Source organism: Tachypleus tridentatus, chromosome 7 (genome assembly GCF_004210375.1).
Source record: "Tachypleus tridentatus isolate NWPU-2018 chromosome 7, ASM421037v1, whole genome shotgun sequence".
In the NCBI taxonomy this organism is placed as follows: Eukaryota; Metazoa; Arthropoda; class Merostomata; order Xiphosura; family Limulidae; genus Tachypleus; species Tachypleus tridentatus.
Genome location: NC_134831.1, coordinates 44165900 through 44306594, shown reverse-complemented (window position 1 = coordinate 44306594; position 140695 = coordinate 44165900). Strand labels below are relative to the sequence as shown.

Sequence of the window (140695 nt, the reverse complement as noted above, 5' to 3'; positions counted from 1 at the left end):
AAAGTTGTGATATGTCTACTTTGAACCTACTTTACAGAAAGAAAGAGTTAATTTTAGGAATACTGATTGTACTATATGAAGTCAAATAGCAAGGACAAAAGAATTCTTAAAATTATTCAGGGTAATTTTCTATACCAAATAATTACAGGTTCAACTAGATCTGAGTAATAAATGTCACTTTATATTCCAACTATCCAGAAATCAAAACTGACATGTTCAATTATTGCCATTCTTGATTATTCCAAATATACAAGTAATTGAGCTATTGCTGCCAATATGTTTCTTTGTTATTAAGCAAACAGCTAGCTTCACAATGGGGTATCTGTGGTCTACTCACTGCCAGTATTGAAACAAAATTTATAGTGTCATTTTTTTCATAATCAATCTCTGAAGGAAAGATGTCATTCTAAATTTATGGTTAACCATGAAAGAAAATGTGGTTAAAAGAAATGAAGTACAAGAAAAGTAATCATTGCATAATTAAACATTATGTTTTAGTATATGCAGAGATAAATTAAATTTCAGAACCTAATTTTCTGAAAGCCAATCCTGAGATTGAAAAAGATTTGGAAATTTTTAAAATAAAAAGTGCTTTTAAATTTAGATAAACATGTTCCTTAAAAGGAGGAAAGTCAACAGAGATGATAAGACTGACTTACTAAAAACAAGAAGGAAATCAAGAATAAATACCACACTTTAAATTGGCAAAGACGTTCAAAGAACAGCATGAAAGCTACAGTTTAAAAATGCAGGATTTGTAAAAAAAAAGTACTATTATGAAAAATGGCTGGATAATAATATTAAAAATTAATAACAAGATTTTTTTAAAGAATATTAAAAGTAAACAAAATGTCAGAATGGAGATTGTGCTCTTAAGGGACACTGATGGCACATTTTTGTTGAAGTCTATGAAATGGCTGGGTATTTGAACAGTTTTTTCTCTTCTGCATTTACTAAAAAACAATGAATTCTGAGCATTCTGTAGAAAATATTGGATTTGCCTTGATTCATATTGATATTAATTCTTAGGTGATAAGTACAGTGTCTGAAAGATTAAAAATGGAACACTAAAGAAAGCAAAGTTTTTCTCTGGAGTTTTAAAAGAGACCATTTTTATTTGGGCAATATAGTGTGCACCTGCCTGAAAATTGGAAAGTTGCTTATGTAAGTTACTCCTATTTTAAGTTGAGGGTTCATTGTTTGAGAATGTTACTTGTTATTTTGAGAAATGAGTAAAAGCAACAATAACATACATGTCAACTAAACTACATGGTCATATCCAGCACTGAAGAAGCCTCTTGCCAAATACCAGGGCTTCAGGCTGGATGTAATATGCCACACACACACACTAGCTAAATTACCATTCCCTACACAGGTGTCCAAATAACTTGAAACAGATATCTAAAAACACAAGATTTCTATTACAAACATTTATTTTAAAAAATCCAATTCTCATAACATTTTTATATGGAGCTTTGATTTTTTAAGAAAAAAATTATACAATCTGAATTAGAGCTTCTTGATATACCACACTAGCTGTTCATTCTTTTGATAGCATAAAAGAAGTTTTGATGAGATCCAATCTTTGAAAACTTTCAAAAAACCAACAATGTGAAAAGCAAGAATACTTTAGGAACAATCCTGCAACCCTCGAAACTTTAGCCTGATACCTTGTCAATTAACAATGCAAAATAAGTTGTAACTAGGAATTGGAGGTTTCTAAATTTAAAAAACAAAATCACTTGATAGCAAAGTAATATGTAAAATGAAACATCTGCACATCTGGCATGGCCAATTATAATTGTTGCTTCAATAATATGTGGTAATAAAGTCTTAACAACTAAACTTGTGACCTTATATAACCTTGGAGGACCAATATTTCTTCTCAACATCATTACTAGTGAACCAACAGTTTAATTTCAGAATGTGTCCTAACATCTCTGGTAGTTCAAGAAAACTCAGGAATTCATTTGGATAATATACAGCATCATCTACATCTAGAACACTGTCAATTAACTTGGAATTGAATTCCTGTCCAGGTACTTTTGCAATAATTGATCATTTATGTCATAAACAGTATAATTTTGAGGTGCAAGAACTGCTGTTTTACACAATTGCTGATAACTCTGGTAATTTTGACAAATATCAAGTAATACTATTTACTTTAGCTCTTTTGTATCTTTAACTAAGTTACCACATGTATGAAATAATTAAATGTATGATTGATTAATTGGAATCTTTCTATCACCAGTATTAAGAAGAAATCTTCAAAATTCACCAGCTTTACTGTTACCACTTAAATGCACTTGCTTGCATGTATATTAGGTCAATTTTTCAACACATCTCCATGTATAAGATGACTTTATATATGCCTGCACTTTGTCAGCTCTGGTACCTGTTACAATGATAAGGAGAGTGTATAAAAGTCACTGTACAGTAATAACTAACACCACCAAATAACCCATCCTTTTTCCTGATATCACTCAACATTCTATCTAAGTTACAAATGGATTTTTAAGTCATTGTGCATTTAATATTCTTCACACACCCTTGCTTTTGGTGTTTCTTTCTTTATACCACATACTTCCTGTTAAACATGAGATAATTTAAGAGGTAGCTTGAAATCTGAAATGAGCTGTCCTTCTTCCTTCAATCAGTGTTGCTCCAATTCCTGATGATGCAGCAGCCAAAGCAGTTTCTTTTTGCAATTCAAGTTTTGCAAAAAGGAAGTTACTGAGAAGTATTTATTCCCCGTTCCAACTGAAGCATCAAGGAATATTGTTAATGATATAAGCAAAAACCTTGATCTACTGGCAGTTTGTCATCATTTCTGTAACAAATTTCAAAAGATCATCCACATTGTGTGATATTTTTTTGATACAATCTACAACAATGTTGTTTATTTTAGTTTTAACTGGTAAAGGTATGACAAAATTGTGGGGTAATCTTCAAACAAATTGTTCTACAGGTCAAGAAACATCAAATGAAGAGAATGAACTGGCAACCAACAAAAGGGAATGAGAACTTTCAAGGAAGCCCATATCCCTAAAATAGATAGAACCTTATGTGCAGAGAGGAAAAGAAGAAGATGCATTATATCCTAAAGCTAAAGTGGAAAATACTAGGCTTGAGTGACATGGACAGTGAAGAGAACTCCCAAATGAATGAGATACTTTGAATGGGTTGTAAAATACATCTCCAACTTGATAAAAAACTCTACCCAAGCAGCAGCTTCTCAAAGAAGGATGCAGGTGTGAGTGACTGGATGGATACAGAAAGAGACAAGCAGAAATCAGTCATTCATGAAATGGTGAGACTAAAAGCCCAATGAGTGAATATTATGTACAAAACACATACAGAGCTGACAAAAGAAAGGTAGTCCATAGAACTAGTAGACAAAGCCCTCATATAAAACTGAAGGAAAAATGAATGACATTGAGGCTATAAAACTACTAAAGTGACAAGTAGGACTCCATAGTGAAGGGAGGCACCTCCAGATAAGTATACAGTCAGGACATATCAATGATGGGACTTGAAACTCCCATACATCTGGAGGCAAAACAAAGATAGGAGTAAAAATCCCAGTTGAGCAGGTACCATCCATTTGATATCTCTTTTTTGTAGTAGGATTCAAGCAGGCCTGGCAAGACAACTGGACAAGGTATAATCCCAAAGAAGACAGAAAGAGATCTGGGAGGTGGATTAAGGGGGAGTAAAACAAAAGCTAGAACCTCCAGAGAAATCCATAGAAACAACAGAATTTGTTGTTGGAAGTGTAATCAAAAAGAGTTAAACTAACAAATTACATAAAGTACTCATTACTAGCAAACTTACAAAACTTAGATACATTTAGAGTTTATAAAGTACATAAAAATAACAAATCTGCAAAACTATGAAATTCAACCTAAAACATAAGACAGTAACACTTAAATGTTTGAATTTTTACTTTTCAAATGTTCATTAAGCAACACCCTTGAAGGACCAAGTGATCCCATGTCCTGAGGTTTTATTAGTTTTTTTTTACATTAGTAGAAAATATCACAAAACATAAATAAGATATGAATCATCTGTTGAAAATTTAGTGGTTTTCAAAATTTTTGCAAGACCTTTAACTCACTTGAATACAAAAGGATCAATAACTATTCCAGTTGTTAAAGCTAGATCAAACATTTCCTGCTCATCAGGTGTAAGAACGTTGTTCAACACTAGGTTGAAATGTAGATATTTTGTTTTCTGCTCCACGTCTTCTTCTCCAGTCATTATTTAATCTTCTCTAAAATTCACTAAAGTAACAGATGTGAAAAAAGAAAATATCTCAATTTGTCTTTCAGTTTCCATGTTTAAATACCAAAACTAAAAAACAGTCTAAAGCAAGCATAAGGCTAAGCAGTGCAAGTGTAAAAATACCCTTATATTGGTTATAAAAAAACAAAACACTGCTGACTAAATTCTTTCTAAAGCAAATAATAATTCTTAGCTTACACCTAACTTTTACTAGGTGGCAAGAGTTCATAATCACAGTTAAAAGTTACGTTATAGCTACATTTTTAACAACAAATTTTATCAGTTTCATGCTTTAAACACTAATAAAATGAATAATGTATTATTCTTTAGTTTTTGCAATGCACTCACTAAATTATTAAACGATTTATTTACATTATTAATATGAAGCTGGCATCTCTTAAAACAGTTAATAATAGTTTCAAAAAAGGTATACATAGATGTTAATAAATTAAGAGATCAAAACAGACTAACTGGTAGCCAAACTAATGCTTCCTAATCTATTTCATTTCTTTACTTACTTGATCTAAAAATAAGTGAAATATATATTTAAAAAAACAAAATGGGGAAACTGCTGAACCAAATTTTGGGCTAGGTGTTTGCAAAATTAACTAACAAACCCTATCCGAACACAAAGTTTCATATGCAGTAAAACATAACTTAATCTGTTTAGGTACTTGAAGAAGTACATAATAGTAATAAAAGAGGACTCACTAAAAGCTTTTAATAAGTATTAAATCAAACATTACATTTGCCCACTTACAGAGAATGATACTCCTAAATAAGTCCATCTCCATATTTCATTCATAAGTATATCTACAGAGCCAAAGTAATTTAATACTCAGTAAATAATGATAAAATGAGAGTACTACTACTACTACTACTACTACTACTAGAGATATCACAATATAACTTTGATACATTATAATGTAAAAATATTTCAGCACCACAACCTGTTTTGCAAAAGATTTTTGACTAATTGGCGAGGGGAACATTATTAGCAGATGGCATTTAATTATCTATAATATTAAAATAGCTTGTGTTTGTGACTACCATTGCTCCAGGAGGAAAGAACTGACATTTGAAGTATCAGACACAATTCAGATGGGGGTTGTTATTTGAGAACAGGTTAAAAATCTCTTAAACCGATTTCTCTTGAATTGTTGAAAGGAGTAATTAGAGGCAACATGTTTGAGGTGTTTATAATAAATAAAGAATTGAAAGTGCTTATGTATCATCTTTTTCATATTTATAAGTCAGTCATATCACAAATATTAAATTTTGGAAGGATAGGAGTCATCTTTAGCTAAGACATATTTTTCTGACACTAACACAAAGTTACAAAGATGACCTTCCTAACGAGTTATATTCAGATGTAGCAAATGCAGCGAATCTAAGGGGATGAAAGGAATGCTTGACACATATTTGAATGATAAGGATTGAACATGAAGAAGATAAGCGACGATTTTAAATTAATAATTAAAAGTGAAACATAAAACATTAATTTCGATTCATATTGCCATATTATGGTGTTCACAGTCAATAAAATGGTTGGTTTAACAGTATAACAATAATAACATATATAAAACAAATCTTACACCACAAGTTTCGTTAAATTTACGCAAAACACGACCAAATTTATCTAACATAATTTCTATGGATTGATCACAAATATTTTACACTAACCAGTATTTAACTAACCACACAATATGATATTGCATCTCACATATCTCGGTATCTTTAGATTATTTCTGCTAACTTTATACTGACTATAGATGAGGGCGCTACTAAATTTAAGTTATTTAACCCAATATTTCAAATAATGAAGAATTTCTGAGATGAAGTATCAACAAAGAAATAACTATTAATAAGTACATTAGTACATGCACTGGTAAATGTACTTATAAATCAACAAACAAACGTATAATAAAATATGACTTCTAAAAATTGCTAATTTTAACATTCTCATTAAACTTAAACTGAAGCAGCTTTATACGCTTAATACCAGTCTCGTATTTTTTACTTTAAAAAAAACAGGGTCACATGACCATTGTATTGCATTATGGTGTACTGCTACTGAAGCATTGTTTCTTTATATTAGAACTGTGGAAGTATTTGTTGTTTATAAAAACCTGTATCTTGTCCCTTTCCAAGTGAGCTGTCACAACTCGTTGGGAAATCTAAGCTTAAGATACGAGAATTTCTTGTTGTTAGTGGCCCTAACATTCCTGCTTAGGGGAAATAAAGAATTATACCTAGATACTGGTAACTTCCTTTCATTATATATAAAAAACAAGGCAAATGGAAATGTAGTTTTTATTATTTGGTTACGTTAGTACATCATATTCACTAATAATTTTTTTTTTTTTTTTTGCGAACGCTTCAACACTGTACTGTTGTAATTACCAATGCCTTTTTTCTTTGAGGAAAAGATCATTCTACACAAATGAATAGATTCTGAATCACTATTCGTAGACATTCAAATCAGAAAAATATTTTGCATATTTTCTTTATTGATGTCCAGCTAAAGTATAGAAATATTTAAAAGTGGTTCATCATCTTGCAATTTTACTCTCTTTATATAAAACTAAAAATTTATAACAGACTAGATTTAAACCATAGATGCTTTTTTCAACTGTCTTATTAGACCTATTGAATGCTAATAGTTCTAGTTTTCAATTCTTTGGCTTGAAAGTTAAGAAATGCAGCAGAACATTTCAATTACGCCAATCAAGATCTGTTCTGTTTCTTGAGCTCTCATTGGGAGTTTCTAACTGTAGAATATTTTAATATCGGTTAAAGTGCCTGTTTAGTAGGCACAATTGTTGGTTCTAGTCTTGCCTCTTTCTAGTTTGTTTTAAATTGTATAAAATATATGGTGTAAATGTCAACATGCTACTTTCAAACATTTCTACACATTCGAAAGTTAAATTCATAAATCCAAAACCAAATAGACTGCCTGATTGAAGCTTTACAGGTCGATTAGTATAGTTTAAGAATTATATCAAAGTCTCATTTTTTCAAATTTATTAATTAAAAGAAAACAACGAATAAGCTGCGTTAAACATATACTTCTGAAGAGTCGTTGCTGAATTGATATGAGTAACATATAGGAATAAATTTCAGTCACTTTCGGCCTCGTGTTTAGCATACTAAGTTCCAGATTGAAAAGTTCAAAAGATATGCATTCAACAGACTCTGTACTTTCAAATATAGGCATATTATTATAAATTTAGTCATCAATCTTTATTCTGTTAAGAGGAGTCAAGTGAATGGTGGATGATGGTACCTAATTGCCCTCTTTCTCATCTGTACTTGTAAATTAATGATGGCTACGCCTGAAACTTAAAGTCTCTTGTATGATTATTTAGCACATATGTATCACATAAGGTGATGTTTATATTAAAGAACACCAAATACCAAACCTGAGATGGTGTATTGATCGCGTAATGACCATTGGTGCCCATTACACAATAAATATATATAAATTTCGTATAATTCACCTCTGATTCGTTCACATTACTTCATTTTTATCACACAAATGAAACAGTTACATTAATTTTTTTCTGTTGATACCAGTGATACAGCGATGTCTGTGGGCGTATACTGCTAAAAACTGGTTTTCGATACCCGTGGTGAACAGAGCACAGATAACCCTTTGTCTAACTTTGTGTTTATATGCAAAACAAACAAAACCACTTCTTGTAATTTTATTCCAGAATTATATTATATATTTGTAAGTGTAGAACTTTACAACATCATAACTTCTGCCATGACCACCAGAGAATGAACTCGCATGATATGGTCACATACACAAATAAGTTATAGGATTAAAATTTGTTTTTTTTTAGAGAAGAACCATAGCATAAATGATACTACAAAAAAGAAGTAGGTCTGTTCTGAAGACGAAATACATATCATCTAGAAGTATGACTTGCTCTTCTTAGCGTTAGCCCAATAAAGCTAAATGGACACTAGTGAGAGGACATAAATCAATCTCTTTCTCAAAAACCTACAAAAATTTGTTTAGATATTATATAACTTTGACACAGTTCTCGAATAAAGGTTGTTTATACCCTATGTATTTTCTTTTGGAGTAGGACTCATTATATGTAGAGAAAAATACCGTATTATTTTATAATGCAGTATCTGATGAACCTTCCTGTTTTTACAGTCTCTGTTGATTATATTGAAAGAAATCGAGGAAATGAGAATACCATAAAGTATGTAGGAAAGAGAAGTTTTGATGCTCTGACTTTAGATACTGATATAGAAAAGGTCTATTTCCTCTAGTCAAATGCCTTACCCCCTGTGCACTTTATACTTTTTACCATTGAGTTGAAGCTTTGCAAAAAAAATGAAAATTTCCATAAATTTCTGATCAATATTAAAAAGACAGTCACTGAATTTGTATGGTTGTCAGGGTTAGAACCATCTGGTCAAAGAGAAATTTTCTCCTTGACTTTTGCTGATATTTTAAAAGTCTCTGATAAACACCTACTTGTACCAATGGTCAAGTAAAGGAAGCTTTTGATATGTGGAGAACCCTGAGTGACCACGAACAAGCTTTAGCAACTAAATCTTCTGTCATTACAAACCAATGGAGCTTAGTCAAGATTTGCTATCAAGTCAATGAAGTCAAAACAGGCATCTTGTGTTATATGGTGTGGTGGCCAGTATTAATCCCCTCAGTAAACCATGTATAGACATAATCCGTATATGGCTTCCCGTATTAAAAAATTGAGACTAAAATACTAGAGATAAAAAAGAGTTACCTTTAAACCAGGTGTCTTTCTGATAGCCAAGCGGGTAGAGTGACTGTAATTCTTAAAAAGCTTTCTGGTTGTGATGCATACAAAATGTCTAATATAACATTGGTCAAAACGTAGTGAAATTAATAAGACACATCATAAACACGAAAGTAATAGTCGGAATAATTATACTATCTTAATACTTTATCTCAATCATTTCACGCAGCTACACTGATATCTGCCAAACAGTTTAAAGAGAAATTGGATTGGCACCCTGGGAAGATCTGAAATATACGTGGGAAGCGGTTTGCAAAAGCTAGAGAGTTTATTAGCCAGACCATTATAGAGCATTGGTTATCTTCGTCTGCTTTAGAGTATTTGTTGTCAGTGCTCCTCTAGGTAAGAAACTATTAACTTCTTATCTTGATTGCTATATAGCAGTGGACTAATTATATACATCTGTATTTATTTACTTAATGTCACAATTTTTATTTATTCTAGTTAAGTATATATATCTCTAGAAGTGGCTCAGCATAGTCAGGTGGTTAGGGCGCTCAACTCACAATTTGAGAGTCGTGGATTCGAATCCTCGTCAATCACCAAACATGCTAGCCCTTTAAGCAGTGGGAGCGATATAATGTTACGGTCAATCCTACTATCCGTTAGTAAAAAAGTAGCCCAAAGGTTGGCAGTGAGTGGTGATGAATAGTTGTCTTCCTTCTTGTCTTACACTGCTAAATTCTCGATGGCTAGTGCAGATATCATTCTTGTAGCTTTGCACGAGTTAAAAACAAATAAACGTCTAGAATTATAGTTTTTATCTATTCAGGGTAAAGTAAAGGAAACCTTTCAAAAATGGAAGTAAATGTAGAGATGGCTAAAATCAATTCTTCCAAAACAATGAAAATATAACATCTCTATTATGCATCATCCTTGCATAATAACACAGGCACACAGCGTAGTAAAATGTTAACAGATAGAAATAGGCCAGGTGGGTTAAGGCATTCGACTCGTAATCCGAGGGTTTCGGGTTCGAATCCCGGTCGCACAAACATGCTCGCCTTTTCAGCCGTGAGGGCTTTATAATGTGACGGTCAATCCCACTATTCGTTAGTAAAAGAGTAGCCCAAGAGTTGGCGGTGGGTAGTGATGACTAGCTGCCTTCCCTCTAGCCTTACACTGCTAAATTAGGGACGGCTAGCGCAGATTGCCCTCGAGTAGCTTTGCGAGAAATTCAAAAACAAACAAACATTCAAAGAGCAGTGATAACAGCAATTACACTAAAATAATGATCAAAGAAATTAGTTATATTCAATAATATTTATAAGAGTGAATACTTCGTTTGAAACTAGGTAAATGTTGTTGACACCATTGTTTCGGTTCTTGAGTTACCATGTGATAAAAAAGAACAAGAAGTTCAAACTTTTTGTTATTATATTTACAGATATTCCCAGAACTTGTGAATAGGACATTAGATAGATATTGTTATGAAATGAAACACTGTTTAGTATTGTGAAGGTTTAATGGCCTATTAAGGAGATATTTAAAATATTATTTCGATGAAGAATCGGAGCCATCCCTAAATAGCTGGTACTATTGTCTATATGATATATGTGTTTACAGTTTTTTAAGCTAAGATATAAGTTCCACGATTTATGTGCATTTCTACAGTGTGTATTTATATATATATGTTAAGGTTTAAGATATTTTTTTTACTTTTTTTATTAACATGTATTTATGGTTTTTAAGTACCGTTCAGAGCACTCTCTATGAATATGTAATTTTCTCTGGTGGTGTTCTGCTGTTGTGAATGTATTTTGAAGCATGATAAAGTGAGTTTTAATTTTGATTGATTTAAAATATAACTTTAAAGGTTTTATTTAATATTTTGTATTTTTCGTTATTTTAACAATACTATGATTCGTAGTATGTTCTGTCATCGTGCGAGAGTTCTTTCTATTTTACGTAAAGCGCTTATGCAATTTCAAATAAAATATTACGGTGTGAGCTTTATACTATCTCCATCTCCTGACATGTAAACAAATTTACTCAACACTCATCTGTTCATAACTTTCAAGACATTTAAAACCACGATATCTGATCTGACGTACTTATTTATAATCATTTGAAAAAGTTACTTTAAATTAAATGCTTTTTACAGTCCTTTTAAAATCGACGCTAGTATATGATAACAAGATAGCTCGACGCTATAACTTTTCAGTAAGGGAACATGACGTTCATAGCATTTAACAACATCTGTAACTCAGTTTAATACTACTTAGCTAAATTATAGTTGTTTTATAGACATTCTATTTCAGTGATTTATATATTATTTATGCATTAAAATACATGTTAGAAATGTAGATTGATTTTTCTGTCAAGAAAGATGCAGAGAAACAAGAGAGAATCTTCAATAGCCGCGGTTGAGGTTAGATCTAAAATAGGTTAAGAAATGGAACTAACTCTAAGCTGAAGGTTGGTACTTGAAGTCGCATAAAACTCAAAGCCGTTCTACATGTCGCTATGCCGCAGCTAAAAAATAGGTTGGGAAAACTACGAGTGCATGAGTTTAGAGCTGCATGAAGCACTTATGTAACATTAGCAATCTGATGGTCGTCCATAAGGCACAATAAAAACAAACACTGGACAAAACAGACAAAAAAATGTAAAATCCAAAACAAACTATATATGAAAAAGTAGCAGGAGAAATTGTGAAGAACAAAATTTATTTTAAAATCATAAGTTATTGAAAGAAGAAGAAAAAGAGGTAGATTCGTTGTATTTCATAATCTTAAAAATTAAATTTCACTCTCATAGTACACACAGACCTGTGAATTTAAACTTCATAAAAGTTGTTTTGATTTTAGTAATGGATTTTCCATAATATAGCTACGCAAATTTCAAAAATATCATCTTTTTTTTTTTCTATCACGGAAAACAATCTCTATCATTACTTCTATTGACACCAGATGAAACTGTAACAATCGTCTCTGCTGAAGTAGGTACAGGTACATCAGGTCCGTAAGCAACAGGTCTTATAGCAGAAGAAGGTTGGGGTAAGAAATATTCTTTTATATTTCGAGTGTTGTAGCCTTGAACGTTACAAAAATAGCAGTAATTTCTGTGGTTTCTAAACTCATGTAAGGCTATTGGAATTTTAATAGGCGGATACTTAATTTTTTTTTACATTTAGTCCATTTTTCACTCTTCGACCCAAATGGTGCAAAATACGTTCTGAGCCCATCATTTGCCATAGTTCCTAAGTTTTATTAATACGCTTTTTGACGAATTCTGTAATGTTTTGCCTTTGATACAGCAAATTTACCACAAATATAGCATAATATGTTTGGGTAATTTACATAACCTCGTGTTGCCATTGCAACAAATAAAGAATACTGAAAATAAAAAAAATAATGTAAAAGTGAACGCGCAAAAAATACTATTCAGAATTGGCATGTCATGCGTTCAATTAATTATTTGTTTACTGCTGTGTGCTCCACCTGGTTTGTAGGACGATCGACAAGACTCTCATAGAGCAATTGGTCTAGAGAAATATGTAGTCAGTAGTGAACATTTTAAGCACAGCAAAATGTGACCTGGTTTCAATGAAAATGAAAATAAAAGTACATGTGATGTTTTGTGAAAAATTTGTACGTGATGGAGAAAAATTGATATCATTTTCGGATTCAACGAGAAAAGATAAAAAATTAAGATAATAAAACCATTACAGCATTGTGATATTGAAGATTCAGCGAAAGTTATTGATAAGTAGATATACTGTCAAATAAGATATAAACATATATATTTACATTCAGTTTGAAGGATCTAGAGATTACACAAAGTAAACGCTCAGATCAATCACAGTCTGAGTTAAAATGACTTTGTAAATTCATAAAAAAATTGTAAGTAAAATTACTTTACAGTAAATATGATTTTTGTGTATGTACAATAGATTTGTAATATTTTCTACAAGAAAAACTTTGCCTAATTTCTTTAACGCCCACTTAGCAAGTTCGTAATTATGGTAAATAATGATATGTACTGCTTTTCAGAAACAACAGTTTGTGTTTAACACATTAACATCTCAGTAGAGTAAAACCTTTGTTCTTTGTTTTCATTACTTTCAGGTAACTTAAAGGGGATAAGTGAACAGCAAACAACGTTTTTGTTTTTATATTTGTAAAATTGTTTTTGCCTTTGTTAGCATTGTGGCAATTTTTTTTTCTGGAATAAGGTGAGTTATATTATTCCTTGAGTAACACTTCAATGAAATTTGGTTTTTATCTTTTCTTACAGTTTTAAATTTAGGAAAGTTGAACCATCTGGAGGAGATGTAGAGCTATTGTATTAGTTATGCAGATATTTTCAAAAATATTGTGTTTTTCAGGATTTGCCATCTGAACACAGAGATTCTCTTAATCACGACTTTAACTTCCACTATTTTGAAAGTATATAAGATGATGGTGGCTAATTGTAAATTTGCGGAGTGGATAACATATGATGTCCGAAAATAGAAAGCTATATTTCCTGTCAGTAAATTGAGTAAAAATCAGGAGCAGTCACGTCCTCAAGTGGTAAGACACTTAGTGCATCTAGAACTTGAATGTGAGGAATATATAAATCTGCAAACTTAGTGTTTTATGTATTTTGTTTTCGTATAAAGTCATGATTGTCCCTACAACAGAAGGATAGATAAAGCTTATTGAGTATTCTTTATTTTATTTTCAACAACAATTGTGGATTGACAATAGCCTGAAGTCCATACTTAAAAAGTCCAATTGTGATGTGAATCCAAAATTTTAAAAGGCGCACATTCTATTATATTTTCATTGACAAAATGCATATTTGATAAAATATCGCAGAATATTGATACTGAAGAAGTAGCCCCAATACATTAATTATTTAGACTAGTCTCACTTGCAAAACAACGAGGCTTTTGAAAAGATAGAAGCAACGAAAGAACCAATTATCAGTCAAATGTCATTACCTTTTCCACTTGTGAAGAAGGAAGATGAATTCAAAAGGTTCTGCAAGAACTACTGGAAGGTGAACGAAATCACAAAGAATGATGCCTACTTATTGTTAAAGAGTGATTCTACTTTAAATGATCTATTTGAATCAGAATAGTTTTCAAGTTTGTTCTCAACAGTGAATATTAGCAAGTGAAAGTTGACAAAAGGTCGTGTTATAAAAGACTGTTTAGTGCAGATATTATGGATTAATTTATTTTGTGAGTGAGTATTTTATAATTGTTTAGTTTTATTCATAACAAGAGAGTTGGAAGCAATTAATTTAAAGTAAATGTTATGGCATGTTTAGTTACATAACTTAGCAGACGATTTAGAAACAAATTGTATGAAAGAGTGGGAAACAACAAATAGACAAAGACAAAATATATGAGAAACGAAATAGTCACGTGAAAGAGCAGCTCCAACAGCGTGGGTGGGTTGATTTTGGGTTTTATATCGCAAAGCAACTAGGCTAACTGCGCCAGCTCGGACTGAGAAGGAAGGTATAACAGTTGCTATATGTTACAATGAGACTAAAGGCGTTGAAAGAGTTAAGAAGGATCGTTTATTTCGTTAGAGTTTTAAAGTAACTTGAACGGTCGTGTATGGACTTTGACAAAAAGTAGACATTTATTGGAAATAGGCCTAAATACGAAAAAAAGGAGCAAACGATTGTAGAAATATAGGATAAAAATGTGGCAGCTTTACGAAATATAAGTAAACTATGTTCAGATAGTTTGGCAATAATAATAGAGAAAAACAGCTCGGCTTGTTAACGGAAATCCTACAGCAATTAAACAGGCCTAACTAAACTTTTGACAACAAGAAGAGAACTATATAGTGATTATGATATACCTATGATCATCTATGGTGTAAAGAATTTGTTGTACATACGATTATCTAGTTCTGAACACATATATATTGCATTTTTGGCTTTATCACCAACAAATCGCAGACACCTACTGTAGAAAAATCCTTAGCCCAAAACACAGTACATATTTTAACTTACTATATATAATAAAAAAGGAACTTTCCTGACAACTGGCGAGCCAAGCAGAATTATACAGTGGTAAATAGTGATAGAAGAAAACGTGAACGACAGCAGAAATAAATAGGCCTATATACGCAAGGCCTGGCATGGACTAGCGCGTTAAGGTGTGCGCTTCGTAATCTGAGGGTCACGGGTTCGCGCCCGAGTCGCGCCAAAACATGCTCACCCTTCCAGCCGTGGGGGCGTTATAATGTGACGGTCAATCCCACTATTCATTGGTAAAAGAGTAGCCCAAGAGTTGGCGGTGGGTGGTGATGACTAGCTGCCTTCCCTCTAGTCTTACACTGCTAAATTAGAGACGGCTAGCATAGATAGCTCTCGAGTTGCTTTGTGCGAAATTCCAAAACAAACAAAAAATATATACGCAATGCTGTAGTGGTATCGCAAAAATGTGGAGATTACAATCATGCGATATAACAATATCAAATTTTGATAAATGGATAGAAATTGGAGAGCACTTGATTAAAAGATTGTGGACTCACTTCCCACATGAAAAGACCCTCAAATACATCCAGGCATGATGTCAGAAGATGCTAGGGATTTTGAAACATTAAAGGTGGCTTTACTGAAATAATACGAACTTACTGAAGAGGGAAGTTCAGAGGATCAACTTCGACACTGGAGAAACTATATTTTAGTTTGTAGTACGTCTGCGGTGATGTTTCACAACATGGACTGCCATGGTCATGTATGAAAAAAGTTTTGAGGGATTGGTAGACATATTAGTGTAAGAACAGTTCATGATCTCGTATTCAATCAAAATGCCTTTATTTTTAAAAAAGAGAGGACCAAAATACGTGGACCAGGTGATCAAGCAGACAAAACAGTATATGGAAGCCCATTGAGGTAATATAACAAGCAAGTGCAAGAACATTCAGTTAAATTCGAAACCAGTAATGTCTGACCAGAAGCAAGAGTCTACCAAAGGTAACACGAGGTTAAGAAAGATGAAGAGAGGCTTTTTTTTTGTTTATAAAATAGGACATATTGTAAAGGAGTACAAGTCCTTTATCAGCAAACAACAGCTCAAATCTCAACATAAAGTAGCTGGAACTATTTACAAAGATAGTGCTGATAAGAAATAAGAGTGATTAGCACTGTAAATGCTGCTGTCAGAAGAGAGAGAATCAACATGACTCGTCAGATTCAGTATAAGAAACTATGGTTGATAAGTGAATGAGTAATGGTTGGCTCAAATTAGCAAACTGATCAACAGTGCCACAATCTGTTGAAGAAGTATTTTTGCAGAGAAGAACACCTAATAGATACAGCTGTTGAAACAAAAATTGATGTTACAGCTGTAGTAGTCACAGATGCAGAATCAGGAGACAGTAATTTTATCTTAGAAAATGAGTACCTACTAGACCTACAACCCATAAGTGAAGATGAGACATACAAAGATGTATGTGATTGACAAGCAAAAAAAAAAAAAAAAAAAGAATTATAAGACCTACTATGCCAGTACACAGACATCTTTATTGTTCATGGATAAACCAGAAGAGACAGACTTTATGCAACACAAGACTACAACCAGGAATTCTGTCAAAGTGGAGCCTTGTCAGATGCCTTAAGCAATAAGATACCTGATAGAGCAGGAAGTTGAGGCAATGCTGTAGAATAAGCCAACTGTTCACCAGTTGTTATATTGGAGAAGAGGGATGGATCAAACTGTTTCTGCACAGACGTCTGGAAACTGAACCTCGTGAAGAAGCTTTCTTTATTTAAAATATATAAAAAGTGATCATAAAATAACTAATGTTTGTGAATGTTAATGATTGAAAAACGTTTAAAAATATCTTGAAACAATTATACATTATACATATATGTGGATCGGAAAAGCATTGAGTTAGTTTTCAATTGAAAACCCAGATAAATTTCCAGATCAGTGTTAGTTATCGAGTATATTCAGCTACTCAATCAGCTAGCCATAAAATTGCACAAGAAGCATATTTGTACTTTAGTCATAGTATTATAGCATAAAATAACATAATGTTTTGGGACTGTTCCTTCCTCGAAACTAAACTAAAACATTTAATAATAAAACAGTTTAAATCCAGCCCTTAACTTCATATAGTTATCGAGCTATCTTTTAAACTAGCATAAGTTTTCTGCCTCTATAACACCCAAAGACAAACTATTTAAAAGTCCGACCACCTAGTTAAAAATAAATAAAATTATATTAACTGAAGATGACTCCCACCCTAGTAAAATTTATATTTTGTGTTCGCTATTCCTAGTTAATTATGAAAAAAGATGATGCATCAACACTATCAATTCCCTTTACAATCTTAAATACGTCAATTAGATCCCTCTATCTTTTCTTTTTTTCAAAATAAAAAAAATTGAGAAATTTCAGTCCCTCCTTGTATATGATAACCTCTCTGTTCCAGGCATCATACTAGTAATTCTTCTCTGATCTCTTTGCAATAATTCAATGTCCTTTCTTAAGGTAAAGAGCCCAAGACTGAACAGAATACTCCACGTATGGCATTAACAGTGACATAAACAATGAAATTATAACATCTTTAGATTAGTATCCAGTATTTTTATAAATAAACCTAAAAGCCTATTTATCCTACCACTAGCAACAACACATTCACAAAATTTAAAGGTCTCCATCTGAGATTACCTCTCCAGCCAGTGAATACTGACCTCATTTTAGCAAATGATAAAAAACTAATGTTAAAGGAGAGATGGATCTCTGACTCTGCCTAAGAAATATTGCTCATAGAATTATGGTAGTTTTCTCTGGCTTTAGATCTGGTAATGACAACTATAAGACTGGGTGCACTTTTGAAATTTTCTATCATTTTTGCCTGTGCAACAGGTGAGGTGATACTTAATAGAGAATGATCTGATGTTATCTCAGTTGATTCTAGGAACAGTGGCTTGCATCAGTGTTCGTGAAGGGGAAAATAATAGTACCTCTATATTCACAAATATTGTTTTGAGGCTCACTCTGGACAAAGTATAGCAAGTCAGTATATTAACATAGTTATAGAAGACATACATTACCATAGCTGTTTTCTTTCTTGAAACAAGCAGCATTATCTCACATAGTGATAGTCTGTCAAGAAATGAAGTCCTGTTGTTATTTTGTAATTACAGGCAATGGTAAACTATGTGCAAGTAACAGAAATTAGTGGAAATGCTAAGGCTGTGTCCATTGCACCAAGGTCGAAAGCAAATTCATAGCTATCAATACATCTGAGGTTATGGTTTGATAATTGTATAAATAATGTAGATTCAATGCAGAAAAACACTAAGCAACTTCTTGGTTGAATATGTCAAAGTATTTGTGGAATCAGATGACCAATAAGATTGATAAAACAATGTTTCTGCACCGGTGAGACTTGGCATAGTGCTCAACTTGAAATATGCGGGTTCGAATTCTTGTCACACCGAACTTGTTTGTTCTTTCAGCCATATGGGTGCTATAATGTTACATACATTCCTACTATTCATTGGTAAAAGAATATCCCAAAAGATATCTCTGTGTGTTGTTGACCACATACCTTCCTTATAGTCTATCACTGCTAAATTAGAAATAGCTAGTGCAGATGACCCTCATGTAGTTTTACACAAAATTCTAAAGAAACCAGATCTGCATATGCGATGTGCTTCTGATAAAGTAACCATTATGCTGGTTTCCGAAAGCAATAGGGATGTGATCAAGACTGAAATACAGTAGATGGAGAAGAATAATTTCTTACAAACTTTACAGAGTGGTTATTTATCTCCCGTGGTAATTGTCAGAACAAAGAAGGATACAGCAAAGTTTTATGTTGATCTTGTACGAATAAATACAGTAATTCTTATTGATTTTTTCATTTACTATGAACAGTTAAATGTTTGGATTTGTTAGAAAGTTCCTGTTGACTCAACACTTTGGATCTGGCATCTGGATTCTGGCAAGAAGACCTAGATGATGAGAACAGACCTAAGACTACTTTTGGTACAAGAAATGGCATGTATGAATTCTGCTTTATGCTGTTCGGTTTGTGTGATGTGCATGTTAATTTTAAGAGGCTAATAGAGCTTACACTGGTGGTGCTGGTGTTGCAATTGGCGAGATATCTGGTCAACATTGGTCATATATTAGTGTATGGTCATATTTTCAATTCTGAATGAAAATCTAAAGGTGGCATTTCAGCGAATAGATAAAGTAAGTGTGAAACTGAAAACAGAAAGGTGTTTGCTCATGTGCATAGTAGCATAGCTTTTTAATAACATCCTACAAAAGATATGAAGTCTATAGAGATCAGCTAAAACTGCTGTGGTAAGAAAAATTAGCTTTAATCTCTAACACAGTGAAAAGTTTGCAGTTTTTGGTTTGCATTGTATTAACACTGATTTGTGGCCATATTCTGTAAAATAGTATCATCATTGTTTGCTCTTACAAAGGTTTTGAAATGCATTTTCGATGGAACAATGAATGTGATCAAGCATTGTTATCCCTAATGCCTGCTTTTATGGATGCTTAACTACTGGCCTTACAATGGCCAGACAGTGAGTTCCTGTTAAATATCAATACTTGTAGTGACAAAATCTGTATGTCAGATGAATAATTTGCTCCTGAAATAGCTAAATGAGTTTAAAAAGCTGGTAGAGATGATAGCATCTTAGGAGATAATGCTCATCTGAATTTTAGTGTTCCAGGTGTGGGCAATGTGTTACGACAAAATGATGTTTTTGCAACATTATTATCTAATTTGCAACATTGTTTCCATTGGAAATGAAGTAAAGATAAGCCACGAAGTAGGAAATTCTGTTGGTATATAGAAGTCATGATTCACACTTCATTAGCTCCAGGAAGAACAATTGAAGGTAACAAACTATGCAACAACGTGAAGTCCGACCTGCACTAACATAGAAATCAATCCAGATGCACGTAATATGAATCACATGTTTTGACAGTTACAAATACAGTAAGGTTGCTGCACATCAAGCATACACCCTCTGTAGAGGATAACATTGGATATCACTGGTTTACTACTATAGACTTGAGAGGTCATTGGTTAATTCTCATTGCTATCAACTGTTTTATGAAGTATACCAAGGACCTATCCCTTGGTCGATGCATTAATATAGACCATAGCTGATGAGATGATGAACTGGATATCGCAGTTAAGAACACATGGATAAAGGACCTAATTTCAATATCTAATTGTTTACTGAATTGGGTAAAGAATTAGATGCTGTGAAAATGCACATTTCACCTATCACCGCAAATCTGATCGTTGGATTAGTCTACCAAGAAGATGCTTATGAAAATTTTAATTGCAAATGAAGAGACCACTGTAATTTTGAGGTTAAGAAATGATATTTGATTGTTTTCTTCCTGTTCACATGTGAAGTTGATGTTGGGATGTATAGAGTTAATGTGATTGAAAAAATTAAGTATGTGTTCTGTAGATTTGAATCCCGCAACCGTGTCATCTACATATCTATACCAGTATAGTGGTGGATGTAATGCTGTGTTAATTGCTTGTGTTTCAACTTGTGTCATAAAAAATATTGGCTAGAACTGGTGATACTGGGTTGCCCATGCTTAGGCCGTTTGTTTGTATATAGTTTTGGTTGTTGAACATGAAGTTTGTCTTTATCGTGGTGAATTCTATGAGGGTTGCTAACTGGTTACTGGGAATTTCTGTAGTTGGGTTAGGGTCTCGATATAGAGTTCTAAGGCTATCTTGCAGGCTTCAGTGGTTGGAACTTGTAAAGAGGGATATAACATCGAAACTGGCCATTAAGGCTTTATGATTAAGTTGATTTAGATTAGACTTGAAATTAAAAGAGTTGCCGTATATGATGATACTATATAGAGAAATGGAACAGGAATCTATAGGTTGTTTGCTGACCGTGTTTGGGCAAGATGTACTACTTCTTGTTGATGTGATGTATAGTCTCCCCAAATAAAACGACGTCCATCCATTTTCACAGTCCATGGTGGTAAATGCACGTGAATTTGTCCAACAATAACAAGATAAGACTGCTCGAAGAGAGAAGAAATACTCTCTAAAGATAGTAAAATAACATGTTTCACTGGACATGTCCGGACTTGCCCATTCCTAATACTCCAACAAGTTAATGTAGGATACTGCCCTGAAGCATGAAAAAATATGTACAGCTCATTGATCAACTATGTTTATATATTACAAAAAATCTTTGAAACACAGGAGGATGAGTGGGACAAGGCGGATGAAGAGTCACCGAAGATAGAGACGATGGAGAGTTCTGTGTTTCAGCTGGGCCATGAATGTCATCTTCTCAATAAATATGGGTGGGGCTGATTGATTATCACTGTTAGGATAGTCCAATAATTATAAGGTTGTTGAATGAAGTGACATCATGAGGCTTGCTTTTTGAGCCATTAACTAGTACTATGTCACACAAATATATGCATTACATTGTAGGGTTGTCACGTGATCAAGAGCTAAGACAGTTATTTGGTCAAACAACCAAGGACTGAAACGCAATAGCATTTCATACTTTCTAAGTTATTGAATAAAGTTGTCTGGTAGAATGTATGTACTACATTTTGTGACTCTTTGATTATAGCCAGTTAGGGTAGTTTGTTGATCATAAAATTAACATGTATGAAAGGTTTTAGTTATTCTTGCTTCTTGAATTATTGAACAGAGTTTTGGTAAATGAAATATTCGCTGTATTTAAGATCAGAACTGCTTAAACATCACGAGCTAGGAAAATCAAGTACATAGGTTAAAGAAAATTATAACGCATGTTTATGACCACAAACTATGACATTAGGTACAAGAAAGAGGACACGTCTACAAGCTTAACATGCATTCAAGCTCAACCTCATCCGTAAAATATATGTCCTGAGAACTTTTTTATTGTCAGACTTTCCTGGATTTCCACTTAACAAACTGCCTTTGGGACAAAGGGGACAAACAGTTCACACTCTTTAAAATGAGCCTCATTACAATACTGGTTGTCACATTGGCAGTCTAGTTCTAGTAGGAAGGAATGAAGGCCGAGGCTACAAAAGGTTTCTATATATAATCGAGTTGACTCGGGATAGGTAAATGTAACTTCAATTCATTTACTTTCCTTAGGAATCGTGTCTAAGTTACAAATTGTATATTAGATATAGTATGAATTGTAATGTGGTATCCTCCCCGTTACACTTATAGTCTATATTTGAATATTTCAAAATTGCATTTTCTAATTAAACAGAATTAAAGCTTGCCTCATTTAGTTTGATTGCTGTTAAGTACAAAGTTATATAATGAGTTATTCGTGGTCTACCTACTATGGGTATCAGAAGCCTTACTTTTAGCATTTTAGGCCACTGTAAGCCACTAAGTGTATCGATATTATGAAAACAATTTTGTAAAGCTGTTTGTTCATTCAAATTATTTTGATTTGCATGACTGAAAATGTTGCTATCACATCAAGGTAAACATTGGAAACATCATTTATATTTATCTGTTATGATATGTAATATATGTGAATTTCATGTACTACTGTTAATTTCATCTACTTATGAATATTTCGAGTTGACCAAGTTGAAAACGTTTCTCCACTGTGCTTATGAGGAACATGAGGCAACAATTTACTAGAACCACCAAGCAAAGCCGTATTCTTTAAAGTCCAGATGAAATTGTTTTTCTCTCTCTCTTTGATCATTGTATGTCTCTTGTTACTTTTTCTCCTTTGTGAAAAATTCAATACATTTTGAATATTTCAATGTTAAATTTGAAACATTATTTTACTAGTAGTAATGAAAATAACAGGTGTAATGCACTTTCTTGGTCAGTTATTATATGTGTATTATTTACACACATATATATTGCTGCATACATATGCCATCATTACTCTACGTCAGGTACTGTAGCAGTTTATACAGCTTGCCTTTGGCTACCTCATGAATCATTTCAGTTAATATTAGAATTGCCTGTTAAAACTATGCTCGGTAATGACAGAAATGTCACCTAGGGGCTTATAAACTCAGTTAATATTTCAGACTTCAGAAATATGAAATTACTGCTAAATTTCTGACAAATTAAGACTTTTAACTAAAAGTCTGTTTACCAGGATTAAAATTCGGGTTTGATTGCTGAACTCCAATACACATCCAAGAAAAGCTGTATTAGTAGCAGATTGTAGATCTGACATATTTCCCATAAAACATATGAAAAATAAAACTATAACTAAATGATATGCTCCACAGTATTCTCACCACTCAATCAAATTCTTGAAGTGATTTTATCAAAACATAAGATGATGTTTTGCATCAGAAATTCCATTAAGGGCTCAGAAAACAAGGGAATGTAATGTCTTTCATTTACAATATTTCTAGCTGTTTAAAAGTGAGTGATATTTCTATAATATATCACATACATCACAGTAATGTCATTTCATTTCAGTCTATGATTGTGCAGATCAGTGACTGTTATAAATATCAATGATGGAGAAACAGTTTCAAAATGTAGTTCGTACATTCTACTGATTTTACTATCCGATGGCTCAAAAAGTAATAAATGCTACTTACTTTCGATATGTTCCCTGATGAGATAGCTGTGAGTTTATTGATTTGCAGTACTAAAATATGGGGATCAATTTGCTGTGGTGAACACAGTAGTCTTGGCTCTAAAAACACATACACACATACTATTTCAATAACTGGTTACTTAAACTGGTCACTGTATTAGCTATCACACTAGTAGATAAAGTAGTACACGTTTGGTATCTCATATCATTACTCAGATACTTCGGAATGTTAGAGCTCATGACACCCTTTCAGTCAGCAATTGTTTTGACTTCTGACCATCCTGGCTTTTAATTTAGTGGCAATCATGTAATATAGTGCATGAATTAAAATATACATCATTTGACAGCTTGTAAAGCAAAAATTCCACTTCCTTTCCATTGATGCATCACCTAATAATCATCCCAGATGTTAATAAGGAGTCCAACCTATACCGATCTTGAGGCCAAAATTAACGCTTTTCTGCTGATCAGAGGAGATAGCTGCCTCCATTTCCAGTGACTTATCATCTGGTTCATCACAGATTGCCAGATGAATCTACGTAGATTCTTTTTCTTTGTCAGATAGAATGAAATTACATGAAACAGAGATAGAGGTTTTATTTTTCCATGACTCATTAGTTTCCTGTTCAGATGACAAGTCAAGCTACAGCACAAATATTTCATTGTAACATAAGGTCTCAGCTTATTAACATTTTCCAGATACAAGTTGGAGCATTTGTTCTTTCAACATCTAATCAAAACTTTTCTTATGTTGATGTACTGGCTTTCTTATTGTTATTGAACCAAGCAAGGAACACACACACACCATATCAAAATCTTAAACTTCTTATCCCTGAAGCTCCTGAAACATCAAATGTGGCATCCACAGCCCAGTGGGGCTTCTACGTCATTCCTTAAATTCATTGTAGTTGAAATGATCATGGTTTTATTTCGTATATAACCTCCTAGGACATGACATACCATAAAAGATAGTTTCACTGTGCACTGAGATACTCTATTCATATTTTCATGTTGTGAGCCCAGGAATAATAATTATCATCCCTTTTGGTTTCTTAATGTTTACTAACAACTTTAACAAAACCTGGTTTATCCTAATACTGAACTTCCTAGTGTACAAGTAGTAGTGATACAGTTTTAGAAAGACTGTCACCATAAGCAGATTTTTCTTTGTTGTACAATAGCTGAGCATGTGAGTAGTGTATGCAATTATACATCCTACTTTACATTGTAACTGTGATGTCTCTACTACGACTTTGTTATCATTTGCATCACTGTACAATGGGGAATGACAATCTCAACGTGGATAGACCAGCATTAGAATTTTCATCAAAACAAACTGTAGGAATCAGAAAGCCTGATCACATTCCTTACTCCATAAAACTGTGCTTCGTCTTTTGTAATAGCTGACAGTGGTACTGTTACTTTTAAGAGACTGGGCACAAAATGATGTAAAATAAAAGAAACTGTGAACATTTCGTTTTGCCATGCTTTACGGCTAATATCTTAAGAAAGCTGTATCAGCTGGGTTCTTTGAAACAGAATACCAGTTCTAGTTCTAAGATTAAAATTTTTATGGGCGATTTATCCTAGACTGGGACAGAAATTTTTCTCTCTTTTAATATCTACTCTTTTTCTATTTGCTAGAACAATATTAATATTCACTGACCATATCAGTGATCACACAGATGGAAGGCTTGAAAGCTCACAAACTCCCTCCAGAGGTCTTATCACTCCTGAATCTACCAAGAAATCACCTTTTTGGCACATATCAAGCTTCACTCAACCCTTACAAAGTTGAAATGGCCATTAAGCCCTTTTGTGCAGTCAGTTTGTTGTGGTTCCAAAGCCTTTGGCGAAGCCCAACTTGGGCTCTGTTAGTTTTATAGAGCATTTCCCACAGCATCTACTGCTTGTTGTTAGTCATCTCAAAACCACTGATCTGTAAACTTATGCCAGTAATTTTTCCTAAATTTGTTATCAGCAAAATGCAAATATTGTGGGTTTGTTGATAGGTCTGGCATATTTGCTACTTCAACAACGTTTGAGCAGTTCCTTCACCAGTGCCCCTCTAGTACAAAATCACTGCCTTTCTTATATCATGCAAAGCCATGCTCACTCACTAGAAGTAAAGCTGTATTGAAGTGCCCAAATATTTAAGTGGCAAACAGTTAATTTTTGCTTGAGTCTAGCTTAACATAGTAGAAACATCTATATATTTCCATTTGCTGGTAGAATTCCCACTGAAGCTATAACTTGTTCAAAATGACCAATTTTAAGTGTGAAATAATGCACACTTCCTCTGTGAGTGTGAAGTTATCCCCAAATATGAAGTGCTGTCAAATAAACTCTTCAGGGTTTTCTCAATAAACTTATTGACCTAAAGTCTTCACTTACTTCAGAGGTTATTGCTATGTAAACCATTATGTGTAACCATTATAGGTGTTCCACATATGTGGCCAATATCTCGGCATTTATCTTCTTCAGTGTCTTAAACTTGCCTTGCTAGACGTCCTGATTCTTTAACAGATTGAATCAGTGACAGTTTTCAATGTTTTAATCTAGACGTTAGCTAGAGAACACAAACCATTACGATCATTGTGAGAGTTAGTGATCGATTAACTCTACAAATTATATAGAAACAAGACTACATTATAGACACAAGAATCAACGAAACAATGAGTCAGTTTTTAGTTGGTGGAGTGCCAAGCATTCAGTGAAGCATTGAATTTCAGTTATGCATTTGGATCAGTCTGAGTTATCGAGTATATTCGGTTACTCTGTCAATTTGCCGTGAAATTGTACACGTAAATTTATTTGCATGTTAGCCTTAGTACATAGAGTAAATCTCTACTATTTGTGAACTTAGTTCTATAAAGGCAGCTGTGTACAAATAGCAGGACTATGCAAGTAATTTTTGCGAAATAACTTAAAACGATACAATATAAATGATAGAACATATTACAACAACGCGTTCAATTGATTTAAACTTCGTAAAATATAGTCAATTTATTTTTAGCGTGCATTATTATTAAATAGTGTTAAACTGGATCAAAATCATAGCATATTTTCAATAGAAAGGAAGTGTTTATCCACGAATAATCATATTATGTAATTCTAAAATTATTTCAAAATATATATAGTGTGAGCTTATCAAATTAATTTTATAAATTTTTAGTTTACCTGCAGGCAAATGTTTATAGGATTAGAGAAACATTTTAAAATTTAATGAACATTCTTTTTGCAATATGTGCAAACAAATTTCATAAAACCACAAAGTTCTGGCTGACTGGTTGACTAACTGATTGTTGGAAAGACATAGATGTCTTCTGCCCTTACTTAATGCAAATCTTAATGTATAGTACTGTGTAAAAGTGTTAGAACAAAACTAAAAAGTAAATTTCATGTTACTTTCAAAGAACAATGTTAAGTAAATCATAGGTAAAACGTAAAGATGTTATTAATTTTCATATTTACTACAACAGAAACTTAGTAAAAGTGCTTGAGTTCAGTAAACACTTAATATTTTGTTTTAACAACTGCATACAGTCTTTCACACATTGTTGCAACATAGTTAATAAAAGCGTTCATTTGAATTTTACTCCAAATCTCTCTAATACACTTCCATAAAATTTATTTTGAAGGAACTTTTGATTTGTCAATATTTTTATCTATAAAATCCCAGACATATTGAATTTGGTTGAGTTAGGGGCTCTGCGGGAACCATTGCATCATTTGAATGACTTCAGCAGCTTCTTTCTTAGCAAAGTAATTTTTTCGTAGGCCAGATGAGTGTTTGTGGCATTATATTTTTTGTAGTAGAATCCCTTAGCAATAATGCACAAATTACTAACTACACAATGAGGGTCGGTATTTGATAGTGCTTGCGCTGGTCCATTATATTCCATCTATTTTGCAAATATCTCCTGTCTTCTCATAGTGAAAAACGCTCCCAAATCTTCACACTGCTTCCCTCATGCTTCATTGTAGTTGTTATGTATTGAAATAAGTATATTCATTTTTCTTCCTCTGGGTGTAAAACATACACTTTGAACCAAATATTTCAAATTTGAACTCATTTGTTTATAACACCTTTTTCCAATCACCTTCAGCCTAGTTTTTGTACTTTTTAGCAAGTTTCAGTTATCTGACAATATTTAGGATTGAAGCAATAGTTTTAACTGCAACACGACCAGATATTTCATTCTCGTTGAGTCTTATTGATACTGTATATCTGGACACTTTTCTGTTATTTGGAATAAGATCTTTTATCTCATGCTTGAGATCAGTGGCAGTCTTCTTTCTGTCTTAAAGTTTGCACAAACGAAGGTTCTTAACATAAGTATCATTGAGTTTAGGTGTTCTGTCTCTTCCTTTTCTATTGTCGCATTTACTTCCCTTGGTCTCAGGATCTGAGGTGTACTTGACAGTTTGGGGAGCATTTTAAGTCAGTGACAATTTCTTGCAGAGTCCAACCAGGTTTTTACGAACTCTCTGCTCTACTGACAATTCTTTACGTTTTTTGAGCCGTGGCATGACAACAAAACTTTATATATGGTCTTAAACACTGCTTTTATCAAGGTTTATTTGTTGAGTGCTAATAAACTGATTTATTCCATCATAAACGGTTATTTCAGACCCAAATTTTGATCAGTATATTCATTCGAATATAACCCCATGACATGCTCTTGGTACAAGTATAGGAGAATTTTAAAGAGTAATCATTATTCTCTCCCCGGCTCATCTAATTGTCAACAGGGATCAGTGAAGCATTACTGTAGTGTTAAAATTTACACTCTCTAATAGTATGGAAGAAATGGCCTCATAAAATGGAAAGAGTGACAAAATATTCTCTTGTCCTTACACTTTTGTACAGTACTATATATATGCGTATAATGTGCTTTCTAGCATTCTAAAAGAAAATAGTGGATTAATTGAAATTATATTTTTCAGGTGTGGTAGTTTTGCTATAATGTCTACTCACAAGTTGAAAAAGTAATTTACAAGCTTCATGTTCTCAAATAAATGGTGAAAAGTCTATTTTTAAAGTTATTTTTATTTAGGATTCACATTATACTTCACATAGACTTTAAAATTTTCACAGATACTTGAACAAAACTTTATCTTTCTAACAGGATGGTTGGCTTTTGGAACATGTTAATCTAAATCAACTGAAGGAAGTTAAAGGAGAGCTTAATAAGTATTTAAACAATAAGACTTTTTTGTGATTTAGCTTAATTTAGTGAATAGGACAACCTAGATAGACCGAAACGTCGCTTATTGTCCTTTAATGTTATGTTATAGATATCTGATATATGTAAATATAAAATATAACTCTTACTTTTTTTCGTCTGTTTCGAATTTCGAGCAAACCTATACGAAAGCTACTTATGTTAGCTGTCCCTAATTCAGCAGTATAAGACTAGAGGGAAGGCCACTAATCATCATCATTCACCGCCAAATCTTGGGCTACTCTTTTACCAATGAATAATGGGATTGACCGTAACATTACAACGCCACCACGGTTAAAAGGACGAGCATGTTTAGTGTGACAAGGAAACGGACCCCTGATTCTCATACTACGAATCAAGCACCTCTAACCACCTGGCCATGCTGGGCCAGTTTCAGTCTGTTTAACTTCAGTGTTTCTTAGTTCGCAAGAAACGTCATATTTACCCAGAAAAGCTAAGTCTGTACTGTTTTCAGTTAAAATTAATTCCCTATAAATATGAGCGAATAGGTGAAATTTTAGGATTTCTTCTGCTGAAGATAATTTAATCAAGTATTACTTTCAGTCCCTGAAGTAATCGGGTAAATAGGTTTTAAGTAAACAGAATCCTTAGTTAGAAAAAAAAACAACTAAGTCCATGTACCAATAGACTACAATGAACAGTCCTGTCTTCCTGGTTTGTGTTTAACATTGTAATATTCTTATTCTAAAGCCGAAACATTGCAGTTTTAAGGGCAAAGACAGATCCTCAATGAAACCAAGCTGGGGAAAACTGGATAAGGAAGTGCACTTGGATTATGAACATTGTTTTCTTTGTCTAAAGGATGATACCATCTAGTCCCCTTGGTGGACTCAGCAGATAGCCCAACGTGGCTTTGGTATATGAAACAAAACTTACAGAAAACCAAAAAACAGAATCATCTGGTGACCTCTTTTCTCTTTTAACGTTTGTTACTTATCAAAAGTAGTTGATGGATAGTTCAGTTCGAATTAGTATAACCCGGATCCTAAATTTAAATTGGAATATCTTTGAGAGCAGAAAACATCATTTAGCAAAAGAACAAAGGGTTATAATCACTAAAATAAGATAATCTTAGGAAACTTTTCTTAATGATTTTTTACTGCACAATTACATTTTCACTCCATGATTTTTTTAAAAACACGACACGTTATTGCACTTCATATGTACAAGATTAACAGCAAATGATCTGAAACACGAAGAATATGCAGTAAATAAATTTATTCATTAACTCTGGGACGGAATTTTATAATGGAAAATTTGTTATTTTTTTAAAATATTTATCCACTTGAACTAACTTATATAGAGGAATTTTCAATGTACAAATATTTTATAAGTGCACAATTTGTGGTACACACCACACTAAGAAAACCCTTGAATGTTAGACACCTTGGATCAGGTGCTACCGTCATAACAATGTAAAGCTATTCAACAAATTATAAAAATAATCACATCACTAAATAGTAGGAGCACATGGTAAGCTTGTACACCATAACATTGTCCATATATCTGGTCGTTCATATTCCAACATAAATGAAGCATCACAGATATAATAGAAACGACGTTTCTGTCGATATTCATATAGTTTGCAGAATTGACGTAATATAAATCTTCTGGACGTAAATCTGCGAGAGAACAACAAAGAAACAAAGACAGCTATAAATGTATTTCTGAATGGCTGGTATGGCAGCTATAACGTATTAATTCAACCTTTTTCTTGAACACGTATGTTACGTGAAAGCTGTAACTATTCAGAATTACCATTATAGCATTACAAGAAAATAGAAAAATATAGTACATTTACACGACACGGTCATAAGACAGTAGTATCAGACTTATTGTATTTTTAACATTACCTTCTTTATATGATTTCACATGGTCTTTCAAGGATAGAAGTGTACAATAGTATTTCAACCACTGATGTCGTACAAAAACTGTGTGATTTCAACTATTACATATCTCACATATCTACTGACGACGACGCATTTTGCACAATACCAGGACTCATCCAGGCGAGTAGGATATAATTAATATGGTAGAGATAGGAAAGTATTTGTTAGAACAGTAATTTTTATGGTGTGAATATGTATATCATATATATATATATATATATATCTTCCCCTAGCGACGAACAATTACAATACAACTAGTTTACTGCTATCTTCACTGAACAGTGTTCTCGTAGTTCTACTTCTATTTAAGATTTTAACACAATAAACAACTAATATTGATCCTTGATTTGAAACAAAAAAGGTGAGAAAAGCATTGTATTTCAATCAAGTAATGAAAATGTATTACAAATTGCAATACCTAATATGATCGAGAAAACTTACTCGTTTTAGTTTTTACACGTATTGTAAGTAATGGTGTGTTATGTTTTATTTCATGATCAGTATGTGGTGTGTCATCAGTGTATGTATTCTATAGTGTTTACTGCATAGTACTAGTAGTAGCAGTAGTGGTATGGGTTGAAGAATTATTTATATTTTGAAAAATCAGCGACTAACATTTCAATATTTGGTGTTTATAACTGATTTTTACACTTTGATGCCTATTCTAAAAGACTGGAAGGGTGTGTCTAACGTATATATTTTATATTGGGTTGAGGAATAATTCGTGAGCGTTTTTTCAAGTTAAAAATATATATTCATAAATGAAACGCTTTCGCAAAATATTTCATGTCATTTGGTAGATAATTTTTTGCTCTAATAGATGGTGTGTTTGATTTTCATATGTCTTTAATTTTTGCTTTCATTTTCAGCTCATTAAATGGAATGTCAAGTGGACAAAATCGAGCATTTTCTACACCATCTGCTTTTTGCATTTAATTTCTTGCAATTTCGTTTAAAACAATGCATACTATATACCTAGGTATTACATGAAATAAAGTATCATAATAAATGTTTTGGGTGTAATGTGTTCATGCATTGAAGTATTGTATAGTCTTGCATGTAATGCTTGAATGAAATTATTTAAAAACGCTCACAAATTATTCCTCAACCTAATATATAATTTATAAAACTAGACATAGGCTATGTCTGTATACTTCATGTTCCAATTAATCATTTATTTTTATTCAACCGTTTTGTAGACTATCAAAATGGCATGACCTTTAATCATGTAAGGTATTTATGTATGTAATAATAAAATTAATATTTTTATAAGTGTGCCACACCCTTGAACTCTTTCATTTTTTACTAAAATTTTACACATGCATAAACAAATTTCTTTTACTATAGTTAATACAAGTTTCACACAATATCAAATTTTGAAACAGTGTTAATTATACACACACACACACACACACACACATATGCATAATATGGTCAGACTGGAGGAGAGTAACTTCTACATTCTCATGCTGAGTTCAAGTGCAGAACAAGTTTTTAGCACTTAGACTGAAGTAAGTACTTGTAGTTGATTGTAAGACTATATGTAAAGTTTAACTAGATTGAAGTGCCCAACTCAGACTGATTGTTAGACTGTATATTTACTTGCATTTTAATATTTGTTATGTGTAATCCTTGATGGAAATGTTTGATATGAATGGATTAATTCTGTTATTAAATCTTTTGAACAAAATACAGCAGTTTGATGTATGAACATTGGAACTTCTATACAGTTTTCTATTTTCTTCAAAGAAAACAACTGAATGATCTTGTAGCTTCTTAATCTTCAATTTTTTGACCTCATTTTAACTTTTCTTATCCCCTTCACTATGGGAAGGACTAAATATTGCACCATATTGTGTTGTTTTTGCTACAATTCTGATTGTAAAGAACTTGAAAAGAAGAGGGTGAAGGCATTTGTTTTTTTAACTAAAATATGTAGTGTACCCATTAGTAGTTCTCAGTATCAGTTGTAATATTGATGTTATTTATGTTTAAATATTTTGTGTAACTTCTGTGTTGTGAGGGAACATGTGACTAATGATGTTGATTAAATAAAAATTGAGTGCATAAATTGTTTTTAAAAAAACGTGTTAAAAAGTTGGTCTAGTTATATAGACTACAACAATAATTGTAATGTGAAATAGATTTTAGAATTTTTGCATGCAAGTTTTTCATGGCAAGGAAAATAATTTAAATGGTTATCTAATTGGTATGGGAGGCTATTGTTGAAGAGATTTGGTTTTGTAATACTGGTAGGGAAATACAAAATCTGTGTAGTTTGTTAATAATACTAGAAGTCTTTGTAATAATGCAGCAGTTATATGTTTATGTACACCTACGTGTGCATGTGTGTAGTTTAATGTTTATGATGTTTTTACATTTGGAATGAGATGTTCTTATTGTGTGTATACATGCATTTGTCACCTTTATTATTTATGAACTTTCTTAAGATGGTAATATTTAAACTATTATTATAGCTTTTGTAAGCTTATGAAAAACCTTAATGTAAATGTAATGTATAGTAAGAGTTATTTTGTTTACAATTAATTTTGTGGTGTGTTTTTAAGTCTTTTGATAGGCTAAATAACATTTTTAATTTTTATGGCCTATTTAGACAAATGTGTATTGTGCTGAGGAAAATACTTTTAATGATTATCTGATTGGTTTTGAAACTACTGTTGAGGAGATTTGATTTAGGAATGTGAATGTAATATTCCATGAATTGCATGATTAGGTAGTTGGCATTGACCAGAAGACATGCAGTTAGATCAGTTATGCTGCTAAATGTAAAAGAATTGTTATTATGGGAAACTTACTCTGCCACTGAGATACAGTGGTTAAATAACTTTATTATTGTAGTCTTTTGTGTCACTTGGTCCTGTATATCTAAGTGGCAGGGTGAAAATATTGGAAATACTGACTTGAAAGTTAAGAGTTTTTAAGCTTTGAAAGTTTAAATGTGGATATTTTCATCATCAGGTTTATTTTTTTTTCTGGTAGCTATAAACTATGGAATGAATTAATCAATGATATGGTTTATTGTGTTAGTTTGAACTGTTAACATTTCATTGGCCAAATGTACAGAATATGAAGGGCTAGGTTTAAATGGAATAAAGAAAAGTAAGATATTATTGTATCTTAGACCTTCTTCTAGCAAATATGTTATATGTGTATCTACAAACTGTGCAAAATTAGGTTGTCTCTTCAAAGTAACAGATTATTCCCTTTGTCCAAAAAACCAACTCAATCTTCAAATTTATTAAACTCTTAGAAATCACACTATTAATCCATTTGTTGCTCCTAACCCAAGAGTGAACATTAAGCAACTAAGCATGTTATGAGACAGTTTTCATTCAGAATATTAGAACTGGATACAGTGTCTGAAAATTTTTTGATCTGGTCACTTTACCCTAACTGTTATCAAGAGCTTTCAATTAGAATGTACATAAGAATTAATAAGAATTTTATAAAGAAAAAATACTTAGGTCACGAAATAAGCATATGATATTTAACTCTATTGTTTCTAAAAGTAAATAAATCAATAAGTAAAATAACTAAATTATGCTTAAACCTAAAAAAAAAAAAAAAAAAAAGAGCTAAGTCAATAATTAAAATTTAAGAGCAGGCCTAACTTCAAAAATAAAAATTCAGACAAGAAAAAACTAGAAAAAAATGCTGAACTAAAGTTAAAACAAAGAATACGAAAATACTGAAGTGAATGAAAAATGAAAGAATAAAACATCTCATTGTAAACAACTGCTTAAACAGTTTAAAACTCTAAATTTATCTTGAACCTAAGGAAGTCTCAAAAGGAAAAAGAAAATGGATGTTTCCAACATACTCAAAAAAGATGTAACGTAATATAACTTCAGGAAGTCATAAAGTAGGAAGATCTTCTGTATGTAATGGTATAATTATCTTACTCATGATTCATGTGGTAATTTTGGTAAGAACAAATTTGTTGGAAATACTTATCAAATAGTGTGTGATACTCCAGATTATACAAAGAGGTGTATGTAGTTTAATTCAGTTATTTAATATGTAAAATATGTTAAAACCAGGACAATGAGAGCCAACAGGGATCCTGGGTCAAACAATCTATTAAAGAAAACAAATTAAGGAGTATTTGAAGAAAAGAAAAGCTTGGGGGTAGCCCCTGGGGCAAGTGATCCTCTCTCCTCTCATTGGGTCAAGTTGAGACATAAACCTGTCTAATACTGAAATCACAGATCCAAGTATACTAAAGTGACAACAGTGTAAGAACATTTTTAACTTGCCAATACTAGTTCATTGATGCATAGATGATCATTGTAGCCTCTCAAAACATTACCTGTGTACTCATCAGATGTTTCAGTTTTTCAATGAATGTTACTGTGTCCAGCTTTTTTATCTCCATTGCTATGGCAACTGCTGTCAAGATATGCATTGGTTCTGATTTTACAAGTAGTCCTAAAAACATTTTACTAGGCCATTTTTTAGCTACTCAGCCTGTCCAGCAGATAATCAAATGAATGGGAATTGCCTTGTAAGCCTTCCATTATTTGAATTTTAATTATAATCATTCATTAAACAACTTTCCTAGAAGGCAGTAAATGATGGCTTTTCTTATGGGTGAGGTCAGGGCAGTGATTACTGTGCTGGACTTAGAAGCTGAAATTTCATGGTTCATGTCCCACTACTGATAGAGTATAAACTGTGTTCTACATCTTGGTGCCATGGGCTCATTATAAGAGCAGTTGTTAAATTCCAGTTTTCAACCTCACATAAACATCTGGGTTTTGTCTGATAGGTGGAAAATCCCTGGTGCATTTGGGTGCTATGAACATATCAGTTATGACTTAATATTAACAACTAGGACTGATAATTGAAAATAATTATTTAATTAAGGTCTTCGTTAATATTTATCTTATATGCGTATGTGTATTTACATGTAGGTATCAAAAGGGGAGAATTGTCAAAATGTATGTTTTAATATATCAGATTTCAAGAAGTAGGCTTTAAGTACAGAAAAGGACTGTAAACTTGGTAATAGTGTACTTTTGTTTTACTTGGTAAAAAGTATTTGCACTTTGTTCTGTTTTTTATACAGTTCATAGAGTAAAATAATGCATTTAATAGGCTTTCTTTTTAAATCAGTGTATATTGATCAGCATCAATATGACAATTTTTTATGCTCAATAGGACATGTAAATATAATGTAAATAGCTTTTGAGATACAAAAAAGTGAGAATCTTAAGGTGGTTTACTATATTACTATCCGTATAGTTACTTTAAAGTGGTAAAACTACAGTATCTGTACTTCCATATGACAACATTTTAAGACATTCACTGTGTTTAGGTTATTATATCCAACCTGGCTTAATGTTATATATATAACTGTAATTAATATGCACGTAAAAGATAAATACCTAATTTTGTTTGTCAGAAACCTTACTTCATTTTGTAAGTTTATCAGATAAAATAGTTGTAAACTTCTGAATTCCTAAAACTAATATAAAAGCATGTTCACTAGAGCATTTAATTAAAAAAATAAAGAAGCTTACAGATTTTTTTAAATAGATGAGCTTGAAAGAATTTATATCATGATAAATCATGAAAAGTAAAAATTCACTATTTGTGCATCATCCTAATGTGGTTAGAGAGGAAAAGATCAGATTTTGTGGTTTTTCATGCCAAAATGTGTAACCTTTACAAAGTGCTATCTTAGGTTATTCATTCTTAACAGATTTTAATTTTATTACTCATGTACACGTGTTTATTCATTTGTTTTATTGAAATACAAATACAGGTTGACTAAATAAAGTTCTCATACTGTAGGCATTCCAGTTTCCTTATTGACACTTCTAATTTTGAGAACTATGTAAGTATAATAAGGTGATTAGATTGAGTGAAGATATTTCATAAATGTTGCAATCTCATCCATAACTAGTCCTTTGAAACATATTCTTTTCCATATCAGCATTTTATTTTTACCTGTTATCTCAGAAGTGAGAAGTGAAGCTTATTTAGGTGTTATTAATCCTAGTTAAAATATATGTATCTCTGTACTTTAGTTTGTCTTAACTTGCTTTCTCATTTTCAGTAATTTATTTTACTGATGTGCAGTATATTATCAAACAGTTCATTTCAATCAGGTCAGGTGTTGATCTTTCTAAATTGTTTCTTGTGATTACAGTCACTGGTATACTAACAGACTAAAAATGATTCTCTGTGCAAAAGTTACTATTACATCCTATTCCTTGAAAGGTCAGAATACCATGTATATGTTATGTGCATACAATTATGGTGCTGTTAACGTGTGTGAGTGCTATTCTGTTCTTCAGTTTGTAAGTCTTCTGTAGATTCTGTGTATGTGGTATCATACATGATGAGTATTTGTATGTGTACGACTTGATAGCCACTCCAGTTACTTGTAGTTATGGTACTGAATAACCAACAAATTTGTTTAAGGCAAAATCATTTTTAATGTCAGTATAACATTACTAGTTCATTTGATTAAGAAATCATCAAATTGAGTTTCATGGTTTTATTTCAATGTTTCATGAATGTGTGCATTTATAACATTTACAAATAATGGTAAATTATACTAATTACTTTTTGGGCTTATGTTAGCCTTTGACTGGAATGGCATAATTAGAATATATTTCACCAACTCTTGGAATTTGCATTTCACAAATTTAAGCTTGTTAATACATCTTACTTAGAGACTAAAGATGTGTATAGAATAATGACATGTTATATAGGTATATCAAAATCAAAAGGTCTGCATAAGAGCTTAAACTTCTTAGCACTACTAGAATAGTTCTGTAAATTACACTTATGAAGCTTGAATTCTTGTAATTAGTGTAAAAAGAGATGGTTTGTCTGGATTGCTACTTAAATATTAAAGATCTTAAAAGTCATAATGCTTTACTAAAATGTAAAAAGATATGAAGTAATGAAATCTTTTACATATTAAATAAGGCCATTCAGGATGAGTTTTTGCAAGTGAACACTTACAAGTTATAACTTAAAATCATAAGTCATTTATTAGTTCATAGAACCTTTTATTTTTAAACTAAACATGCATGTATTTAATGCTTTGATCAAAAATATTTAATTAGGTTTCAAGTGTGGATGGTGGTTTCTTTGATAAGTGTGCTCCATTCTATGTGAAAAGCAGTGTTGCAAATTTTATGTTGAAATGATGGGTTGTACTGTGATCATTAACTGGGAAGCTTTTGTACATATACATATGACATGACAGCTGTTTCCAGCTGCCTACTTCGTGGAAGTGTGTACCTGTGTGTCTTTCATGAGCTTTTGTTTTATTTTGAAGAAAAGTTTATTTATATGTTCAACTACATTTGTTATTTATGATTTTTTTTTCCTCAATACTTACCTTTAGTAAAAAGTCTAAATAATTTTCACTGTTTTTTACAGTCAACTCTATATTTAGTGCTCTGAATTGGGAAACATCAGAATGGGTGACTTGAAGCCTCAGCAACAAGAAGCTGAGATGAAAGGTTGGCTATACAAATGGACAAATTATTTGAAAGGATATCAGAAACGTTGGTTTGTACTTTCAAATGGGCTATTGTCATACTATAGGTAAGTTTCTTTATCTTTTGAAAAATTACAAATATCTTACATTACTTCAGAGCTGGGTGATTCAAATGATTAATAGACATACTTTATTACATATGAGAAAAGATTATATCAGTTAGTACCAGAAAAAATAACTGTTTGATAAAAATATTTTTAACTTGATTTATGTCACAAAAATAATCAACTAATCAAATTCTTCATTGACTTGATTAATGGTACAAAAATATGCAATCAATTAATATTGGTGTATCTGATTATAACTGTTTTCAGTTATTTCAATTATGCAAGTAATGAAAATATTTTCATTATAATTTTTCAACATCATTTCCCACGAATTCAAGGTTCTACAGCTTAACTGATTAATGTTATGACTCGCAAATTATCGACAACTTAAAATAAGGGTTTGTGAGTATTTCAAATATCCAAGCAAGCTATATGGATTGGGTGTTGGTTGGAGCCAGACTAGCCACACAAGTTTTCATATGCATTTAGATGGTAGCTTCTTTCTATTCCCAGTGCCACCAGGTTTTGGATTGGAGATGCAGTGGTTCTCTTCATACATTTTACTGGATGTCAGTTTCTGATGGATCTGGTGTTAGTTGTTGTTAGACAAGACATATGAATACCTGGACATGCAAGGCTGGGTAATCTTTTCTTATCATGGATTGTATGAAAAATTTCCATTGTTGCCAGGGTTTGGACCAGAGACGACCACCCAATTGGACTATCCTCTTTCCTGCTATTTGCAGGATGCCTATTGAGTATGAAATTGGTGTTAATGGTATTGGAGATGTGTATATGGGGGAGATAGGTTCTTGGTATGGAAGCTTTTCTTCCCTACTGGAACCCGTTCTTTTTGGGATGAAAGGTAGTGGACTCTCTTCTTATTGCAGATCTGATGTGCAATTCCAGGTGCCATCACATGTTGGTTGAGACTGAACTCCCATTTATGGGCTGTCATTCCCTTGCCACTCTGTACCAAGAGTTCCCATTATTTCTTTAGTTTTTTTTAGGTCTCTCCATGTTTCTACTCTTTATGATGGCACATCACTAAAGGGTGAAGAGTATACCTGGATCACAAGTGATGCTGTCCCCCAAAGGTGTCTTGTTTTTAATTCCTTCTCACACATCATTGTTTTCTTTTGGGCATTTCCTATATGAGAATTGTTTTCTCATTGGTCTTCAATTACTTCTATGTGGGATTCTTGCTTTTTATAGTAGAAGCAAGATATTGTATTGGAAGTTGACACCTTAAAGTAAAAATTGTTTCTGATAGATACTTATCTTCTCTCACATTTCTTAACCATCCTTCACACTTCCAATTTGGTTTGGTTTGATCAGTTTCTTTCTCACTTGATGTGGATTCCTGTAAGAGGTGAGGAGACCTCCTAGGGAAGGTTCTGTATTTTCAGTTTATTTCCGCTTGGATCTGATCATCCATTCACATATGTGCTGGCTGTGTGTGGTGACCCATGAAGGGAAGGAAGGTCTTATGCTGGTTGAGTGGTGTGTGGGGCACACCACTTTGGCCTTGACTTCTTGTAAATAGTTGGCCTTTGGGTGCTCCCTCCCCTCAGGGTCAATTGGATGCCCTTTTCAGGCTAGGGTCAACTGAACACAAGTATTTGGCACTTTCAGTGAGTATTGTAGATATTTGGTCTGATGCTGGTGTTTGGGTATAATGCTCATGAGGCCCTGGTGTTGCTATAGTGTCTCTGTTAAGCATTGTAGGATTCCATGATGAGTGGGGTCTGTGGGCACTGAATAATTTACATTTTATTTTGGATTCTTAAATCCCTGAAAAAATAAAATAAAAACAGTTAGCTGGGAAGCTACAATGTTTTGAACACACTTTTCTCCAATCACTATTTCTGTACCTTGTTTTCTCATTATTCATTCTTTGACTGAGAAATAATTGGGACGTATGTCTTCCTTTTTTAATTAGAAGGGTTTAGAGAGACTTGCTGCTCTCTACTGAATAAGCAATGTTCTGGGGACATCTTGGTGGAAACAAAACACAGCAAATTCCTGAATTTGAAGGCCATTGGGGATATACCCATTGTAGATACTCTCCATGTTACTTTGAATTCCTTCCAAGGAGTGATTGTTGAGCGGGATGTACAATACATCCCTGAGTCAGAAATCCTCCCTGATTTCTCCAGTCTAGTATGACTTATCTTTACTCCTAAAGAAGTAATTATGCTGCCTAGCAATGTTCTTATTTTGATATTCACATTTCCATGTCCACCTGCCACTGTTAAGGCAGGTTATCTCAACTGTAAGGTATGGTTATATATTCCTAACCCTCTCAAATGTTTTCAGTGGAGGTAGTATTTGATTGTATCTTTCAAACAGCTGTTTATTCTATACTCAAAACCTTGACACATTTCCTATAGTATCTTCATTTGTGTTGGTTTCTTGCCTACCAACAGGTATAGAAGGCTCATAAATGGGCCTGGGATACCTTTCTTAGGTGTACCACTCTTTTGTAACTGCATTGTTTTCCAGCAGATTCATGCTTGGTAGGTCTGATATGAAAGCCAGAATGAATCCTGGTTTATAACCAGTTTCTCTTCTACTGCCAGGTCCAAAGTCATATGGAACAATATTCAGATGGTCAGTGGTAGGTATATTTACCATTTCCTTTCTTTCTTGCCCTCTGATGGCCAGGAAGTTAGTGACTTACAGAAATTTGGTGATACTTTTGGGGAGTGCTTTGCATATATTTCCAGTGTTTTTATTTCTTTTCTTGCTTTCTTGACTGTCAAGTTGCAAGCAGAGAAATCACCTTTTTCCTTTTCTGTGAGATGCTGTGCCATATTTACTTTGCTTCTCTTGCTCTTCTTCCAGTTGTATTTAACTGGCTATGGTAGGAGAACATTTTCCTGATGCTTGGTGCAAGGTTATTGTTTTACCTTTTTCTAAGCCTGGGAAGGATTCTAAGATTCTTTCTAATTATCATCCAATTGCTTTGATTAACTATCTTTGTAAGTTCTTGGAGAGGATGATTAATGCTTGTATTGTTTGGTTTCTTGAATCAGAGAACTTTCTCTAGCCCACCATGTGTGGGTTCCATTGACAGTGTTCCACCGTGGATCACCTAATTTGACTTGTAGCCTTCCTGAAAAGAGAACATTTTGTTTGTCTTCTTTGCTCTTGAGAAGGCATATAACATTGCTTTAAGGTATGGCTTTTGCAGGACCTTCTTTCATATGGATTGTGTTGTCATTTGCCCATTTTTATTCATAATTTTTTTAAATGACAGACAATTCAAAGTCAATATGGGTTTGCCCTTTGTGTTCTTTTGCATGGATAGTTGAAGTCCCTTAGAGCAGTGACTTAAGTGTTACACTTTTCAGTGTGAAAATCAGTGCTATTACTCCATAACTTCCTCCTACAATTGCTACTTTGTGTCCGTAGGGATCAGAAATAGGAAGTTGTTTTAGCTGAGCTACATATTGATCACAGTTTTTTAACTAATTATTTTCTTTCTTTTGGTACTGACCTACCAATGTGTGACCTTTATGTTATTTATGTCACAATTGTGTACATTTTATTGTTGTGTCTTTTCAACTCTGAGTGGAGGCACTGTTTTAGACATGTTTTCTAAGAGTTTATCAGTGACATTGGACAGTATCATAAGTGATGGTGACATTCCCCAACTTGATTGTGTTTTTAGCTTTTTATGGGCCATAGATTTTTTAAGTTTATTTTACTGGATTTTTTCGTCTTTGTTTGGTTTTTAACTTGAGATTATTTTATTTTTGACATTTTTGCCAGTTGTTTGTTGTAGATAGCCTATTTACTTTGTGCCAACCAACCAACTGATGAATCTTGAAGTGGATAACATGTACAAGATTAGATAGGGTGCTAGTTGTGATAGGGTTAGCAGCACATTTCTCTAGGTGGAGGGTTTCTACATGCTTTATAATTATTTGCATGTTAGTATGCAGAAATAAATGGGAGTATCAAGGTTAGTTGTGAGCAAATGTTTGTGCCACTAGAGGGAAGTACAAATTAAGAAAGCTTATAAATATCTATTGGAAATACATTTTCAGTTTAGGACAATGTTAACTTTTCATGGTCTTTTAAGTTTTAAATAGTGGATGATTGATATATTTTAAGCCTGTAATTGAGCACCTTAAAAATAAAAATAAATTCATTACATTATGCTAAGTTCTGTTGGAATAATTCACAGTTATAGCACCTTTCAGTGATTAAAAAATTATTCTGAGTATATTTTGAAAACTGATTCCTGTTGCACTAACTTTGAAATTTCAACTGTAATGAAAAGAAATCATCTTCATGTGAAATGATAGCTTAATTTGTGCATTCTTTGTGCAAGGAGTTAATGTAGATACATCAGATGTTTGAAGGAACAAGAGGGAATCCTCAATAGCCATGATGCTTCAAATTATTTTAGGTGGAATTAGAGTAAATCAGTCTATCAGATGTTTTTTCCTTTTTATTTTAATTCTGTTTTTGTGCCAGTAATACCAGTTGTGGAGTGCATGTTTACTTGATTTGATTTTATTATTCATCAGGATCTCTACTAGCCTGTCCTCAAGTTGAAATATTTTTATGCAAGATTAGAGTAAACTGATCTGTGATACCTTGGGCATGGTCATGTACATCATTTAGAAAGGTTTGACCTCCTAGTCCAACACTATAATTAGATATCAACTTGGTCAAGAGATGATGAAGCTATTAGCTAAAAGTTTGTACTTGAAAAAAACCCAACAAATATTGAAGGCATTCTATTAGCTGCTGTGCAGTGGCTGAAAAGCATTAAGTATGTGATATTCTTCATATCTATGCTGATGTGAGATCAGCTATCAGTGAGAGGATAAAGAAAATTTAAGTTATTTTTCTTCATGGAGATATGTTATGAAAACTATATTTCATAATACATGCTTGTTTTCTGTCTGTCTGGTGTCTTGTCATTGCAAGATGTGAGGAAATGGCTGAACCAATTTTAATGAAATTTGGAAGATGGAACCCCTAACTTCAAGATTTTTGATATGTTGAAACCAATGCCAAACATGAGTGATTTTTAATGGAATGGATATATTTATTGTTTGTGTGTATTCAATAAACCTTCATTATGAATGTTCTGCACCTTCCCAAAGAGGCATGGATATAGTTGCTAGTTTTTATAAACTTCAAAAATATAATTTTGTATATAAATTTTCTTTTCATAAAAATTAGTTGAAACTCAGCATTTCAGTGGAAAAGATTTCCCTCTTTTAGCAATTGGTGTCACATGTGAATTATAGTACATTATATAATATTACATGTTTTAAAACTGTAGGTGTAAATTCACTTTGTAGTAATGTTGGATTGAAGGAGGTGGGAATGAAATAGTTTTAGTTAATAGAGTAGCAAGCTTTATTTAAGACTATTTCATTGTTAAGCAGGCAGACCAAAGGGTTTTGTATTTTATGCTTTCAGTTACAGTAAACAACATTTTACTGCTTAAGTGAAAAACAAACTGAGGAGAGAGTTTACTTTTCATGGAATATGGTGGTATTACCACATTAAGAGTAAAAATACATGTATATCCAACAAGTGACAACAAAACAAGAAGAACGGGTGAAAATCTCAATAGATTGAATTTGTATCTTAGGACAGCTGGTATGGGTATTAACAATTTTATGAATAAAGCAGAGAACAATGTTTTGACCTTTTTAGGCCATCTTCAAGTTAAAAAAAATGCTGTTCTCTGCTTTATTAGTAAAAGTATTAATACCCATACCAGCCATCCTAACATACATTTTTAATTCCAGTGGGTTTTTCGTCATTACGAATTGGTTGAATTTGAATTGTTCAGTATGCTGCTGGTTAAGATGATATATGGTAAAAATACTTTTTGATAAAACTACACATTGTGAGTTCATTAAAAAACTAGTAATAAAGCAGTACCTCATATTGTAAGGAAAACATAACTACTCTTCAGAAATATTAATAGGTAAATTAAGACTTAATAGTCAGAATATCACTGAAGTATGTGAAAATAGAAAAAGGTAATTGTTTTTGCATAAGTTTTACATCAATTTTCAATTAGTTTAAGTTTTCAAACCACAAAGTAAAATATAAAAAGATTGAATATTATAAGTACAGTTAGAAATTGATTTGTCATAATTGAGACCTTATCCTTGATCGTGAACTTCACACTTCAATTTGATCTATGTTATTATACAGCATGTTTTGTAGTTTAGACATCAAAACCTAGTAGCAGATTAATCTAGAAGGGGTCTTAATGCTATCCACTAATGTTGATACAAATCAATTAAAATTACTTGTAGGTACTTGGGACATTAAAAAATAACTTTAAGGTGTGTGTACCACAACAAGTAACTCACATGTATACACATAGTTACAATCAGATGATATGTTGGAATTAAAAGTCAACTTCCCCATTCTTTTACTTTAATAGCAAAAGCTCTGAACAACTCCATGCCATTACACTACAATGCAGGTAGCTTGTGTGTTTCATGGGATGTGATTTTCTGGATAATCTAAACTTCTAAGTGAATTAAGACTGTACATGTTTTGAACTAGTTTTACTGGAGTTCCTATATAACATGCACTGTTCTTGACATTCATGTTTGAAGCATCATCTTGTCTTAGTATTTATCTTTTCCAGTACCTACATTTAGTTAGCTGTTGCACTTATTTTTATCAGTGGGAAATCAGTTAAACAGGTTTTTGTTTCCTTTAGTCATCAATAGTTTATTTGTTTGATAAGATGTATTTTGAATCAAATTATTCTATACTAATTGTAACTAATTCTCTTTATATGCTATCAGTAACATTAACTTTGTCCTAAATGTGTGCAAAATGCATTTACATGATTGCCCGGGCTTCAGTAAGTGTGAAGGCGTATAATGCTCAATTATTTGAGTTTACATACCTTTAGTGGTTGCAACATAGAGGTAGCACATAGTGTAGTTTTACACTTGACAACAATCATACCTACAAACAAAACCTTTCATCCCGTACCTCTGTTCTTGTGATTTTGGACAACTGATTTAACTCAAGAGTCATTTCTCCAGAAGATCAATTTCTATCAATGATCTTATGATCTTGGCTACTGATTGAGCCTACCATCATATTCTAACAAATAGACACTCACTTTCAGAACCTCTGTTTACTTTGCTTTAGACTTTCTCATTTAAGCCCATGTCCATCATATTCAGTTGTCAGTTTGTTATGCCTGTTCAAGCTGATTTTGTACATAGCTTTTAATTCCTCTTTTGGATTCTCATATTTTCTTTCTTTGGTTATTATGATGTCTTCCAAGCCTATTTCATTTGTTATCTTCTTAACTGCTTAGTTCTTAGGGCTGTCACAAGTACTCCATTTAAAGCGTTGGCCACCTGTTCACTCTACCATCTTTCTCTTATCAAATCTTTTCTTTCTCTCTTGTGGGAACTTTTTCAGTGATATTTTTGCATTGCACAGCTCTTACACTCTTTACTGTAGTGACAGGTTAATACTATTGCTTGACCACTTTTTCTCCACAGAACTAAGGTTTCTTGGGAGAGTAATTACATTTTATCAAATAAATAACCTCCCTTCTTTTTTCCTTCCCATGCAGTCTTTCCAATCCAGACCATCTCCTTTATCTTGTACTGGTTGTTCATTGTTATATTATTCATATTGCCCTCTTTCAAGGCAATTGACAGCTCTTTTTCTTGTTGTAGGATTCCTTTTTCTTTAGTTAATTATCTCTTACATCTTTGAAACATTTGGATAATGCACTTCATCCAACTAATTCTTTTATGGGTGATGACACTTTTAATTTTCTTTTTTGTCTTCTTTCATCATATTTATCTTACAGCTTTTCTTACCTCTAGTAGGGGGTGATGTGGATGACTCCTGATGCTCTTATGTCACTTTACTATACCACATTATAGTTTCATCTCTTTAGCATTCTCCCCATGCTAATTTGACCATTTCATTTTCTTCTAGTGGAGCAAAGAAAGGATTCCTGTTTCCCCCAGTACCAAGCTACTAGGGAAGTCAGTACAGAGAGTTCCCCTTTTGGAATAATGAAATCCTACTGGTGTGAGATAGTAAATTTACCCCTCAGTCATAAGTAGAGTTGGGGTGTCACCTGGAAATGTAGTACAGGTCACCTTACTAAATTATGAATTATGTCATTTCTGGTGGCTGGTTATGCCAACCAGATGGGTCTTGCATTTTTGTTGGGAAGCTGGTGTGTGATAATTTTCCCTGAACCTATTTATTCTGATAAGTATTTTATGTAATATCTCTTCAGTACTGTATGAACTGACTTACTGTCTTAACCACACTACACACATGGTCAACCTCATGGATAGTGGTATGTAACACATTAGCAACTTTTGCTCTAAATCTTTTATCAGGCTAAGGCTATTACCTGTATTCTTCCACTGAGTGATTCCTGAAGTGTAACATGCTCCATGGGTTTTCCTATTATGATGCTATAAAGTTAGAAAGAAGCTCAAATTTTTAATTTCTGGCTTCCTTCACTATCTAATCAGTATGGGGTTCTATCTTTAAATTATGTGGAGACAAGAGGCTCATTTATGAAGTTAACATTTTCTTTGCCTGAAAATATATTCCAGAAAGAAACTCATCTCTCCCTGAAACCTTTCATTCTTCCTCCCAACTTTCAGAGCATTTATTTTGCCTCATCAAAAATGTGGTGTTTTTTTGAAATGCATGTGCTCACTGGATTTTCTGTGTTTGGAGTATTTGTTGACATATAGTCTGAAGGTGATTTATGGTAAAAAAAATACAAAAACACCTCATTGTAACCTCATCTGTAGTGAAAAATCTTCCCTCTTTTTATCCATTCCTTGACATGATTTCATAGTTGTTCATTTCTCTTTTTCATTTATTCTTTGGTTTCTCCTGTGCTTTACTATATGAAACTCGTACTCAAGACAAGTTTGACTTCACCTGATATTGAGGTTTCTGTAGAACAGTTTCTCAAATGATTGCACACCTATTCTAACATGCCTCATCCTCTACTTTTAGTTTACACTTTTTTCCTGGTTTAGCTTAACTTTTATGGTGCCCAATTTTTGCACCTTTATCTTTTTCTTAACACTCTCCTGCATTACGTTTCATGACATCGCCTTAGGTCTGAGACACTTCATTGTACTCAGGAGGGGTGTTCCAGAAAGTTTTGCTCATTACTTTTCACCACATTAGCCTATACTACAATTTCTGTGCCACCTTACTTGGTTTCTCTACTGTTGGGACTTGTTGGGGTGGGATGTTTTTCTAGCTCAAAATGCCTTATTTGTGATTATTTTGCAATCTTTATTTGGTTCCATCCCTTTGCCATGAGGACTTCAAGAGTGTTCTTGACTTACTGAGGACACAGGTCAAGGTTGCCTATCATCATAATGTATTCAAAACAAGCCAAACATATATAGAAAAATTTGTTACACTATTGTTTATCACAGTCGTATTCAGAACAATAAATAATTGTCTCTTTTTTCTTGTCAAAGTCCATACAGACTTATTCAAATTATTTTAAAACACCCATTGACAAAATGAATTATTATCCTTATACTCTGTTTTTATAATACAAGGCTGTGATACTCAATTTAAAGTCACCACTATAACTCAAGATGTCATGCTATATGGGTGTTTCCTTTGGGCACTTTCTGAAGGGAGCTTATCTAGGTTTAAGGTTTACAGTAGCTTTCCCACCATTATATTGTGAAATTCTAGTTATTTTGTGCACAGAAGTAAGGCATTGTTTCATAAGTTAATGTTTTCTTTGCTTGAGAATGTATTTGTGATAAGTATACACCTTCACACACTTTTTTACCAATCCTCCACCTTCTAGTGTGCTTACTTTTTGCCTCTTCTAAGAATGAACTTATTTCAAGCACAAGCCCTTATGGATGTCAATGTACAAGGAGGTTGTGTTGCCCCTTCTGTTGATGGTGGACTATAATCACATTGTGATGTCTTCACAAACCAGCAAATTTTATGTTTAACACATAATTTTTAGGTGGAAGTTAGGTCAAGCCTTGTGCCATGCAAGTCTTATAGACAGCTTCATGAGGGATTAAGCTATTTTGTGTATTTTGTGTAAGTACATTTTCAGGTAAAGAAAATATTAACTTTTGAACTGTTTTCTTAGCTGAGAGGAAAAGGATTTAAAATCTTTTGTTATAAAATATTATCATTCAACAATAATTAAGACCCAAATCTTTTTTTTTTAAACAAACCATTTGTTAGGTTTTACATTTATAATACATTTTCATTCAATAACAGTTTTGAGGTTGTATTTTTTCTTTTGTTGAAAGTCATGTATTACAGAAATATTTTAATTGAAATACATTATTAGATGACTGATTTCTAAAACTTTAGATTTAGGTGAAAATTTGTGTTCTTAACATGTTAACATGTTTATGAAGAAAACTGTAACAAACTTTTAATTCAATAGGTCCTAAATTAGAGCTAGGCAATTAGTGGAATTTGCTAATCAATTATTTATCAGGTTCATTAATCAGTTACATTTAACAAATAATTACTTTCTTTAGATGTCTAAGAAACAATAAAAATTAATATATTATTCTAAAAAAAATAAAATTTAAAAAACTGTAGAGCTAAAATCAATTTTGATATCTAGAGTGGGCAAAGCATGTATTGCCCATTGTCTAGTTTTGGTGCTTAATAACAAACATAATTGTCATATTTTATTTTTTAAATAGTTGTTAATCAAAATAGTAATAATTTTAAAACCCTAATTTCAATCACTTGATTATCTTCTATGTGGACTAGGGTTCCTTATTTTCAGACCATAGGCCTTTTTTTTGTGTGACTAATCTCATTTTGTTATCCTTTTAACTTGCAGTGTTCCACAGGTGATGCCTCTGATATCAGGTTTGTTGTCACTATCCAAACAGATTCTCTCAACAAAACAGATTTTGCATTGCAAGGTTTAGTTGGATTGCCTCTCATTTTATAGCTCTAACTGATGAGTTGGCCTCTCATTGAATTACTAAACTATTGGCAATTTGATGCCCAGTATTTTGGGCAGTAGTTGCTTTCCATCTGGACAGGATTGGATTACCACTCTCAACCTTCTCTCCATTTCATGTTGCTCAGGGTACAAAATATGATTTATTCCAACCCATTGTCAGATCTTGTTGATTACACCAGATTTTAGGCTACATCTGGGTTTCTGCTTCTGGTGTCCCTTTCAGTGTGTCTATCTCTACCTTTTTTTTTAGGCTTTCTCTGTGGAGGCAGCTGTGATCAGATATGCTGCACCAGGCTATCCAGAAGTTCAAGTTTCTGGCACAGAGGTTATGCTTGCTTTCACACAGCATTGGGATTTAATTTTTAAGGCTAACATATATCTAAGTTTGCATTTAGACCAAAAGCCATTTTTTTCACAGGTAATAATATTTATATTGGTAATGTTATATTGAGAGGAGGTTGAACCATTTTCAGTCAGTGATGTCAACCATAACTCATTTTTTGGTTTATTGACAGAGGTGTCTGTATCTTTCATAATTGCCATTGCTTGTGGTGGCCTTATCCACTACCATCAATTATTGCAACTACATACTTTTGAGTCCCCAATATTTTTCACATTCCTCATCATTTTGGGTAATTGATCACTGGGGTGGTAGACAGAGGCTTTTTCTTTAGACTGTTAGAGTGAACTTCTCCATTCATGGAGAAGAGAGGAAAATTGGGGGCCCTGCATTTTGGGTCCCTGGATGTTTTTTTTTTCCAAGATGCCAGAAGGAACAGCACCAGCCTATGTGGGAGCCTACTTGTAATATCATTTAAAATTTGATGCTTGGCTATCCAGTTGAGGTGTATGGCTCTTCTTTTTGAGTGATATCAATTCATTATATTATTCAAGAAAGGAGATTCCTTATCTCTTTATAATTCTGAACACAGGACGGTTCTATCCTGGGTTCTTGGTTGATTACAGTTGTTACATGTCCTCCCCATAATTCTGGGACAAGTGGAGGGTCCTTATCCATTTTCATAATTCCACACTAGATGAGTTCTTTTTCAATGGTTGAGTACAGTATACACAACCCCATCATTTCATGTTAGAGTTGTTGCCTTTTGGGCATCTTCAGGTGGAAGAGAAGGTTTGTCTGCTTATCTGCTACTTAACTTCTTGTCATGATTCCTGTGATTTGGACACATCACTCTATGGCTATAGTTTGGGGTTCAATCAAAAGTATTTTTATATTTAACAATGTGATCTAGTGATCTTAGCCACTAATGTAGGGTATAGGGACTGAGACCTCTTAATTTCAATGGTGCATATCTGGTTGGGGGCTGTACAGTTCATGTACAGTTTTATTCTTGATATGGGAATTAAGTTCAGGGTGAAGAGCATGTCTGTTCTGGATGTTTTGTGTTTCTCTCATTCTGGTACCATTTTTATCTTGGTACAACACTGTTCTATACATATACTTTCTGTATGGATAATGCTCTTATTTGGCCCCTCAACCTTTTCAGTGAGGGATTTTGGCTGTAAGTGTAGTGGAAGTATGTCTTGAAAGTTAACATTTTCCTAAAATGAATAAGTATTTTCAATACTACTTACCTCTGCTGACATTGTCCCATTGTTTCTTACTATCAAGAGTCAGTGTTAGAGACAGGAACGGTTTCAGTCTTGAAAAAAATAAAATCAAATCATTTGAATAAGGTGCCTGTATAGAGGGGACACTGATGTAGGTAGATAGTATCACGAGACAAGAATTGCAATTGAGGGGGGGGGTAATAAAAACTGAAGCAGCCAAGAAAAATTCAAACTAAAGCTTAGATGAACAAAGAAGAAACCCTGGTCTTTGAGTAATAGGTAAAGAATTTTTCAAATTAAAACCAAAACAATTATTGTTTAACATTAAAAAATACAATTTGCAACTACTGTCTTAGTGTTTTACAGGAGGGATATCAATTTTATAAAATGTGTGTAGGGTAGAATTACTATATGAGGCATATGGCCACTTGCATTGTTCCAACAAATCATTTAGCTTGAGGTAGTATATAATAATGTGCAAACAACATTCAGTGTATACCTCAACTGTACTTACTATGCTCACCTCACAGTATTTAATCTCTGTCCTGATGGACAAGTTTCTTCTAAAAACAGTAAAACTAAATATTCTGTCTTGCTAATATTGTTTTGAATTTAAAAAACACAAGTGTTTTTAGTCATTCATCTTGGCCCAGATACTCACTGATTCTCAATCCATTTTAATTTCTTTGGGAATAAATTAAAATTTACATTTGCCAGCATCTTTCTTTGCCAAAAATATGTGAAACAGATGTGTATCATATTTTTCAACAGATTGGTTACAATTGAATAAGACTTCTTCCACCATGTAAGATGTTTATGTCAACCAATGTAGTCAGTGTACATAGTTCAGTAAAGAAGACATGTAAATAACAGAGTATGTATAAATATGAATAAAGTCATGGAGCTACAGATAAAAACAGCATTATGGTTTTACATCTGTAAAGTGCAAAAAATTTGTCTCATCTGAATGAAGTAAAAACACTGACTAGTAAAATAATAATTAACACATGCACATCTAATTTTGGTCTGAAAAAATGGTTCATTGTTGGTTTTTTTCATTTACTTTTATTTTGAAGTTGCTGAAAATTGCTTTAACCACTGCAAAAAAAACAATTTGAATTCTAGTTCAAAATTGGAGTTTTGTCTTGCAGAATATAAAAGGCCTAGATGCTTATAATGCTTAACAGGCTTTTATTGTGATTGTGGACATGATGGAATTTCAGTTTCTGATAAATTGAGTTGGAAACATGGGGGAAATGTATTGACAAGTACTGATAATGCAATCAATGATAAAAGAAAATGACTGGCCAATTTACAATGAGAATATTGTGAATATCAATGATAAAGTTGTACATTATGAAAGGACAATATAGATTTTATTGATAATGATGCATTGGACTTAATTAATTGAGGTGAATTTGACAGAAAGTAAACATATCATGAAAAGTGCAAAAACTTGTGATTAAAGATGTTTTCAGAATAGATGTTTCTTTGATGAGAAAGTTTTAAATTTGAAAATCAAATGAAAGTGAATCCTTATATCTGTTGATTAAGCAACTCACATGACTACTTTCAGCATTCCAGTACCAAAGAAAATATGCTTTGTTATTTTACCCAATAATACACACCAGTTATTGCTTAATGTAGGAAAACATGTTCTAAAAGTTAGCAGAGAAACCAAAGAAATCACATCTAGTAACAAGTTACACAAATATAACTGAAACACAATCAAAACCAAAGCTGCTACTGTATTCTATCCAGAGAAGTGCTTCACTACAACACTATAAAGTTTTCATTTTACATAAAATGAATATCAAAACCCACCTTATGTTTTAACTGTATACACATCATTTATAAGCACATTCCATATGAGACTTTATAGTTTCAGTGCTTTTATTCCACATTCCTAATATATGTAGCTAATACTTGTTGATACATTAATTTTTTTGTAGCAATATCTCCACATGTGCTAGGATGTGGGGATTAATATTTTATCTGCTATCTCTTTTGCATATTCATAATACTAGCTAATTGTAATATGGTAATGTGGCTGTTAGATATATATACTGACTAGCAGAAATTATGGTTGAAATACTACCTTCCCTGACCCATCTTCCGTAGTATCCATAACCTCACATTTCATAGTTAAATAAACACATTTTGCAAAATCAAGCTTGACCCACAAAATGACAGAAAAGTACAATTGAGGCAGTCAAACATTGTTAAATTGCTTTTGTGAGCTAATCAAACTTAAGATCATTAATGAAATAAATTGTGGTGTGTTATAGAATAATTATTGGTAAAAATCAGTTAAATTAACAACTTCTTGTATAAATAAAAGTCCGTGCATTTTGGTAATGTTACATTTTAGTAATGGCTTTTGTCATTTTGCTTAGCAACAAAAGTATGACCTAATGTTGTTAGTCTACGTACTAAAAGTATAAAATGAAATTTATAGACATCAAAACTGAAAAATATTTGTTGATTTCTTTCTTAATTTAGAATCTCCATTAATTAAAGAGGCTTGTTTTTAATTAAAAACATTGATGATACAAGAGAAAATAGTTTAATTCGGAAATGATTTAGGTTTAAAATTGAATGAATATTTTTACTTTCATGACCCTACACAATATATTTACACATATGGTTTCACAGCATCCAACCTCCTTCCCCATGCACCCTTTATACCCTATCAGTAAAAACTAAAATTGTAAAGGGCAGATAGTATTCAAACTATTCTGTCTGGATAAATTTTTGTAGGTTTTATAACTCCTCATATTTGGTGAAATCAAATGTGACATGATATGATCACATGGACTTTTATAGAGAGATTATACAGTTATATAAATCACAATCACTCTAGAAACACTTGCATTAAGACTTGTTTCTCAAATATACATATAGTGCTGTAATGTTTTTCATGTACATTTTTAAATATTGATAGGAATCAAGCTGAGATGGCTCATTCCTGTAGGGGAACCATAAGTTTAGTGAATGCTGTCATCTATACTGTTGATTCATCAAACTTTATCATATCAAATGGTGGTGCCCAAACTTTCCATTTAAAGGCTTCTAGTGAAGTTGAACGTCAGAGGTGGGTGACTGCTTTGGAACTAGCTAAAGCCAGAGCTATTCGTATAACTGAATCAGGTTGGTAATAACCATGTGTCAATTATAATTTGGTATGTTTCAGTAGAAACTAAACAAGTGCTAAAAGATACATGGAAAGCTGCATAAAATTTAATTTCAATTTAGTTTTTTTTTTTTTCAGTCTTATATATCAGATTTTAATTTTAAAAAACGTGTATGTTTTTAATCAGCCATACATAAAGATGCAGTAGAACTGAAGTAACGAGGCTAGTAATAACTGTTACAGGTAGTCTAATATCATGTTCAACTCTTAGTAAATTGTATTTAAAAACACCACAATTTTTTAAATTGGAAAGATAATTAAATTTATATATTTTTACATGTGTATGTAATGTATATGTCTTTACAGAGAGAGAGAATATACACATGTATATTTGATTTAAAAAACTGTAAAGGATTGAATGTGATGTACAAGAGATGATAAATCAGTAGTAAACATAATATACCAGTCCATGTCATCTGTGCACAGAAATATACAAACATGTAATAGTATATATTAATTCTGCCAATCTTGTAGATAATTTTTTAGGACAGGCAGCTCTTTCATTTCTTTTCTGTTTTCTCAAAATGAATGAACTGAGAATAAGTTATGGGACCTTTTAAATGTTTGTGACATGCATTTTGTTTTGTTAATTTCAAATTTTCTCAATGGAAAGATTAAACTTTCTCTAATTGAAAAAAAATAAAAATCATTTTCAGTAATCAGAATTCTTTTAAGTTCTGTATTATTTCTTGATAAGATTTGTGCAAGAATGTAGAATAAATAATCTGTAACTTGTAATTAAACCTATTATGTGTGTGAAAAGTTGCATCAGTTGGCTTATGTGGTTTACTATTCTTTTAAACTTCTCTTATCCTTTATGAGAAAATTCAGTTATAAACTATTTTCTCATGTTTTTACACTCTTTATATTATTATACTGCTATGTCTATTTGACAGAATTATAGTTAATATATGTATTTTGGCTGAATATTTTGTTAAATGTAATACTTTAGTTAAAAAATACCAAAATATGATGCTTTGTTTTCATTAAGTTGATGTGGAACTTATTTCACTATAAATCTTAAATATTATTCATGTTAGCTGGTTGAAATCTGTATGACATAGTAATATTGTGACATCATTAATAAATATTTAGAAGATGAAGAAGACTATGACATGGTTCCTACCCAGTCAGAGAAGAATGAACTACAGACAATGCTGAAGTTACTGAGTGCAAAATTGGAGGACCTAACCACTTGTAATAATCTTATCATTAAACACGGTACTGCCTTGCAACGTTCTCTCACAGAACTGGAGCAACTGGAGACTGGGTCAGATTCAATGGTTAAAGTCAAATCTGTCAATGAAAGAGCTACTCTGTTTCGTATAACATCAAATGCCATGATTAATGTGAGTATTTATATGTTCTTTTGGCTAAGTGAAAAAGTGAATAAGAGAGAAAATAGCATACTCTCCTAAAATTTCAAGAAAAGACAAGTTCAGTCAACATTAGCTCGGGTATATTAATCTGAATATTTTTGCTGTCAGAATTCTCTGTTTTGTGTAACTCCTATTGATGTTAATATTTCCATAAGATAAAATGATCTAGGTTTGTTGCAAATAATAAAAAAACTTTGTATTTACCAATTGTTGAGCAAGTGTTGCATATGGACCTGAAATAACTTGTGTGTGTGTGTGTGTGTGTGTGTGTGTGTGTATATATAAGATACAACAATTTTATAAGCATAATAAAGTAATTTAATACATGCTATTATATATTCACAGAGCACTGGTTTCACATATAATGCACATTCAAACAAAGAGGTTTAAATACAGAGAAAAGTCTAGGGGCTACGAGTAAGTGAATAAATTTGGCCATATTATATTGATGTTACTTGGGCCATTGTCTCAGTGTAAGGATAAAGCACCTGTTTTTATAATTTCAGTGCTTTCAAGAGAATTTTGTTCTGTTTTATGCTTTTGTCGGTGTGAATGGGATATTTTTGTTACGAGTAATCCTATGACCAATTTCAAATTGGTGGTATGATAGTATGGATGTTTTCAAATTCCCTTCCACACACTTGGCTTTGGTATTCTTATTGTCTAATTTCAAGAGATTGGGCAGTTTGTCCAATATGTTTCTTACCACATTTACATTGTGTGTTATATATGCCTTGTTTTTGTTTATTCTTTAGAGCTTGTTTTAAAGTAGGTAATAAAGCATATATCTCATGTGAGGGGTTATATAAAATTTTACTTCAATTTTTAACTTATTAAATAAATGAGTTATTTCAGTAGCTATTTCAGAAATGAAAGGAAACAAGACAAACTTGTTTATGTTGTTGAAAAATCTGGAATTAGTGTACAATTTATTATTAAATTTAATGAATGTTCTGCCTGTTATATCAGGGTTGAAATTCCTAGATACAGAAACATTGTTTAAGTAATTAATTTTGATGTATAAGTTCATTTTGTGAGTAAAGAATTCTAAAGCACAGTTCATGAGAGTATAGTGTGTAGAAACATTTGTTACACATGGAGATCAGATCTTTGGTGTTGACATAGCAAAGTTTTCCCATATATGTTGATCATATTCTTGTGTCTCTTACAATTTTAACATCTTAAAAAGAGAAGGCAGATATCAGATTTTATTTCGTGTATAAAGGTTTATAATATTTGGTCTTACACTATTTAGAAATTTAACAAAGATGGGCATACTTTTCTTGCACAAAATATCTGAAATGAATTCTACATAGGTGTAGAGCATTAGATTAAAAACATATTACAAGAAATTAGACATACACTCTTGCACAGTTTGTTTTGCTATATATGTATGTCTTAATTCAATGTATAAATAACATTTACATATCATAATACTATAACATTTAATTTGGAAGTACTTTTCAGACATACTTATGCCATTTTGAAACTTTGAATTTCATTTGTATCCAAGTCAAAGACAGCTTATGTGATAGATATGATTCCAAATTATTAATTATTTAAATGATGCTGGGACATGTGGTATTTCAGGCTTTGAAGCATCCTAGATGAAAAATTTAAAATGAGATTTATTCATGTTCAGTAATTCTGATGGTATCAGTGGATACTAGAGAAGAATGTAAATGGTTCACTTATGTTTGGTTGAAAGCAACAAAGCTATAATCACTCTGCCCCTAGACTTAAGTAAAGGTTTCATCAAGTGCTAAAAACATAGGTAAAGTTTCATGTTAAAGATTTAATTAAATTTCTGGGCTATTCTAACTGTTTTTACATGCATAATGTTTATGATCAAAGTGCAGTTTTAAGTTACTCTCCTTTTTTTCTTGAAGATATAGCCCTTAATGCATTGAGATATCACAGAATTCATAAAATGTGGTTTGAAACTGCTCCCTGATAGTTGGCTTGTGAAAAGAAAGCAAGAAGTGGATACTTTCAATAATCTTCATTTTCCATTCACTGTATATGTGATTAAAGTTTTTGTTTCCTCATTTCTTATAACCATTTTAAGTTTCCCCCATTATGTTTTAGTTCTGTTTGACTCTACATTGATTTCCAAATATTATGTGTAATTAGGTATATCTTTGAGTGTATGATAAGGAAAGTTTATTTTGATTTCTCATAGCCAATATGAAGAAGTAAAACTATGCAAAGAAAAAACATAAGTTCAAGGCTCTTTCAATTTTGTTTTAAAATTGCATTAGGACAGTATGACCTAAAATGTAATAGATACATCTAAGTTTTGAATACAATAGGAAGGTTAGTTAACTGATAGTATTGAATATGAGAGAGTAAAATAAAGGCTTTGTATATTAATATATGTGATATGTGTTTACAGGAGAAAAAATATTCGTAATTAGTTCACTAAGCAAAAGCTTAACTAAAAACTGCTGAAGTATAGTATCCTATCATGTGTTTGTTATACACTCCTTGGTAGTGGCATTCAAAGTTCAGTATATCTTGATGGAAGTGCTCACCTTGCTCCTCTAAGTATGCTCCCATGTTCTCCTTGAATTTATCAAGATGATCGTCAAGGATATGGACTTTCAGGGACATCCTGCAGCCCATTTTGCCGTAGTTCTTCACCAGAGCCTCAACCAGTTTCACATAATTTTCGGTCTTGTGATTGCCTAAGAAGCCCTGAACCACTGTGACAAAGCTGCCCAAAGCTTTTTTTTGCTTTCTACTGAATTTCTTGGGGAATTCTGTGCACTCCAAGATCTTTATTTTTGGTCCAACAAAGACACCAGTTTTGACCTTTGCCTCAGACAGCTCAGAGAAGAAGTCTCGAAGGTACTTGAAGGCTGCAGACTCCTTATCAAGAGCTGTAACAAATTGTTTCATGAGACCCAATTTTATGTGCAGTGGTGGGAACAACACCTTCTAGAGGTCCACTAGTGGCTCACACTTGACATTGTGTCTCCGCATAGAGAACTCGGTCCGTTGTGGCCAGTGCTTCCTGTTATAGTGCGCTGCGGTGTCCCTGCTATCCCAAAGGCAAAGATAACAGGGAAACTTGGTAAAGCCCCCTTGGAGACCCATCATGAATGCCACCATTTTGAAGTCTCCAATAACCTCCCAGCCATACTCATCATACTTCAAGGCTTTTAGCAAGGTCTTAATGCTGTTGTATTCCTCTTTAAGGTGCACCAAATGAGCCAGAGGAAGAGATGGATACTTATTCCCGTTATGGAGCAGCACAGCTTTGAGACTTTTGGATGAGCTATCAATTTTTTTCTACTTAGATATTAGTAAAAAATCAAACATGTTTTTAACCATGAAATCGAACGTAAAATTTCACAAAATGATTCTTGGCCAGATTCTTGGCACAAACCAGCCATTTAAGAATTAAGTGTGATTAGCATGTTGTTTTGAAATTAAAACATTTTTTGCTTTAGCAAAGGAAATGGTTTTTTTCCTTTTGTACTGTATTACATAGTATACATAACATCCTGTTTTATTCCTTTTCACACCAGCACAACTTCATTATGTAACATGAGGTGGTAGAAAGAGAGATTAAAGTTGTTTTTTTTAATTATTTTTAATTATATTGAGTATATGTGTGTGTGTATAATTGTAGTTTTTCCCATTCTATACTTTTATGCGAGGTTTTCTAATACCATAAAGCATCAGAAATTAAATATGTGACAATTAACAATGTAATGGTTAATTTGGTAAACATCATTTATTAATTACATAGTGACTGGACATTCAGGTGGTTTTATTCAACCAGTAGATGATGATAATTTGTAATTAACATGTTTGTAGTCTCTATTTCCAGCATTTTGTGTCAATATAGCTGATTTGGTAGTTACTGCACATTTAGGTTGTTTTATTCGGCCCGTATGAGATGGTAATTTGTAATTAACATGTTTTTAGTCACTATTTCTAGTGATTTTTTTTTTTACATTAATTGTATACTAAATTGAAAATTAAAAAACAACAGAATTGTATCATAAAGTTCATCCACAGTTTATATGGTATGGGATATGTTTTCTAGATGTAGTGTTTGTGGCTGCATGTAGATGGTAATTTGTAATTAACATGTTTTTAGTCACTATTTCTAGTGATTTTTTTTACATTAATTGTATACTAAATTGAAAATTAAAAAACAACAGAATTGTATCATAAAGTTCATCCACAGTTCATATGGTATGGGATATGTTTTCTAGATGTAGTGTTTGTGGTTGCATGTAGATGGTGAATTAGTTTACTCAATATTAAAAGGAAAAAACTTAAAATTGTGCTGATCCAAATCCTGTGAACATTTTGTCTTTAATGTTCAGGGAATTCAATCAAAAAAGAAGTTACTGTTGATTATCTGAGTTTGAAATTTGTTTATTCCAGACAGATTATATGAAATTAGCCATATAATAATTGTTTATTTCTGGATAAACCCAGCATTTAAAATTTAAACCATGATTGCAAAATTTTTAGATTTGCATACACCGTGGAATAATGAGTAAGCTAGTTATCATTCAGTTTAACATAATTTTAAAGTTTCCCATCCAAGCTAAAATTGCTTTTATGTTGAATGATCATCCATTAAATATTGAAAATATTGTTTAGGCTTGCTCAGAATGTGTCCATCTGGCTCAGTCTCAGCTACAGAAGTGGCAAAAGATGCTCCAGTATGAACATGAGCAACGTCTTCGTCTAGAAGAGATGGTTGAACAGTTAGCCAAGCAACACTCTCATCTGGAACAGATTGCTAAGGAAGCATCTGCATCTGCAGCAAAAGGAACCCTTAGTCCTGTGGGTAAGTGAATATACTTTTCTGAAGATTGGGACTTTTTTAATTAAGTTATATGTTTGGTTAAATAAACTGTTGATTTTGTAGGGAAAGAGTAATGGAAATAATAGACTTTTTTTTGTATAATCATGAATTTTATTTACAACTCCATGGTCATTGACCAGTCATTGAATTTTTGATGTTCTGTACTTTTGAAGGTTTTAATCAATAACATAGATTTGTTTTTCAATGCCTTGTAGTTCTGAATACTGTATTAATTTCTGAACTCTGTTTCTAATGATATTTAATCACTATATTGATCTTTAAAAGATTATTTTGAAGAGAAGTTTTAATTTTTTCAGTTTTTTTCATTATTTGACTGTTTAAAATGTGAGTGATAAATGAAGTTAAATACTTAACTTTTTAGTTGTAAAGAAAAACGTAACATTTAACTTATTTCTGATAAGTTAAAATGATAAATAGATTTTTTCTATGTAAAGTTAATTTTGTACTAGCACTTTCAACAGAAACATGGTCACATTCACGAACGTGTCTTTTAGACACAGGTGTGATTTGTTACATGTAGTTGTTCATTTATACATATGGATAGCAAGTTAACTGTTGGCTTAATGTGAGCTTGCTGAATATGGATAGATGATGGAATGTTGGTTTAATATAGACCTTCTAATAGCAGGTGCAGAAAGAAACTTGTTGAATAGCAGAAGAATGTGTGATTGTAGCAGTCTTGTTCTTTTCACTTAATTAACTTCAAATTTAATTACAATTTAAAACAAACAAGAAAGTAAACAGACTGCAAAAAGTTCTTTAACCTCTTGCTAAAAATAGGGAATATTTCTGTTTTGTAACTTAATTATTTGGTTGAATTCCAAAGTAAAAATAGTTATGTAAGTTAAATAAATTAAAACAACATTATTGTGAACAGGATTTTATTTGCAGATGTAAAGTTTAGGAAATGAGTGGAAACTGAATAGTTTATAGATTGAGGTGTTTTTTCCTTGCTCTCTGCACAATTCTATTCAGCCACAGTTCTCACCTTGTCATTCCTTAACATTCTTTTTTTTTTACAAGTTTTCAAGCAGAAGAGTTTTTATCAGCTCATTCAGTTTTTATATAAATTGGTCCATTCACTCCTGCGGTCTGAGCATGTTTTCACTTTTCCAGTTTTTGACTTTCACATGTACAGCTGGAGTATCTATAGTTAACCCTACTGCAGAAGATGACAGTGAATTGTTTTTAACACTCACATTTACATGAAGTTAAGGTAAACAACAAAACAAAAAAAAACATTAATCAACTAAACATTCATACCAGCACACTCTTTTACCTAAATAACATGCAGTATCATGCATACATACAAACAAAGAAAAAAATTTATCTTTTCTTTATCTAGGCATGATTTTAGTACCATCAGGTGATTGAAAAAGGATTTGTTTTGTCTGTATATATTTATGATCTTTAGTACGTACCAGGTGATTGAAAAAGGATTTGTTTTTTCTGTATATATTTATGATCTTTAGTACGTACCAGGTGATTGAAAAAGGATTTGTTTTTTCTGTGTATATTTATGATCTTTAGTACGTACCAGGTAATTGCAAAAGGATTTGTTTTCTCTTTGTGTATTTATTACCTTCAGTGTATTACCAGGTGATTGAAAAGGAATGTGTTTTCTTTCGTTATATTCATCATCATTAGTACCATCAGGTGATGAAAGATACCTTTACTGTTTATGTGGACATCACCAATAGTATCACCAGTTGATTGTGTAGCAATAACTTTTCTGTTTATGCATCATCATTAGTACTTCCAATAATTTAAATGTAAAATATTTTCTGTTGGCATAGGCATCTTTGTTAGTACTACCAACAGAATGGCACCAATTACATTTAATTTTAATATTCCTTTGTGTCTCTTTGGCTGTTAAATTGTTGCTGGTGGACATGTTAATCACCAACAGGATTAACAGATTCTTCTCTGTGTAAATGTTACAATTCTGTTTACAGTAACAAAATTGTTTAATCTACTATTAGTTTACTTACTGAGAAAGATTCATAGGTTAAAGTGATTTTGAGACATTCTGTTCTAGTGATTAATATATTTATTGTATTCTGAAGTAAATTTCAAAGCTATCTGAATTTATTTTTATACAAGAGTGTGATGATGAAATTAAGAACGATTATTTTGAGATTCTATGTTCAACAGTAAATGAAAGAGAACTATGCATAAAATATGCAACACCCCTTATAATAGTTAGATTTGCCATTAACCCTATCATGATGGGTCACGGGTCAAAAGCCATGTAATTTCATTTGTAGACATGAATTCAAAATTTTATTCAACTAGTATTTTATGAATTTATGTCAGTAAGTTTGGTATCAAACTGTATACAGCCCGGCATAGACAAGCATGTTAAGGCGTGCAACTCGTAATCTGAGGGTCGCGGGTTTGCATCCCTGTTGCGCCAAACATGCTCGTGCAGAAGGAGCATTATAATGTGATGGTCAATCCCACTATTTGTTGGTAAAAGGGTAGCCCAAGAGTTGGCGGTGGGTGGTGATGACTAGCTGCCTCCCCTCTAGTCTTGCACTGCTAAATTATGGACGGCTAGCACAGATAGCCCTCGAGTAGCTTTGTGCGAAATTAAAAAAACAAACAAACAATCAAACTGTATATTATAATTCAAAAGTTCATATTATAAATTATTGAACTTCTTCTTAATTTAAAAGTAAATATTTAAAAACCTGCTATCTTTTCTATATGATGAGATATCACTAATGTACTGAATCAACGACAGTGCACCTCCCTCTTGATATTCTTTGATTTCTGGAAATGGTACCTTATATATATACTTAATTCTCTATATTACAAGCGAATAATGAATCAAAAGCTCAGAACATCTCATAAGTGGTTTTCCCAACCATTTTCAAATATAATGGTGTTTTTACTAAGCTTGATAAATTGTAATGGACTTCTGTTGTACTTTTATAATTATTTATTATTTTTTTGATTATTCAGATGTATATATAAAGCCTAAAAAAATTATTTCAAATCTTTCATGTGTAAAATTTCTTAAGGCTTAGCAACCTTACAACAACCACAACCGAGTAGTAAGGTTGTAACTAGAAGAGATAATTATTTACTTTATTTCGTTATTTACTGTTCTATGTTTTAAGAAAAATAAGTTAATTTTATTTTTAAATTGTAATAATGTTGTATATACATATATAACATAACTAAAATGTGATAGTATATAACAAAATACTAATCCACTAAAACACAACAAGACAGGTTACTTTGTAAAGACTGAAGATATGTTTTATATTCTTAGATACAGTAACATTGAGTGCATATGTGCTGCATCATTGTAACTTGTCTTAACCAACAATGGCTGAAAAGTTAATGCAACAAAAATAATAAATACATATGAATGTATAATGTTATAACATTTCTGTTATTTAAACTTTTTTGTTATAATTTGTAGTCATTCTAGAAAGAAAAAGTATATTTACTTTCTAATTTTTTTTTGGTAATTACAAGATAGTTCAAGTTTATTAAACATGTAAAAAAAATATTCCAATTTGATAGTGAATATAGCAGATAAAATAAAAAAAATTCTAAAAAAACATTGGTTAAGTATCTGGAAATTATAGATTTTACATGGGAAATTTTTAAATTTTCTCTTACATAGAACTATTTTTAATCATAAAATGAAAATTCCTCTGCATGTTGCCTAATAAACATTCTGAAAGAAAAAATTTATGAGCACATCTTTATTTTTATTTGTAATGTAATTACTCTCATGGATACCTTTGTGGTTATGAGATGGGTAAATTCCACTCAAGCTGTAATGTAAGGGTTAATGTAAATAAGCCATCATTCATTTTATTTGGTTAGTTTTTTGAAATGAGTATTGTAACATTTAAAATTATAAAATTACTCAATATGATAGAATGACAACAAAAGTATTATTTTTAAATATGTCTAAGTTTCAGTGAAGATATTTTCTAAAATTGCTAATTTTATTATAATTGCCAACCAAATTTCAGTACATTCAGTATTTAGTGTGTGAGTTAAATGTTTGTCAGAGTTCAACTTGCATTTTTTTTAGATTAATAAATGACTCAGAGGTAACTCTTTAAACATGGGCTAGGTCAATTTGACTCACCACATGAACTCTTTGTATTTATTTAAGGTCTACAGATTTAATACTTCTTACATTTTAGTACAGTGTGTGTGTATCTTCACTAAATATGTGAGTCTTTCAGTAAATATTATAAGTCTTTCACAAAGAAAAAACCATAATAAATCTAAGTTCCCCTTTTTTATTTGTAGAATGACTTCAAATTGTAACATGAAACAACATTCATTTATTATAAGTATCTTTAAGCTCATAACAGTATATGTTTATTTATAATTAAGTTTTATTGTTTGATTGCCTTTGAACAGTGTCTTATCACTCATCCATGCCATTATAAGTTGTAAGTCTCTCAGGGCACGTACAGCTCACGTTACGCTATTGAATTACATTATTCACATGCTCCTTATGTGTTTGCCCTGTGCCTCATGAAACACTATTATCATATTATTATTATTTTTACCTAATCTAATCTTAAGATCCCTAATTTCATTTTAGTTACACTTGTAATAGTAAATAAAGAAAAAACATGAAAAATGAGAAATAAAGTACTTCTTTTTTCGATTATTGTCCATTATTTTCCATTAAGAACATTTAACTTAGTATCAAAAACTAGTAGAAAGGCACTAAATAATTTTTATTTAACTAAATAATGAAGCAAAGGATATTGAATAATAGCATACGAAAAGCAGACAATTTCCCTTTCTTACGATTTTTCTGGCTTTCTACCTATGCAGTAAAAGCCATTATGAATCGATCCAAACTAGTTGTTAAGTTTCTCACTGTAATGTTGCTTGTACTCTGAATGAAATTGAGTATAATCTGTTCAGGATATGGCATTATGCAATTCATCATTTGATAGATGAAAACTTTAACTTTCTATATGTTATGTGTAATATATAGTTAAACATAAGAGAGAATTTTGAACATATTCTGGAAAAGAGAATGTGACAGGTGGGTGTTTGCAAGAGGGTTCTGATTTTCTATTAATATTTCTAGAACCAAACAAAATTAAAGGTTATAAACATTATGGTTTGTCTGAGCGATAACAATTTTATAGTGAATAGTTTATGTTTAATTTCTTATTATTTCAATGTGTGGTGGAAAAAACAGAGAAGACAGATGCTTAGAGAAAATATCTCGTGTTATACTAAAACATTTTAAAAATATTTTCTTGTAGAATTAGGAACTTAAAACTTATACAATGTAAAATACAGATTGTTAGCTAAGATTTTGTACTATACTAATTGGTATAATATAAACAAAATGTAGTTTAATATAATTTTGAAAGAATTTGAAGGAGTTATTGAAAAAACAAACAATGTGAAATTGCTTGACAAACATCAGAGAAGCAAAATGTCAACATTTCACACCACACAAGCAATCTGATTTTATCAATAGAAGTAGTCACTAACTATCATTTATAAACTGCATTGATTACTGTATACTAATATTCATAAACTCTTTTGGGCAAGACTTAACATTAGTTGTCACTAACTGTTGGATTTTCTTTTACTGTTATATTCTTTAAACCTCTGACAGTATCGGCATCTGTTGGAGTTAATCATCTATAGTGTGTGCTCAAGTTTGTGATATTTACACAGGAGGTATTACCCAGTTATAACTGGGTAACTTTTTTCCATACCATTGTCATGTAAAAGAGAATCTTTGAAGGAAGTTTAGAGTGCATCTGTACAATTACTACTGAGACATGAGTTTTTCACAGTTACTAACTTGTTAATGTTAAGTAATTTGTAATGTCTCATTATTTCTTTAGTTCTTGCCAAAATCAAGATTATTTGCTTGCAGAACTATTCTCAGTTTTGTCAAGAAACTGAACATGCCAAGTTTTTTAAGTTCACAAAATCATTTAATGGAGATCAGTACTGAAAATACTATTTTCTTCACCAATTATCACCCTCGGTGCTATATTCCTAGTTAACATGATACAGTGTAATAAATGTTTCTTTAAAAACATTAACACAAATTTGGAACAAGAACACAGCATCACACATACAAAGAAAGAAATGATAAAACTACAAAAACTGAAAGGGAGAAATACATCCTAATTTTCCTTAACAGTGCTTTGCTGTTTCTTAAAGAGAAAGAAGCAAGAGCTTTCTATTTGATTACCACTGCATGTAGACAAATTGATAGCTACCTAGTTGAAAAATAAAGTTAATTATTATTAAGTGTCAAGATTCTTTGTCATTTTAGTCTCATACTTAAAACATATACTTTAATTAAGTCAATACATAGAATTTGTAGCCTGACTACATGGTTCGCAGAACAAGGAACAGAATTATTTCATGAAATGTAGTTGCCACTCCTTTTCTTACCTGTAGATAATTCCTGTGCTGGTGAATTATGATCAGTATTTTGTGTCATATTAAATCCTACTAATTGTTATCAAGTTTCTCTTTACTGCTGTTGTACAGCTTTGAGTGTAACACACGACATATGCCATTGAAATGCTATTGTGTTTATTCTTACTGGAAATGTGTTTAGTGATATTAAAGAGATGTTTGATAAAAAAAAGTATTATCAGTATTGCTGTAATGTAATGCCATGTAAACAACTGATCTATGGTAGTCATACCTAATTTTTTTATAAAGTTGTTCTCTAGGTTCCAATAAATTTTTTTCTTTAGGGAAGTCAAATTGTGAAAATTCAAGACTTAGGACACATTAATTGGTATATATTGTGCTGTGCAATTTGGCAGATTTCCTGCCATACATTGGTGAACGTGAGATCCAAATATATCTTACTTGTATGTTGATAATTGTTAAAAATACTAAAAAAAACTATTAAAATTACAAACTTTGATTTTGGTAAATGCAATTCAACTGCTTTATGGATAACTTACCTAGTGAGTAGATTGTTTTAAGCTTGATAGTAAACAGTATTTATCTTCCAGTTTACTGCTATCTTGACTTTAAAATAAATGTTCACAGCTGCTTGTTTTTTTCTCCTGGTGTTGTAGATAGTGCTATAAAATGCATATTTATGATCATTTATCTGTGAGTTTATAGTTTTAGTGTTGCTTTAGGCATAATGATTAGTGTGGTCGACTATAAGATTGAGGATTCATAGTTTGTGTACCATAGGTGTAAAATCACACTTTACACTTTGGGGATATGGGTTCATTATTAGAAACACAGTCATGTCCAATATTTGAGTAGAATAACCTAAGAACTGGCTGTCTTTTTTATAATCTATTGATTTAGAAATTGGGACAGTTAATGCACATAGCTTTTGTGTACTTTCGGTAAATATCGAAGTAACCAAACTTTTTGCCTTTGACACCTCATAGAATGATACTTGTCATAATGTTTCACCTCAGGCCACTTATTCTTACCTGTACAATTAATCTTCAGCTGCTTATTTAGGCTGATAGTGTCTTTTTCTCCACTGTGGTATTCTGGTTTCCATTTTATTATTTTAATATCCTTGTTTTGAAAAATCATCCTTTTTTTAAACTCTACTTTTATCCAACCTGTTACTATTAACACAAGAGTATAAATCAATATGTATGTATTATAGCTGATTCATATAGAGGAACAATATACCTGAAATATTGAGTGAGTGTTTCACTAAGAAATAGGTTTTTCAGATGTATGACAAATATGCTGCTCAATAGTTATTCCAGAAAGGGGAAGGTATAGAGAGTTGTGTGTTTATTTACTGGCATTAAGTTCATTTTAACACTTGACTAGGTGGTTTTAATGGTACTACACATATGTAAGAAACACAAAATGCTAAAGAAATAACTTGCAATTTGTTGAATTTACTGGTTGATATTGTACTTTTCATATTTATCAAAATTGCAAATGATAACGTAAAACCTGCCTATCTTGAAATGCTCATAATTTTTGTAGTTTACAAAACAAACTTATAACATTTTTCTACCCACTTAACCAAACTTTATTTTTTGGGTGTTCACTTTAAATCTTGGTTTTGGCCAAATAAGTTTCTTAACTCAAAATATAATGTTATTAGAAATAAACAAAATTTTCTTTGTGTACAAGTTTACTCACTTATGCTATTTGCAGGCTTATGTCAGACTAGTGGTTTGTCTTGTATTGGTACATATGATGGAACACTTACAGACAAGTGTTTTAATTAAGTCCTGTATCTCTGCAATCATGTTAGTCACTGTGATTGTTCTCAAAAGTGCTACTAGTGAGCAAGCTGTGTATTAAAGAAGCCCTCATTGTACATCTTCTGGGATCATAACTTAAAACAGTTGTGATAAAATTCATCCTTTTGACATATAACACCATAACACTAATTTTATCAGTGCCTAATATTGTACTAGTTTGTACAACTATAAACTACCATAATGGGAATAAGTTATTACCAGTATCTATTGCTGCAATCACAGTTAATTCTTACCTGTATTTAATGTTGTAACTACAGCTAATTTATACTAGTTTTTTTTCTTATGTATTCAAAACTGGTTCCTTTTGGTATTTATTAGTTAATTCGTAGTTACATCTTTAAGATACTTACATTTTATCTTAGTATGAGATAGTTGATTTTATTTCCAGCTGTTTATTCTGATGATGAAGAATTCTATGATGCAGAAGAACATGCCACTGGAGAATTTATAGTTACCCTTCCAGGAAAAGGACATCGGTAAGTTATCATCATCACTGGTTGATACTGATGAACCGAAATAAGAACAGAAGTGTAAGAAATTTCTGTTGGAGAGTAAATTTTAATTATTAGTAAGTTGTAATATGAGAAGCTCATAATTGACATGACGTTCAGTACAATCGTTATTGTTTATTAGTAGGAGTCATATTTCAAGTGAGTTGTTACATATCACTAATGTTGAAGATGTTACAACCACTATGGTTTTGGTGGTTGTCAGTAAACTCACCAGTATTAACTACATAACCCCCTCATTGATGGCTTACACAGCAAATATATTACAGTTTTGATGGTTGACTGAATGACCCCCTCAGTGATGAGTTATGCATCAAATATTTTATAGCTTTAATGATTATTAGTAGAAATTGCATATTCTATTAAAAATGTGTTTCATTGGTTTTGAGAGTGACATAAATAGTTGTGTATCTCTTTTTTGTGTGTGGTGCATATTGATGAAAATGACTTACATTGGTATTTATCTATCTCTTCAGTTCTAAATGTTGTAGAGAAAATTTAATTTTCTGATTAGTAAAAATTTTTAAATTTATATTAGAGATAAGTCTTATGTCAATGTTTTTCAGTGTAGGATCTGAATTTAAAACTAACCAAAATCTCCTAAACTAGTTGGATCTTCTAAGATATTGATGGGATTATGGCCAAATATATCAATGACAGCAAGGGTACCTAGTTGATTAATTAATTCATTTCAATCAATTTAATTAAGATTGGTATATAAAATTAGTTTCTATTTTTGAACTATCTGGAATGCTTGTTTTGATAATTTTTTAGCTCTCATTATGCATTGTAATAGTCTTATAGTAACAAAGTAAATCAAAAGTTTTGGATATTCACTAAATATTTTTACTGAGTGAAAAGGTGTTTGTTTTTTTCTTAATATTTATTAGTCAGTTCATCTTTTTTGTCAAAAGTAATCCATTTTTTTATAATTTGGACCATGGTAATTGTAAGATTGAATAGTGAAATAATTATATAAATAGATATTATTACACTTATTGTTCTCCTTTGCTACCACATTTATAAATGAATAGATTTCCAATACTATGGCTTATTTTTATGTATACAATATAAAATAAAAAGCCACATGTTTTAAGATTTGGTTACTTTTATGTAAATTAAAACTGGTAAACTATGAAAAAATTGAAGGGAAATACATTTTCTTTGTAATGAAGGGGAATATGCTTTCTTATCTCATTTGCTGCCAAATTATTATTTTTAACTAATGCTGATTGCCACATTCTTTTTGCCTGTTAGTACTAAATAGGAGTGCATTACATGAAAAGGTAATAATTTCACTGTAAATTAACATATATAAACATGAAATTTTTAGAGTTTGTTTGCAACATGCATAGTTGGGTAGCCAATCCTGTTCAAACATCTCCATTTCTTCCAGAGTTTCTCATTGCCACTGGGCATCCTATTCTGAACTGGTTGATGGTTTGGGTTTAGGTATAGATGGGGGCTGTACATAGGGTGGAATTCCTGAACTACTTTTTATGACCTTTCCTTGAACCACAGTTGCTCTTCCCTGTAATTTCACTGGCCTTCCTCTGGTAGTGGAGCCATGCCCCCTTGGGGTTTTAACTATGCCTATTCCCTTGGTTGCCTCAAACTTGCTTTGTGTGCTTGGTCTGTTTTCTTCACTACTGTTTTCAAAGTCTTCTGAGCTTTCACACTCAAAACAGTCATTACCTGAGACTAAGTTTTGCTGAATTATTTCCAAAACTTGAGATGTAGTGAATGAAGAATGCCTGTGCAAAGACATCTTGGAAACTTTGGTGACAAAATTCTTCTCTTTTTTTACATCCCAGAGACAATACTAATCATGTAATCAGGTTTGTGAATATGTAAATAGGCTAAAGCTCATAAATATTAAGTGGGAGCTTTGCATTTGCCTTTTAAGTACTGCTATCTATTGAATAAAGAAGACACTATAAAAGTTCGCTATAGTCGCAAATGGCAGAAGCCGTAGGATCGACTACAGTCAAATTTGGCAGTGAAAGAGTTAATAAAGGGGAATATACTTTCTTGATAATGACAGAAAATGCAAACATGTTGTCATCTCAATGCTCTTATAGGGGACATACGGCAGTGAAAGAGTTAAAACTAAACAAAACATGGAGCAAACAACAAGGGGTGTACATGCATTAACTGAGCAATATCTTTTGCTTTATGGATTTACATTACCTTCAATTTGGTCAATTCATTGTGTCAGTATTCTTCCTTGTAATGGCCATTCAGAACTTTCTATCAAACAGTTCAATTATTTATTCGATGAAGATAATACAACACAAATAAATTTTGTTTACTTCGACTAAAACCAAAGTTATCATGGAAGTATTTATTATTATTTTATACAATTATAGTTTCCTTTAAATAAACAGGTATTGCACATTATTGGTATTTTGGAATTAATTCCATTTTGTCGTTTGTCTTATTTAACTCTTAAACAGCAAGAATGTTGTGGGTAGCAGCATCAGTTGGTGATGGCCACCTTCTAAGAGTTAAGGAATTTTTAAAATGCATAAGGGGAACCTATGAAATACTGTAGTGTTGTGTGTATTTTATAGAAAACAACAGCCTTATGTGTTGTTTTTTTTTAAAGTCGTACCAGTAGTGGAATGAGTCTTCAGAGTGAAGGTCAAGGTTATGCAGATGGTGCCTCATCAGAATCTGACACAGATCTAGATCGGGACAAAGAAGAAGCTCGAGTTATTACAAGAAGAAGTAACCAAGTAAGCTTTGTATTTTAGGTAATGATTTCTTCATTTCTCTTCTGCGTTTGTTTGAAGGCAATATTTTCTTGTCCAGTATATCATTATTCTTCACTGTATTCATTTTTCTGAACTTAGTATCAAACATATTTTTGGCTGCAAAAATAATAACATGTAGCATGTAGTTTAAAAATTAAATGAAGATTTGATGTTGGAAATAAAAATGAAAAAAAGATGATAGTATTTGCAAAATAAGTATTAATTCAAAATATAAACTTAAAAAAAAATTGAATTATAACAGGCTCATTTCTGACTTGTTAGTAAAAATATGCTTTTTAGTGAATCAAATTGGTAATGTTTATCTTTTATTCATTAATCAAAATTATTTTTTGTGATAATTCCAGCGTAATAAGTGAGGCTTAATTTAAGTTTATCTTTCAAGACCATTTTTGTGAATTTACAAAATTTTGTGAAAATTCTGATTGTATCGTAAAGAATATATCTTTTGAAATACAATAAAAAAAATATATATTCTACCTGAGATGTTTTATAGGTGTCTCTATAGGAATTTATTACACAGACTTGTAGTTCTTCTCTATGATGTTACACACAGTTTAAGCTGTATGTTATAACACTTCATGTGCCCATTATCCTTGTAAATGGAAGCAATATAATTGGTAAAAACAATTACTCACTATATTGAGTGAGTATCTTCTTATTTTTCCTGAAGTTTGGTATTAAAGCTGAAAATTAAATGAAGTCTACAAACACTCTTCACAAATACATTTCCAACATTATTAATTATCTTTTAAGTCATCATTAGTGAATGTTTTAATTTAAATCAGTTTAATTGCTAACATTTTATATTGCTTTGAGCCAGTGTCATTTAACTAAGACAGTTAGTGCAAACAAGCTGAGACGTTTTGACTTTTATTATTGTACTTGTAATTTCACATCTGCATGTGAATTCCTAACCTTTTTCCTATGGTTGACATCTACTAATGTAGTTTAAATTTTGTTTTGTTTTAATTGTAGCTTTTATTTGTGTTTTAGTTTGTTCAAATTGCATTCACATAGGTGTTTCAAATAAATTTTTGAAGTAATATTTTTTTTGTAAATACTTTCTTTTTCATGAAAGTATTGGGCTGTTGCATATGAAATGTTTCATTGTTTAAGGAAAATGTGAAACAAATTAATCTCTTTGCTACTTAATGTATTTAATTAAAATAAGTTCCTTTAGACTCAATACACTTTTGCCAATGAGTTGTAAGTTAGTAAATGTCATATGTAAAGAATTGGAGGTCCTTTGATGCAATAAAGTCTTCAAAGGCACATTCAATTGACCTTGGCCCGGTGTGTTAAGGCATTTGACTTGTAATATGAGGGTCGTGGGTTCGAATCTACGATGCACTAAACATACTCACTCTTTCAGCTGTGGGGGCATTATAATGTTACAGTCAATCCCACTATTCGTTGGTAAAAGAGTAGCCCAAGAGTTGGTGGTGGGTGGTGATGACTAGCTGCTTTCCTTCTAGTCTTAGGTTGCTAAATTAGGGACAGCTAGCACAGATATCCCTTGTGTAGCTTTGCACAAAATTCAAAAACAAAAACAGACAAACAATAGACCTTTGTTTTGCAAATTTTTTTCCTTTAAAAAAATGTCCAGATGTTTAAAAAATGATAGCCTGTTGGGTAGAGATCTGGTGAATATGGTAGGTGAAATAAAGTTTCATACTGAAGTTCATTTAGTAACATGCAAAACATGAGTCAAGCATTGTCATGAAGCGCTTTGGCTCCACTGTAATGAACTGTTGCTGGATGTTTTTCTGACAACTTTTGATACATAATTTTAGGTTTCCAACAATATTCCTCTGCTGTGGTTGTTTCTCCTGGATTTAAGAATAAATAATGGATCACACCTGTTTATGACCACCAAACACTGATCATAAACTTCTTATGGTGATAAACTGGTTTTGGTGCTTCTTCATAGTCAAACCACTCTCTGGATCATTATTGATTGTTGTAAAGAATCCAGTTTTCATCACAGGTGACAATTCTGTCAAGAAATGGATCATTTTTGTTGCAAGTAAAGTGTAAGAAAAAAATTTCAGTTCATCTTGTTTGATGATTTTCAGTCAGTTCATGAGGTATTCATTTATTGAGCTTTTTTACTTTACCAATTGCTTGAATATCAGGAAACTGTTGAATAATGTTGTTTGACAAGTTTCTTGCAGTTTGGCAGGTATCTAATTCAACTAAGGCTTTCAATTTTTTCTCATTAATGGCTGTCTGAGGGCATCTCCTAGGCTTATTTCCAAAACTTGTCACCAGAGAGAAATTTCCTAAACCAGTGCTGAAATACATGCTCATTAACTGTACCATCACCAAATGCATGATTGATATTACCAGCTGCTCTTATTACGTTGTGACCAAGCTTAAACTTGTACAAGAAAATTACACAAATATCAATTTTATCCAAGGTGATAAAAACCAATATGAATATGATTTAGTTTGTGAAGTAAGAAAAATAATGTGAACTTGAAATGAACCAGACAGTATATTATAAGAAAATTTGCAATAATGCTTTTCTTTCAGCTACTAAAGATTGAGTTTCCAATTTGCACATAAAAATCTGATATTTCACTTGCAACAGTCTGATACTCTCATGGAGTTATGTTTTTTGTAATTATTTCATGTAATGGAAAGAATTTAGTGTACACCTGGGATTTAAGTGATATTAATATTGCATGAAAAGATGCTAGGATTGTGTTATTGAAGTATACATGCTAATTTACAGAACATGATGAGTGCATGAGCATAAGTTAAGCAAAATGATAGGGTTACAATATTGATCAAGAATTTAATGTTGATTTATTTGAATTATTAAGTTAAAGTGACGTCTAGGTAAATAAACTGTTAGTGAGTAAGCATTTAAGAATGTTAGAGTATGAAAGTGAATCACTGACAGTTTATTAGGAACATTAAGGTTATAGATTTGGTTTACTGTTTGTAATTTCTAACTCAACAGTTCAGTTATCTTATTTAGTGTTCTATCAATAACACTAAGTAACCAACATGTTTTTTTGTGTTTTTTTCAGGAAGAGTTTAATGAATCTAACCAGTTCTCTTGGACAAATGAAAAATCTGAAAATGGCTCTTTTGAGCAAAATGAAGAAACAGAAAAAGAAGGGAAACATAAGCGTAGAATCAGTGTTCCTGAGAGACCAAATTATAGTCTTAGCTTATGGTCCATTATGAAAAATTGTATTGGAAAAGAGCTTACTAAGATTCCAATGCCTGTAAGTTTTCTTTCATTATATTATTTTTATTTTATAATTTGTTTATATTTACATAATATAATATATGTTTTGCTACAAACATATGTTTGTAGATTGTTATGTTAGTATTAGTCATTAAACATGGTGCAAAATTTGCATGTGCTCAGTGCCAATTGCTCCTAAAATCACATCAAATGCATTAAACTTAAAAGAGTGTGTGCCACATTAGAACTGAAGGTAATTTGGTGATTCTGTAATACTACATAAAATAACACTTGTTTCTGGTCAATACATGCTGGAATGTATGCTGAATGTAAAGGAATATATGGTATTTTCTTAACACGAATTTCTGACATGGTACACTACTTCTACTCACATATATAGCTATTCTCATTCAGTTTTGCCCTTTATGTGCAAAATGTTTTTTGCATGCAACATGTCTTACACTCCCACAATTATTCTGGTTCCACTGTGCCTCGCATACAAGTTGTCAGGTGTCAACCTTCCACCAAGAGGAGTGAAGCAGAACCTCCTGATGTATGTAGCACCCTATATCTGATTCTGTCAAACTGTCACTTCACTTTTGGCAGTGCTATAACCAAGCTATGCTTTTATTGTGATATATTCATGTTGTTTTTTTCTGTATTAACATCACATGAAGTGGAAAGATTATTTCTAAATTTTATTACTGTTTTCAATTTTAGTTTTCTGTGCAAATATCTTTTAGTTATTAATATCTTTCTCCCAACATTGTTTAAAATTTCATCATTTTATCATGAATATAGAAGTTAATATGACAACTTTGAAGGTCATACTAACTGTTTGTGAAAATGAGGATTTTTAACAGCCTTTTTACTCTTCTGAGTTACCCCACGCCTTCCAGTGTCGAATCTATCATTTTCCCCAATTTCCTATAATACAATACTTTCCTTATTACCTTGCACTCCTTCCTCTATATGTGTTATTTATCCTCCTCCTCCTTACATCGATGTTTATTTCATGCTGAGCAACATTTCATGTTGGTCTCTCAGAGGAGAGGATCCTGGTGGTTGAGGGGTCCAACCCTAACACACCACTTTGGCCTTGAATTCCTGTAAATGGGTGGTCTTGGGGTGGCCCTCCTTGGGTCAGTCAATTGGTTCACTTGGGCTATGGTCAACCAAGTACCAGTGTTGGAAGCTCTCAATGGGTGTTTTGGACATTGTGTCTGATGCTGGTGTTTGGGTATAGTGCTCAGGAAACCCTGGCGTTGCTGCAGTGTCCTTGTTTGGCATTTTAGTGCGTCCCCTCGTAGGGCTCCATGATGCCTATGAGTGTGAAATGGACCCTCATTGCATCAATTGCAATGGCTCTCACCTGTCCTACTTTCGTTCTTGCCCTAAATAGTTGGAAGAAAAAGAGGTGTATTTGAAAATGATTCATAGCATTACTTACCCTGATGTTCAAATGTTGCTGTCTGCCACTTCATCTCAGATGTATGCTGCTGCACTTCATTACACTACTAAAGTGGGAGAGCAAACAGATCTCTTTGTGCCTCCAAAAGAACTGTTCTCAAACCAAATGAAAAGTCTTTTGACCTCCATGCTTAAAAAAATTGGTTAATCAATGTCAACACTTCCTTTGGTACTGGGTATGGGCATTTCTTCAGGTACATCTTCTTCTCCCACCCCAAGATGTAAAACAATCATTTGTTCATATCCTTAGTTGCTGGAATTCTTTTCCAACAGCAGAGACCTGCCCAATTGACCCAGGGCAGAAAAAAAGATGTCGTAAACAGAAGGGTTCTCCACCCAATTTACTTACACATAAATAAAAATTGCCATTTGGATACAATGGAACTGTCGAGGTTTACATTCTAATCTGGATGACATCAAAGCACTGATTGCTTCCTACCATTCTGTATGTCTTTTCTAATAGGAAACATTTCTGAAACCTGCCGATACAGTCACCTTTCAGCAGTTTTCTTTGTACAGAAATGGCAGGCTGTGTGATGGACGAGTGAATGGACAGGTGGCACTGTTGGTTGATCGATATGTGCCCATCCTGTCTTTGCCACTTGACATACCCTTGGAAGCTGTAGCCATCCATATTTCCTTGGGTCATACCATCACTGTTTGTTCTCTCTACCTGTCGCTTGGAGGAACCTATGATCAGTCAGACCTTGATGCTCTCATTGAACAGTTCCTGTCTCCCTTTTTAATCCTGGGGGACTTTAATGGATATCATCCCCTCTCAGGGAGTGCTGATACTGATAGGAGGGGTTGCTTCATAGAGCATATGCTCTCTGATCACAACCTTTCTCTTTTCAATGGTGGTTCTTATACTTATTTTCATGCACCTAGTCAGTTTTTTACTGCTGTTGATCTCTCAGCTTGCTCCCCTTTACTATTCTCCCACTTTTCATGGAAGGTTAACAATAATCCACGAGGCAGTGATCATTTTCCTACAATTTTGAGAGAGACTGACTGTGATTGATGCCACCCGATTTGTATACCCTTGTGGAAGCTGGATCAAGCAAACTAGCCTTCTTTCACTGCTCTTGCAGAACTTGATCCTGTCATCATCTGTAGGTCATCAGTAGATGACTGTGTAGCAGTAGTAACTCACTGTATTATACAGTCAGCTGTTCAGTGTATTCTTTAAACCTCAACATGTTTTCCACCATATCCTTTTCCTTGGTAGAATCCTGCCTGCTACATGGCACGGAAGACTCAAAAACAGGCCTGCCATGCTTTTTGTAGGTATCCCACACTCTTGTATTGCATCGCTTTTCAGCAGGCCTGTGCACGTGCTCAGTGGGTAAGATGTGAAAGCCAGAAGGAATCTTGGATTAAGTTCACAACAAGCATATCTTTTATCACTAGTTTCAGAGTCATATGGGACAAGATTCAAAAGGTCTGTGGGCAATATAATTCTGTCCCTCTCTCAATCTTGCTCTCTGATGGCCAGGAAGTAGCTGATGCCTGGAGCATTGCCGATACTCTAGGTGAAAGGTATCTAGCACTTTTACTTCCTGCACCTTCTTAGCCATTAAGACTTGGGCAGAGTGATCACCTCTTTCCTTTTGAACTGATTGCCTTTATGACTATAATCTCCCTTTATGCTGGTGGAACTCAAACTTGTCCTTCATTGGTCTGGCAGTACATCAGTCCAACCTCATGATGTACAGTATTAAATGCTGCACCATCTATCTCCTGCTTCTTTTACTCTTCTTCTAATTGTTTTTAACTGGATTGAGTTGGAGAATGTTTTTCTTGATGCCTGGCATCAGGCTATTGACCTGCCTTTCTCTAAGCCTAGGAAGGATCCCAAGATTCCTTCAAACTACTGTCTAATTGCTTTGACAAGCAGTCTCTGTGAGACCTTGGAGAGGATGGTTAATGCTCATTTTGTTTGGTTCTTTAAATTAAACCACTTCCTCTCAAGCACCCAATGTGGGTTTCAACGACAGTGCTCCATCATGGACTATCTGATTCGACTTGAAACATCAATCAGAGAAGCCTTTCTCAAATGACAATATCTTGTATCAATATTCTTTGACAATGAGAAGGCTTATGATACAAGATAGAGGTATGGCATTTTGCAAGACTTCCATATACATGGGTTATGTGGCCATTTGCCCATATTTATTAAAAATGTTTTAATGGACAGGCAATTCCAAGTTCATGTGGGTTTGACATTTCCCATTCTTTTCTACAGGAACTTGGAGTCCCTCAGGGCTGTGTTTTGAGTGTCACGCTTTACAGTATAAAGATGAATGCCATCACTTAACAACTCCCTCTTATTGTTGCAAATGGGCTCTGTGTCAACGACTGACATGAGACATGGAAGCCATCATACACGAGGTTTATTGTGCAGTAGCTACATGCTGCCCTCAATCATTTACTGAAGTTGACCACAGCAAATGGCTTTAACTTCTCTCTCTCTCTAAAACCATTTGCATGCACTTTTGCTGCCAGCAGAGTATTCACCCTGATCCTGAACTCCGTATCAGTGAAGCTGTGCTGCCTGTAGTCCCTGAGAGAAAGTTCTTGAGGCTTATCTTTCACCATAAGCTGACCTTTATAACACATATCAAACAGCTATGGGTCAAATGTACAAGAGCACTGAACATCCTCCATGTCCTCTCTTCTACCACTTGGTGAGTGGATCGATGTTCTATGCTAAAGATATATTGTGCTCTTATTCGATCAAAACTTGACTATGGATAACTGGTCTATGGCTCTGCCAGGACCTTGACCTTAAAGAAGCAGGACCCCATTCATCATCAAGGACTTCAACTCTACACTGGGGCTTTCTGCACTTCCCCAGTTCATAGCTTATACACAGAGTCTTATGAACTTTTTTGCACCTCTGACGTTTCCAATTGTCTGTACTATATGCTTCAAAACTTCGTTCCTTACCAAAGCATCCCACCTGGGGTTGTGTTTTCTTTCCTCGGAAGGCCATACTTTTTCAGAACAGATGATCTGCCATTGCTCCTTTCGGCCTTCGTATCCAGGTACAGTTGGATGAATTGGGTCTGTCGTTGTTTAACATTGCTGTATCCACTGGTCAGCCCATCTCACCATGGCTTTTTACAGTCTTCAAGTGTGACCTATCTTTAAGTCATCAGAGAAAAGCAGACACTCCCAATTGGAAATACTGTCTGTTATTTGCTGAACATCTTTCAAACCATCCTTCTATTCTTATTTATACAGATGGTTCAAAATCAGGTGACTGTGTGGGCTCTGCCATGGTTTGTTGTAGTTCAGTGGCTATGCACAGAATCTCCTCTACAGCTTCTGTGTGCAGTGTTGAATTGTATGCCATTTCACTTGCCCTGGATTATATAGAAGCTAATCAGTACCCAAATTGCAGTATTTATACTGACTCGCTTTGTTCTTTACTGGCACTGGAATTGCTTCATGTTAGTTCAAACCCTATTCTCATCGATATTCAAAACTGACTGCCCCATTTCTCTTTAACATCTACTTCTATCTGGGCCATGTTGGTATTCTTGGGAATGAGCTTGCCGACATTGCAGCTAAATCTATCTGCTGTGGCACTACCTTTGCTGTGCCTGTTCCACACGTGGACTATGGTCCTGCATTCAAGGTTCAGCTCTGTGCTGTTTTGCAGTCGACTTGGTGTGAGCAACATGATAACAAGCTTTTCCAAATAAAACTGTCTATTGAACTTTGGCTGTCTAGCTTCTATAAGGTTTGGAAAGAAGAATTTATTCTAACTAGACTACACATTGGTCACAGTTTTTTAACTCATCGTTTTCTTTTATCTGGGACTGATGCACCAATGTGTTGTCTGTGTAACACGTAGGTCACAATAAACCACATTTTACTGTCTTGCCATCATTATAACTTTCAACGATGGCATCATTTTAAGCATGTTCTGTCCCAAGGAATATCCATAATGTTAGACAGTGTTATTCACAATGGTGACACTGTCCACCCTAGAAATGTTTTTAGTTTTTTAAAGGCCATTAATTTTTTAATGCCTTTTAAGTTTTTTAATTTATACATTAGATCTTTTTTAATGTGATTCCCTTTTAAGAATTACAGTCCATCTAGTTCAATTTGAAATTAGAAAATGGCTGTAATGTCAAAATACTCAAAACCAGGACTGGAAAGGTCAACTTCAGGTGACTAATGCTGCTGTTTGAACTACTCATTAGTCATCCTGGCAAGTTATAATTAAAATTTTGCTACAGATCTTTTAAAACTTTTATTACTTTCTGAAAATAGCCATTAACCCAAATTACTCTGAACCTGGATTTTAAAGGCCAACTTCAGGTGTCTAACAGTGGTATTTGAACTTACCTGTTAGTCTTCCTGGAGAGTTATGATAATTACAATTTAGCTACAGAAAGTCCTTTACACCTTATATTACTGTATTTTTTCTCTTATCATTGCAAACTAGATGTAAAAATTGATTTTAATGCTATTTATGTTTTGTTTTTGTTTTTTAATTCAAAAATTAAATTTCATAACACCAGGGAGTAAACGTAATATTGGAAGTCGTGGTAAGAACAGTTCCAAGAAAAAGTGCCCTAATGACAATGATTGGAATGTTGAATCCTTTGCTGTTCCGGTTATAAACCCCTTCTCAGGAAATTATGGTGTCCAGTACATATTTCTTCATTTTGTGTACTACTATAAGTTTGGCTTAGAGAAAAAATAGTATTTGTTGCTTATTTTCTTCGTTTTAAAAATTACTCAATTTTGCTGAAAAAAACCCGGCATAGGAGCTGCCTCAGCAGCTGAAATACTTGGCAGTCAACGTGTTAAAGGCAATCTCTAATTTGTTTTTTCAACTTTCCTTTTTATCCTTTCAAATTGTTCATCACAAGTCAATTTTCTAATCTGTGGCTAAACAAAAAATCCCTTCTTTAAGTTTTTTGCCTCTGAAAGAGCTGGGAATTGCCCACATAGATACTTGAAACATTTCCCATTTTTGTCAAAGGCCTTTATAAAGTGTGTTGCATGTAGTTGTATGTGAAGTGGAGGTAATAGAATTTTCTGTATGTCAACCAAACTTTAATGTTCAATGTTTTTAGATTCTGGTAGCAGGCTCACTCTGCATGCCTGCTGTTTCTTTATCCAGTAATGATTTCATGCTCTTCTTTCCCATTCATGCAAGAAACATGGAATCTTTGTATAACTGTATAATGAGATTGTTGACCCAATGACATACAGAGGACTTATAAGCCTCTACAAATTATCAAACCATGTTCTTTATATTTAATCTTATTAAGAAGAAGTTGGATATTTTTGTATGTTTCCTTCAAATGAACCAAATGAGGAATAGGAACTGATGCAAATATGTCACTATTTTGAAGCGGAACACCTTTTAAACTCTTTTTGGAGGAATCAACAAATAATCATCATTCACTGCATTGGTATTAATTCAGTGGTATTGTTGTAATAAAACAGTGAACCTTCTTGTGAGAAGTCTGTTATAAACTTTCTCACAATTTCTGTATTATTAAAATGATGCCCATGGAGAAAGTTCATAGCCTGAAGTCAGCAGCCCCAAATCTCTGAAGAGTGCTTTAGAAGATCCACACTTCTCACCAAGTCACTAAGTTCACCTTGTGTGAAAAGTTATTCATCAGACATTTCAGGTTGGAAAGAATCCCTCTCATTGTTAGTACTGATACCAAATGAAACTGTAACAAGAGTCTCTACTGGAATTGGTAGAGATAGATCAGGTCTTATAGCAGATTGAAGATTTGGATAATAGATTTCCTTTTATATTTTAATTGTCATTTCCTTGCAAGTCACATGAGTAAAAATGTAAGTCATATCTGTGGTTTCTAGGCTCACATCAGACTACTGGAATTCCAGAAGGCAGAGATTTTTTCTTACCTTTAAATCCATCCTCTCATTTCTTTGACACAAACATTGTGCAGAGCCCATGATTTTTCTTGGTCTTCAAATTTTATTCCAAAATCCATGTAATACATTTTTTTGAAGAAATCCTTGCAAAAATTTACCACAAATGTAACAGATTATGTTTTAGTCATTTACACAACCTCTTGTTACAGTAGTGACAAATAAGTAATCTTGAAAAGTAAAAATAATTTCAAAGTGCACACATAAATAAATACTACGCTATGTAACACAAATTTTCTTCCTGGATAGTATGTGTTATCTCTTAATTGCTTACATTGTAAAAGTACAGAAAATGGCCATTATTCCCTTGAAACTTTGCTTTTGTGATCTGTATAATAAAATTTAGAAATTAACTTACTTTCTATGTAAAAACAGGCAAATTTGCACATTTTCATTTACATAAGGTCTGAATAAAACAACATTTGAATTAAGATTTACTTGTATTTACACTAAAGTTATACAAAAATGAACAAAAATGTTTAGAAGTGAGTAGTTTTTTGAGATTTGTAACTGTAATGTAAATCACTTTCATGTATCAGCCCCCAAATATAGTCTCAGCATTTGACTTTGTTAGACCAAGATCTCTGATCAAGTGATTGAGGTCTCTTTGGTTGGGGTAGTATTGGTTTCTCTCACCAGCTGCAGTGGTCTGTGGGTACATGCCAAATTCTTGGAATAGTGAATTTCATAGCTCTCTTTTCCTCTCTGTACCATCCTGCAAAAGAGCGAAATAAAATTCTTATTATGAGGAATAAATTTATTTCATCCACAACTAATGTGTAAGAGGTTCATGCAAAATATTTTGTGATATTTTTTCTATACTATTGTAAATTAAAAAAAGATTTTAAATTTTTAAAGGTCTAAAATTTGTATAATATAAAATCTTACCATTCAAGCAAGCAAACATTGTCCGTTTTACCTTAGAGTCTTTTTGCAGTGCTCGCAGGTAAAATGAGGTGCCCAAGGTTTGTCTTGATCTCTGACAGGCATGCCGAAATATGTCTTGTGGGCTTCATACATTTTAGGAAATGCTGTCACAGAGTACTTTTTCGCTCTTGTCTTAATAAATTGGTCACATACATAGCAGAATGCGTCTGTAGAATGCTTGCAGCTTCTTGATGCTATCTCTGATAAAATCAGATAGGTCTATGTGTTCACTTAGGCAGCTAGAACTAAACTGAAGTGGTGAGTGGTGAGCCCCTGTATGCATATTACTATGGAAAGCTCTAGAAAATTCTAAAAGGTTCTTGAAAATTCTCACAAGTTCTACAACATTCTAGAAAGTTCTTGAAAATTCTTGTAAGTTCGAGAAAATTCTGTATCAGCAACTGAGCACTGAACCTACCTGGAATGTTCTGGAAAATGGGTAAATTTGAAAATTTCATTACCCAGGTCACAAAAGCAAAGTTTGAAGAGAAAAATAGGTCTTTTCCATTTACTTTAGGCATAAGCAATCGGGAAATAACACTTTCTGCCCAGGAACAAGAAAAAGTAAAACCTTTGTTACATAGTGCTACCAAATGCACATCATGCAGCCAGATAACTGTATGTATATTAGCAGTGTGTTTCTCATGGGTTCTGTAATGATTAATAGGACTCTCTCATCATGATTTGTCTGGAGAAATCTATAGCTAGTGTTTGTAAGAGTTTTAGTAAACCAAAATGTGACCTGATTTCAGTTAAAATGGTTCACTTATATAAAAGTACATGTAATGTTTTGTGTAACATTTGTACGTAATGGAGAAATATACAAATTGTTGTAGAACATGTAAACATTTCCTGACCTTAATACCATTGCAGGCCGGCATTATCAATGGATATCTTAATATTTTCATTTACTTCCTTCAGTAATTTACTGCACTGATATGAAAATATATGGATAGTTATAATGAAAAAGTATCAAAGCTGTAAGAAACCTTCAGAGTTCTAAGCAAAAATATAAAGGGTTGGCCTTTATGTAATGGAGTTAACAGTTGGTCAGATGATAAGATCGAGGTGGCTGATTTATTCAAATACATTTTGTTCAAAATTATGGTTTGAAATTTATTATTATTTATGTGTTTTATGTATAACTGTGTGTTGTTAAATAATGGAAACATATTTTGTATTAAATAACACACATTTATTTTTATGACAATTTTTAATGCTTAGGTTAATTTCAATGAACCACTTTCCACCTTACAAAGACTCACAGAAGAATACGAGTATTCTGAGCTGTTAGATAAAGCTGCTAAAATGGAAGATACTTGTGAACAAATGGCTTATGTTGCTGCCTATACCATTTCATCGTATGCCACTACAAGCAACAGATCTGGCAAACCCTTTAATCCACTTCTGGGTGAAACATATGAATGTGATCGAACAGATGATTATGGTTGGAGGTGTATCTCTGAGCAGGTATGTTACTCGGCTTAAATCTCCGTTTTTCTTTATTATGTAACGTGTTTAGAGTAATTGATAATTACTCTTTGTGTGACCTTTTGTTTGCAGTTGGCATGCCTGTTAGGCATTATTTGAAGCACTTGCTATTTTTATCTTTCATATTTGTCATGTGCTTGATATTCTGTAACAGAATACTTAAAAAAAACAAACGCATGGAAAAGTATATATTATGGAATAATTCAATGAATGCAAAATTGAATTTTTATCCTTTAAACTTGACATATGAGACTGCTAATTTTTATTGGTCAAACAGAACTTTGCCAAAGTTAAATGAATCTCTGTTAATCTCAGAAACCAAAATTACTTTAAGTCCTGATTCATATTGAAAAGTTATCAAAAGAAACAAAAATGTAGTTATGAAAGATGTGATCATACCTTTATAAAGAAAATTTCTGGAAATTTTAATGTCTCAGTGAAAATTTGCAACTGATAAGAGAAAAAAATTGATTTCTTTGTCTTAAATCATACATAGTTAAAACAAACAAAAATATCTAGATACCTGTAATAGTAGTAATGTTAATAATAAGAATGGAAAGTTGGCAGAAACCTGCAGTAAACTTGAGGATTGCAGGTTTTTATCATATTTGGGAACTTATTATCTCTGTGTTGGACTGGGTGTGGCTTGCTTATTGACGTGATGAACCATAAACTTCTACTCATGGTTTGTGTATCCTTGCTTCAAGATCATGTTCTGAACTTTGTAGGAGAGAAGGTCAAATCCAACTATTCAATTATAGTAGTCCAAGAATTGGCAGTGGACACTACATCTTAGCTACTTTACCCTCTAGTCTATTGGTTTAGAACCAGGGACAAATATTGCAGGTGACTGTTATATAGCTTTGTGTAATATTCTGAACCAATTTAAAATATTAATTAAAGAAGTTAAACTCCATGTAATCTGGATTATTAGAATCTTGTCAGTATTATGTTTTTCATTTTCTTGTTACTAATTACTTGTAATCATTGAAAACCTAAAATTCAGTGACACCTCCCACAGAAACATTGCACTAGGTGCAGCCTTACTTCCATTGGCTTGCTATAAGATGAATTTGTATGTTTTTTTTTAGTAAAACAAATCTATTACAATATTGTTTTTGAAATATAACCTTTTTTGGTGAATAAGTCTGTTTTTACTAACTTCAGTAAAGTCAAAAATATTGTTTATAATTTTTCTTATTAAAACTTATGAATTGAACAAGTTTAATATTAGAAGTTAGTCATTCATCATTACAATTAATTTAGGTCTTTACTAATTAGGAAAAAGTATTACAGTTAAGGACTAACTATCAGTTTCATTTTATATTTTTGAAGTTGAAACTTAAAGTCAAGTTTGAAGTTGTTGATCATAATTTTTTTTATCGTGGTTCAAAGCTTACTTTGAAGTTCAAGAAGATGGACATGACTTTTGTGATCTTAAAGCTAATGTCATATTTGGTTATGATATTGGGCATGACTTTTGGGACTATAAAGGTAATATCAGAGTTAATCATGTTGTTGGACATGGCTTTTGTGATATTACTGCCTAATATCATTTTGGTTATGATGTTGAGTATGACTTGGGATCTTAAAGCTTAATGCCAAGTTTGAAAGTCTTTTGAATATGACTGTTGATCTTAACTCTCTCATAGGCTTGGTCCCAAGGACTGACCTCATAACCATATAGTGGCATATTTTCATGAAATGTTGTAGCTTATTGGTTAACATTACAAAGCTTCCCTACACAAAATATCAGATTTTTTAATTAAGTTTTAAGATTTTATAAGAAATGATTTGCACATGAATTTTTTTCTTACGAATGTTAACTATTCAACACACAAAGTAATTTTGATTGTAAGAGTAAAAATACATTCATGCATCAGAAAATTGTCAAATTTTTACTACACCAGTATAACAGAAATCCACTATAATTTATCAGGCTTAGTAACTAGGCTATATTTGAGTTTAAAAACATAAGATATTTCAAACAACATTTTGACTTACCCCTTCCTTCCAAGATTCCAGACAAGAGAAATATTCTTGGAACTTTCTGCCTTAAAGAGCCTGAGAAAACCATGTGAGGGAAATTCTGAACTTTAGATTGGTTATAAAGTCATGACAGAGTTAAGAAGGGTATACATAAGGAAGTATTTCCAAAAATGAAATAAGTGGATGAGGCCACTGTGTTTGATTTGCTAAATATAATGATATTTCAGCAAACAGAAGAGACAGGAGGTTCTTATTTTATATTATAGCTTGTTAATAGTGGCAATTTTAATTTGCAAGTAACTACAGACTTTGTATTTGGAAATCACAAACATATATTTGAACCAAAGCTGCATTCGACATACCATGTGACACCCAGAAATATGTATTTAGGAATTTTGTTTTAATATTTAATTTTAAATTAAGAAATGAACTAATGAGTAATAGTAACATCTGATGTATTATCTACAATTTGATACCAAACTTTATTGCCATGTCTTCATAAAATGTTAGTTCAATAAGATTTTGAATTTACATCTACAAACAAGAATACATGCCCTTTGACATCTGACAATAGGAAGACCCTTAGCAGAAAGGTTAAAACACAGTAGTAAGTTTGAATAGATTGTTGGCATAGCCTACTTTATATTAACCCTTTCACATCAACCTACTTGCATTGTAATTAGGTTATGTAATTCTCTCTCAAATTTAATTCCAGAAATAAAACTAGTGGATAAAATTGTTTGAAACTTAAGAGGAACATAAAGGTGTCTGGTTTCAGAAAAATAGAATATTTTGTTTTTTCTACTATTTTTTACTAGATATCCAGTATTGTAGTTATTTGCATTCATATTCTGAGTAGTTCAAATGCAGGATAAGTTTCATTTTTAGAATAAAAATACTTTTATTGTACCTTACAGTTTTCAAATATCATTTGCATAACTTATATAACCTCTTAAACGAATATTAAAAGTTTTTTTTTAAGATGAACACTGATATTTTCATTTTCTCTATTATGTCACTAACTGTGGCTATTATCATTAGTGTACAGTGCAATGAAATATTTAAAATTAAGAAATAGAAATATGCCCTTACTTTATAACTCTTCGTTGAATAATCTTAAAATATCTCCTTTTGGTTTTATAAGGTCCTTACCTTTTCACTTTTTGTTTACATTAATTGTTTTAGGTTTCTTCCCTGTCCATTACAATTTATTAATTTTTCTCAACACCTGCCAATGAGTGCCCTTGGTGCACATTATAGTATCTTTGATAGCAATACGAAAATCTCCAGCAAAATGTTTTAGCACTTCATAATAAGTTAACCCTCGTAAACTGGGATGAAGTTTGAGTTATATTAAAAAAATTATTAAACCTTTCAAATATTAATTTAAATATTACATTATTATACATAATTAAATAAAATGTTAAAGTAAAACCTAAATATAATTTAACTATGTACACTAGTAATATGTATTTAGATGAGAGACAACATCAAGTGCTAGCAAGGATGAAAAAATAAATGATGTTTCAGCTGTTTGATGTACTTGATAATAAATATTGCACATCAGTTTTAACATAACAGTTGAGAGTTTGTAATTTAAAATTGACTCTTTCTATTGGTTATAAACTTGTCAGTAAAATAAATATATGTTGCTTGAAATAAAGTGTTATGACCAAATAAAAAGTTGGGTGTCACTACTGTCAAGTGGAGGAAAAATTTATTTATTTTTTTATGTTCTCCAGTTGACTTGATAAAATTTGAATTAAGAACATGTAAACATTGCTGTTTCAGTACATTCATTCCAGGCATACATTGTATGCTAGATTATATTCAAGTAATAAAGGCAAGGTTTTAAGATGTGTGATTGTTCGTGTGACAAATAACTGAAGTATAAGTATTTTTAATGAAAGATTTTTCTTAAAATAAACAAATTCAAACTTATATAAAACTTTGAATTATAATGTGCATGATAATGCTAATTTCAGTGCAATACATTGATAGTAAAGTTGTTTCATTAATTTTTTGATGTAACTCAGTAATTTTTGTAACTTGTGCAGAAAGATGTTTAAAAAGTGATGGAAATGAAAGGAATAAAAATAAGTGTCAAATTTGAGTTTCTTGCTGGCAATAACTTTCAATCTTAAACTATAATAAAACACTTTTCTAAACTTTTGGTGCATCAAAATGATTTGAGAAGATTTTGAATCAGTCCTTAAAGAGTGTGAAAAACATTTTGGAAGGTCCTTGAAAAATAGGTTCCGAAACGCCTGTTGATGACTACTGTCATAAATCGTGTAACTTATAAATTTACTGACATGTACATTACTACTTTTTTGTGTTTTATTTTCCCATCTCTGGTGTCATTTTAAATTGTCTTTACTCATTAATTTACAGGTATAATTGTATGTTAAGTTTATAGATATAAATGCATTTTAACCCTGCAATCAAATCAGACTTGTATATTGCTGTACATAATGGTATTCTTCTTCATTTGCTCAGAACCTCTAGCAAATTGTTTAGGTATAAAACTTTTGGAAAGATCCAAGTCAATTTCTGATCAGAAATGAAAGACTAATGATAAAATTTCTTCATAAAATTTTGAATTAGAATCAGATGCAAGATATCAATGAATTTCAACACTGCTTACATTGTAAGGATTGCAGGAAAAAGTGATGCATATGGACAAAACTACTGCTAAGAATAGAAATCATGACCAGCATTCAGAAGTTAAAAATGTAAAAATGAAGAAAAAATTAAAAAAGGAAAATACAGTAAATTTTGAAAATGTCTCTTTGTTGTATTGAATGAAATTATACTTTATTGATTCAGGTTCAAAAAAAGAAAATGGCATCTTACATCCTGAAGAAGAAAAAAAGGTTTTTAAATTAAAGAAATACAATCATCATCATTATTTAAGTTAAAGAAATACAATCATCATTATTTAATGCTCTTTTTTTTTAATGTAGTGTATTTTGTTTAATTTCAACATGTTTTGTTTTGGCTTAAAAATTATGGTTGTAATATATATATGGAGGTGATTAATTCCTAAATAAATGTTTCTTTTATTAAATAGTGGTTTAAAATTGTTAAGGAATTAGATACATAAATGTGAAGTATCCCTATTTTCAAAAGTTTCTTCTACTTTACACATCAGGTCTGGAAAGGCCAACTTCAGGTGACTAACGCTCCTGTTTGAACTATCCGTTTGAACTACTCGTTAGTCATCCTGGCGAGTTGTTATTATACTTTTGCTGCATATCATTTCACACTTTTACTACTTAACTTTTTAGTACTGGCCATATTGACTCATAACCCGGAACCAGGACTGGAAAGACCAACTTCAGGTGACTGACGGTGGTTCTTGAACTTACCTGTTAGTCTTCCTGGCGGGTTATGATCATTACCTTTTTGCTAGAGTAAATACCTTACAACTTCTTATACTCTGCCTTCTATCTTAACATTGTAGACTAGGTGTCAACATTGGTTTTATACTTTTTTGTTTTACCTTCATTTCCATTTATGTCTATTACTACATTTATTTATTTATTTTTATATTTTTTTTACATTTTTACCGAATGTCTGGTGCAGATAACCTCGCTGCTTTGTGCCATAAAACACTAAATCAATCAATCAATCAACTACTTTGCACATGGATGTGAGAAATTTCTTCTTTTTGGGAATGTGGCTTTTGAACCATTTAAAGAATGCAGTACAAGTTTTAGGTTTCTTCTATTAACAAACATATACAGTTATGGCACAAAATATATGTGGTTAGTCTTAAGAAAAGAGTTATTTTTGTAAATTATGTCAAAACACTATTAAGAACCCACTGAGCTGAGCATGGTCTAATGGTTAGCATGCTGGAATGTGTATCTGTTGATCCATTGTTTATATACTGTTATCACTTACACAAAAGAGCAGACAAAAATTTATCTTTGCATATATATATTCTTCTACAGTTACTCTTTTTGCATACATTTTAGTTTTACAGTTTTTTATCAGTTTGTTTCCTTTCCTATATATGTTTTTTTTACATTTTAAACAATAATTGTGTTTTATTTCCATTAAATTGTTATTTTTAATTTGTTTTGTTTTTTCTTTTTTGTTTTTTTTGCCTCATAGCACACCTTACCTTCTGCATCTTTTTGGTTCAGATAGTTTCCTGTATCATTATGTCCAGTATATCTGCACTTTTATACCTTCTTTCCCACCTCTTGTTAACATTCATAAAATTACATTTAGGTATACTGACATTCAAAAACTTAAATACAGTCACTTCACAGGACAGACAAAGAGCCAGTAAGCAAACTACATCTTAGTATCAAAGAGTGGTTAACTTGTTGGACTGAGAATCAAAGAACAAAGTTTAAGATGTAATACTACTAAACACACATGACATGATTAGCTGTGATTACAGTGTAAAATTGACAGTTCTTTTCCTTTGATTTTAAAGTTGAACAGAACTCTTTTGGTAGTGGGTGCTGCTGGCTGCTATTGTCTGTTCAGTCGTTCAAAATTAGAGACAGTTATATCTGAATCATTGGGGTCTCTCACCTGGCTACTTAGTCCAAGTACATATAAGATGCTCTCTCTGTTGACAACTCCACTTTCAACTGTGCTGTTTATCTACCTCCTTATTGCTGTTATTTGAGAGAGACAATCACAAAAGGGAGTAGTCAGCACACATATGTGATCCAGATGGTATTCAAAGACCACTGTATTTGATTTCCCCTACAATAAAGCTGTAACCTCTAAGATGCTTTTTACATATTCATCATTGGCATGAAGTCTTAAATAAGTCATAGAGTATGAAAAGTTGTAGACATAAATGCATTGCAAAAGTAGATTAGATCAAGTATGAAAGGATTGCAAGATGTCTAGATATATTTATTTGTACTTATTATCTGATTGCAGTACAGTATGGCATTAAGATTGAATATTGCTCAGTTTTGAGAAGAACAATGTGTGGTAATATTCTGATGCTCTGAATAAGAGGATGGAAGTAATTAGAGATTGTAAATGTTGTGGTTAGTCATATATACAAGCAAAGTAACAAGAATGAAGAGGCATCTGATATAATTTCTTGCAATAAATATACTGAAAGAACTCAAGACATTTATTAAATAAACAAACTAAACATGCAAGCCTCACAGAAATTTTGAAATTGTAGGATATTTCAAAGTGAAGAAACAAAATTTATATATGGTAACAATGTTGTGTTATTAAGAAAAATATTTTGCTGCAAATTATTTTAACTAGGTTAGCCATCATCCACCAATGTTGGCCCAGTACTGTGAAGGTCGAGGATGGAAATGTTGGCAAGAATTTAGTATGTCTAGTAAATTTAGAGGAAAATATCTACAAATTATTCCCCTCGGCATTGCTCATCTGGAGTTCACAAGTACAGGACATCACTACACGTGGCGCAAAGTGACCACTACTGTCCACAATATCATTGTGGGCAAATTGTGGGTAGATCATCATGGTGAGATGGACATTGTAAACCACACTGCTGGTGATAAATGCCACCTAAAATTTATCCCCTACAGTTACTTCTCTCGTGAAACACCTAGGAAGGTTAGTATATATGTGTGTGTATGGTTATGCCAGAAGAACATGCTTCATTATAGTTACTTCTATCATGAAAAATCCAGGAAGGTTAGTATAGGTGTATGGTTATGTAAGAAAAGATGTTTCATGACAGTTATTTCTACTATAAATTGCTATTCTCATTCTTTGCTGCCTTCTACATATAAAAGAATTTTACACACACTACAAAACTTTTATCTCCCTTCAGTTTGAATTGATTGATTTCGGTGAATCTCATGCAAATCATTGTGCAACAACACTCCGTCAATAAGAGTGTGATATAGTCTCCTACCCCCCACGTATATGTCAGTTCTCAGTGGCCTGGGTTTTGTATTGTAGTTAACTTACTGGTAATAGTATCCTTTTTCTACCCCCACAAGGATGTTGATATATGGTGGCTGTGTTTTGGATTGTAATTGACTTACCAATGGTATTATTCTTATTACTCTCCTGCATGTATGTCAGTTCACAACAGCATGGCTTGCCATGTATGATCACTGAACCCTAGCCACTCTACACTTTGTGGTACATCCTTTTCATTTTACCCACTTTTATACTTTCTGGAATTGAGTTTTATAAATGGTGCATAGTTCAGATCACTATATAGCTATAGTTCTCTCCCACTTGGATGTGCTCCTTCATTTTTCTGCCCATATATGCAACATCTTTAAACAATGGATGAAAAGTATACCTGGTTTAGAAATGGTGAGGTGTCGTACATTAAATCTTAGAATTTGACTGTCTTAGGGAGTGTCCTTTTGATCTTTCTTTCTTGTTCAGTGTGGTTTCTAGCTATTTATGCAAGTGGACAAACGTACTATATCAGAAGTTATAATTTTCCTATGCCAAAACGTATTTCCAGTGGGTACTTATTTACTCCTCACTGGAAACTGATGCTTCCATTTTCTTCCCAAAGTTGAAGATTCAGCAGTATTGAATGGAAGGAGTGACATGTATCAATAGAGTATGTCATGATGACTTGCATGAAAGACTTGTTGGAATCAGTCAGTTCTAACAGTGGGGAAATAAAAGACTTGTGGCATATGAAAAAATATTTATGCTTATAGAGGACAGCACTGAAAAAAAAACACTTATTTATGTGAGAGGAGATAAGTGCCTATCATAAATACATTTTCAGTATAAGAAAATTATAACTTCTATTATAAAACATTCCTAATTTAGGAAGGTTATTGTGCGTGTGTTTACGTGAGAAAAGGTGCTTCATTACAGTTTCTTCTTTCATGAAACATCTTGAAGGGTAAGTGAGTGTTTGTATATGTGGTTATATCAGAAAGATGCTTCCTTAAAGTTACTTCTCTCATCAAATGTCTAGAATGGCTAGTACATGTCTGTGTGTGTGTGTGTGTCTGTCTGTGGTGACCTTAAAGAGGATTATTCATTATCATTTTATATTTTTTATTGTTTTAAACAGTTTTAGTTTTTGTTAGCAGTCATTCCATTTTAACATATAATGTGAGTTAATTAATAAGTAAAATGTGAAATTAAGTACTGTATAAGCTGATTGTAAATTTTTTTTTACATAAATGCAATCTTGAATCATTATTGATTAACAATGGTTGTCTATTTCTTTCTCAAATTTAAAATGTTAAAAATATGTTATGAACCACATATTTTTTTTAAAATCAGACCTTTCATGTCTAGTTTGTCAACATGTGTGTTTGTTTACATTCACAGATATTAACCAAGTTTTATTTCTTAGGTGACTGGTGTTGTCACAGATAAGGAAGGTAGAGCTAAGTGGGTACTTCAAGGAACTTGGGATCATAAAATTGAAGGAGCTAGAGTTGTTGGGAGTCATGGATCTGTGAAAGGAAAACCTTTACTAGAGACTTCAACACCTAAAGTCTTGTGGAAGAGAGTCATGCCTCCGTAAGTGGTTTGAAGAAAAGATCCTTACTGTTTTTATATGGCAGTGATTGTAATATTTTCACAAATCATTTTTAATTTATTAAATAGGTAAATTCTAATTTTTCTCTAGAAGTTTTGATAGTTGCACACCTAAAAATTCCTTGCAGAAATATATAAATTATTATTACTTTTCATTTTGAAATAAATGAAAAGTGAAAGTTAACTGTTGTTTAGCATTTTAAATCTCTAAAGTTTACACTAATTTTCTTCTCACTTGTTTGAAAGTTTATAATAATTTCAAAGTATACTTGTGGATAATGTGAAAATATAAAATACATTATCTTTCAGTAGTAAACTATTGATTCCATGTTAGGCACGAATATGAGAAAATGTACAACTTCACTGTGCTTGCCTGTCAGCTGAATGAGCCAGAAGAGGGTGTAGCTCCCACCGATAGTAGACTTCGGCCTGACCAGAGACTCATGGAAGAAGGAGTCTGGGATGAAGCAAACCAGATTAAAGTTTTATTGGAAGAAAAACAGAGAGCTGTTCGTCGGAAGAGAGAACAAGAAGCTGAGCTTTCGGCTGCTGAAGGTAATCTTCGGTTTGCATAATTTTGTGACAAAAAAACATTTTTCAGTTATTAAATCATTGTTAACCCACTTTTAAGTAAAGCACACTAACAATCAATATTTGTAAATACACAATTTAAAAAGTTTATTATTTGAATGTTTTAATTAGTTTTTTTGTACAAATGACTAGAAATTGCAACTGCACTTTACTTCTGGTACTGTAAGCAGTGAACCTGAAACAAGTAATGTTTTCATTTGTTGCATTATTGTCATTGTAAACTAGTGTGTTATTGCTTATTATGTTATAACTGTTACTGAAAGGTAATATATTTTTCTGTTATTTTATAATCATTGACCTAATTGTATCACTGTTATAAAGCTGACATATTTGTACTTAGTTTCTATAACATAATATAGCGGCTTTCAGTCTCACTGTCAGATTTTTGTGATTAAAACAGTGGTAATTCAGATGATGAAACTGAATGTTTTATGCTTATCTGTACTGTCTAGTTTTGTTTACATTTGTCTTTACAGGAAATCCATGTATTGGGATGATTCTCTTTGACTTCATATCTTAATAAAAAGAAAACAGTTGAAAGTAGTGTTTACATTACAAAATAACATTATTTTTTGTATCCATTCCCCTTTCTCTCTTTCTAGGACGTCCATACCTTGGCTATGAGCCCATTTGGTTTCGAAAACAGACTGACCCCATAACTGGAAATCCAGTTCATATTTACCAGGGAAAGTATTGGGAAAGTAAATCAAAGCAAGACTGGAATGCCTGCCAAGATATATTCCTCTGATTTTCAATTATTTACAGATATCCTTTCCATGATTAAGGATAATTTCAACCTTCTAATGCCACAACACTGTAGTCCCCCCCTTTCCCCCAGTTCTTCAGCTACAGAGTATATCTTTAAGGCAGGTGATGATGAAATTTAGAAAGCTAACCTGTGGCACCAGAAGCAACACTGGACATGAATGAATGGTTTTGTTCATTTGGGAGAGACTACATTTCTTTGGAGGGATCTCAGAAGTTGTTGGATAGAATAATATATATGTATAGACACACACATACACATAGATGGCAGACCAATGGTTCGTGCTCAAAAATTGCTTATAGATATATATAAATATATAACTTTTTTTTTAAGTTCAAGGTGCTGGGTAAAATGAATTACACCTTAAATTTGTCATCATAATAATAATAATGAGGTGAGGGAAGATTGTTATGAAATACATAAGCTTGCACTCGATTAATGCAGAATGTTAATGTAGTTCTACTGTGGTATTTAATGAGTTTGGTCTGTTCTGGTGACGAATGGCATTTAGTTTTAATTTTAATGAATATTTCTTCACTTTTTTATATTTTCTTGTTCAAGTTTAAGTATTTTTTTTCTGGTATACTGAAAAAGAAATTAACATACCATTCTGGTTCTAAACATCTTGGTTTCCCTGCAGAGATTGAACATATATGAATACACATTTAGCAAAAATACAAATTGAAAAGGCTCTGTATGTTTAGTAATTGCTAAAATCTAATAAAAGTGTCAGGATTATGCATATTCACTCTATCTAATTTTATAACTTTATCACACTCATGTTGATATTGTGAATGTAAATATAAGGTAGTAGTTTCAAGATATTTTAAGATCCTCAGCAGTTTCTGTGAGAATTGTAATTTTTTAACATGTTCAGGAGTGCTATGTTAAACATTGCTCAGGAATATTTTTGATATTCATCAAGCCGAAGTTGTGAAACTAAGAGATTTGTGTAGGTTTATCTAAATTGGTATTAGAGAAATACCGAGGTCTTAATTTTGTGTCTTCATTTAGTTGAGTAGGAAAATGACTTGGAAGAACTATTGGTACTTGAAAAATCAGTTTTGAAAGCAAAACAACTGTTGATTTATTATAAAACTTGTTTGTAAAGAAATTATAACCTATAATTTCTACAACTTTATGTAAGACTAGAAAGTAAAACAATAGTTTTTTTGATAATGTGTATTTTCATTGTATGAATGTTTGATTTAAAATATTGTTACTTCATAATATATATTAAATGTTCACTAAAAAATATTCTTATAAGCTTATGTAAAACCTTGTTGTATGAAAATTGTGTTGAGCTACAATTAGCCTTGTGAATTATACATATAATGCTGCTTTGTATAATCTTTGTTTTCCTGTATATTTGAAGACAACCAAAGTTGGTAGTGTAAAATCAAGAGAGTTTAATCTTTTTATTTTTCCCTTTTGTAATTTCAGTGTTCTTTGTACCTATTCCTGATATTTTAAGATACATTTTCCTAGAATAATTTAAAAGAAATTAATGTTTCAAAGAGTTATTTAATAGGAATGTTTTTATAGTTGAACTCTGAAGGTTTTAATATTTTCTTTTTTATTAAATATTCAACATACTTTTGAAAGGACTGAAAATGATTTTCATTTGGTTGCAGCTTACATATTTACTGGTATTTTACTAAACCTTGTTGTGTGATACAAGTTTGGTCTGTGTTATTTTCATCTTAGTATACATTCCATGGTGTATCTTAGTCTGAAAGTACTTGGTTAGATCTGATCTTGAAGGTTCAGATTACAATATTTTTTGTAGTGTGCATTTAACAAATTATTTGGTGGTAATCTCCTTAATTTCGTTGTAAAGGGTAAAAGAAAAATATTGTAGAAGCATCCAAGTTTTTGTGAAAACTATGGTTGACCCCACTTTCACAAATAATTGATCCTAAAACAATTTCCAGTTCTTATTATAATTAATTGTTTTTAACATATTAAACACACATTATCTGCAGGGAACTCTCTTTAGTTATGAGTAAGGGAATATGACATGCTTTGTTTAGTTCATTGCCTGTTAAAAACTACTGTCAAAACTACTTGAAATAAAGGTATAATGATGAAAGTATTTATTAATTCCAGTGAAATAATGCTGTTAATAGAACACAAAATTACTCTGCCAGAAAAGGTGGGATTGTAATGCTAGTAAATTTTGCATCACAAATGATTGACATTGATTTTGGCAATTTTTTTCCAAATATGGTAATTTTTCATGTAATTGTGTTCCGTGACATTCTTATAAATTGGTGAATGTTTACATAAATGTATTCAAAATCAAATTATGTTGTTAAAGAGTATCTTTTAATTTTTTATATGTTGATTAAGTTTGTTTTGTTTTGAAAATCTAGTAATTACATGTAATTCAATTTCTCTATGAACAGTTTTAATAATTTATCAGGCAATTGATAACTTAAATAAATCAGTTGGATTGTAGAAATGAATGACAAAGTAACTTGAACCATTTATTAAGGCAACACTAGTCAACCAAATACATGTGTATATATTTTACTGGTAAAAATCTTGGGATGTTAGAGTATTTGTTTTGATACATCACTATTTAATAATAGGAAACAGTCACAGGTAAAATTTATTATTGTCAAAAGAAAATATTTTTTTGTATTAATAGTTTGTTTGCTTTTGTAGAAATTTTAATTTGGTCTTTTTATATTTTACCACAGTTTATCTTCACATAAGAAATCTTCAGTAAGACAATATGACCCAGAAGTCCTGATTTTCTCTGCTGTTGTTAAGTAGGTATGGAATATTGAAAATATGCTGACCTAAGATGTTAGGGCATAATAGAAAACATTTGTTACCTGACATGACATGAGGTCAATGAAATGCTATCCCTGAAACTATCAATATGAGGTAAAAATGCATCAGTGCAAAAGTTGTAGCACACCATAATATTACCAAAAACACAGTTTTCCTTACTTTTTTCTTATAAGTTTGCATAATTCCTTAAATTGAAAATATTTAGGTTTAATACAAGGTGATTTATAAAATTATGAAGGCTTATACACATCATAGATAACCTTGCTTTGATCTTTATATCATAAAATATTCAGTTAAAAAAAATGGCCACCAGTAAGCTGCTAGATTTTTGATATTAAATATCTACTTCTCACAATAGGAACAGCAAGAAGTTATGGTTCATCCTATTGTTTAATTAATGATAAACTTTGTGTATAAACATTGTATCAGTTGTAAGTAATTATCCCTTTTTTATTCTGTTGAATCCTTGTTGTTCACTGGAAAAAAATCTTGAAATTAAATTCTCTATTATGAATAGATAATACCTTTTAAACTATTGTTTTTATTTTTTTTCTGAATAGATCAGAATCAGCTAAATTATACAAATCAACCATATTAATACATATGTTAGAGATGTTTGTTTCTGAAAAGGGTATGTGATATGTATGTGCTGAAAATTGTTATACAGGAAACTTTTTGTAGCTCTACAAACTGTAAAGTATCTATGCTAGTGGACATGTGTTCTGTATTGATACTTTAATCTACTGAGAACACTTGAAGGAAATATAACTTTTACAACCTTTTTTGTTGCTTTTGTATTGAGTAGAAAATTATATTTAAAACAATTCATAAACAATGTCATAACCAAACACATTCATTTTACTTTTTTCCTGGATCTACTGCTATAAGCTAATGCTGTAAATAATACATTTTAGAACATTGCCTTAATTTTTATGTCGTGTGGACTAATCAGTGTGACTAACAGTAAAATAGACTAGCCTAAGTAATAAAATGGTTTTGATGTAAAAGTTGTAAAGTATCACCATTCTAACAGATCTTGAAAAGTATGATTGTACAGTTTGATTAATACTACAAGATAAAACATATGGAAAATACAATCTGTCTAAGGCTTGCTTTCTCATAAATAAAACCTACCTGTACAGCTTACAGATGTTTACCCTCCTAGTTCCATAACTTTCCTATGCAATATGAAAAATTACTCTTCCCCTAACCAGAATTTATTTCTGTAATATGATTGATAACTTTCCCTCCCACTACCAAAAATTTCCTGTATAGTATGATAAATAAGTTAATTTCTCCCACAACCAAAATTTCCCTGTACAATATGATAGATAAGTTACTCTCTCCCATAAGCAGAACTTCATTGTACAATATGGCAGATAAGTTACTTTCCCTCAGTAAGAACTTCCCTGTACAATGTGACAAGATAACTCACTTTCCCTCAATAAGAACTTCCCGTACAATATGACAGATAAGTTAATCTCTCCCATGATTAGAACTTCCCTGTACAATGGGACGTGCTAACTGTTCAGAATAGGAAAACAACTAAGTGATTGCAAAGCTTGAAAAAAATTGTTTACATCAAAATACTTGTAAAAAGTTAAAAAATAATGTAGAGGATTAACAGCAACAACAAAAAAGTAGATTTTTAAAATAACTAAAACTCTGGAGTTTTTCTGATTGTGAGACTTCTTTCTTCTAAACATTTGAATTTCTGGGTCTTTTGTAAATCTATGATAATAGTTGCAAGTTCATACGTATCAAATTTCAAGCATTACTCACACTTACATGCCCATCAGTGAAAATCTCATGCATTTGAAATGTTTTCTCCAAGTCACTTATCTATGAACATCTTTGAAGAAATTGTGAAATTTCAATTTTGAAATGTTGAAGAATGAAAATCGTGCTATAATAAAATTTAATTGCTTTTTACAAGAGGTAACATTCATGTATATATGGCATAAGATCATAAATTATTCTTTCTGTATTGCCCCCACTGGTACAGTAGTATGTTTGCATACTTACAATAATAGAAACTGGGTTTCGACACAGCACAGATTTGCCATTGTGTAGCTTTGTGCTTAATTACAAACAAGAACAACTTCCTGTATTATTTATACTTTGTTTTTAATATGCACAGAGTTTCACATAATACATAGTAAAGAAACCAATAAGTGAATTTAATTGCAAATTACTTTTATTCTTTTGTCATATACTGTCTAGTGGCACAACAGTATGTCCCAGGACTTACAACACTAGAAACCAGGTTTTCAAATCTTTGGTGGGCAGAGCACAGATAGTCCATTGTACAGCTATGTGCTTAACTTTAAATAAACAAACCTATGCCATTTTTTAAGTGAGTTATACCTGTTACTGTTTGTAAGAGCTTCACTTACAATGATCTTGTGCTGGAAAATTGACAGCAGTTATTTTCAATAGTTGTGTAGGTAATACCTATGTGTAATGAGCATGACAAACCATGCTGGACAAATGTACTTTTTTTCCAAAGTTAGAAACTTTGAATTTAGTTAGTCTAAGGGATAAGAATTTCTCTTTTTTTTTAAACTTCTGAAGGAAACAACTGTGAAACATTATGTAAGTAACTACATACACTATGTTTGTTAATGAATATCAATAAAGGCTGTTAGTATTGTGTATTACACATTGTATTCAGTCTATTCCTTAGCTTATTCCTTCGGTGTGGGTTCCTGTACGTGGTGAGGGGACCTCCCAGGGAAGATTCTGTTCTTTCGGTTTACCTCATCTGAGACCTAAACATCCACCAACATGTTTGCTGTGCATGGGGACCCATCAAGGGGAGGAAAGGATCCTGGTGGTTGAGGGGTCCAACCCTAACACACGACTTTGGCCTTGAATTCCTGTTGATGAACAGACATGGGGTGGCCCCTCTAGGGTCAGTCAGCTGGTCTACTTTGGTTAGGGTCAACCAAGTACCAGTGTTGGATTTTCTCCACAGCTGTTGTGGACATTGAATTTAATGCTGGTGTTTGGGTGAAGTGCTCATGAAATGCTGTCATTGCTGCAGTGTCATTATTTGGCATTGTAGTGTGTCCCTTCATAGAGCTTCAAAGTGGGTGGGATCAGTGGATACTGAAACATTCCTTCTCTATTATGGATCCCTGAGATAAAAACATAAATAACATAGTGAAAAGAAACAGTCCATAGGTAAATGACCATGTCTTCAAGATTCTGAGCAGCAATCTTCAACATCTGTAACACTTGTACCTCATTTTTTATATTAGATTCTCTTTCAAATGAACCTTTAGAGCAAATGTCTTCCTTTTCTATTCAGAAGGGACTAGAGGGACTTGCTGGCTCTCTAAAGTCAGCCAAAAAGCATCACTCTGGTGACATATTGGTGGAAACATCCACATCTCAACACAGTGAACTCCTCTTCCATTCAAAGGTGATTGGGGATATATATACATTGAGATTACTCTTCATGCTACATTTAATTCCTCATGAGGAGTTATTGTTAAAAGGGATTTGAAGAACATCCCCGAGTCAGATATTTTTGCTAGTTTCTCCACCCAAGGAGTTTCTGCAGTGAGGCATATCTCAACTTGCAAATATGGAATTATGATGCCAACCAGTGTTCTTATTTTAACATTTTCATCATCTCATCCACCTGCCACCATCAAGACAGGTTATTTTAATTGCAAGGTGCAACCATATATTCCAAACCCTCTCAGATATTTCCAGTGTCAGCAATTCGGTTGCTCAAAGACATCATGTCATGGTTCCATCACGTGTGCTTGTTGCAGTAGCAAGGACCACAATGCCTATGAGTGTGAAACATACCTTTGTTACATTAATTGTAATGGCTCTCACCCATTCTACCTTCATTCTTGCAGCATTCGAAAATGATTCAAAATATTATTTACCCTGAGGCTTAAAATTAACTGCCCGCCAATTGATCTTTGACGTATGCTGCTACACTTTGTTCCACTACTACACTGGAAATGCAGACAGATCTCCCCGTGCCTCCAAACGAATCATTTTCAAGCCATGTGAAAAGTATTTTGACATCCTTGGTTAAAAAAGTTGATGAATCAACATTAGTACCCATCTCTGGCTCTAACATTCATTCCAGGAAATCCCAAGATCCACTTCCTTTGGTTCTGGGTATGGGTATTTCCTTGGATGCATCTTCTTCTTCTGCCCCAAGATGCAAAACAGTCATTTGTTCACGTCCTCAGTTGCTATAATCCTCTTCCAACGACAGAGACATGTTCAACTGACCCATGGTAGGATCCATGGAGGTCGACAGACCTCTCTCAAATAAAGAAAAAAGACGTGGTCGAAAAGAGAAGGGCTCTTTACACACAATTAAAAATGGCTACTTCGATACAATGGAACTGTCAATGTTTACATTCTAATCTGGATGACGTCTGAACATTGATTGCTTCCTACCATCCTGTATGCCTTTCCTTACTGGAAACATTTCTGAAACCTGCCAACACAGTCACCCTTTGGATGTTTTCTTTGTACAGAAATAATGGGCTATGTGATGGATGAGTGCATGGAGGAGTGGCACTGTTGGTTGATCAGCATGTGCCCACCCTGTCTTTGCCTCTCGATATACCTTTGGAGGCTGTAGCTATCCGTGTTTCCTTGGGTCATGCCATTACTGTTTGTTCTCTCCACTTGTCTCCTGAAGAGACCTATGATCAGTCAGACCTTGATGCTCTCATTGAACAGTTGCCATCTCTCTTTTTCATTCTGGGGAACTTTAATGGATATCATCCCCTCTCAGGAAGTGCTGATATATTGATGGGAGGGGTTGCTCCATAGAGCATATGCTCTCTGATCACAACCTTTCTCTTTTCAATAGTGGTTCTTATACTTATTTTCATGTACCTAGTCAGTCTTTTACTGCTATTGATCTGTCAATCTGCTCCTCTTTGCCATTCTCCCACTTTTAAGGCAGGGTTGACAGTAACCCACAGAGCAGTGATGATTTTCCTATCATTTTGAGAGAGATTGGACATGGTCAATGTCACCAGACCTGTGTTCCCCAGTGGAAGATGGATCATGCCAGTTGGCTCTCTTTCATTGCACTTGTGGAACTTGATTCTGCCATTGTCTGCAAGCCATTGATAGACGACTGCATGACATCAGTGACTGACTATATTATCCAAGTAACTGCTCAATGTGTTCCTGAAACCTCGACACGTTTTCCACAGTATCCTTGTTTGTGGTGGAATCCTGCCTGTCACATGGCATGGAATGCTTAAAAATGGGCCTGGAATACCTTTTGTAGGTATCCCACACTTTCTAGCTGTATCACTTTTCAGCTGTCCTGTGCACACGCTCAGCAGCTAAGGCATCAAAGCCAGAAGGAATATTGGATTAAATTCACAACCAGCATTTCTTCTACCAACAGTTCCAAAGTCATATTGGACAAGATTCGATAGTTCAGTGGCCAATATAATTCTATCCCGCTTTTCATTTTGCTCTCTGATAGTCAGGAAGTAGCTGATACCTGGAGCATTGCTGATACTCTCGGTGAAAGCTTTTGCTAGGTATTTTGCACTTCTGCTTCATCTTCCACCTTCTTAGACATCAAGACTCGGGCAGAGCAGTCACCTCTTTTGAGCTGATCATCTCTATGACTATAATTGCCCCTTTACACTAGTGGAACTCAAACTGGCTCTTCATTGGTCTGGCAGCCCATTGGTTTGACCTGATGATATAAACTACGAGATGCTGTGCAATCTATCTCCTGCTTCCCTTGCTATTCTTCTGATTGATTTTAACCAGATCTGGTAGGAGAATGTTTTTCCTGATGCTTGGTGCCAGGCTATTGACCTACTTTTCCCTAAGCCTGGGAAGGATGCCTTCAAACTACAGTTCAATTGCTTTGACGAAATGTCTCTGTAAGGCTTTAGAGAGGACAGTTAATTCTCATCTTGTTTGATTCCTCAAATCAAAGAACCTCCTCTCACCCACCCAGTGTTGGTTCTGACAGTAGAGCTCCACTGTGGACCACCTAATTCGATTTGAAACGTTGATCAGAAAAGCCTTTCTCAAGATACATGTGATGTCAGTATTCTTTGACCTTTAGAAGACTTGCGATACTATGTGGAGGTATGGTATTTTAAAAGACTTCCACTTATATGGGTTGCATGGCCATTTTCCAATTTTTATTAAACATTTTTTAATGGTCAAATTACAAGTTTATGTGGGCTCAACACTTTCCTGTTCTTTTCCACTGGAACTTGGAGTCCCTCAGAGCTGTGTTTTGAGTGTTATACTTTTCATTAAAAAGATTAATGCCATCACTGGACAACTCCCCTTACAGTTACAAGTGAGCTCAATTTCAACGACCTCCACGTCTCATGTCAGTCGTCAAACATGAGGTTTATTGTGCAGCAGCTACATACTGCCCTCAATCATTTACTGAAGTGGATCACAGCAAATGGTTTTAACTTCTATCTCTCTCAAACCATTTGCATGCACTTTTGTCGCCAATGTAGTATTCACTCCAATTCTGAACTCCGTGATATCTGAGGCAAAGTTCTTGGGGCATATATTGAGCAATCTGCTCTCCAAGTGGTGGAAGAGAGAACATAGAGGATGTTTAATGCTCTTGTACATTTGACTCGTAGCTGCTTGATGTTCTATGCTAAAGATATATTGTACTCCTATTCAACTAAAACTGGACTATTGGCCTTTGGTCTATGGCTCTGTCAGGACCTCAGCCTTGAAGTTGCTGGACCCCATTCATCATCAGGGACTTTCGGCTCTGCACCAGGGCTTTCTGCACTTCCCTAGTCCAGAGTTTGTACACAGAGTCTCATGATCCTCTTCTACACTTTTGCCATTTTCAACTGTCTTTACTGTATGCTTCAAAACAACGATTCTTACCACAGCATCCCACTTGGGGTTGTGTTTTCCTTCCTCAGTGGGCCATGCTTTTTTAGAACAGATGATCTGCTATTGATCCTTTTGGCCTTCGTATCCAGGTGCAGTTGAATGAATTGGGTCTGTCCTTGGATGACATTGCTGTATCTACTGATTAGCCCATCCCATCAGGGCTTATTATAGTCCCTAGATGTGATCTTTTCTTGAGTTATCTGAGAAAAGCAGATACTCCCGATTGAAAGTACCGTTTATTTGCTGAACATCTTTTGAACCATCTTTTCATTCCCATTTATATGGATGGTTCAAAGTCAAATGACTCTGTGGGCTCTGTCATGGTTTGGTGGTTGCACAAAGATCTCTCTACAGTTTCTGTGTTCACTGCTGAACAGTATGCAATTTCTCTTGCCTGGAACACATAGAAGTTAAGCAGTACTTCCAATTGCACTATTTATACTGACTCACTTAATTCTCTACTGGCCCTGGAATCGCTTCACGTTAGTTCTTACCTTGTTTTTGCTAATATTCAAAACTGACTGATCCATTTCTTCCTAACATCTACTCCTATCCAGTTTTTCTGGATACCAGGCCACATATTCGCGGGAACGAGCTCGCTGACACTGCAGCTAAATATGTCTGATGGGGCACTATCACTGCTGCACCTGTTCCATAGTCCATGTATTGAAGTGTATTGAGTGTCACACAGACCACACACTGATGCATTAGTGCCAGATAAAAGAAACTGATGACATAAAAAACTGTGACCAATGCAAAGTTTAGTTAGGACAAGTTCTTTCTGATTCTTATGTAAACAAGATGGCCAAAGTTGTCCTAACTAAACTTTGCATTGGTCACAGTTTTTTTATGTCATCAGTTTCTTTTATCTGGCACTAATGCATCAGTGTGTGGTCTGTGTGACACTCAGGATGCAATAGTCCACATGTTATTGTCATGCCGTTGTTACGACTCTTAACAACAGCACCATTTTAGATATGTTTTGTCCCAAAGTTTACCTCTGATGATGGGCAGTGTCATTAGCGATGGTAATACTGTTCACCTTACAAACGATTTTTGTTTTTAAGGGCCATTGGCCTTTTTGAAGCTATTTAAGTTTTGAATTCAAAATTAGACTTTTTGTTTTAACATGGTTCCTTGTTATGCCACTGAAGAAATGCAATGAAAAATTTACACCTAAAAGTATGTGGTGTCAACTCGGATCTTTTAAGGCTGAGTAGATCTTGATACTTGTCCTTTTACAAGAGTGAAATTTGGGGGTATTTGTATAGTAGTCTTGTATCCTTATTTAAGTGTTATAATGGCTATATGATTTGTAAATGGTTTTGGAAACCAGAAAGAGTTAATTATTTACTAGTGTGGTTTTAAAGTTTATTTGTTGTACATTTAAAATTGCTATTTGGATTGAGACAAGCCTGATGTAGGGAGTGAAGGAGAGTGTGGAAGTTGAATTTGTTGCATTTCTAACTTTTCTGAAGTGTTATTTATTCTGAATTCATTAGTTATTCTTCATATGAGTAGGTTTCACATAACCTGTGGTTGAGAAGGTTATTAAGTTGATTTTTTTTCATATTCCTTGGCTTCATTGTTATTCTTGATGTGGATAATGCCTGTTGTGATCCACGGAAAACATTGGTTAATGTGATATTGTGTAGAAATGTTGAATTTAGTTTTATCATTTGGAAGTTAAGGTGATATCTAGAGGTTATGGTCACACCTATGTGTAATGAGAATGACAGTCATGGTATTACACATCATTAATTGAAGTTTCTTTGAAACTAAGATGTTGAATTTAGAGGCATGGCTTAAACTATAGTTAAAGTAAGGCTGGTAGAAGATCATAGTCTTGAGAGAACGTGCAGCAAATATGGCTTTATAACAGTAATTGTAAGTACACATACACATTTTGTATTTTATACTTATCATAAATATGGAGTTAAATTGAAAGGGGTGACATTCCATGCCTTATGGATTTAAGCTACTAGCATTCCAGGTATTTTCTAAAATAACCTAATTATTTAGTCTTTTATTCTAATTCTGATGCATGTATGGTAATGCATGTGAATGACTAATGTATGTAATTGCACCATTTTATATTTGGATATATCTTCTGATGTACCAAGCTGCTATAACAAAGTGGATCACAGAAGGAAGTTCCTACTTTTTCAAACTTTAATTTAACCACGGATGAAGTTAGTATGTATTTTTTATTCTGTTTAACATCGACCCCATTAAGTAAGAGTTTTAGTAACACTGTGTAGTTTATATCTTAAGTGAGCTCGCAGTTATTTAGCAGACCTATATAATAGCTCAAACTATCAGGTTTTACGTATGGGCCAGGTTCTTTAAAGTAGATGTCAGTGGCCTGTTGGTGATGAATTTCAGCAATAAACAAACTTGTTTTGAAATAAGATATTAAAACAAGAAGTCAAATGTATTCAAATATTCGTTTTACAATATAGATTTTTACAGTTGTATCTAAAACTTTAAGTAATTGTATATTTTTCGTCAAAGTTCACACAAACTGGTTCAATTACTTTAGTACACAATTTACTGGAGGAATTATTCTTCTCTGCTCATTATTACAATACAGTTTATGATAATCTGACTTTAAAATCAACATTATAAGAGTTCATTAACACTGTATTTAGAAGTTTGAACAATGCTTTTGTCTAAGTCTACATTAGCTGGTTCAATTGCAATTGAACACAATTGACAAAGTCAATTTATTTTCTATTTTGTTATTGTAATGTAACCTGTGATAATTTTAAATTAAAAATCTCTACTATTGCTCTTTCTTGCTAAAGTTACAATTATACAGTATAGCTAGCTTTGGAACTAAATGTTTGATGCATATTTATGGTTCAACAAAGGTCTAGAACATTTCACACACTAATAGATATTATTATGCAATAATACTCAATTAAAACAATAAAATTCGGAAGGTTCTAGCAAAATAATATAACAATCACAAATTCACAAAAATTGAACTGCACAATGTATGATTCATAATAAGTTATGTAAATAAAATTGCGGTAAACTATTGCTTTTAAAATAACTAAATTTAAATCTCATGCTACCTAAACTGAATAAAATTGCTACATTAAAAGTAAACAAACAGTTATGTATGTCCAATAATAATCCCTTTAAAACAGGGGTGTGCAACAGGCGGCCCGCGGGCCACAACCCGGCCCGCCAAGCCATTTAGTGTGGCCCTAGTTGTTGTAATCTAACCATGTGGCCTGATCTGTAATCCAACGCAAATGGAATATTTTTAAAAGCATCGATCCTACCGGATTCCCAGGCTTCGACTCGACAAACTTCTAAAATTATCTTTGCTAGAGAAGAGCAGGCCGAATTCGATTGGTCGGCCTCCTTAGGGCATGAATAGGTGACGTGCACTAGCACTATTGTCTACGACTCAACGTCATGTCCTGAACCTCGCCTTCGCCCGCTGGCGACAATTTTCCCTAACCTCTGCTGTCCGTCATTCATTATTGGTGAAAATTTTATTACCTTTTACAGTTACTACAAGAGATTGAAGGTAAATTGATTATTATTTAGCATATTGTTGTGACTTTACTGAATTTATTAAAATTTTTGCTTTCAGATGCATCTGATTCTATGTACAGTGTGACGTTACGTTCTTTACCCTCCCGCGAATAGCGAAAAACCGCGAATATTGGACGCAGTTTTAAAACGTATATGTATGCGATTATATACTATATGAAATGCTTCCCAAACACTAATGATACTTATACTCATTGATGCAGTAATAATGTAGCAATATTGCATACTGTTATGTATTTCACTAAATTGTACTGTGCGTTACCGGGCTGTGCTTTGCCGTTTGCGTTGTTGGGGAAGCTGAGGCAGTCAGCCAATAGCAGTCCAATCTTGTTTGGTGAAGACGACAATTGATAAAAACGGCTTGATTGAGTAAATACAACAGAAATCTCCTCGAAAAGCCCTTTCAGTCTCTGTGACCTACAAAAACGCAGTTCGCGCATAACCCGCGAATATGCGGGGCCGCGAATGGCGAACCGCGAATAGGCGAGGTCACACTGTATTTTGCTATTCTCAATTAATTTAAGTACCGGAAGGCTATGAACGGGATGCCAATTTAGAAACATGTGTTTCTGTCCATAAGAGGTTCCATGTGTAAATAAATTCTATGTTTTTTTCTACTTTGCTATTTTCGTGAGAATAATTTTTGTTTTGATTTCAGGGCTAGTAAAATGTCAGCAGTTAAGAAACGAAAAATTGATGATGAGGGAAGGTTATTCAACAGTGAATGGTGCACAAAATATCTTGTTGTCCCACATAATCAAGGTGTTGTCTGCCTCGTCTGTCAAACTACAATTGCAGTCATGAAAGAGTACAATATTAAGCGACATTACGCAACTAAGCACTCCTCCCAGTTTGATGAAATTGTTGGTCAGGCACGAAAGGACAAAATTGAACATTTAAAACATCCATTGAAAAGCAACAAGGTGTTTTACCACTTTCAAGAAAAATTCAGAACTGGTGACAAAACTGAGTTTTAAGCTTTGTGAATGTATGGCAGAAAAGGGAAAGCCTTTCAGTGATGGAGAATTTATTAAAATTGTTTAACAATATTCACAGAATATGCATGTCCAGAGAAAAAATTTTGGTGGAGCAAACTAGCCTTTCCCGCTTTACTGTCTCACGCAGGACAAAAGATCTTTCAGAGGACATCAAAGAAACTTTGAAAGAGAGATTGAATTCGTGTGAAGCTTTCAGTCTGGCTTTGATGAAAGCACTGATATCAATGACACATCCCAACTTGTCATTTTCATCAGAGCTGTTACTGCAGGCTTTGATGTTTTCGAAGAGTTTTTAGATATGGCAAGCCTTTCCTCCACAACCACAGGACAGGATATTTGTGAACAAGTGCTTAAGGTTGTAGAAAAGTTTGAACTGAATCCTTATAAATTATGTGGTGTTACAACAGATGGTGCTCCTTCCATGACAGGTAGGACAAATGGATTCACCAAGAAATTTCTAACTGCAATTGGAGCACAAGACGTAGTTGTAAGCCATTGCATTATTCACCAAGAGAGCTTGTGCACCAAAGTTCTGGATTTTGCAGAAGTCATGAAAAATGTCGTCCAATGCGTAAATTATAATCGAACACGAGGATTAAATCATCGACAATTTAAAACTTTTTTAGATGACCTGGACAGTGAGTATTCAGATGTTTTGTACTTCTCTGCTGTATGTTGGCTTAGTAGAGCTGCTACTTTGAAGAGATTCTGGAATCTGCGAGAGGAGATTAAGTTCTTCATGGAGAGCAAACGTCAGAATGTGGACTTCTTGAGCAATGAGAACTGGCTGAATGACTTAGCATTCCTCACAGACATTACACAACATCTGTCTGATTTAAACTTAAAACTACAAGGGAAAAGTCAACTTGTGAATAAGTTGTTTGAGCATATTTGTGCTTTTGAGAAGAAATTGGAACTTTTCCAGGTTCAGTTGAGAAGAGCCATATTGACCCATTTTACATGTCTTGCAACCAGGAAACTGGAATTTCCTAATCTGGATTGCACCAAATATGGAACCAGTGTACAAAAGCTGCGTGATGAGTTTGCAAACAGATTTCCAGATCTCAGACAAACTGAAATTAGATTGAAATTGTTCGCTCAACCTTTGATTTGGCAGTGGAAGACAGTCCTGATGATTGCCAAATGGAACTCATTGAACTGCAGGCTGACATGGACACTAAAAGGAAATTCTCTGAAAACAGTTTGCTAGACTTTTACAAACTCTGTGTACGTGAAAAGTTTCCCAATTTGTCCCGTCATGCACAAAGAATTGCCTCCCTTTTTGGTAGCACCTACTGCTGTGAGCAATTTTTCTCCAAAATGAAGCTCATCAAAACCAAATGTAGAAGTCAGCTGACTGATGAACATTTGACCAGTCAGTTAAGAGTGGCAACCACTTCTGTCAAAGCTGATATTGACAAGCTCTGCAAGGACTCTAAATTTCAAGTGTCGCACTAAAATGATCACTCATGCAAAAATATAAAATATTATTGCTTGCATTTTAAGAATTTTTTTAAATTTATTGTGCATGTACACGAATAAGCTTGTTTTTTAAGTGGCCCCGCTTGATTGATGAAGTTGGTTATATGGCCCACCGACGAAAAATGTTGCACACCCCTGCTTTAAAATATTTACAATGTTTTGTTTACTATATACAAAGACTGTTTTCAGCTCATGCACAAGTCTACTTATACAATCAGTACAAGTGGGGCGAAGAGAAAGTATCTTTCTGAGCACCCTTGGTTATCTATTTCCTCAGGGGATGGAGAATTTAAACAAAAAACAACTGTCAGTATTTTGTTTGTTTGTTTGCAGTTTTTTTTTACGGTTTCAGTGTGGAACCTGTAGTTCTGAATGTATAATGCCTACATCGTAATCCTCATACTGTTGATTTTGCACCTCTGGAAGTATGCAAGTGGCTGAAAAAAAGCAATACATCGGTCACACTAGCCAATAAATTTCCAACACTATTCTCGCCCTTAAATATAATATATGCTTTTAATGAAAATATCTAATCATATCTGCCATCGGGTAGAATATTCGACGTTCTATCAATGAAGGTGGATTTCCTTGGGGCATATCCGTTTCCCCATAGCAAAATTTAACACACAAGGATCTATTGATCCTAGCTTTGAAAAGTACCGTGACGGAGCACGTCTAAAACAAAACCAAAGGTTCAATACTGTAAACAAGTAATCGTATGAAAACTAATATTAGCATACATAGTTCAACAAACCAATCAAATTAATAAATCATGGAAAACATTTTATTCTATGTGGAATTAAGCTGGAGTTCTTCATTGAAAAGATGCACATGGGCTAACGCTCTTGGATAAATAATAATATACAGATGCAACTCCTCAGGATGCGCATAGCATAGATGGAACATTTCACGTTTCTGGGTTCTTTCCTCTTGAAGCTATGGTGGTAGCATTTTTTATGTTTTTTTGACAATCTTGCCTTATTTAGGTCTCCAAACATACGATATGGGAGTTTTGTTATTTTTATTTGTAACAAATAGATAAATAATATACAGATTTATTCCATCAGGATCTACGTAGTAAAGTTGGAAAATTTCGCGTATGTAGGTTCTTTCTCCGTGAAGCTATGGCAGTCGTATTTCATTTCTGTGTTTTTTCGCAAGCTTGCCTCATTAAACAGATGCGCATGCGCACACCAGATTAAGTAATAATACCCAGGTGCACACTTTCAAGATCCAATTAGCATGTGTTTACAATTTCAGGTATTTAGGTACTTTCATGTTGGAGCTATGACAACCACATATTTTTCTAATTCGTTTTTTGTTATTAGCATGCGGTTAAATGATTAACAGGCATGACTGTTATGTCAAGTGAGGATTATTTATGAGGCAGCCTAGAGACATCAAGGAAAGCTGTGAGTAAAGCAAGCAGCACAGCGGGGAGGAGAAATTTCAGGATTTCGGCTGTGACAAGAGTGCCAATTTTTTTATAACGACTGAAACACTAGTAATAAGTCAGCAATTGCAGTTTTAATTGTAAAGTATAGATTAAAGTTCAATAAAATGGAGATAATTTTCTTATCATAATTAAAGACTTTATAAATACTTTAATTCAGTAAATTTTGCAATCATCTGAGAGAAAAGAGGGTTGGGATCATAGGGCACTGACAAAAATACACCGACCATACCTGGTGGAAGCTGAAATAAAGTTATTATACATAATGTATCATAGACCATTTTCAAAAGGTTTGGTTGATGGGAAGTTAATGATAAGTCTAGAAACGTCTCGTGTTTGTCTGTTTGTGTTTGTGAATTTCGCACAAAGCTACTCGAGGGCTATCTGTGCTAGCTGCTCCTAATTTAGCAGTGTAAGACTAGAGGGAAGGCAGCTAGTCATCACCACCCACCGCCAACTGTTGGGCTACTAATTTAGCAACGAATAGTGGGATTGATCGTGACATTATAACGCCCCCACGGCTGAAAGGGCGAGCATGTTTGGCGCGACGGGGATGCGAACCCGCGACCCTCAGATTACGAGTTAAACGCTTTAACACGCTTGGCCATGCCGGGCCGCCGTGGTAGTTTTCTTTGAAAACTGGTTTTTCTGCGTCAGTTGATTGGTTGGTTGTTTGGCGTTTTACTTGGCTAAGTAAAATTATCAAAAATTCGTAAAAAAGAATCAAGTTTAAACAAAGCAAAGTTTAATTTCTGAATTAAAAAACGTCAGAGTAAAAGTCTTGAGAACATGGGGCAGTACTGGATCATTCTGTCGAACACAGCATCAGTCCTGTAACTGTAGGGTGAGTGAGACTGTCTCGATGTTAAGTGGAGGAATCTGAAAAAGTCGTCGCAGGTTCTTTGTCTGTCTGGTTTATTCTGGCTGTCTTGAAGATGTGTATCTAGGTTTCAAGGTGTTCGTTTAGAAGGAATTATTGTATCATTCTCTGCATGTAAGGTCTGTGTAAATTTGCCTGTTGGCGTAGGTAGCTTCTTTATTTGTCTAGTTTACGTAAACATGAGTTTGGAATTTGCTTCTGGTTGTGGGTGTTTTTGTGGCAACAGTGGTTTGATCTGCGGCGAAGAATGTTTCTAAACTTGTTTTTGTTGGTTTGGTGGTGTATTGGATGCTTTGGAGGACTGGCTGGAAACTGTAAAAGGTTGAGGGCGTCATTTTGATATTTCTGGTGAAAATTGGTAAAAGTAGAAGATACACCACATGCAAAAATGCATTTGGCTGTGGATTGAGAATCTGTTTACTATTTTGACGTAGCTGGTCGGTGGTTCTGGGGTTTATGAAATGAACTGCCGAATGCAGTTTGTAGATGTAAAACAAAAGAAATTGATTGGTCAACACTACTACGGAATGCATAGGTAAGTTGTGTATTAGATTAAAGATGTTTATAAGTAGAAGGCTTGAGTTCCATGAAGAACAGAAAGTATGTGGAATGTTTGGGGGAAAGGGGCTAAATAAATGTTCCGCCCCTTGTATTTTTGCAGTAAGACATTCATTCGGTTGACGGAAAAGCCCTTAGTAATCTGTTCAATGATCACGAGCAAAACCTTCGATAAAGTTTGTCTGGGTAGTGTTCCCATGGGAAAACTAACCTTTAGTATCGGATCGTGGAAAAAGACATCTTTATGGCTGTGAGCCTAAGCAAGGAACCTTATAACATTGTCCAGAATACTGCTAGTTATTTTGGTTTAAGGTTTTTTGTAAGATAACCAAGGGTGGTCGGTAAAAGTTTTGTTCCCCTTAGCTCCAGTAGAAGATCAGGCGTGGGCGTGGTTGAAACTTGAGTAGTGATGGTACAAATCTGGTGTGTGATATCTCTGATTCCTGATAAGTGGCAGATCTCGAATAAATGGTTCTTCAGGGCGACGGAAGGTCTGTAAATACTATACCAAGAATTTGATGTGGGGAAAATTGAAGTATCCCAAGAAAACCCACTTTCACTGGTAAAGTTCCGATCTAGACCAAATCAAATAAATCAACTTTAGACCTGGTTTTATTTGATGTTTCAAAGTTAGACCAGGTTTTATTTGATGTTTCAAAGTTAGACCAGGTTTTACTTTGGTAATTTTAATTCTTCTTATGTCATTCTTGAAACTGATTTTTTTTCAAATTTTCTTTCTGAAAATACAGGCCAATTTCTTAAGATTTTGAAATACTTTTAACTATTTTAATCAATTATATATAGTTGTTAATGTATTATTCCATTTTAATACCCAACGGATATTTCACTGTATGATACTTGTAGAAATTTCCAACACTAAATCTTTATTAACTGTAATACTAATAATATTAAAACGGGTCTCGAGTAGACTGATGTTAAAGCAAGGGAGGGAAGGAAGATTATCAACTGAAAATACGTCTTCAATTAACCAATAATCAATCAGCTATTGAATAGAAAACTAAAAAGTGATCATTTGTCACAACTCGTCAACTATTAAACTTTGTGTCAAAACTATGATTAGTGAATTACAACAGGTTTAAGGAAGAACAAAGAGTGAAGTATCTTAAACTGACTGATACCAAGTTGTCTACTAAAAGAACGCTGAAAAAGCGAAAATAGATATCGAATTGATGTGGTACTAAAGTGAATGTCTGAGAAAGGATAAATAATTTCAGAATTTAGAACTGTTGAAGAGAGAACTAACAATAAGCTAACTTGCCATTTTTACAGTCCTCATACAGACTGATCCTGTGATTTCAAAAAGTACTGGGAGTAGCGTATTATCCCAACAGTTCGTTTATTTAACACAAATAGAAATAACAAACTGTATCATTTCTAAGGAATACTGATTAGTGTATATGTGTATACCTTTTGAGTCAGAATATGTGATTTTATCCCCTATTGTTATGCAATAGGTGTGGGATATTGAATATATGCTAATATATGTTGATTAGATATATTGACGGTAAATTGATACCCAAAATTATATCATCTTATAAAGGTCAAATCAGTGTCGAGGCCACCTCTGAAATCATAAGAAAGAGGTAAAATGTGCCAATACAAACGTTGTAGCCCACAGTGACATTATTCTAGAAACGTTGTTTTCCATATCGATTTCGAAGAAATTTGCATAAATATTTGAATCAATAACATTTCGTTTTAATACATGGTGAACTGTAAAATCATGTTAATGTATGCATTTGGGTTATATTGATTTTACCTTTATAATTATGACTTGTGTCATTTAACAAGTGGACCTAAATAGGCATAAACATGGTACAAGAGATAAAGCTAATTAACACATTTGAGTTTCTAATGTTGCGTGTCATTCTCTGCTGTGAAACCCAAGAAGTCGTTTGTTTTGTTTTCCCCCAAACTGATTCATTTTTAAATAATATTCAAGTTTATTGATTAGCAAAGAAATTCTTTTAAATTTCATATTGTCCTTACCTATAAATTAAGTATTATGTTTCCCCTACCAATTTAAATTAGATACTTTTCCCTTTTCATGATTTAGCGATATGTATACTGACTTGCAATGCTAAAGTTCCGATTTTTTTTTCCTGCGGTAGACAGATTGAATCGCGTCGTATATCTATGAGCTAAAACAAATAAATACAAAATAATTATGTGGATCACGTCATTTCACTGTAATATCCTCACAATTATTTAAAGTCCTTCAATGACTTATCATTAACATTAAAACCTAAAACAGAAATATAAGTCTTCGCACACAACTAGTTATACACACGAATTATGAGAAACACGATTAAATACTAACCATTGATCTTTCGTTAAGTAAAGGAAAACATGATTCCTAGTTTCTTCCACAAATCTTTCGGAACTTCTGTTTTGTAAGAGAAGGCTTAGTCTCAGCAGAAGGAAGTTTCTTTCTCTTCTGTGGCCTTCCATATAATCTAATTATGTTTTATATAATATTTCTTAGATAATTTGATAACGTTGTTATTTAAAATAGAAATATCACGTTTTGTATACAACTAGTTTTGAATATTAATTATAAAAACAACGCGTGATTTAAATACCAGCCAGTTGTTTTTCGCCAAGTAAACTAGAACATCCTTTCCTCCACATATTCTTGGGGCTTCTGTATTGTAAAAGAAGGCTTGGTCTCTGTGGTGTTCCGTATATCCTTATTATATTTTATATAATATTTGCTAAATAGTTTGATAGAAAACTTTCGTGTACAGTTTGAAAGAATGCTAGACATGCTTTTTTTTAAGATCTTAAAGCCTTGTCAATGTTAACTGATTGAAATTTGGATCGAAATAATCATAAATTGGAATATCTATTATCATAAAATGTTTTAACTGTGATAGCACTTCCAAACGAATGATATCAAGTTCCCAACAGCACACTATTCAGTTGTTATTATGCCTCTCTTGCGCTTGTTCTTTAAAATGACGGTAAATTAGAATATGTTGCTAAGTGTTTGACATATGTTTCTACAGCCAACTTCTATATAAACCAGTAACCTACAAGAGCATTGCACGTTGAATATCATTTTCATACAAAGATCTTCAAGATTTTAACATATAGTAACTTTCTTTTATTTTACAAATTATTTATCTTTTCGTTTTCCAATTAGAAGGTGAAACCAGTAAGGGAAGGTGAAATGGATTTTTTTTTTCTTATTTAAAACCTTGATAGTCAGTTGCTGTTTTTGGTTTAAATCTACAAACACTATAAATATGAAAATTTTTGGTCATCTTTTCCTTTCTTTATTAGACTTTTTGTGCCTTTAGGCTATATTTATAATATACCAAGTTCACAATTAAGTATAAAAATTAAAATTGCAGTCATAGTGCATGTTACTGCAGTAAATATCACAATGCCACTGTCTTAACGCTTACTGCTATTTCGTGTTGTTATATAAAGGCATCAACTCCCAAACTTGGGGATCAAATAGCAGTTTTTGTTGGACATTTCTAGTCAGATGAGATTAATACACATACGCAAATGAAGCCATAATATATTGTCTCAACTGAATTGTGGGTTAATATAAATATAATAAAAATATTTTGATATAAGTTTAATAGCATCAGATATTTTATCCAAATTTTTATCTTGTATATTTATGTTAAAATAGAAAATAAGTAATTCAGTGAAATAACATCCATATCTTGCTTAGTTATTAGATTTCGTATGAAGATTTTACCGACCATCATGTGTTTACATTTTTGATAAGAATAAAAATAATACCTTGGAACAGTGGCAGCTAATGGCAGAATATATTAGCGGACTTCAGGTTCTCCCATATCGCTTAGAGAAAATGACAAATTTGGCTTACCTCGTGTACATCATCAATATTTATGTGCTGATATTCACGGATTCATACGGTATTACTTGAAAATGAAATCTCCATGCGACGACTCTATGATGTAGCGAAGACATTCTTTACTTTTTCATTTAGGTCCTTTCTTTCTGTGAACGTTTGATTTTAAATCGATATCATTGTTAAGGTGGATAGCCTGTCATTCACCATGGTATTCTGCAAAAATGTGTTTTATTTCTCTTTAACTTCGAAAACTTCCATATGAGGTTTGATTTTCTAAACATTAATACACACACACATTTATATTGCACTAATGTGTTCTATTATTTGTATCATTAGGCGGGTTTTTTGAGATTATTTGACTAACTTAATACGAAGTCCAGCTCACGTAATCATAAATTAGTTTTATTTCTTCCATGCCGTTTGCTACAGAGAACATTACATGTACACAGTTGTAGGCGTGATTTCACAAATAACGTTTTCATTTCAGCGGAATTTATATGTTAGTCGAACGATTAACTTCACATACTACAAACATTGAATATACGCGATCACCCAGTATATAACTTCTGTGAATTCTAATGCACTTCTACTCAAATGAACTAATTGTTTAACTATATCTGTATTGATGTAGACTATTTAAGTTTTGGTATTATTTGTTGAATATTAACCCTATGTGCTTTCTAGCTTACATATAAATTAAAACATTGAATACATAGCTTAAGACTATGTATGTATATATATTGTATCGATTGTTTGTTTTTTTTAATTTTGCGCGTAGCTACACAAGGGCTATCTGCGCTAGCCGTCCCTAATTTAACAGTGTAAGACTAGAGAGAAGACAGCTTGTCATCACCATCCACTCCCAACGTTTGGTCTACTCTTTTTTCAACGAATAGTGGGATTGACCATCACATATAGCATACCCACGGCTGAAATGGCAAGCACGTTTCGTGTGACGGAGATTCGAACCCCTGACCCTTATATTACGAGTCGAGCACCCTAAAACCCTGTCCATATGTATGGAATTACCTTTTAAACTCTTGTTTTTTTCTCATTAATCTCTAAGAAAATCAAGAAAGTCTGAGTTATTGTATCATTCATTGAATATTGCTTTACATTTCTTCTGCCGGACGAAATGTTTGTTTGAATTTATCAGATAACTTTCAACGTAAGAACGAGAAAAATTAATAAAATTATCAGTAATTAATACTTTGTTATATAATAGTAATAAGCATTTTAATCATATTTGTTCAAGATTTTAAAATTAAATATCAGTTTAAAATTGTATTTGTCTATCGAACATTTTGTCATCATTAAAATGTTTTGAGTTCTTTGTGTTATTAATTTGGCAAAACTGGCGATTCACATGGAAATCTTGCGTTTCGTTTTGTGTTTGGATTGCCTATGAGAATCGTAGGCCTTCGATTGACGGAATAAAATATAACGTTTACGTATTAGTACATACTAAAGAAGTCTATCCAATTTCCTAAATCATCTATAAGCTGAATGTTTTACTGAATAAAGGTTGTTTTTACGGTCCATATTACCGTACTGTATAATAAATAAAAAACAGACAAAACTCTGCAAAATTTGTACTTTTATATATGAAAAAATCACAAACATCATATATTAATTGTATTCAATAATTAACTAAAGATTTAATTCAAAATATAACATTTTTGGTAGTTGTACGTAGAAACGATCTCTCCAAATTAAAGGCAGTCACTTCAAACTGTAGTATGTCGAAATTCAGTTCCAGTTAGTAAATTAAAAAATCCAAGTTACGCTAATGTTCGGTTACAAAACGTCTCACTGCCAAAATGTCGTCTGCACTAAAACTTGTCGATGTTTTCAAAAGTAACATATCTTACACAATGTTACAAAAAGTCGAGAATAATTCTTAAACTTGCAAAAATCGACGATTAATGTATAGGTTCATAAATTCTTTAGAGTCGATACAGAAATCTGTCTCAAATGGTCTTAAAACTCAACTCAACCTGAACTTCAAAAACTTTTTCTAACGGAAACTTGACTTTTATATATATATAAAACCGCAAAGACGGTGAAGAAAGAACGCCCATAATCCATCGCGTGCCAAGAATCGTTAAGTGTGCGTCTTTTATATAGCAATACACCAAAAGCGCCACCCAAGTAAATGTTACAAAATTACGGCAAATTCAGATATGATTGATAAACTGGATAACGTTAGATATTCGAAAACTAAAAATAAACAATATAATTTTTCTGATAATTTTAATGGGAAAACACAACTTGTATTATCATAAAGTTTAAGAAGTGTTCTAACACATGAAACTGTTGTAAAGTATGCATAACCCATCTTCTAGAAAGAGATTCCATTGTAATAGTAACAGATATAACTCCTCTGTAAATGAGAATAACTACTTTATCTTAGGTTTAGTAGTGACAAGTTTCCACAAGTCTTTCATTGCTAAATTTGGGACAGCTAGTTTAGATCGTCCTCGTGCAAGTTTGCTCGAAATTCAAAACAAACCCAGCAAAGGACGTCTAGTTGATATATAATTTACTTTTTAATAAATCATATGATTTTTAAATGACGTGCATGCTTGCTAGAAAAATGAAGTAAGTTTAATTTATGTTTGTATTCTTGTATGTGAAGGGAGTCTGGACCATCTGTAATGTATAATAAAAAGGATGAAGTTAGACTTAAAGGATCTATAAAAACATATCACAGGCCCTTGGCGAGTTCTATCCATCAAATTTAGTTTCATACTTTCCACCCCTTTTTCTTTGTCACTAGAGAACAGTGTTTGATGTAACTATATTGTAAGGAAAGTCATTTTAATATTTTAACACATAAATCAACAAAGAAGACATGGACGTTCTCGATATAAGAAAAAAAAAAAAGACTCGTTAAATATTTTTCATTGCTGACTTTCAAATGAGAATGGCTGATAAAAATTATGAGTATTAGAAATTGGCCTTATATTTCAGAATGTAAAAAGTTGTAAGTAGAAATTAAATCGCGATTTTTACAAACGTCTGGAGGCTCTCTGGATATTTTAATTATGGGTATGTACATAAAATAGTTACTTCGCTGTCAAGTATTCAGTGTTTTAACAAAATGTATATGGTGTGTTGTATACATACTATTTGTAGTGCGTTATTGTTACAGTCGAGTTTAATGTAATGACGCAGTGAATCAACATTAATTGTCAGTCAGCCGAATCTGTAAGTCTTTAAACATCGTTTCCAACTGCGAGCATCTAAGTTTAGTTCCTTATTTGTTCTTCTGAAAAAATGGAAGAAAGACGCCAATCAACAAAACTACAAAGCTGCAACCAGGGACGTCATTTCGAGTTGCCTACAGGGGTGCTAACCCTCAAACTCGTGGAAGAAATACCAGTTGTTGTTGGACGTTTCTTGTCAGGCCAGATTGACACATATACGTAAATAAAGCCATAAAGTCTCCAGCTGAATTGGGGGTCTTCAAGCGCCTTCACTATGTCAGCCACAAGTCTGCGAACTTATAATGCTAAAAATAGGATATTGATATATACATGGGAGCACAGCATAGAAAGCCCATTATGCTACTTGTTCCTTAAATTCAAATGACGACAAAAACTCTCCGCAATCCTTTTGCGAAATGACATTCCTACCAAAAACTTTGGTTACTGAAACGATAGACCACAAGTTCAAACAGGCTACGAGTAACTATGCTGTTTGTTACTGCTGCTGTTCTCTTGATTACGGTTTAGGTTTTATAGATCAGGAAGGTCAAGTTTAAATTATTACCCCTCCTGCAGCGTAGATGGTAGTTCTTCAGGTGAATATGACTTTGAATATCACATCAGGGTCAAGGTATTACAGACACATCTCCGTCTCTCAGTGTCTGTATTTGGTCGTTGAAGACCTGGGAGGGTCAGGTGCTGTTGGCCTCTTCCTTCCTTCTTTACATGGCCCGACACTGGCAAGCAGTTGAGGCACTCGACCCGTAATCTGAGAGTCGCGGGTTCGAATCTACATCACGCCAAACATGCTCGCCTTTTAAACCTTGAGGTCCTTCTAATGTGATGGTTAATCCCACTATTCGTTGGTAAAAGAGTAGCCCAAAAGTTGGCGGTGGATGGTGATGACTGGCTGCCTTCCCTCTAATCTTACTCTGCTAAATTAGGGACGGTGGCGCAGATAGCTTTGTGCAGCTTTTTGCGAAATTCAGAACAAACCAAACCCTCCTGTACATGTCGTAGATTCCTGAATAATGTTTTAATAATAAGTATAAGACGATCAGAGCTAACTTTGTGCACTCACTCTGACCTCTTTCAAGACCATGTCCATGTCGGTAATTATGGTAACAAAGGCATTATCACTTTGGTTGTATAAAGTTCTATACTTCGCTAATAATTCCAGTGGTATTATCGCATTTCACACATATTTTAAGTTAAGATGAGACCATTTGCATTATGTATTGTTTGTATTTTTTCTTTGCACTAAGAGTTGGATCACCTGTTACAGGTCGTATATGTTTTATATATTTTTACTATATTGGCAACAGTTGCTTCACTGTTTTTACCAGCTAACCTTCTACATAGTTTGGTCGTTGCCAGATTTTGATACTGTTGAAATTATTTATCAATGTTAATTTCGGATCATATGTAAGGCCAAAGGATTTAGCGCATATAGCAGTATATGGAAGTGCTCTGTTCTAATATAGTTTTGATAGATCTTGTTGGGTTTTATTTTTTGTTAAGTTAATTTCGTAAAGACCACTATTTTAATTTTTTGCAGTATTTTGGAAATATTCAGTTATTCTGCTTTGTTTGGACTGTATTGATGGGATGAGACACTTTTCAAGACATCTTCAGCGATCTGTGAAGAGTTTTCGTGATTTCAATGATTGAGAGACATGTTGTTAATTTACATGAAGAACAGAAAGGGTTAACCACCCGTCCCTGCCTCCGAAGTAAATAACTCTGAGAATGTTTTCTGAATACTTATTCTACATTTTCTGCTTTCCAAAATGTTTATGAGACATCGAATAATACTGCTTGGTTCTTCCATTTCTGACATGTGGAACCTGAAATCGTTCTGCCATACAATGTCAAATGGAGTGTCAATTTTATGTTTCGTTCATGATGCATTTTGTATTTAAGCGATTCTGCTTTATTTAAGTTTGTATGTACTATGGCGTTGTTGTAATGTCTACTGTCTTTAGTGCGTTAGCAGTTGTCACTTTCTTTTTGTTGGGATTTTGGTCTTTTGAGACCAGTAAGGGTCAGGTCATTTACTTATTTCTCTCTCCTGTACCGTGTTATATAGTTGTTGCAGAATGTATGTGTAGATACAACATGAGGGAAAATGAAACCGCACTTACTTTACCTTTTAAGGTAAAGACCATGTAGGTATCTGCAGTTAAATTCATGTGTTGTATACACCTTCATTAATGTTCGATAGTGCACAGTCCTGTACTTCACGATCAGTGCAGTATGTAATACATATTTCATCAGTTTTAATCTAATTTAAGAGCATTTTACATATAAAATTATTTTAAATGTTTTCAGCTTAGGTTAAAACTAGGTTGTTCACACTAGCATTTGGTGGCGTGATTAATTCTTTACTGCTAAAATATATGTTTAATGGCTAGAGGTGCATAGGTTTATTTCCATCATGTACGTAGTAGCGGTCAAGTTAACAGTAGGTAGTTTTTATGCACATTTTTCACAAAGTAATTTGGAGAATTATGCAAGAATCTCTTGACGATAGTGAAATGTTTGTGTAATTGTGCATGAATTTGGACGACGTGCTACGTCGTACTTTGTAGGATGCTGTTAAGTAATCAATTCTTTATTGTTTGTAATTTATTTATCTCTTTCGGTGGTATGTTTATCCAGCCAGACATGCCTGTTCTATGACTGGGCGTTTCTTTGTTTTGATAATATCATCAAGTGTGGTTCCATAGTTTTGCCTGTTAAACTTCTTGCATAACTTAGTCATTTCCAAACTTAAGTATATTGTCGATATGGTTAATCCACGTTAATTTAGAACTGTAGGCTAGGTCTAAACATTTTAAAGAAGTTGTGGTCTGGAGAAGTGTTTCATACATATAATATTTTGGTGGGTTAGTTTTTTTGTCTTGTTTGTTTTCAAAATACTACTGTTTGATTTTTTTGTAGGTATTTATTCGATATTTTTGACAGTATTCTACTGTAGTTTTAGTGGCTCTAGAATTTTGGCTGCTATAGATGAGGTGAGGGCATTTTTTCAGACAGCAACATTGTCCACGAATTGTAATGAAAGTACTAAATTTGGGCTTTTCGTACACGCATGATGAATAGCTCAAGGCTAACAACCCCTCCTTGGGAGGCGCATACCTCTAGAGTAAAGAACAGAGTATGTTCCTCTAACATGTATTTTACGTTTACTGTTTTCCAAAAAGTTGGATAACCAGCGAATAATTCTAGGTGGTAGGCCTATCTCAGTGAAGCGAAACCTAAGACCACAGTGCCAGACAGTGTCGAATGCTTTCTCAACACCGAGAAAATATCGACAGTGCATTCATTTCTATTGGAATTTGTCAGTAATGGTTTCTGTTAATCTGACCAGGTGTCAGCTATTTGTCTAAATATTCGAAACTGTTATTTGTTTGGTTTATGTGCTGGCTTTCCTTCTTCATGAAACGGTCGCACAATTGCTTGCTTCCAAGAAACCGGGACACATCTAGAGTTTAGAGATAAGTTAAATAGCACAGTTAATGTTCATACACTTTACGAGTGCCTTTTTTGAGGAGGACGATCTGTGTGCCATTTTCTCCTGGTGCTTTGGTTTTGGTATAATTTATTGCTTTTATGATTTATTTCAGTAGTTGTTTCTGTCAGTTGACATGCGATCAGGTTTTCATTGGCATCGTTGTTCCTTCATATATTTAGTGTGTCGTTACGGAATTTGAGTGTGTACAAAGTTTTGTTTTTTCTGATATGGTTATTAATGTACTGTAGAAGTGTGTATTCATATTTGGCTCGTAATGTGTCTTAAATGTGTTTTTCAAAGTTTGATTGTGCTGTATTATTTTGTATTTCAAAAGGTAGGTAGTTGATTTTTGGGTTTTTCGTGTTTGTCAATCATTTTACGTTTGTCCAGAACTGTTGAGGATCTGTTTTGTCATTAAGTTTGGAGCAGAAGTGATCTCAACAGTCTTGTTAAGAGTTCTTTAACTTCATTTCTTATTGTATTTCGTAGAGTATATATTTGAGTTTTAAATACAAGGTCCCTACTTTATATGTGTTGTCTACAAAGTTTCCGTTGTTCTTTAATCACATTTATTATTTGTGCATATGGTTTCTATGTCTGTGCTGTTTTTACTAGTTTATTTGACCCAGTTTGCTTCTTTTATCTTTGAATTTTTCTGTTCATGTTGGTTTAATTGTATTCAGGATGAGACTGAAGGTATTCCAGACAGGAAGATGATCACTGTCTATATAATTTCTTATTTGAAAACTTACAAATTCAGTATATCAATTTACAATGTGCATATGAAATATGTGAGAAGTGGCATCGTTTAATAACACTGTATTTGTATCTAGTAAGTGCTTATATAGCATTCTTCCATTTGAATTAACTGAGTTCAGTTAGAAGTTGTTTTAACTATTTAAAACTCCTGTTATAATGGTATTTACATTATGATTATTTACATGACATAATAGATTGATATCTACTTTTCTATTTGGTAAACAATATATACCTGCTCCCATTATAATAAATGCATTTTTAGTTATCAAATTTATGGTTTAATGAAGTAACTTGCACTTCCTTTATTTAAATGGGATCAGATTTATATAACAATAGAATTACCCTGTTTTGGTACCTATTATTTATTCTGTCTTTTCTTATTATTGAATATCTTTTTATTCTAAATCTATGGTTTGCATATAAACGGGTTTCACTTAAACAAATACTGGTTTAACTATGTTAGTAATATTTTCAGTCTCATGTTTCTTAGAAGCAAGTGCACATTGAATGTTGATACGCAAAACTGTGACTAAGTGGGTATGATGCTCACTGTGATGTCCTGGATAAACTATTTCACGATAAAAAAGGAGAAGCCGAGGGCTGACTTCGCTTAAAGGCGGTTATAGCTTGGGTGTTGGCGGGGTGGTACATTAATGAACGCAGACTCTAAGGCTGTGGTAAGGTAGCGAATTCCAGGTTTAAGGATTTACTGTTGTAGAGCTATTAAAATATAAAGAAATGTGATTGGCTGGACCGTGACTATATATAGAGAGAATTAGTTGTTGAAACGATTGAGCAGTCGAATAAATGGTGGATTCTTTTCACGATTAATGTTTAGTCGTATGAATCTGCAGAAGTCAAAATCCTGTTTTTCAAACGCCAGGAGTAATCTTTTGGACATGAAAGTACGGATTTGAGACTGCTGGCGTAGTTGCTTTCATATCTCGCTGAGTGTTCAAAATGTCTTCCTAGCTCAATGAGTAATCTGCTATTTGTCCAGAACTCCTATCACGTTCTGTTCCTTTTTCTTTGAACATTTTTATTTGTTTTCAACTTTTCAGATTAATATTTACCTACGAAGTTTGCCTTCATAACCAGATTGTGTTTCCTTCTTAATTAGCGGAAGTACTCTTTTCCTAACCGAGGATATTTATGGGATATAAAATATACTTTTGAACACATCGTATCGTATTTAAAGTTACTTTTGAGAAAACTGCAAGACACAGGTTTATCCAATATAACCGTCCTCCCAGTGGCACAACGGTATGTCAGGGAACTTAAAATGCTACAAACCGTGGTAGGCAGAGCACTGATGGACCATTGTTTAATGTTTGTGCTCAATTTCTATAGAAGCGAACCTTATACAATCACCCACTAAAAACAAAACTTCAACTTTTTTGTAATATCACGTCTCGTATCTAACAACTTCATATGGCTCACATTTTGTCGGTATGCAATGTCAAAATATGGCTTCCCTTTCTGGTTCATAATAATCAGTCAATATCATCCACTGACAACTCTTGGGCTACTCTTTACTATAGAAAAGTAGGGTTCACGGGGCCCGGCATGGCCGAGTGTGTTAAGGCGTTCGACTCGAAATCTGAGGGTCGCGGGTTCGGATTTCGGTCGAACTAAACATGCTCGCCTTTTCAGCCGTGGGGGCGTTATAATGAGCGGTCAATCCCACTATTCGTTGGTGAAAGAGTAGCCCATGAGTTGGCGATGGGTGGTGATGACTAGCTGCCTTCCTTCTAGTCTTACACTGCTAAATTAGGGACGGCTAGTGCAGATAGTCCTCGAGTAGCTTTATAAGTGTTGTTACCTGAATATTATTTACGAGAATGATAAGGTATTTACTAAGAGTTCTTCAACAATAATATGTCAAGTGGTAATTTCAACGGTGATTTAGGTTATGAATGCATCTTAGCAACGTAAACCGTCCCCCGTTGGTACAGCGGTAAGTCTAGGGATTTATCAAGTTAAAATCAGGGGTTCGATTCCCCTCGTTGGACTCAGCAGATAGTCTGATGTGACTTTGCTATAATAAAACACACACACACATAACGTAAACCTTTATAGAAAAATAATCCAAAGCGTACGCAAATCAAAGAGACAAAGAAGATTTACTGAATAATGGATGTATTATTACGAATTTTATTTGCCTTAGTTATCTTCCTTGTAGAAGGCCAAATTACAGTGTTTGGAAGAGTTACTTTATCAACTAAACCTGTGAAAGCTGTACATGCGTGAAGAAGATTTAGTAGCTCATTATATCCCACCTGGTTACGAACAAAAACACTTAGTCACCGATGTTGTTAGCTGCAAATGGACAGGCCGAACAGGTACCGTTGGATCTGTAGGAAACAAAATCAGAATGGACAAGTATACAGGCGACCTTATAATTAAACACGTTCAAGCTTTCGATATGGGTGATTACAAACTGTAATGTTTTATACTGGAATGAAAACATCAGGCCACGAACCAAACAAGAAATCGCTGTTAACCATTACCAGTGATGACTAGAAAACCCACTTGTAGAGAAACATATATTTTTGTGAACCTGACGATGACCGAAGAAGGTCCAAACGTTGTTCGCTCCTCTACATAAAATTTTTCTCAACCCAAACCAGTCATTTTTACATATATATTTATTTTTCGCTGTTAACCATTATTTAAAAGGTAGATAATTTGTATTGAATATTTACCTTTTACTTAGGAAAGAATTTACACTAACATAGTATTCTAATTAACATATATGAGCAAAACTAAGCGCCATTTGAAAGTTAATTTATGAATACGTAGAAATACCGCGCAAGTCTTTTGTTTGTTTGAACGACACAATGAGCTATGTGTGCTCTGCCCACCACAGGTATCGAAACCCAGTTTCTAGCATTCTAACTTCATAGACATACCATTTGGGCCACTCGGGTGCACATAGGTTTTTATCACTATACCAGATGGATATATAGACATTAAAGTTACCTTTAAAAGTCTTCTATTTGCGAAAGTGCACACAAATCTAAATATTCAACAAACACCGTTCCACCTGGAGTTGTTTTATTTAACCATCTATAATTCGTGTGTTATAAATGGTAACTGATGAATATCTAGTATTACATTAGTAGTTTATTGCATTGTATGTTTAAACGTATTTTCCTTAAATTTAATTCCTCAAAAATGATATTAGTATTTTTATTACACCATGTAGGCTACCTTGTAAGATCCATATTCTGACGGTTCATGTGAACAACATAAAAATCTACTAAATCAAAAATAAGATACCTTATATCCAAACGCTTTGAAAAGGGTGAACATTTATTTTTCATTGGCAAACCAAGAATGACCGTTTCGTTTTGTTTCTGTCTGTCTGTGATTTTAACAGAGTTTAATGTCTTATAGAGTAACCAGTCAAGGAATATTGGAGATACGGGGGAAGTAGCCGGGGGGAGGCGTTTCCTGAGTGTTAATGAAGTCAAATAGTTGTGAGGTATGAATACTGACTTAAAAAAGAAATGCTAAACAGTCATAATTAAACAATAATCCAGAAATTATCATAAATAGATAATAAATATATGACAGTTTATTACATTTTGTAGTACTCTCATATAATCAACAAAAATAAAGATTATTGAACAATAAACTTATATGGGAACAGATTTCGATGCTTTCACGTGTCCGCTTGAGTGTAACTTTCGTGTATAAAAGACTCAGTACTCAACTAACTTGGTAGGTATTTTCAAGGGCGGTCTTAGTCATTGTAGAGCTCCAGGCAGAATTCAGTAAATGGGATCCCCTTAATAATAAGAAAAGTCTGAAGTATATTAAAGCATAGCATCGCGGGTCCTTCAATGTGTGAAGCCCCGGGCAATTGCCGAGTTTGGGTAATAGGTAAGACCACCGGTGGATATTTGGGTTTTAACATCCAACAAGCTCTTGACGGACTTGATAGACAGACAATCAGGGGTGCTAAGACCCAGAAACAGAGCCTTTTTGTAAGGGAAGCTCGAAACTACTTCAATGACTTTCAATGATGTTAAAGATTTGCAATCTTTCTGTTAGAGTATGTTCCATAATTCTTTAGACATAGTTTCTAGTTTTGTATTATTTTTGCTTTAAACTTGCAAAGTGATCAAAGATATTGCCTGTAAGTATCATGCCGACATAAGATTCATATATTCAGTGATGTCGAGAAAACCCACTTGTAGAGAAATATATATGTAAAAACGGCTCGTTTGGGTTGAGAAACTTTTTTACATAGAAGAACGAACAACGTTTCGACCTTCTTCGGTCATCGTCAGGTTCACAAAGAAAGAGGTAACTGACCGGAAGCTGACCACATGTTTGAAAGGGGTTGTGTAACTGAGTGTCGGAATGTAGAGGGCGGTGTTAGATGTTTGAATATATAATTTTATTCATTTTATTATATTAATATAGGTATAAAGGCGTTCCTTTATATTGGTTTATTTTGGGTTTAAGTTGTTATATAAGTAAGGCTTCTTTAATTTTGCGTTTGTTTATGTTTGTTTCTTTATTTAGTATTTCAGTAAAAAAAATTGTAAAACATGAATTACATTTGGATTCATCAAAACTTAGAAGCTTTTACTGAAACTTTGTAAAGTGTTTTGCTGGTATATTCTTCAAGTATATTTTTCACGTGAGGATGATGAAAAATCGGCTTTGAATTTGAATATCTTTTACACAGAGACACAAAGTAACTTGGATGGACACAATATGTTTTATGATAATATGTGAAGTAAGCAATACATGTAATAAAATTTTTGTGACCTTCAGGTAAAACAAATATTACAATAGGAAAATATCTGTAGTAATTACATCATCACATAAAAGTTTACTAGTCGGGAAAAATTCCTATGAGACCTACAACTACTATACGCGATAGAAATGGGAGGTATTTCCTAGTGGGCAGCGTTGCGGGCTACTATTCAAATGACCCCAGGTTTATTTTTTCTCAACTATTCGTTGCATCATGTTTCAGAATAAGTTTACATATATCTTATGTTAAGAATACAAACAACTGCCCACAAACTGTTAACAAATGCATTAGTAAGTGTATTGTGAAAAATATCATATATTAAAATTATTTTTTCAAATATTTAGGTTTTAGTATTATTGTGAAAAAAGAGATTACTTTATAAAAATTTCCCCCAGTGGCACAGCGGTATGTCTGAAGACTCAATCCGCTAGAAATTGGGTTTCGATACCCGTGGTGGGCAGAGCACAGATAGTCTAATGTGTAGTTTTGTGCTTAATTCCAAACAAACAAAATTATGGAAATTATTTTATTAATTGGCAAATTTTAAACCGTACTAAATGTTTCATAGTTTAACACAGAGTGAATTTAAAAACATATATAAACCTTTTACATAAAAAATCTTGGAAAGTGTTTTGATTGTTCAGGAACTAATCAGAGAGTGCCTTATTTTTGAAAACTCTAGAGTATTCTTTAATATACGAAACCAGTATTTATGCTTTATATATTTGTGTTTTTATCTAATAATTTTAATTTAACAAGAATAAGTCAATTTACGATATATAAAAGGATATTATATATATATATACACAGTATATCAAATTGCTCTTCGCTACTTTTTTCAGTGTCTAATATTTCTTTTGGAAAATATATTAACAAAGCAACTCTTACAGAAAACTTATAAATATTATAACATATTTATATATAAAACTAAATGTTTAAGAGCTTATTGTTGATTCTGTTTATTCAGAAGTAAAATTTGAAATATATTTTACTTGGGATTTACTGTTTTTATAAGAGAGAGAAACCTAACAAAGGGCCAGCATATATATGGACAATGAATATAAAGATACTATACATAATTAATATACAAAAACAAGCCAGTCATCACTTTCTGTACTGTTTATAAAGAATAATGTAATGAAAGACTTACCCTGCACTGATTTATTTATAACTTCGTTACACGATTTAATTTCCTTGTTTTAATCAACTTTTTGGTGTTTGAGGGTTAAATGCATATGTTACAAATTATTCCTTTCTTTAAGTTCCATGCCCTCCAGGACAATACAGAAGTAAAAAACAAGAAGAATGTGCCCCGTGTCCCAAGGATCATTATAGCGATAATTTTGGATCCTATAAATGTTTGGCTTTTCGAGAAAGACGATTTGCAAACCCTGGAGCCTCTTTACGGGATACATGCAAACCTAAGTTTTATCAGATACTTATGGCCCGGCATGGCCAGGGAGGTAAAGGCGTTCGATTCGTAATCTGAGGGTCGCGGGTTCGAATCTCCATCGCACCAAACATGCTCACCATTTCAGCCGTGGGGGATTATAATGTCACGGTCAATCCCACTATTCGTTGATAAAAAAGTTGCCCAAGAGTTGGCGGTGGGCGGTGACGACTAGCTGCCATCCCTGGAAAATTAGGGGCGGCTAGCGCAGATAGCCCTCAAGTAGCTTTGCGCGAAATTAAAAAAACAAACAAATAGACACTTATAATCGAACTATCTACGACTTTATCTCAATTATATTTAGAAATTCTATTGCTGGAAGTGCTTAACTCTGAAATAGCTTTAAAACTTAATACAAAGTTCAGACAATTGATAAGTTACCCGTTTCTACTATTTAGACAAATTATTTTGTTATAATTTTATTCTTTGGTATCCCTTTTTTAATATAATCTTTTTTTGGTAACAGAAGTTGACTGTTTCTTGTTTACATGTTCTTTATCAGTTACCTTCAACATTTTATTTTCTTTTGTTACTCTTAGAATCACTTCTGTTATTTTCGTTATCACCGTTTCTTCTTAGTTTTCTCCGACTTTCGTGTTTGTTGTTGGAAAATACGTTTATCTTTTCTAATGATCTGAATGATACATTCTCACAATACAAAATGTAAAATACAGTATCATGTTGTTGTATTTGCAAGATGTGGCACATTAGACCACATGCTTAGCATCTTATATCTTATATTCGAAATAAAATATTCTTACATCATGGTTGATAACTATGTAGAGTTGAAGACAGTGTTTTAAAATGGGTTCAGTTTTTCCAATAAATTGGAAAAGACTTGAGAATTCGACAGGTTAGGACAGTAAGGGGCTCTAATCTATTCTGAGCAACTTAATCATCCATTATGATTGCTGAAGAGAAGAAACAAATGAAAAACAACAACAGTATTGATTTGAATTTGAAACATTGTTCTATTGTTTAGAGGGCAATAAACAATAATTTGAGCTGGAAAAGGCTTACAAGCTAAAAGTTTACAAATTAGCAACTGCTTTCATGAAAAAAAAATTTGAAGCAGTGGAAATCACAGCAAATCTCCAAAGTACCCAGAGCAACTATACAATGGACGTTTATTCATTTAGTCACTTTAAAATTGGTATTAGAATCCAATATATAGAGAAGAGTCTATGTAAAGTTTGAAGAATGTAACTGGTTAAACACTGACCTAACTAGCGTCTATTAATAATGGTAGTGAAACTGAATACGATCAGAGCAAATAAAAGTAATTTGAAGAACTAGACTTCCAACACCACTCTAATGTTATCAAGGTTAATCTTAACTATTTTGCACACAAGTTTACGAGTAGGAGACCGGATGGTGAAGTCCCTCTAGCTTGCAGTACATACGGATATTTGGATAGATTTTTAATTTTAATTCGGGCAAAATTGAAGCAGAAAATATAAACTTATTCGAGCAAAAATTGTGCAGCCACCCTCTGAAAAATTTCTCGTACGTCTATGATTTGGTACATAATGAATTTTAGTAAAACTCCATAAATGAGAATTTATATAAATATTTGTACAATGATCTGTATGTATAAGATATCTTTTCGACACATTTATTTGAAAAAGAAGTTGAATATCTGATTTAATAGAGACAACTTCTGTGACGTAAGTTACGACTATGTTTATAACAAATGGTTTCGGTGCTTCATTCTCGTTGGTTGCCTTTAGTTGTAGGTATTGAAATGTTTAATATTTAAAAGTTGAAATTAAATATTTTTCACACGTTATATATTACCTAACTGGTGCGGTTTGAAAATATTTACTGAGAAAAAATATTAGTGTTAAATAATGATAATATTGTTTTAATTTCATCATAGAAAAGATATTTACTCCTCCACTTGTGTTTGCCACAGTGGAAATACCACTTCTAATACTTTTATCACTGTAAGCATAATATTTTTGTTGATTTAATTTGTTTATTGTTGGGTATAGAGGCATCCAATAGGAACGAATTCCTGACTGTAGTGTTAATAATCCTCAAGTTTATAACTAATTGGTTGGGCAGGGTAACATTTTAGGTATATTTCAATCTTCGTATGGTTTATTATCAATATTTTGAAATTGATATCTTATAACGAAAACTTTAAGTGGCACTGATTAAATATTTCTAACATGTAATAGGCTTACGAATAAGCAAGGTGTGGTGTTTTAAAATTATTTAATTAAACTCGAATTTTTAACTAGTAATTGCAATAGGTAAAACAATTTAGATTTAACCGCTCATTGTCAGTATTCGTTAGAGTTATTTATTCACCAGTTAACTCATTTAATATACAATTAATATTCATTTTTATTTTTTCCTGATCTAGAATATAATTTAAAACTGTTCTCTAAAAATGTTGATTAAAGCAACTGAGAATCTTACCATGAAACGTGTCGGTTAGCCAGTACATTAATATACTTCTGTAATATTATAATGACGTTAATTTAAACAGATTACATTAAGATTGCTGCCTTTTATCGGTTAGCTCATGTTACTTTTGATACAAATATATTGATACTTATAACTATAGGTATGTTTATCAAAATTAAATTATTCTTTTTTGTTCAGTATTATAATTCATAAACGACAGAGTTTCAAGGTATCATTGTGTTGCCAAGACAGAAATTCACGGAGAGAAAGAAACTTCGATTACATAAAATTTTTACCAATTGGAGATTCTAGTTTGATACGTGAGGGAGATGCAGAAAAACTGCAAGAGGTTCCACAACGAAATATTTATCAGAAATTTGTGACGTAAGTGTTTACAAATTTAGTTTAAGATCCTATTAAGTAACTGTGCAATGAATTGAAATATAGTTTGTTTCTTATTTATTGTGAAGCATAAACCTACGTAATGGGCTATTTAAACAAAACCCGGTTGTTAGCGTTATAAGTCTTCAGGTTCAACACTGAAATACTAGAGGAAAAAAAACTTGAAATATACAGTCACGAGACTGGATCTTGTCATCCAGCATGACTGTCATTACAGCCTTATAGGCATTATGCTGTGACGATCAATCTCACTATTCATTAATAAAGAGTAGCCCATGTCTTGTCTGTTACTTAAATATTAGGGACGGATAGTGGAGATAACCCTGGGCTCGTATGGAATTCAACAACAACAACAATAAAACCAATACAAAAGTATTTGTACCACTCGTTGTTAGATTGAAACCAACACAGTACCCGTCACAAATACTTGAACTACAATAATCGAATTATGGGACTTCATCGTCACTCTTATAACACACTCATAGACGGAAAACCTAGAAAGTAAATTCGCAGTAACGGAATTCGAACTGTGGATCCATTTAGTTTTAAGGCAATTGGGCAAGTGATTACATCAAATTGACCTAAACAATAATCAAGATGTGTACCTAATTAAACAGTAAATCTACTGACATAAAATATACACTGACTACAGAGTGAATCCCAGAAAAGACGTTATTTATAATTATTGTACTTACACTTGAATAAATATTTATATATTTAATGTATATTCTACTTTGAATTTACAGACTTTAGACCAGCGTTATCGAATGACAAACCATTGTTCTGAATGAGATTCCAATTTGCTTCAAGTTTGATTCTATGACTTTAAGGAATTAGTTCATCAACGTACTTATCTATGATATTTAAGATAGTTTTATAACATTTTATAATTGAATTAGCTTGAAGTTTGACTTTGCGACTTTAAGGTAGGCCTGACATGTCCAAATGGTTAAGGTGCTCGACTCGACATGAAAGAGGCGGGAATTTGAATCCCCGTCTCCTTCTAGCTGTCGGGGTGTAAAAATACGACGGTCAATTCCACTATTTGTTAGTAAAAAGGTAGCCCAATAGTTGACGGTTGGTGGTGATAACTAGGCGATTTCCCTCTTTTTTCACTCCTAAATTAGGGAAGATTAGCATCGATGTCTTTAAGTGAAATTAAAAAACAAACTACTTTTAGTAAGTTTTTCATCACCTTATAATATTTAAGACATTTTGTTATATTCCAATAATAAGTAGCTAAAGTTTTTATTATGTCCTTCCTGCATTACAGGCTCTGGTGGACTAGTTGATCGACAGTTTTGCTGTTCGGTTGCCACGAACAGAAAGTGGAGTTAGCTGTCAATTTAAGATGAACGTAAACTGGTATTGATAAATCTTCATAAGCGCTGGAAATAATTTGACATTAATTACTTTTGTTGTGTATTTTTATGCTCATCGAAATTTCTTGATATTCTTAAGATTTATATCAAGAACAGATTAATATTTACACTAAATGTTGCTCGAGAAAATATTAAAAAACACACATTTGATAGTTAAGAATGAGATGAGTTTAATATATTCCTAACATCAATGTCAACACATTTGAGCTATTTAATTATGAATGTTTTTCTGTTAAATAAGGATATTACTTATTTTATATGACAGGTTTTGTTTCACACAAATATATTATTAATATATTTTGTGTTTATTTCACTAGGATAACAAAATGTCAATGGTTTCCAGCGAGCTTACAAAAATGAAACAGCTCTGATTGATCGGTTGTCTGAAGTTAAAACTACCAACCAAATCTTTAAAAGTATCAGTGAGAATCCTTTTAAAACATTTACTTTATCTTCAGAATTGGAGACAAAATCTACCCTTTCCAAACTTACAGCATTTGCGGATCATCTTAACCAGCATCCAAAGTATAGAATTGAAAACCAACCTAACTTCAGTTGCACCTCTTTTTCAAAACAACCACAGAAAGATTTCTCAATCAATTTAAATTTAAAGATGAAAATACATAATATTTTCAAAACCTGCATATGTCAAAACACTGTCTCCAACACATAAACTTCCATATTCTAAAAGTGCTCCTTGTGTTTCCCCTTCAACGTAAAAGAGAGGTGCTTTTGTGAAAAACAAAACAGATGGCTCTGCTTTACAAAAGCAAACTGAGAACAAATATTATATTCAAATTGAATCTGAGTCGAACTTCAAAGCTGTAATTAACCAGTTTATATGCTGTGATACTAACACTAATTTACCACCTTGTACACATCGCCTACAACTTCCAGCATCAGAATGGAATGATTCAACGAATAGTTTCAATCGATTTTATGGAGAACAACCATTACATCAATATTCCTCTTCTGGCTATTATATAAAAACTACATTCAATAAAATACATTTAAATAACCGCTATAAAGCCCGACATGGCCAAGCGTGTTGGGCGTTCGACTAGTAATCCGAGGGTCGCGGGTTCGAATCCCGGTCGCACCAAACATGCTCGCCTTTTCAGCCGTAGGGGCGTTATAATGTGACGGTCAATCCCACTATTCGTTGGTAAAAGAGTAGCCCAACAGTTACCGGTGGGTGGTGATGACTGGCTGCTTTCCCTATAGTCTTGCACTGCTAAATTAGGGACGGCTAGCGCAGATAGCCCTCGAGAAGCTTTGCGCGAAATTCAAAACTAAGAATGACCGCTGTAATATATTTAGAAGTAGTGCAAAATTTTGTTTAATTAAGAATATATTTCTACAGTTAAATAGTGAACAAGATGTGTCATTTAATCGGAATATTGAAGTGAGAAAATTGACCAGTTACTCAATCATGTGGATTGTATTTAAAGCCTGATAAATAACAATAAACATGTGTAAATGTGTCTAGAGAATGATTTTGATTTAATTCTGTTCCCTTCATTTTTATTGTATCATAACAATAGCTTAAATGTTTATTAATTACAAATTGATTGTTTTTCCAGAACTAGATGCATTAAAATGGAAATTCTTCAAACAAGTGATATAATAAAACAACGGTGCGCTGAGTTGCACTAGATCCATATCATGAAATCTATTGTATGTGAAAATATATGTCATAACGAAAGATGTAATTCACAATAAATATTTGATTTCGCAAACTTCACTAACTTTATTCACATGTGAGTAGGGGCGGGGGAAACTGTTCCTGAAATTCAAAGTTGTTTGGGCAAATAACGAAATAGAAAACAAAAAAAGTAATTTCATTTTCAGAGGTTAAGAATCCTTCATTCCACATTAGCTAATGCTTCAGATTCTATAATGTACAAAATCTATTTTAGTGACCATATCAAATATTAGTCACTCATTTCTTGCTTTATGTTTGCATGATCTTAATTTATTAAGCTTCAACCACGTTCATTTTTCAAGACAAAAATGATATTTTGTACTTAGAGATGCACTGATTTTTACATTATTGTAAGAACTGATAGTGGTACTATCAACAAATATTGGTACAGGTGAGTCCAATTACCACACATATGTTAGTAGTGCAAAATAAATATTATTTTCAAAATTTTCTTTCTCTTACATAGCTTGTGCTGTCTGAATTTATAACACAGAAAATGAACTAATTCGGGTACACCACTTACCTGCTTTGACAAGATAAGTTATTCTCATTCAATACTGTCCTGCAAGTGTGAACCTGTTTCTTTAGGCACTCCACCAACCATCTATTCTCCCCTATTGGAATTGGAAGATTTCAACATCTATCTCTCATGGACATCACGATTCATCATCTATTAAGCAATAGTGCGTAGGATGCACACGTGATTAGTAGGGCTTCCTCTACTAATCTATCACTTCTCAATTGGCAGCATTTCTTTTTTAAGAAACTCTTTCGTGTATCTCGTGTTTCTAGTTTGATAAATTTTAGTGGTTACTTTATGACATTAGTTCATTCATTCCAACAATTCACACGTCGATATATTCTCGTTTCTGTATTTCTACATTTGAATTTCGCGAATCATTTTTTGTGCATTGAATTCCCAAGTTCACATTACCATTTCATAGAGTCTCCCGCTGGTACAGCGGTAAGTCTATAGATTTACACCGCTAAAATCAGAGGTTCGATTCCCCTCGGTGGAATCAGCAGATAGCTTGATGTGGCTAGGCTGTACAAACACACACAACATTTCATAGATCACACCACCGACATGCATTTTTTTCTCAGGCCTCAGGAGCGAGCAACCAAATAATGGCTGTGTCAGTTTTTATGCTTTGAGTACCTGATTTGGTTTGGTTTGAATTTCGCACAAAGCTACACGATGACTATCTGCGCATGAGTTACATGAGTCATCCTATATCCCCAGACATTTTCAATGCTTTTCTTGAGTTCGTTGAATCTGTGCAGCATGGCAATGACTTTGCCCGTCTTTTCTCCCACTCCCAGAGTTTACCATTCCCTCCCATTTACAGTCTGGGGAATAACTTAAGATTACTTTGGTTTTTTATGTATTTTGTGATGTTTTATGCTTTTCCTCTATCTCTTATTCACCTTCACAAAATATTCGGGTACATTTTGATCAATTTGTCTCATAATTAAGTGAGATTAGCATTTCATACCCCTGAGGGCTTCTGATTAATTTGCTCTTTCTGAATATTAGCTATACTATTCCTTTTTAGATGAACAGTTGTTAGGTTTTTTGTTACATATTGGAGGGCATTTTGTATCAAATGTTCATCTTACTCATGCTCTACATTCTCGCTTTGGTCTTACCCTAACAACCCTTTTACAATTACTTTTTCATACATCCTGTTGGGGTTTCTGCAGATACCTTTACCCTTTTTTCTTCCACTTTAGCCTGCATTTCATCTTTGGCTTTGGCATTACATACGTAGTTTCTTTGTTATTAGGACCTCTGAGATAAAGATGTATTTTTGACACGGGCCAGTTTCCCTTCAACGTTTCTTGGAGATGTTCGTCTGTGGTATGAGTTTTCACGAGTTCAGATTGTCTATCTTTCTTTCTCAGTTACTCCGTCTGTATTGTGGGTCACAGCAGTGATACATGGGATGGCTATGATCCTAACCTCAACTATCTCTCATTCTCTGCTTATGGTGGTGTTATTGATCTTTTGGTTTGTAACTATAAGGACAAATTATTAAGTACAATTAAATGGTCAGTAACTATAAAGTAAAATAATTAGGTACAATGACATGGCTAAAATTACCGCAAGAAAAAAGAACAAAATACAATGAAATACTTAGTCACTGATAGGAGAAGTAATTAAATAGTTTTTGAAAAGTCAATTCTTTCCATGTACAAGGGGTTTAACCACTTATTTATGTTTTCAGACTTTTGCTTCATTTCTTAAGAGAATAGCGTTCATTCGTGAATTCGGACTAATAATCAGTAAAGCTGTCTAACTTTCCATAATTTATCACCATATCTTATGACATTTTAGTTTTTGTAACCTTGAGGGTAATAACATGGTTTGGATTAGTTTTCAAACAAAGAGGCAAAATTGTTAATGGACGGTGTCACTGCCTGATGGGTAAATCAGGATTTTTAGTTGGATTCTTGTCCACTCGGGCTTAAAGAGTTAAGAATTTGAATTGCATAGTACTAAGAAACCTTATCTGGACCCAGAGAGAGGAATAACTGGAAATAATTATGATGTTTGTAACAATTATTACAGTTGTAGTTACTGATGTCCAAAATGGATATATTTTCCAGAGAGAATAAAATCCAGGCTGACCCAACTGTGCTTTGTTAAGACCATTGTTTGTAAAGTGGAGAAAGGAATTTATTAGCTTAAAACTATTTCTAGACATTACCGAACAAACTGAAGGTGAGCCAAAAGTTTGTCATTGGTCTGCCGGTTAATTTTTCTAGCATATTTCCACTGAAATCTGCAATGTTACATAAGCTCTTAGTTTGGTGCAAGGTCAACTGGATTGTTGAAACAGTCTTTA

General features: G+C 33.1%; 1 protein-coding gene and 1 long non-coding RNA gene across 8 annotated transcripts; one reads left to right on the top strand and one right to left on the bottom strand.

Annotated features, from left to right (window-relative positions):
- Positions 1-673: 673 nt before the first annotated feature.
- LOC143255556 (uncharacterized) lies at positions 674-6528 on the bottom strand. 5 transcript variants are annotated; one of them, XR_013030712.1, is made up of 3 exons: positions 6414-6528; positions 4118-4283; positions 674-2830 (listed from the first exon to the last, which is right to left on the bottom strand). It is a non-coding gene; the product is annotated as an uncharacterized LOC143255556 (long non-coding RNA). The 5 variants fall into 5 exon arrangements; XR_013030711.1 differs by lacking the exon at positions 6414-6528 and adding an exon at positions 5983-6274; XR_013030710.1 differs by lacking the exon at positions 6414-6528 and adding an exon at positions 5880-6273.
- A 24456-nt stretch (positions 6529-30984) lies between these two features.
- Positions 30985-99630, top strand: LOC143255555 (oxysterol-binding protein 1-like). 3 transcript variants are annotated; one of them, XM_076511389.1, is made up of 13 exons: positions 30985-31108; positions 38170-38337; positions 53847-54052; positions 55191-55444; positions 60101-60290; positions 68967-69054; positions 71696-71825; positions 74903-75103; positions 84625-84870; positions 92140-92457; positions 94190-94359; positions 94712-94932; positions 95571-99630. In XM_076511389.1, exons 2-13 carry the CDS (start codon positions 38210-38212, stop codon positions 95714-95716), a joined length of 2298 nt encoding a protein of 765 aa, XP_076367504.1. In that variant the 5' UTR covers positions 30985-31108; positions 38170-38209; the 3' UTR covers positions 95717-99630. The 3 variants fall into 3 exon arrangements, with proteins under 3 accessions (XP_076367504.1, XP_076367505.1, XP_076367506.1); XM_076511390.1 differs by lacking the exon at positions 30985-31108 and adding an exon at positions 32116-32258; XM_076511391.1 differs by lacking the exon at positions 30985-31108 and adding an exon at positions 36589-36607.
- The last annotated feature ends 41065 nt before the right edge of the window (positions 99631-140695 follow it).

Excerpts from the sequence above, each read along its gene's own strand:
- LOC143255555 (XM_076511389.1), top strand. The coding sequence starts at position 38,210 with ATGGGTGACTTGAAGCCTCAGCAACAAGAAGCTGAGATGAAAGGTTGG. Across the intron at positions 55,445-60,100 it reads CATCAAATGCCATGATTAAT|GCTTGCTCAGAATGTGTCCA; the intron begins GTGAGTATTTAT and ends AATATTGTTTAG. Across the intron at positions 60,291-68,966 it reads AGGAACCCTTAGTCCTGTGG|CTGTTTATTCTGATGATGAA; the intron begins GTAAGTGAATAT and ends TTTTATTTCCAG.